Raw genomic sequence first — 121,896 nt, forward strand, 5'->3', positions numbered from 1 at the left:
TCTAAATGCTGATCGTTATAAAAAAAAAATCGTAAATCTGACATCGCTAATCGTACGATCGGGCCAATAATCGTTACGTGTAAACGCAGCATAAGACTAACCAATCGTTACATAAGTAATGCGGCGGCAATAGATAATCGCTACTTTCCCACAAAATGTAAAATGAACTTACAGCTTCATAGCATTTCTGCGAATCACGCGCATGCGCCCATGTGGCGCCTGTCTCTATGTTTAGAAATGTATGCTAAAACAAGACATAAGACATGGTAACCGCCATTTAGATGGAGTAAGTATGTATAATGCATGATACGACTATCTAGCTCTCAACGCATGCGCAGAATTTAAGTGACGGCCATATTGGTGTAGACTAAATCTACATGTGATGCATATTGCTAATGTCAAAGCAGTATTGCATTGACATTAGCAATATGCATCACATGTAGATTTAGACTGAGTGGCTTTTGAATAGTCCCTGTGCTTAGGTGTCCAACATATGCCATACTTGGAGCTTCTTTTAAATTTTCAAACTGCAACACCTGTCCTGGGTTGTGTTTGGCAGGTGAAGCATTTATTGTCCACTTTAAAAATTTTAATTTTTCAGACCTGTTCCAAATTTTATAGGGACTACACTCGTGGTGCCTTAGCCTTGACCAACCTCTCTGTCCCTCCTCTACACACTCATTATTTTTAGTAGTGGCCAGGGGCATGATTTCCTTTTCATCACCTGTGTGAACATGGCACATGGTATGGACGTAGAAGGCACCTGTGCAGTGTTCACACAAGAAAGCTAGTAAGATGTTGAAAGGTTTGCCCACAGATACTTTAGGCCACACCAATATGTTCCCAAGCTGAAATTTTTTTCCCTTACATTTTGTGGACAATAATTGAAGCACCTTGCAAACGGAAAACAGGACTAATTGTGGATACAAAGCAGATATATGACCTTAAAAATGTTTTTTTTTTAGTGCAGAATGTGGTGACAAAGTAGCTTTCCAAAAATTGTTTAAAAAATTAAAGCCACATGTCAGGAACCGGACAGCAGGACAATACAAGACAGTGAGCCCTGACACTGAACCCCGCCCACTGTCCCTACTTGCTTGCCACAATCCGCCCTAAGATGGCGGCGGGCAACTTGGCGGCGGTCCCTGTACTGGCTAGGTGGGACACAAAGACAAGACAGACAAAACACACTAAAGAGTAGTCCACAGTCCGGGTCACAACAAACGGGCAGCACAGTACAAAATCACAATCCAAAAAGCAAGGTCAATAAACAGGCAATATGGTCAGGGGCAGGCAGCTAGCAGGAATGGTGACAAATAAAGGCAAAAGGGTCAGAATAAATATAGCAAGAGTAGCAGAACCAGAACAAGGCAGAGACAAGCTAAATATCGGGCAGTGAGAGGCAGACTGGCACACACTATATAGGAGACCAGAGGTCCAGTGCAGAAGCTGATTGGACCAGACCCCCTAATCCCCTCAGAACGCCTGGGGCAAGAGCAACCTGACTGGCAGGGAGAACAGTCTCTCAGACTAGCTAACCAGCATCAGAGTTAACTCAGGAGTTGCCAGGAGTATCTCATGCAAAGCGGGTGTGGCTGAACAAAAACAGAGGTAATAGGCCAGTGTTCAGACAAGGTTCAGGACACTGCACAAACATACAAAAACACAGAATATCAGCGCCATCTCAGCCGCGCAGCACGAGCTAAGGGGCGCACAGAGTTCGGCACAGGCACATTCATGACACCACAAGAGAAAAGCAAACACCCAATGGGGTTCATCTCTATGTTGCAACCAATTTATGTCCTGGAATTAGACAGACACATTGTAATGACTAGTCAGGTACGAGAGCAGAGACACAGACAAGTGAGCCCTGAACTGACCCAATCCAGTGCACCTGCCTACTTACCACAATCTGCCCTAGATGACAGCGGGTAACTTGGAGACGTTCCCTACACTGAGTAGGTGAAACACAAGACAACACAAGACAAACAAAACACAATAAAGAAATGTCAGCAATCCGGGTCATACACTGTCAGGTAGCAGGGGTACTGAGTCACTAAGCGAAAGCAAGGTCAGAACACAGGCAGATCAGGGCAAGCAGCAAACAAGCCAAAAGGTCAGAAACAGGAGACAATCACAAACCAGGGAGCTGAAAAAAACACACGCACTAACGCACGCACGCACACACACACACACACCCACACACACCAAACCTGCCTGTCACAGAATGCAAGCTAAACCAAGGTTAACCCTGCAATTGCCAGAGAACACAACAGAGGCAACCTGAGCAGAGAAATAGACCACCCAGACTAACAGACTACCCAGTGCATAACAAAATTTTACCATCAGCAGCGTCTTGTCCGCGCGCCCTGAGCAAAGGAGACCGATGGTGATGCAAAGTCAGGTAAGTTGCTAACACACATTGTCCATTTTGCTTTTCATGTTTAAATTGCCTTGATTATTCATCAAATAAACAATACAACATATGTTACAGGTTATATCTTGTAAGGTAGATATAGACTGGAGTGTGCATATCTACTTTGTCTGTTCTGAATTTACAATACAAATGTAACAATTTAATTGAAAAATAAAAATTATTAAAATACCTTTGTAGATTGGATTTATGGCTCAGAATACCGGACACCAAATCTGGAGACTTGTTGACTCAGAATCTCGCACTTGTTTGGCTTCTCCTTATTGGATATGTTTGGTGGCATTGTTGGTGCTCGGTAACACCACTGGGAACTTATCTTGCCTTGTGCAAGTTTAAGAACACCTGCACATATGTACAAAACGAAGTCTACATTACATTTTCGCATAGACATTACGCACTGTCAACCTGGAACTTGCTTTTCGCCAAACAAGTTTATTTCGTTTGGAGCCCAACTTCCCTGTATTTTTTTTTCACAATGCACAACTGCCTGTTCCCGGCCAACATTGTGGTTGTGTGTGAGGGCCACCAGCTTTGTTTGGGCCTCCATGGAATCCAAGCCAAAATGTATCTGCTTTGTATGATATCTCAGCACCAGGCTATGGAAATTTTCCAACTTGCCAGTGTGGCAATTATGGACCAAGTGTGTGAGGTCTTTAAGGAGTTGTGTCTTTGTCACAATTTTGGCAAGATTTAGGTAAGGTGGTGTCATGAATATTGCATATATGATTAAGTACGGAAATCCACTTTTTCTTCAGTATGTGCTCATTATGCTTACAAGTTTGGATGGACCAATCCAGGGTGTAATTTCTTTGCAGAATTTTAAACGGCTGGCTGATGTTAGTTTTTTTTTCAGTGAATTGGCATAATGCCAGACATTGAACTGATGTAGTATTGTGGGAAAGTCCTCTCTCATTATTTTCCAAACACCAACATGTCTGAGGCCAATATTTTGACCTTAAAGCCTTTATCCAAGATTCGCCGGAGGACTATAGAGAAGGCCAGCTTCTCCATTGCCACAGATGAGCTACACTGGGTTCTTTGCACCACCTCAAAGTCTATAATTTTCTCTGTCAGATTATTCATGACTGTGTAAACACAATACTTGGCACTTGGAGTGTCACATTGGTCATCACCAGAGACACATAGGCTTTTTTGCTTGATGTTTGCAGCTATTTTGCCTTTCTCTTTGAGCCAGGCTATGTCAATGGCTGGAAGGGGAAATTTAGATTGCATCTTATAATATGTTTTTTTTTCAGATGTTACCCAAAGGCCCAAATAATTCAGAAATTCATGCACTTTCATAAAACTTTGTCCAGTGCAGAGAACAGAGGCTGCAAGGATTAGGTTTCCAGCCCGATATGACCTGTTGGCTGGCTGTTAAAGATATCAAAACTATGTCCCGCATGGCATTCTCCAGATATCTTAATGAATGAACCTTCACTTTTTTTTTAAAGGCTCGCACCATGTATGGGCATTTTGTATAGGCTTGACACTTTACTTTATACAACAAATTATCCAGACACTTCTCAAAAACAATGACCTTAGGATCTTCAACAATTTCAGACTCAGAAATGTATTCATCATTGGCACTGGGTAACTGGATTAAAGGAGTACTCCGGGCACCCCCTGCAAAATCTTAACTACTCACACACTGGGGGATGGTTACTGGCATCCTCTCTGTCACATTTCTTCCCACTCTGGCTGCTCTAGCTGCCCCTTGCACTGTTCTCTGTTGCTGCTTATTACAGCTTCAACTTCCTGTTTGGACCAGTGCCTGTGTGCTGCATATTCCTACAGTCCCCACAATGCCTTGTTTCCCTGGCCTGCCTCTGTAAACCTCCCACCTCCTCCTCCCACCCACAAACATGCCCACAACCCCGCCCTCCATCCCTAGTGCCTCTATTTCCTGCCTCCCTCCATCTATTCCCCTCCCAATGGACAGCTTAGTCCACTACACAAGCAGTAATGGTAAATACTGACACCCCAAGACCCTTATTGGGGTGTCCAGTGAAGAAAAACTACAGCCAACATTGTCTACTTTTAATGTGTCATGATGCTGAGGGTTGTGGTTGTGCAACCTGGAGTTGCACAGCTTGCAAAATTACTACCAGCATCTTGTCCAAGTGACAATGCTGGTGGTAGTAGCTCTGGAAGCTGTGCAACTCCAGCTTGCACACATACAACCCCAACCATCATGCCATGCTGATACTTGATGATGGTGGTTGTGCTTATGCAAGCTGTTGAAATTCAGTTTGCATAACCAGAACCACCATCATCAACTGTCAGCATGGCATAATGCGGGTGGTTGTAGCTCTGCAAACCGGAGTTGCACAGGCTCCAGAACTACTACCAACATCATTTACAGTCAATGTTATGTTATTACTTTTGCTAGCCCAATCATATCCTGATTTTTAAGCATCATGGTGGTAGTAGTAGTAGTAATTCTTTAAGCTTGAGATTCACAGCTTGCAAAACTACAACGCCCAGTATTTAGGCCTTCTGAGAGATAAGATGGGACCTTTGCAACTCCCATGATGAACTCTCTGCAGGCCTAAATGCTGGGAGTTGTAGTTTTGCAAGTTGTGGAATTCAAGCTTGAAGAATGACTACTACCACCACCATCATCATGTGTTAGAATGAGCATATGATGGGGTTGTGGTTATGCAAACTGGAGACACAGCTTTTAAATTTTAAAGCTAATACTTTCCATTTCCATAACTACAACCCCCATCATATCCCTTTTTTAAAACATGATGAAGGTGGTGTGTCTTTCTATCTTTTAATTGATTGATGAAAAGTTGATAGGATCTACTGTAAATAGGAGCGAGATGATAGATAGGGAGAGAGATAATGGATGGAACATAGCTAGATAGATAATAGTAGATAGATAGATAGATAGATAGATAGATAGATAGATAGATAGATAGATGATAGGTAAACCCAAAAGTCCTGCAGCACTCCTTGTATCTGTAAAAAGGTTGGTGCCAGCGGTCAACACTCCGGGACCACAAGTGTAAGTATATACAGTAGCAGAAGACCACAGAACTCGAAGAGTTCAAAAAAACTGTCTTTATTTCACCACAAATCTGCAACGTTTCGCTCTAACGTTAAGAGCTTTATCAAACAGTGTACAAACATGCGCTCTGGCAGGGTTTGTATGTGTTGCACATAGCAAATCAGCAATACAAGTGCAATCAATAAAACATGCAATCAAATACATAAAGTACAAATAGTATCCACAGTGCTTTGATACAAGTGATTTCAAAATTGTGTAGGAAGTACAAAACATAAGATCATGCAAAATTACATGAATCATGTGAAGAAGTAAATCACACCATACAGTGCATAGTAAGCATCAATAATAAACAATAGTTAATAGTAGGCCACTGATGTCACGTTTATTGCCTCACTTGACATTGAGAGCCTTTATACCTCTATAGGTCATACTAAGGTCATACAGGCTATTGCCTCTACTCTCACTACAGTGCGGGATGTATCGATTTTCTTTTGACACTACTGGACATGATATTAAAGCACAATTTTTTTGTTTGACGGCAAGCTATCTTTGCAAAAATGGGGGACCGCGATGGGGTCCAATGTGGCGCCTTCGTTTGCAAATTTATTTGTAGCACACCTTGAGGAGACGCATATCTGTGTCCCACCACGCCCACAACATTGTGGCATGGTGGAGATACATAGATGACGTGTTCTTGGCCTGGAGGGGCACCCTTACAGACCTACACGAATTTCATGTATTTTTGAACAGTATGGATTCTAACATTAAGTTCACACTTACTGTTTCTGAGTGTCAGGTGCAGTTTCTGGACACCCTGGTTTACAGGGACGACAGTTGCTTAAAAACTGACCTATATACAAAAAAAAAAAACAGACAAAAACACATTACTCCTTTATACATCCAATCACCCTAAAAAAACAATTGACTCTTTACCAAAGAGCCAATTTATCCGCATAAAACGTATTGTGACTGACACAGAGAAGGCTAACAATGCCATTACAAAAAAGGCCCAACAACTGCATGCACGTAGATACCCCAACAGACTGACATGGGTTATGGGTATGGATAGGAATAGTCTCCTACAGAAAAAAGTAACTAATAGAAATACCAATAGAATCCCTTTTGTATCTGTGTATAGTGGTATTAGCGGCCAAGTAGCCAATATTCTACACAGACATTGGCCCATTTTGAAAAGAAGCTTTCCAGGGATACAGGACTTCTAAAGTGGGCCATTAATGTCATACAAAAGAGCCTTTAACCTTAGGGATAAACTGGTAAGAGCTGAAATCCAACATGTTAGATGTCCTACACAACTCCTTTTGGGACCCCTTAGAGAGGGTTGTTATCCCAGTAGAAAGTGTGTAAATTGTCGACACATTGTCAAAGGTGAGGTGTTTATTCATCCTCTCACAAGAAAAAGCTATAAAATTAGAGGTCACCTCACATGACTGGATTATATATGTTCTCTGGTGCCCCTGTTCTCTCCTCTATGTAAGAGAGACCACTTATGATGCTAAAACCAGACTGATGCAGCACAGGTACACCATCCGCAAACAACGGATGGACCTACCTGTACCAAAACACTTCTGTGAGCAACAACACTTAGAAAGTGATCTTAAGATGATGGTTGTTGAAATAATCCCCATACCCCCCAGGGGAGGTGATAGCCTTGCCATACTTAAACAGACTAAACTACGCTGGATCCATGAACTAGACACCCTGAAGTCGAAGGGTTTAAATGTTGATTATAAAGTAATCCCTACATATCTTAGATAATGACACCTCCTATCCCCTTAAGGTACTCTGAAGACCTGCATCCATACTGGGTACACTGGAACGTTATGTAAATATGAATGCTTTTGGCACTTTATTTATTGTTTTTTTATTTCTTTCAGACATGAACTTTCAAGCAATATTCCTGTGGGCAACAAGGGGCAATTGAAATCCAGGATAAAGGTCGCCGTCTGTTTTCATTTTCATGTATATTGTTAGGCTACTGTACACACTGCTGCGTTTTACATGTTACACCTCAAATGCGTCTTTTATTTTTTCATCCCATTTCACTCTGGCGCATTTGTCCTTGTATGCCGTGGCCCCCATGGAGCAGACACGGGTGATTGGAGTGGAGTGCCTAATGGGTATCTCGGCATCTCTCTGCCCAATGTCCTTGTATCTCACTAAGTGGGCACGCAATGATTTTCCATTGCGTTGCCAACATGTGAGTATGCATCACCCCCGCTAATTGGTGCGCACAGCACAGGACATTTTATTGCCATTGAGTGATGCAGCCCAATAGCTTTCTATTTTAACTACAGCACAGTGTGCATACAGTATGCCATATACTTCTTACTGTCATATGACACGCACGCTGACCGAACCAATGATAAACCTGTAAATACCTCTGACGTCAGAGGTGGTACCTGATTGGTCAGCTGTCATGACATGCGCAATGAATTGTAAACAACGCTGATCGGACACATGGCGGACCGGCGCTACTACTATCGTTTGTTGTAACATTCTGTCATGTAGACGATGACGTCTACCTGGTGAGTGACCTGTTAACTATTGTTTATTATTGATACTTACTATGCACTGTATGGTGTGATTTACTTCTTCACATGATTCATGTAATTTTGCATGATCTTATCTTTTGTACTTCCTACACAATTTTGAAATCACTTGTATCACAGCACTGTGGATACTATTTGTACTTTATTTGATTGCATGTTTTATTGATTGATTGCACTTGTATTGCTGATTTGCTATGTGGAACACATATATACCCTGCCAGAGCACATGTTTGTACACTGTTTGATAAAGCTCTTAACGTTAGAGCGAAACGTTGCAGATTTGTGGTAAAATAAGGACACCGTTTTTTTGAACTCTTCGAGTGCTGCGGTCTTCTGCTACTGTAGATAGATAGATAGATAGATAGATAGATAGATGATAGATAGTTAATAGATAGGATTGATAGATAATAGATAGATAGTAGATAGATAGATAGATAGATAGATAGATAGATAGATAGATAGATAGATAGATAGATAGGAGATGGATGGATAGAAAATAGGTATGGAATAGATAGATTATAGATAAAAGATGCTGCTTGCTCTCAGCTATACCAGTTCTGATGCACAATGTTGGTCTCCTCTGCTTTTCAGTCATCCTGGAGATCGGCAGCTGCTTGCAGCATCAGATGTCACTGATCTTTCAGAAGGCATTTGGCACCCTTTCAATGCCAGATGCCTGCTAGAAGATCACTGGTGTCTGATGCTGCAGGATTCTGTCAATCTCCCCTATACCCTGAGAAGCAGAGGAGACTGAGATCGGGCACCAGATACAGGTGTAACTTATAGCACAGCAGCCGAGAGCTAGCAGAAAAATAAAAAAAATCCGGAAGGGTGTCTGTGCCTAATAAAAGTCTATGCGTCCAGAAATCCGGGTGGTTTTTCCGGACGTGTGAAGGGGGCCTTACAGAGGAGTCCTGTCCAACATGGCCTGTTTTATTAGGTCATTTGTTTACTGGGCAACTTGGCATACTTATAAAGAGTTGCCTACATGGGACAAAAATTGTGTAAAAATTTGTGAACATATTGATATAAAACTAGCTAGCATGAATTATTTATCTTAAGTAGTGCTGTATTGTAAAGAGCATATGTAATGGCTGTATGTGAGGCGAGGATTTACTAAATAAAGGACTAGTAACCTTCTGGGGCAGCCCAGTCAATGTAGTCCTTTGTTTGCAACAGAGAAGGCTGCAATGCAGGATGGCCTTTGATAATGTCCCAACCGAAAAACCCACACTCAGAGCAGCTCCATGTTCACCAGGCAAAATCGAGATGTAGTAGATTTTGACGTGCAACAATGTTAGGATTCTGAAAGGTAAATGTTACATGATTATTTATTATTTTATTAAAGACACAAGCTGTTCTGCGCTCAATAAAAGGAATCTTACTGAAACAATGCTAAGGTCTCTTTGTGGTAATGGAAATGGTGGGTAGGAAGGGTTCGCCAAAATATTCTCAGATCCACATTCTCATTAACAAACATAAACATGGCAAGTTGCTATTTTTGTCAGAAGTCACTAATCTTTTTGGACTGTTTGCTAACTTAGGACCAATAAAATAATACAACATACGCCACACACTCAAAATTCAAAAAATCACCAGCCCAACAGGTATGAACAGGGTCAAAGCATTTCAAGGGAACCTGTCCTCCCCCATGGTGGTGCAGAGCCTGTGTGCCCCCCTACTAGAGCCCCTTATACTTACCTCCTGAACGAAGTGCCACTCCTGGACCCAGTCTTCTTTGAGAAAGGAACCTAGTGACAAAAAGTAGACTAATTAACACATTTAGCAATAGGACATAGCAAGCATAAACATCAAACAAGATTACATTGGTTTAAACATCACTCAACCTGGTTGTATTTGTGCTCTTGCCTCTAAATGTGCCAGTAAATGTGTTAGTAAATTTCAATGATCTGGCCAAGAATTAACTTTCTTGATTTACCTAAAAGTGCAAACTGTAATTAATATATTTGGATATATAATGTTCTTTACAAATACATACCCTCACAAATTAACATTATGTAATGGAGATATACATGCTAATGAAAAAGCCTGTTCCTTTTCAATCAATAAAGGCGTATGTCCCCTGCAGTATTGCAGCGTCTATATAATCTTGTTGTTTAAAAACATAGATCATTCGCAGCAGGCAAAATGTTCTTGAAGCTAATACATTACATGGCTATGCTACAGCTTTGCCGTCAAAATAACATGTCAATGCAAGTGGCCAGACAAGCATTGTGGTGTATGAGCACAATGCACTGTGAGTGCAGGCATTGACCCGCGAGGGTATAATGCTCAACAAAACAGTGTGTATTGAAAATTGAAATCACGCTACTTAGTCTACAAAACAGTAATGAAAAAACACACTGCAGGGTCAGCCATCCGCTGGGCACATCCTACATGTGACCACAGGCTAAGGCTATGTTTCACATACCGTAATGTTTGTATGAATGACAGGCATGGTTTACACCATCATGATTTCCGCATAACTAAAGTAGTGCTGCAGATTGAGGAAATAACAGCTACACATATTATTTACTCCATGCAAGATACCTAGTGGCGCAGGCACAAACTGACATGTAATTTATCATTGGCCACTAAGCAAAGAACAGTAAACCCGGGCATTGCACACAGTGGAGTGAGCGGACCCAGCCGCTCCCTCCTTTGATAGGCTTTTTGATTTCTTATGTGGCACCACACGGATGGTGGCGTATTGTAACACAGCGGAACATTTGATCATCCCGCCTATCCTGCAGTACCAGCCTAGTTGATGTTTTCATAGCCGTGGTGTTCTGTGACCCGGCTGGGCCATGTAACTGCCGCTCAATAACAAAGCGTAAACATGGCGTGAGTGTATGTGCACACTTAGGAAGAGGTGAGGAATGAGGTGACAAATTGAAGAGTAAGCCACTCTTATTTCAACTAGAGATTCCTTACGTAAAATATGTACCCAGCAATGTCCCATTGTGTTCAATGTGATTTCGGATTAGTACTTCACAATGCAGATTTTTAATACATAATTTCCTGAAGGTGTTCCCTTTGCTGCTACAATAATTGACATGTGAAATCTCTTTGAGGATTCTGCTAGAGGAGTCCACTATAAGTCAATGTTGGCAACAATTCTGCTTGTGCTCTGCAAAAAATAAAGTAGAAATCTGCTTGCATTATGGCACAAATTGTCTTGAAGTCTGGACAAATTTAGCTCCTATTTGGCTTGAGCTTAATAGAGGATGAATTTTAAGACTGAAAAATTCAGATGCAATTGCTTGATAATTCCTCAGTGTGCTCATATCCTTATGCTGTTATAGGATGCAGGCCTTTACATGTGCATCCACCATGGCTGTATAGTCGCTCAGACTTAGCTCCAAACCCACATCCGAATATAAAATAATGTTTAAAACACCCCCTACTCTGACTCACATTCCTGACTATTACTCCAGCTCTTTCAGCATTAGAAAGTCCAATACCAGGGGTGTTGTTATCACACTGGCTCAGCAGCTTCTCCCTAATGTCCAACAGGATCCTTGGCCAAATTGTGATCTGAAAGTTAAAAATATTAGGCAGCTTATCCTGTGTGTGCAGTGGATACAGCCTGTCTCCAGCCTCCATCTTCTGAATTACTCTGAACTCAACTAAATGGAGCTGGTAATAATTTCATAATGTTTATAAAGAAATAATCTACAGAACTAAAGATACACTGCGATCACTAACAGATAGAGGTCAGTCATAGTAATTGCAGGGGTCAAAAATAGTGATATGGAGGGGTCACACATAGTGAGCTAAAAGGGTGACTGTAGAGGAAACACATAGCACACACACAGGCTGCTGCAGCTTTCGCACACACACACACACACACACACACACACTGCTGCATCCATAGTGCACACACCCACACACACACAGCCTGCTGCAGCTATATCACACAAACAGACTGTTGCAGCCAGAGAACAATGTAAGGAAAAACCCTATATTATCAAAGAAAAAACACTGAGGACATAGTTTACTGATGCACTCCTTCCTCCTTCTCCTCCTCTATGTTAGGGTATGTTCCGACTCAGCTAATACGGGTGAATTCTGCAACGGAGGTGTCCTCCACGGAATCACGCCGTACTCAGTGTGCTGCAGTATGTAAATGGGAGACTGTGCGCTTCTCCCCTGGCACGGATCCCCTCTCAAATAAGTCACATGTCACTTTTTTGGCTGCAGATGAGCATGCGCTCTCCCATTGCTAAGCTCTGACACACTGAGGCAGCCATAATTCTGCAGCGAATAGTTCATTTGCGGTTTATCAAAGATTTTACTTAGGCTAGGTTCACACTGCGTTTTCAGCATCCGTTTAACGGATCCGTTTTTTTTAACGTCCAGAAAAATAGGGTCAGCAACGTTTTTTGGTCCGTTTTGGTCCGCCAAAAAAAACGGATCCGTTTTTTTTTATAATGGAAGTCAATGGAAAAACGGATGCACACAAATGAATCAGTTTTTTGCAATCCGTTTTTCATGCGTTTTTTGCAAAAAACGGATGCGTTAAACGGATGCTGAAAACGCAGTGTGAACCTAGCCTTAGTGTGAACATCACATAAGCAGGATAGCTTCATATTACACTGCTGCTCAGATACAGACATCCAGCATCCAGGAAGAGAATAGTACATGTGTAAACCAAACCAATGGACTATGCAGTGAAACAAAATGCTAAATATTGTTCTACACCGTTTACATAATCACCCTGCTTGACTAGGGCCAGTGTGTTTCTAGAATGTTGCTTTTCTAAGAAATAATTGTGTCAAATTTCAAACAAGATGTAGTATGAGTCACTCTAATGTTTAGGCCTCCAACTCCGACTCCTGAAAAGAAAACAAAAAAATTACACTATTGCAACAACAAATCCACAGCCCTGCCGTTGGCTACACAATTTTGAAACACACATAAAGGATGTTGCAGCCACAGCCGCAGGGACCATTGTGAGAAGTGAAATGTCATTTCCACCACCATTAAAACAATATGGCCATACAAGAAAAGACCATACATTATTTGTCTGCTGATGTAAACATATAAAGAGTTTGGGTACTAATACACAGGCCAATAGTGGCCTGATAATAACTGGAAACGAGTTACAATCTGGTAGCTTGGCACTTATTTCCTGCCCATATTACACAGCCCAATTAGCATTTAACAAGGCCTGCATGTACTTCATTACCAATGTCCTTGCAGTCCTTGCTTGATTTTGAGGCATCACCTCTCCTGGCTGCAGGGCTCCCTTTTGTGCTCTGCTTCTCACCGTGTCCCGGCCGCTGCAGCTCCAGAGCGGCCTGTCTCAGCTGTCAAGCTGCACAGCCAATCCATGAGCGCGCCAGACATGGACAGTAATTGGCTGAGCGCCCTGTCAGCTCAGACAGGCCACTATGAAGCTGGATTGCACATGTCCCTGGGATAAGAACAGCACAAAAGGAGCCTGTCAGCATGGTGAGGTAATGTATAGCGTTTTTACATCTGTAGCCAAAGGCCACGCACCGCTATTGCACGTGGCTATGCGTGTTTTGCGTACAACAATTATATTTCCATAAATATCTAAACAATCAAACAATGATGGTTGTCATCGGCTGATCGTTGGTATTATTCCACAGAGCATTAGTTAGTGGGATATGCCCAATTCGGACAATTATTGTTCAATGGTATAGTACCTTTAAAACACTATCTGGGATGCTTTAGATTGAAAGACCATAGTCACATTGCATAAGACTATGACATCTCTGTGAGCCATATGGCTGACCACAGGGCCGGCTCCAGGTTTTTGTGGGCCCTCGGGTGACAGAGCCTTAGCGGGCCCCTCATCCATTCACTATGCACCCATCACCCGCACACAATATGCACAATCACTTGAGACACCACTCACATACACAAACACACATTATTGATACAGACACTGACTCACTGACTGTGACACTGACTGACTTACAGCACTTACAGGTCAGTCTTCTCCCTCTTCCTCTCTGTGGGACTGCTCTACACACTGTAAGGTTGAGGGCCTTCGGGTCATGTGATCTGGTCCTTCACCCTTTTTTCTCTCTGTGCAGGACCTGCTCTATCTTCTGTGCCCCCTGATGTGCAGCAAGATCACCCTGCACTACAGTGAGCGGCCTGAACATTAGAATACCGGGCCCCTCTCCTTCTCTGGGCCCTTAGAGTCACTGTGGGCCCCGGCACATGCCCAGGTAAGCCCTGTGCTGACGCCGGCCCTGGCTGATTAGACAGCCCGTCTCACAAAAGAAAAGCCCATCATGAAATGCATTACCGGCCATATGAGAATCAATACATGACATGTGTAATGTGAACGCACCCCTGTGAACCTGTTTCCTAATGAACGGATGTACCCAACGGAGCGTCCGTCCGTAGTCCAGAGCTCTATTGCGTACACATAATGGTTCTGTGCGTATGGTAGTCTAGAATTTATTGAGGGTCAAATCTGAGCTCACAGATATACACATATAAACACTAACATATAAGATATACACATATAAACAATAACACACACATATATGTGTCCATACAGAGACATTTCTGTCCATATCCAGGGCCATTAGAATACAAAGTTGTTATGATACACGAGTGTAGCATCATGTTTGAAAATATTTGATGCTTGTGAAAATGCTTTGTGCACGCTGTATTATTTAAGGGCAAGATTGAAACAATGTCAGTTTTGGATCATTAGCCAATTGTGTCTGTCCTAAAGTCTATAAATGACAGCTGACAAATGGTGCAAAACATGACAGTGGAATTAAACTAGCCGGGGGGGGGGGTATTGCTATAGTGGTAGGAGTGTGGAGTATCTGTGATTTGTGGGATGTTACAGAGGTAGACTCATACCTAGATGACAATCTCTAGCAGATATCGCCATAGGTAGCAAACATCGTCCCCTCTGTAGATGCCACTCTAACAATTGCAACATACTGTGTGAGAAATGAAGACATACTTTAACCTTAGATGCTCCTGAAATGTAAGTTGCAGACAGTAAGCCACAAACGTACTATGCGAATTGATAGACACGTGCAAATGTAAGAGACACTGCCAGCAAACCGCACAACTCACAAATGAGAGCTAGAAATCCATGCAGGCGCAAGGACGCTTTAGACTGGCCGGAGAAGATCGGTCGGAGAAGACCTGCGCAGGATAGATTCGCTACGGCGCACAACGGTGCATGTGCTCCAAAGCTGAGAAGAGGACTCAGGACACGGACGGAAAGAGCGTAGGTGGGGGGCGTGGTGTCTGCTGACACACATGGGAGGCGGTGCAGGGGTAATGGGAGGCGGTTCAGATAGATATGGGAGGTGGGCCAGGCAAGAGCACGTCTGTAACCCAGGGCAGGGATTACGTGCAGCATGACCCAAAACGAGGCGGAGCTAACCTGCAACATCACAGCAACGGCGCCAGGGGCTTCCAAACACGGCGCAGGCGCAATAACAACGTGTCCTGTGAGGGCGGACAGAGGGCGGAACGAAAGGAGGGGGAGACGCAGACCAAGACCACCCAGGTGGCGCTTCACCTGGGCACGAACGCTCTCGGCCCCGCCTCTTAGACATACCATCTCCTGAAATAGTTTGTTTTACAGCCAAACGAAAGCTCAACCAGCGTGGAAAAACATAACAGGAGAATGGACTTCACATAAGCTACAAACAAGTATAAGTAGTTGGGGGGGGGGGGAGATCAGGGGGTACAGAGTCGCTGTAAGATAGGTGATAACTGCTAGATCATGGGGTCCTATCCCCCGTTGCTGCTGTTCCATCACTCCTCCGATACTCACTGCTTAGCACTTTCTTGGAAATGCCTGCTTATCACTGTTTAAGGGAAGCCACCTCTGCAGTTCTTTGCATTTGCTAGGTGGAAGAATTTAAAATTCAGGGTGCAAACTGCAAACATAAGAGAATTCTTAAAGGGGTACTCCAGAGGGAAAAAAATGTTATTTTTAATGAACGGTGTCAGAAAGTTAAACATATTTGAAAATGACTAAAGGCCCTATTATACAAATCAATTATCGTCCGTATTCCGCCGATATGGGCTGTAACGGGTGATAATCACTTTGTGTAATAGAAGATAATGATCAGCAGACATGCATGAAGTGGGCTGATCGTTGTCTTTCAACACGTTGAAACGATGAGGATAGCAGCAATATGCTGCCGTCACTCCTTCTAATAGGAGCGGCAGCAGCAGACTGCTGCTATCTTCTATGGGCTGCCCAGACAATCTAGCAATCACCCGGGAAGCCCCCCCGCAGCTCCCCACAGCCCAACACCTACAACCCCCCCCCCCCCCCTTCCCTGCTCACTGCCGACACATTTAATTGCATCGGCAGCAAGCAAGGAATGAGGAGAAAGGGAGCGCTGACCTGACAGGTCTCTGAATCGCTCCGTGTAATAGGGGCTTTATATTTAAAGATCTCAAGTCTTCCAGTACCTATCAGCTCCAGGAAGTGGTGTATCCCTTCCAGTCTATCACAGTGCTCTCTGCTGCCACCTCTGTCTGTTACAAGAACGGTCTAGAAAAGAAGCAAATTTCCATAGAAAACCTTTCCTGCATTGGACAGTTTCAGATATGGACAAAGGTGGCAGCAGAGAGCATTGTGTCAGACTGAAAAGAAAATTTTACTTCCTGCAAGACATACAGCAGCTGATAAGTACTGGACGGCTTGAGTTTTTTTACAAGTCTATATAACTTTCTTATAAAGTCGATTTAAAAAAAATAAAATCCTAAAAATACCTCTTTAAGTCAAAACCACTTTGCAAAGTTCCTTGCCACCCCCTCTTTAATATAGGATTATGGAAAGAACAACCCTGGGAAATAACCTAATGAGTACTGGACCCTCCCTGGAAGTAACAGACTCTGTACTGGATTCTCAGTGCCACTTTGCATGCATATTCCATGCATATTGTATGCTTAAAGGAAAAGTCAGACGAAAATTTTTTTTAAAGTATTGTATTGCCCCCCAAAAGTTACAGAAATCACCAATATACTATTACTACAGGAAATAGACATAAAGTGCCTTTTTTCCCCTGCACTTACTACTGCATCAAGGCTTCACTTCCTGGATAACATGGTGATGTCACGACCCGACTCCCAGAGCTGTGCGGGCTGTGGCTGCTGGAGAGGATGATAGCAGAGGGACACTGAGGGACACAGGGCACTGGACGGACACTGAGCATCCCTCTGCCATCATCCTCTCCAGCAGCCACAGCCCGCACAGCTCTGGGAGTCGGGTCGTGACATCACCATTTTATCCAGGAAGTGAAGCCTTGATGCAGTATTAAGTGCAGGAAAAAAAGCACTTTATCAGCATTTCCCGTAAAAAGTGTCTATTGGTGATTTGTATAATTTGCAATACAATACTTTAATACATTTTTTTGCCGGACTTCTACTTTAAAAAAAATGCGTGTAATGTGCTTCAGTGTTTTCAACAGGAACACATGCCATAGTTTACACTGAGAACAAGAGAATTGTTTTAAAATCCAGGACTATCTATATATTACACTGTGAGAAAAAAACACATTAGATGGCCAGGACATGCATAGAGATAGTCCCATTGAATAGAGGGTATGCCATTCATTTCTGAAATGTATTTTGAAGTGCTAGTAGTTGGAATACATGTCACCTTCAATCCATGTCCGGTCTTACAAAGGAATGTAGAAAAATAGACTATAATAATTTATTACAATGTAAAGCCTTATACATTAAAAGTGGACCCTGCCCAGAACACCAGATCAACAATGGAAGACATATCCTACAAGTGGTCCCGAGGCAAGTAAAGGAAAAGGAACAAAAGGTTATATTCTAAATAACCGATGGGAATCATTACAAAAATAGGGTTCCTGTGTCAATAGACAAAAACAACCTCTAGTTGAAGAAAAGCCAACCTGAGCAGGAGCTTTAAACAGTCCGTTCATGGTAAGTGCTGCCCTACGCGTTTTAGTAAACAGACATATCCTATGTTTCAATGCCAGGAAAGTGAGTGCACTCCTAGAGGAGTTGTGCCTGACTCTATGAACTCTGGCCTTGACATAACATGAAATATAGAAACATTTTGTCAAACATGACAAAGTTTAGAACACAAGTTCAAGAATGAAAACCATGAAAGTCCAACTCTCACAGTAAAGCTATTTGTATGTTAACTAAGGCTTCTCTAATGATGAATATGACTGGACGGTGTACAATGTTGTGCTATGTCTGAAATGTGTCTTTATGACTGATTGAGGAAATTGGGTGCAGATCCACAGGAAAAGCCCAGATACATACTGTACATCACAAGTATTCGCCCCTCCACCCCATGTGAAATACAAAGTGCAGCGTGAAAAAAGGTAAAATAGCGCAAAGATAACTTGACTGGGTAAAAATTTTATTATTCATATTTAATAATTACCGGTGTAAGCAGCAACTGGTTCCCAAGGACACCGAGGAACAAGCCGAGTATATGTGGTCAGCAGGCTGGGTCCTCAGTGCAGTACCAGAGACGAGACAGAAATCATATCAGGGCAGGCGGCTTCAAGACAGGTCAGACAATTCACGTCAGCAACCGGACAGATAATACAAAATATTTTTTTTTTTTAAATTGTGTTTTACCTTGAGACACGGTAAAATTCAGTTGTTGTTTTTTTTTGTTTGTTTTTTTTAAATAAAACCCATTTCCTACCGCTCAGATTATTTACCATAGCAATTATGTCAATATAATTTCTAACTGGAACTGCTTTTAAGTAGTAGTTATTTTAATACCCATTATTACTGATGCAATCCTGTCAATATTCCAGTGTGGAAGATTAATGGGTCACTTAGGATTCAAGAGTTTCAGACCATCCATTTGCTAAAAAGCAATAAACCGCTACACACTGATCCATGAACATCTATTACTGTTTCCTGTCATCTCTGAAACAAAAATGGACATTCTTTGCACCAGCACCAACATAATTATAAGTAGTGTATTTATAGAAGACACAGAGGGTGCAGATAACAGTGCTGTACGACACTAAAGAAAAAGACTGTTGCATGGAGAAACACAGTAGTGCTGGCACTAGAGATGAGCAAACTTGCCAAAAGTTTGGGTTTACACAAACTTGTCTGAACATGTCCTAGGCAACACAGGATAGCTTGGAGCCATTCCCTACGCTAATATAGGAACAGGACACAAGACAAAAACAGGACAGGGACAAAAAATACACAATGGCTGGTGGTAAGCAAACTAGGGCCAAAACCAGGAGAGGCAGATACTAGTACAAAGTGGCTAGGCAATAAAGAGAGTCAATGAGGCAAAGCCAGAGTAAAAAAAAAACAAAAAAAAAAAACTGAGGACAAAAATACAGATCAAGTCAGGAGACATAGATCATATCCCATTTAAATATAGATTGGTGTCCTAATTGTATATTCATGCAAAAACATTCTTAGTTAGATATTGGAAATCTACCACCATCCCGGACATACAAAAGTTAGTGGAGGCTGTTAACAACACTTATCAATATGAAAGAATCATAGTTTTGGGCTCTTCAAACATGAAAAAATTCTCCATTACATGGAGTATGTGGAGTGCCTCTACTTATTTTAAAGATGTGTGAGATTAAACGGTATTATACTGTCTATAACTATATGACTCTTTGTGACCTACAATTTCTTTTGATCAGATTTTATCCACAACGCAATTTCTTTCATACGTTGCCTGTTAGCCGTTCTGAGACTTTTCCGTCGCTTCTTGTGATGGAACTACTTCATCTTTCCACAATGGATTGAGTAGAATTAACGCAAGTGGTCAACTATGGACTTTGCCGGATGACTAGTTGAACTTCTCCTTTTTGAGTTTCTGTTTCTAGTCCTAAAATTGGGACATGTTTCTTTTTATGTTATACCTCAAATGATCTCAGGAATACTTTTTCTTTACTTTCACTGTATATCTAAGCATATGGGAAAAATAGTATGCTAATATATATATGATTACATAGCTGAGCCATTTCAATAAACCGTTTAGTCTATTTCTGAGTGTAAACTGTAATTTTGTGAGACTAAAGAATGCAGCCACAACCTTACACCAAAGTAATTATGGTAACTCTAGAGATTTTAACATATACCTAACAAAACCATGGTTGTTTTCTTGTGATGGTTGGAGCGTTTCAATCTGCTTGTCACCTCAAGACAAAGTATACATTCTACAATGGCTAAAATCAATCAATAGTAGTCTTGTCTCTTTTAAAGGTGACTAAAACACTGCCAATAGCTTCTTTTTTAAGCTTGCTAAAACCTTGATGGTAAATCTTTATTCTTTTCAGTAACAAGTCTACACCAAGTCTTTACCGGAAAAGGTTTGTGAATGAGTTTCAAATCCAATATGATTAGTAATAGACCAACACCGTCAATACAGATCAAAGGGCCACATAAGACAATGGAAGATCACAAGAAACAATAATTTTGCATAGTTTAACTATCTTGCTTCATACGTGGGACAGTTTTTAGATATCAACATGGTCAAAATATTCAAGTCATTAACTAAAAGTAATTATGCTCAAGGAGCTGTGTCTAGCCTTGTTTTATGTTACATGTCTTTAGGATTAGAGATGAGCCAACTTCGAGTACGTTTGGGATCGTTCTGGCCCAAACTCTCAGCATTTGATTAAAGGTGGCTAAAGAACTAGGATGCGGCCTTAGAGAGTGCTGTAAAACATAGATACAGCTTATGGCTATGTTCACACAACGTATGCTTTGTGTAAATCACAGCCGTTGTTGCAATTTGCAACAACGGACGTGATTTACACAAAACATACGTTGTATCGTGAATGAATGGAATCTCTGCCAGAGCGTATACACATAGTATACACCTCAGCCGTGACTCCATCCGACCGCACAAAAAACTGACATCTCAGTTTTCTGTGGCCACTATTTATTGAATTGTGGCTGCAGAGAACCTGTCAGTTTGGACAAACCTGAACCCAACTCGAAATTCGCTCCTCATTATTCAGGATTAGCTAAATTTATTTTCTGTATTTGCTTTTGAGTCTGTATAAAACCCCCTTCTTACTATCAGGCATATACACTCACCGGCCACTTTATTAGGTACACCTGTCCAACTGCACGTTACCACTTAATTTCTAATCAGCCAATCACATGGCGGCAACTCAGTGCATTTAGGCATGTAGACATGGTCAAGACAATCTCCTGCAGTTCAAACCGAGCATCAGTATGGGGAAGAAAGGTGTTTTGAGTGCCTTTGAACGTGGCATGGTTGTTGGTGCCAGAAGGGCTGGTCTGAGTATTTCAGAAACTGCTGATCTACTTAGATTTTCACGTACAACCATCTCTAGGGTTTACAGAGCATGGTCCGAAAAAGAAAAAACATCCAGTGAGCGGCAGTTCTGTGGGCGGAAATGCCTTGTTGATGCCAGAGGTCAGAGGAGAATGGGCAGACTGGTTCGAGCTGATTGAAAGGCAACAGTGACTCAAATAGCCAACCGTTACAACCAAGGTAGGCAGAAGAGCATCTCTTAATGCACAGTACGTCGAACTTTGAGGCAGATGGGCTACAGCAGCAGAAGACCACCCGTTACTAGCATGGTGAACCTAATAAAGTGGCCGGTGAGTGTATATGTACACCCTAATGAGTGCATGGAGGGTATAGAGAGGGCTCTGGATACATGCCCTCTCTGTAAAAAACGTCTGTTGGCCAATTTTAGCAAAGAACAGCCATGGGCATTGGAGCTAGAGCTGATGAAGGTAAATTAAAAATGTGGAAGCCGCTGAGGGGTGTAAATACAAGCCTCTGATATAGAATTAAAAATTATTGCTGCACACTGCATTCAATGCAATATAATTAGTAGAAAGAGAAGAATAGGGGTAAGCTTCAATTATTTTAGCCCTTTACTTCCTCCCTGCAGATGTTAAAAAAAGGTTGAAAAAAGATGCATGTCCAGTGTCTGAATAGTCATGGACTCCACTAGATGTGTATTAACTTCTTTTGACATTAGGGTTACACAAGTGTGATTCACGGTCACACGGTCAAAGATCACTGCGTCAAACTTCCTGTATTGCAACTAATGAAAGTACATGTGGTCACATTGTGGTATATAAGTTGCTGTCAGACAGCAAAAATCCATCCAGGATAGATTTTGGTTGTGGTAATGTATGGGTCACAACTACCCAACTACATTTACTAATGCCAAAAGCCATGATGCAGACAAAGTTACACTGCAATGCTTGGTGGCAGGATATGCCCCTTTATTTAAAAAAAAAAGAAAAAAAAAGGAAATTCTGCTCTTTGTGAAGGCTTTAGGAGAATGTCCTGTCAGTTTGATGGTCTTTTTTTAAATTGGTATTGCTAAGCCATCTTGTATATCAACTGAAATATCCCCGTATGTCTCTTTTTCTAGGAGTGGCAAACAGCAGCATTAAACTCAAATAATAAACTTATATGAAAAGCTGTATTATGAGCACATCTCCCATCTCTTTTGTCTTCTATAATAATACCCTAGTCTCCTATTAATGCACAATCTGGTTGTAATTATGGTGGCTTAAGTATTCACTTCCCCTATGCCTACCCTCCTCTAAATTGCCGAGAGATATTCACATGTCTACATTTTTAGTTAAAAAAAGGCTTGTTTAGAGGGGCAGTGAAAGTCAAGCACAGAAATGTATGGTTGTCCATTTAGTGGTTACATTATAAAAAAGATAAAGGTTTTGCTACATTAACATGGACTAAATAAGATAAATGAGTAAAATATTACTCATAGTCAAACAATACGACAAAGTGACAAGTACGACTACAAGTGACAAAATTGCAGTGTTAGGAATGAAGGGTTTTGCATATTACATCCAGCAGTCAAAGATGGAATAAGGAGTAGATGGTACACTTACTCACCTACAGGATGGGGACACAATTTATAGAATAAATGAAAAAGAAATCAGCCTTAAAAGCGAATGTACCATTTTGCTTCCTCAAATTGGTTGGCACCGACACGTATATTACAGCGGTGTGGTTAATTTTTTAAAATAATGCCCAGTTACCACGATCTACGCCGGTTACTTTATGTGCACTTCAGTCTGCTCTATGCACTAGAGGCAGGCCCCACCACCTCTCAATACAGACCAAGATACGTTATGGCCATCAATGCCGCTAGAGGTGATATACTTATACAGGCCAAGATGAAATGGCCATCAGTGTCATTCAAATAGTGCGGATAGTACAAATAGTATATTCAAAGAGTGAATTGGTAGACAGTTGCTAACTGGCGTCGGCAGTATATATAAATGATCTAACGCATGCGCAATAGCAATGATGAATATCTGTATATAAAGTCGCCGATGATACTTTATATACAGATATTCATCACTGCTATTGCACATGCGTTAGATCATTTATATATACTGCCGACGCCAGTTAGCAACTGTCTACCAATTCACTCTTTGAATATACTATTTGTACTATCCGCACTATTTGAATGATACTGATGGCCATTTCATCTTGGCCTGTATAAGTATATCACCTCTAGCGGCATTGATGGCCATAACGTATCTTGGTCTGTATTGAGAGGTTTGCTTTACACACATATGGACAGTTATCAGTTTACAGCTCGATTACGATTCAGGGTCTCTATATAGTGTCACACTGATTGAGATCGGCAGTCATTGTACTGCTGTCTGGGTGAGATTCCTCTCTATATACATATATGGTAATTGCCATACTCTTGTAGTCTGGTTACTTTTACCTTCAGTGACAATGTCTTCCAAAGTTATGCGTGACTGCTCTAAAATGGCGCCGACTTCTCTATATATGTATGGTGACTGCCACATTCATGTCTGGTTACTTTTACCTTTAGTGACAATGTCTTCCAATGCTATTGCACATGCATGACTACTCCAAAATGGCGTTGGCTTCTCTATACATATGTAGGGGTTGCCATATTCTTGTAGTCTGGTTACTTTTACCTTTAGTGACAATGTCTTTCAATGCTACTAAACATGTGTGACTACTCCAAGATGGCACCGACTTCTCTATATACAGTTAGGGCCAAAAATATTTGGACAGTGACACAAGTTTTGTTATTTTAGCTGTTTACAAAAACATGTTCAGAAATACAATTCTATATATAATATGGGCTGAAAGTGCACACTCCCAGCTGCAATATGAGAGTTTCCACATCCAAATCGGAGAAAGGCTTTAGGAATCATAGCTCTGTAATGCATAGCCTCCTCTTTTTCAAGGGACCAAAAGTAATTGGACAATGGACTCTAAGGGCTGCAATTAACTCTGAAGGCATCTCCCTTGTTAACCTGTAATCAATGAAGTAGGTAAGAAGTCTGGGGTTGATTCCAGGTGTGTGGTTTTGCATTTGGAAGCTGTTGCTGTGACCAGACAACATGCGGTCAAATGAACTCTCAATTGAGGTGAAGCAGAACATCCTGAGGCTGAAAAAAAAGAAAAAATCCATCAGAGAGATAGCAGACATGCTTGGAGTAGCAAAATCAACAGTCTGGTACATTCTGAGAAAAAAGGAATTGACTGGTGAGCTTGGGAACTCAAAAAGGCCTGGGCGTCCACGGAAGACAACAGTGGTGGATGATCGCCGCATACTTTCTTTGGTGAAGAATAACCCATTCACAACATCAACTGAACACTCAGGGAAGTAGGTGTATCTGTCTCTAAGTCAACAGTAAAGAGAAGACTCCATGAAAGTAAATACAAAGGGTTCACATCTAGATGCAAACCATTCATCAATTCCAAAAATAGACAGGCCAGAGTTACATTTGCCAAAAAACACCTCAAGAAGCCAGCTTAGTTCTGGAAAAGTATTCTATGGACAGATGAGACAAAGATCAACCTGTACCAGAATGATGGGAAGAAAAAAGTTTGGAGAAGAAAGGGAACGGCACATGATCCAAGGCACACCACATCCTCTGTAAAACATGGTGGAGGCAACAAGATGGCATGGGCATGTATGGCTTTCAATGGCACTGGGTCACTTGTGTTTATTGATGACATAACAGCAGACAAGAGTAGCTGGATGAATTTTGAAGTGTATCGGGATATACTTTCAGCCCAGATTCAGCCAAATGCTGCAAAGGTGATCGGACGGCGCTTCATAGTACAGATGGACAATGACCCCAAGCATACAGCCAAAGCTACCCAGGAGTTCATGAGTGCAAAAAAGTGGAACATTCTGCAATGGCCAAGTCAATCACCAGATCTTAACCCAATTATGCATGCATTTCACTTGCTCAAATCCAGACTTAGGCTGCGTTCACACTACGTATATTTCAGTCAGTATTGTGGTCCTCATATTGCAACCAAAACCAGGAGTGGATTGTAAACACAGAAAGGCTCTGTCCACACAATGGTGAAATTGAGTAGATGGCTGCCATATAACAGTAAATAATGGCCATTATTTCAATATAACAGCCGTTTATTTACATATTTTCCATTAAATGGCGGCCATCCACTCAATTTCAACATTGTGTGAACAGAGCCTTTCTGTGTTTTTAATCCACTCCTGGTTTTGGTTGCAATATGAGGACCACAATACTGACTGAAATATACGTAGTGTGAACCCAGCCTTAAGACGGAAAGACCCACAAACAAGCAAGACCTGATGGCTGCGGCTGTAAAGGCCTGGCAAAGCATTAAGAAGGAGGAAACCCAGCGTTTGGTGATGTCCATGGGTTCCAGACTTAAGGCAGTGATTGCCTCCAAAGGATTCGCAACAAAATATTGAAAAAAAAAATATTTTGTTTGGGTTATGTTTATTTGTCCAATTACTTTTGAGCTCCTAAAATTTGGATTGTTTGTAAAGAAATGTGTACAATTCCTACATTTACTATCAGATATTTTTGTTCAACCATTAAAATTAAACGTTACAATCTGCACTTGAATTCTGTTGTAGAGGTTTCATTTCAAATCCAATGCGGTGGCATGCAGAGCCCAATTCGCGAAAATTGTGTCACTGTCCAAATATTTCTGGCCCTAACTGTATGTATAGTGACTGCCATATTTATGTCTGGTTACTTTTACCTCTAGTGACAATGTCTTCCAATACTACTAAACATGTGTGACTACTCCAAGATGGCGCCGACTTCTCTATATATGTATAGTGACTGCCATATTCATGTCTGGTTACTTTTACCTCTAGTGACAATGTCTTTCAATCATCCAGTAGTGAGAAATAGTGACCGGCACTATCGCAATATGAACACAGTCTTATGAGGATATCCTGTTTAATGATGATGCCCTTAACATACAGATATTATGGGGTGCTCCGTTCCTACTGAAGTGAGACAGCATGAATCATAACTTAGAAAAGAAATATCGGAAGGGCACTCACCATAAAACATAACTTTTATTGCAGCTTCATAAAATCAGTCCATTCTTTTTAGGTGATGCAGACGCCAGCACCATGAGGTGAACAACACGTAACAGCCGTTTCGCGTGCGTCAGCACGCTTCTACAGACGTAAGTCACTCCCCCTGCAGCCCGGGTATTATAGCCCGTCGGGCTTGCGCAGTGAGTTCCTTTGCCCAATACTTAAAAAACATCAAATATAATTAAAAACAGATAAGGCAGTTCATCTCATACATTGCAATGAATTGTGATACAAAAATATATACTTTTCAATCAATAAATACTTTTCCTTATATAAACATGTTTAGTTCGATTCGGTCATTCAGACCTTGAGGTCCCTGAGCATTTGTTTCCAAAATGACACGAGCTTCGCTTTGTAACAGCCGTTTATTTGTGTCAGTCTCTGAATTGGCTGTAATCTTTTTCAACGCCCCCATGCATGTTCTTCACATGATTAATTAATTTTGGGGCTCCTTTTTCGGTTTTAAAAGATCTCATATGTTCGTAAAATCGTCTGTGTAGGGGGCGTGTTGTTTTGCCTATGTAAAAAGCTCCACAGATGCATGTAATGGCATAAACAACATTAGATGAACGGCAACAAATCAATTCTTTTATGTTATAGGTTTTACCTCCGATTTGTACAGACTTTCCAGGCGCAAAAAATCCGCACCATGAACAATTTCCACAGCGGAAATTCCCTTTTGGGGATGCATTCTCCAACCAGGTAACTTGTTTTTTTGTACTAGAATATTTGCTTCTAACTAGTTTATCTTTCAGATTCTGACATCTTTTAAATGTGATCAGAGGCCTTCCTTTGTAGTGCCTTGCCAGTACAGGATCGTTCTCTATAATGTCCCAATGTTTGAGGATTGAGTGCTTGATTTTATCCGCCATTGGACTATATTTAAATGAGAGGGGAGGGGGAGTGACTTACGTCTGTAGAAGCGTGCTGACGCACGCGAAACGGCTGTTACGTGTTGTTCACCTCATGGTGCTAGCGTCTGCATCACCTAAAAAGAATGGAATGTCTTTCAATGCTACTAAACATGTGTGACTTCTCTATATATGTATAGTGACTGCCATATTCATGTCTGGTTACTTTTACCTCTAGTGACAATGTCTTTCAATGCTACTAAACATGTGTGACTACTCCAAGATGGCGCCGACTTCTCTATATATGTATAGTGACTGCCATATTCATGTCTGGTTACCTTTACCTCTAGTGACAATGTCTTCCAATGCTACTGCACATGCGTGACTACTCCAAAATGGTGCCGGCTTCTCAGTCGCTTTTATATTCATATATGCGGCTGCCATATTCTTGAAGCCCAAACAATTCTGCCTCTAGTGGCAGCTTCTTGATGCTACTGCACATGTGCAGCTCTTCCAAGATGGCGCCGGACATGTTTGAGATGTTTGATTCTCCTGCACATGGTATGATATTTTTTTCATCTAATCTGTAATTGCTTTCACATGTTGTATAGGTATATATACTATGCCCCTCACTCTACTGCCCACATCCCTGAGGAAGCCGCTAGACGGCGGAACGCGTGGGGTGATTTCTTATCCCATCTGACTCTCATTCTGTTGGACTGTATACGGTGATCTTTTCCAATTTTCCTTTTTTTTACTATGCTCCATTATTTGTGGTTATATTTTGTTTACTGGGTCTCTGTCTAGGTAGAGATGTTGGATTTTTGTTTTTGTACATATGGTCCAGAGTGGTAGATTAGCCCTGGCTGGAACACCAGCAGGACTTATGGTGACATTTTAGTGTTTTTAATGTAGAGCAGTATTTGGGGTGTTGTCTCCCTCATTTTACTACTCCTGTACATTCATATATTTATGTGGTATTTTTGTATCCATGTCAGTGTTATAATAAAGATTTTTGTGATGTGCTACCATTTTTTGTGCATATGCTCTTTTTCTTTTGAGAGGATAACTATTTCGAAGTAACGCTTTTTTTTTTTATATCAATCAGCGTTTAGACAGAACGCTATATCGTATGGAAAATTCATTTTGCAATCGTTTTGGGATCGCTTAAGCCTATCTCGCACATAGGTAAAATCGGTTGGAACGATCTGCGAATTTTTGCGAACAATGAACGACAATTTAAGAACATGTTCAAAGATCAAAATGAACTGTTTCTCGCTCGCCGTTTGATCGTTCGCTGCGTTAACACGTACGATTATCATTCCGTGTAAACGCAGCATTAAACAATTTATTGAAACAAAAGCCAACAACAGTGGCAGGTATACCCCAACAAAAAATGCTACTGTCTCTATAACTTGCCATGTGTCCTTGAGCATCAATTACAGCTTGACAATGACGTCTCATACTGTTTAAGTCAAGTAAATTATTGTCTGCTGAGGCATGGCATCTCACTCTTTTTGAATTTTCTGGGGTACAGAGTTAGGAGCCTCTACAAGGCAACTCAGCTTCCCCTTTTTAGTCTCTAAACACATGCCCTTGGATCGTCATCCAGAATTTCTTAAGGGCCAGCGAATGGAATGGCTTCGAGTATGGCAATCCAACGACTTCAACTCAGTGGGAGATCTGATTGACTCCATGTCGCAGAAGTGGCTCACTCCTGCGGAGATTTAGTCTTCCCCAAATTTCATAACTTTTACACAAAACAGGCGTATTTACACAAAACAGGCGTATAAGTTTTGTGTAAGCAGACTTAAAGATGTGAAGAAGGAATCCCAACATCATACGTTAGATGGCATAATAGGTGACTCCTCGAACAAAGCCTCGGTGTCGGTTTTATACAATGCCCTACGTAATAGTTTTCTTAAGGTGAACCCGAAGACTTTATTTGATAAATGGGCCCCTCTGACAGGGGTACCGGACATCACGGAGGTGATACTAGAGGGATGGACGACAATCCGGAAGCGTGTCATCAATGAAAGGTGGAGGGAGACATATTTTAAACTAGCTCACTCGGCATTATATGGTTTTAATATTCTTCCTTCCCCAACATTCCTCGACAGGATTACTGAGTACCCAAAATGCCAAACCCCACTAACCAATCTATGGCATGGAGTTTGAACATGTAAATCAACGGTATCTTATTGGACCACTATTCTCTCTTACATTAGTGATCGTTATAGGATTCAGTTGACTCTGAACCCAACGGAACTGCTGTTTCATCAACTTAGACCCTCAGAAGGGACGGATAGGCCCAAACAGATGCCCCAGTTGGTTTATATTACGTTACTAGTTGCATTACGATGTTTGTTAGCTAACTGGTTGCTCCCCAAGGTACCATATGTAGAGATGGTAATCACGCAGATGAAGTTCTTTTTAGGTGTGGATAAATTAGACACGGAACGACATAAGGACTCAGGCATGAAACTTTTTTTAAAAAGTGGAAAGTGTTTATTCTTACTACACCACCCGGGAAGTACGAGACATTGTCTGACAGGGAACAGGGTACTGAAAACCTTTTTATGCTGTTTCTTACCATGTGTCATTTGAAGTGATACAGTATCTATTCTATTTGTAAAAACCCAATAAACATTTTGGGGGAAAAAAGGCAACTCAGCTGATCCCATAGTTTTTTTTCATGGCATTTAGGTCTTGAGAAGTGCAGGCCACTCCATTTGAGGTCGGACAGTCTCCAGCAGCCATTGCTTAATAATGTGACCTCAATAAGCTGGAGCCTTGTCCTCCATGAAGATGACATTAGGTCTGTGTTGTTAATACAATGTTAATACAAAGGCACATTGACTGGATTAATAAAGTATGGGCTTGTCACTGTACCAATCACAAACTGTAGGGCAGTTCTGTATTGACTAGACACACCTGCCCACACTGTAACAATGCACCAGCCACTCTTGCCTTTGGTGGTGGTCAGTGTCGGACTGGGGCACCGGGGGGCCCCTGCTGTAAGGATCTAAGGTCCTGATGAGTGCAAATAAGGAGGCAAGATATGTGTGTGCCCAGTAATAGCAGGTGCTGGCTGCCTGCTTATTAGATACACAGTAACTAAGGGCCCTATTCCACGGGCCGAGCAACAAAGTAAACAAGCGCCGATCAGCTAAATCAGCACTCGTTTACTGGGCCTATTCCACAGCCCCCGTGGCGGTCCCGGCCAGTGATTGGCTGTGCGTCTGACAGCTCAGTCAGGCTGCTCCAGAGCTGCTGTGAGCGGGACTCGGGGAGGAAGACGGAGTGCAGGAGAAGCCCTATTAGGTAATGTATGGTGCTTCTCAAATCGTCGGTCGCCCCCGCGCATCGCTACGGTGGAGGGACCGATTTTAGGTCTGGCCCTAAATAAACGATCGGCCGATGACATGATCATCGGCTGATCGTTTTCTCTATTCAACCGAGCGATAATCGGCCGATTATCGCTCCCGTGGAATAGGCCCTTAACACTGTGTGCAGTGCTGTCTGCTGCCCTGCTGGAGCCTCCTCTGGCTGTCGGGTCTGGGGGGTTGGGGATGATCTATGGCTCCTGCAGAGGCCATACAACAGATCATGAACAGAAGGCTCCCTCTGCAGAGTTGTCTGTGCCAGGAGTCCCCTCCACTGCCTAACTACAGTGATCTTTTCATCTAAGGTCATGACCCCTGAACAGCCTATTGGGATAAGTGCAAATGAGGAGACAAGTCTTTCCCCTTACAAAAAAGAGGCACAAAGCTTTATAAAGAAGAGTTGAAAGAAGGGGGGATATACATAAATGCTAAAACACATTCCAAACCATCCACCCTATAGTCTACAGAGACATATCTCCCATCTATATCCACTTTCTGATCATATAGCTGCCATTTTAATCTCTTGTGGATCATAACAGACACCTCCCTAGAATAGTTAGAAAAAGAAGCAGGATACCTGACCCCACCAAAGTTTGTGAATTTTAATGAATACGTTTGATAATGTTCATGCCTCCTTTATAGGCCGGAGGCTACTGTTGTAAACCACGCCCCTGCAACCCTCGTACCTTGTCAGGTTAGTATTGTTAGGCAGTCTTAGCGCTGTCAAGCAAAGCACCGCACAGTATAGCAGAATGTAGCCCAGTTAGTAACACATCACATATATCCTGAAGGGACAGATATTTTCCAGACTCTAACAGAATCCATAGGATCAGAGCATACACCCAAGCTGTAAGCTAATAGTTAGTGCCACAGGTTATGTCTTTCATGCTGAGTCCAAGATACAAATGGCCAAAGACAGTTTAGTGGGTTACTGTTCCAGCCGATCTCTTGTCAGGCAGCACGCAGCACAGGCTGCCAAGTAAAGTCAGTAGTCTCGGAAACTCACATAGAGCAGCTCCAGCTAACCCCCAAGCTCCCCAGACAGTGAGAAGGCCAATCAGCCCTGTTACCTCTCCTCTCTGCGGAGCTAGAGTGCGAGGACGCCAGGACGTTCCAGGAGTATGGGGAAAAAAGACTGCCCTCTTGTGGTTTCTGGGGACCTCAATGGTGTGATCGATGAGGATCTAGATAGGCGAAGGGCTAAGGAGCCCTCTCGCAGACTGGGTCAGACCCCTCTGGCTGTTATAACCCGGGAATTGGGACTTAAGGATCTCTGGAGGGCAAGAAACCCATTTTTAAAAGAGTTTTTGTGCTGTAATCGGTCTAGTAATACATTGTCTAGAATTGATTTAGTTTTGGTGAATAGTAGTATTGTTAAGTATGTTTCTAAAATTAAAGTGTCCCTGTCATTAAAAATTTTTTGCATAAATTAATAGTACAGGCGATTTTAAGAAACTTTGTAATTGGGTTTATTAGCTGAAAAATTTATTTTCATCATGAAAAAGCAGTTTGAAGCTCTCCCCCTGTCTTCATTGTTCTCCTATGCAGAGAGGGAAATGCAACACCAAAACAGGACAACAAAGAGTTAATTTAAAGCTACATTACCCATCTCTCTCCTCTGATGTCACCACTGACCTATCTGACCTCTGAATAGCACCCCCGCTGTGTAATCCTTTGTTATCTGTTCTCTGCTGCTGACATTTCTCCTCCGCCTCTCCTCCCCCCTCCATAGCACAGACAGGACCCGTCTGATGGAGATTTCCAGATTCTGAGCAGTGGATGACAGAAAGGAGAGGAGGGGGGATCGTGGGAAAAGTCTTCTTAAATACAGATAATAGCATATTTTCCTTATAAACCCCAATACAAAGTTTCTTAAAATCGCCTGCACTATTGATTTCTGCAAAAAAAAAAAATTAACAACAGTGACTCTTTAAGTATTTACCCAGGTGTTTATCTGATCACAGTCCAGTTTTGGTTGATTTGCATACAGGGGCTCTTAAGAGTACACAATTATGAAAGCTGAAATCACACTGGCTTAACCTGATAGATTACAAAGATAAATTTGGATTAGAGTTAGAGGTATTTTGGAAGTTGAATTGGGGTACTGCACCCCCTCTTATAATTTGGGACACTATAAAGGTGGTTATTAGAGGTAAATATATAGGGATTATTCACAGTCTTAAAAAAAGGTTATAGTCAGAAAGAGAAGTCTCTTAAATCACAGGTATTATTGGCAGAAAAGGAATATAGTAAGGCACACTCACAAGTATCACATTGTCACTTGAAAAGCACTCAAGAAGAACTGGACAAGCATTTGTTGGAAAAGGCCCAAAATCAGTTGGGATTTATAGGCAAGAAAAAGTACGGGGGCTCAGCGTTGCCTAATAAGGTAGTAGAGAGGTCCTGGCTTTGAAAGACACAACTGGGAAGATAAGTCACCTCATCAGAAGAGATCCTTATGGTGCACACGTAACGATTAATGTGCGAATTTGCGAAATAACGATCGAATTCGGACGATAATCGTACGTGTAAACGCAGCGAACGATCAAACGACGAACGAGAAATCGTTCATTATGATCTTTCAACATGTTCTCAAATCGTCGTTCACAAAAAATTTGCAGATCGTTCCGTGTAAACAGTCGTTCAAAAAATTGTTACTCCGACATCGTTAATCGTACGATCGGGCCAATTATCGTTTCGTGTAAACGCACCTTTAGTCAATTTAAGGAATTTTATGACAGGCTATATATCTCAGAGTATTATAAACACAAGGGAAATTTAAGAGCATTGTTAAAGAAAGCTAACCTCCCAAAAATCAAGCAGTTACAGAGGAAAATGCTGGGCTCTCATACAAGATTAGAAGAGATAATAGAGGCTTTAAATGGTATGCCAGGGAATTCTTCTCCAGGTAGGGATGGTATCCCTTTTGAGCTTTACAAATGCCATCAGAAACAACTGTTGCCAGTGCTTCTGCAGACCCTTAACCATTCTATTGAAAGTTGCTCTCTTCCTGCGTCAATGAGAGAGGCAGAGATAATATTACTGCTTAAAACAGGGAAGGATCCCCTGGAAAAAGAGTCATATAGACCTATATCTCTGATTAATACAGATGTGAAGGTATTTGTGAAGGTGCTGGCTAACAGGCTCTGTAGGGTTATCAAGGATATAGTCTCAGAAGATCAAACAGGTTTTATACCAGGATGGAACTCCAAGAGTAATATCAGGAGACTCTATGAAGATATCCAATTGGCTGGAACCATGGGAAACCACTCTATCCTGTCGTTGGACGCTACCAAGGCCTTCAACAGAGTGGAGTGGGGGTACCTCTGGTTGGTGTTGAAGGAGTTTGGTTTGGGTACGGAGTTCATCCAGATGGTAAAGCTCCTTTATAGGGAGGCAAAAGCCTTAGTCACAGTAAATGGGTTTAGCTCTTCCCCCTTCCCGTTGGGGAGGGGTACTAGGCAGGGGTGTCCCCTCTCCCCCTTGCTCTTCACCCTCGGCATTGAGCCCTTAGCTAATCTAATTAAAATGGATGTAGATCTGGCAGTGTTTGGGGCGAGGGGGACAGGGTACAGATCTGTACCTAGGAGATCCAGTGGTAGGAGTCCCGAGGGTTATGGACCTGATAAAGGAGTTTGCTAACGCCATTAAATAAAGAGGTTAAGTTAAGCTTTTCCCAGTTAAAGAAATGACTGCTTTAAATACTTGGGCATTAGAGTCTCCAGAAATATTGGGGACTTTGGTGATCTGTATGTTAAACCGCTAATAGAAGAAGTTGGGAAGAAAGTGGACGTATGGCTTAGGCTCCCAATCTCCAAAGTGAATAGAATTGTTTTAGTTAAAACTGTGTGTCTCCCGAAGTTCCTGTATATATTCGGTGCTGCCCCAATTTGGCTAGGGAGCAAATTCTTTAAAAAGATAACCGCTCTGTTGAATGCACTATTATGGGGGCAGAAAAGGGTGCGCATGAAGCTAGATTTGTTAACTGTTTCCAGAGAGTCTCCCGGTTATGGATAGGTATTTCCTGGCATCACAGGTTTATTGGCTCTCAGGAGGTAAGGATAGGGTTTTTTTTCAAGTGCTGGGCTCACAAGGAGTAGGGGAGTCATGGGATATTTTTCAGACTAGAAGCTGGTTATCTGGAAGACAGTGGGCAGTCTAAGTGGCCGATGGTTATCTCTCTAGTGAACACCTGGCGTTATGCTTCTGCAGAAGTTTCATTTTTTTTAACCTCTACCAGGAATTCCCCTTTAAAGTAAAACAACACTCATGTTGGAACAAAACAAATAAAGTGATATCCAGAACCGATTTAGCGTAAGTTACTTATGTTATGGTAAATAAAATACGTGCAATTGAATATTTGGGAAGAAGACTCTCAGATCACTGCCCACTGTTAGTAGAATTGAAGAATATAGGGAGTATGGTACCACATATATTTAAATTGAATGTACATTGGTTGAATTTGGTTAGGGTAAGGAAGAGATAGAGAAGACTGGGGATTTGTGGGAAAATAATTGGAACAATGCTTCACCAGTAATTGTATGGGACACAATCAAGGCTGTAGTAAGGGGCAAATATACAGTGATTATTGATAGTGTTAAAAAGAGTTATAGGCTTAAAGAGCATGAGTTAGGGGAAAGGTAATGGAGATAGAAGTAGTTTTAACTACCCACAGTAAAGGCACGGGAAAATTTAGATAAGGCTCAAGAGTAGTCTGGACCGTTACTTGTTAGACAAAGCTCAAGCACAGATAGGGTTTATAAGAGCGAGGACTCATGAGTGCTTGGGTACCCTCAATAAAGGCTTGATGGCTGTAATCAGGAATAAGGCAACTGGCCATCAGATCGCCACAATTAAGACAACTAATGGAGAGATAATAAACACACAAAGCAAAATAAGGTCCCTGTTTAAAGATTATTATAAAAATATATAAAAATTTCCGAATTTGTACATTGAAAGGAAGAACCAAAAGGGGAACTCCCTAAGATTAGCAGTGACCAAACAGAGGATCTTGAATCTTGGTGACAACTGAGGAGCTGAATAGAGCACTGAATAAAATGTCGGAGGGGGCTCTATGCCTGGGGGGATGATACCCCTTTTGAACTGTACAAAGATCATAGGAGTTAATTTCAGCATTATTTAAAATACTAAATTACTCTTTGGAAGTGGGCCACCTTCCGGAAACAATGGGCGATGCTGAGACAGTCCTGATACCTAAAGTGGATAAGGATTTGTTGTAGAGGGAGTCTTATAGACCCATCTCCTTAATAAATACAGATGTAAAAATCTTTGCTTGTGTACTGGCAGATAAGTTAGGGAGGGTCAACGGTGAAATAGTCCAGGAGGACCCATGTGGATTTGTGCTGGGCCTCACCCCAAGAGAAAATATTCGAAGAGTATTTAAAAATATTTAGCTCTCCGGAAGGGAGGGTTCCCACTTCATTCTTTATTTGGATGCCACCAAGGTGTTTGACAGGGTGGAGTGGGAATATCTTTGGCCAGTTATAGAGGAGTTTGGGCAAGGAGAGAAGTATATCTATATAGTGTTGTTATATAAGTTGTTGTTTAACAGAAAAAGGGCATCCATACTACAAGGTTTTCCCCTCTCCTCCTTGCTCTTTGCCCTTAGTATTGAACCTTTGGCTAGTTTGATGAAGAGGGATGAAGCACTGGCAGGGTTTGGAGTGAGGGGAGCAGGGTCTCGTTATATGCAGATGACCTGTTGCTTTTCCTTAAAAATCCGGTATTGTCAGTGGCCAGAGTTATGTGTATTGTTCAGGAGATGAGAAAAACAAGTGGAGGGACTGTGGTGAAATTGGTATAATACGTCTTATAGCAAATATTTATTTATACAAAAATAGACATATATACATTAAACACAAACATATGGTTGACAAACTACAAATATTTTGGACAAAGGTAAGAAATATATCTTCCCTGTCTCATTCTGGCTAATTCTAAGATAGGACCCCCTGGTTTTAGGTGTCCCCAAATATACCAGGAGGGACTGACCCTATTCTAGGGTTTTGTTTGTCTGTCCCATCACAGGTGTCATTTGTCATAGATCAATTTAGATATATAAATGACCACCAGGATATGTTTGTTCAATGAGGGAGCTTTACGTACTGCTGGATTCTGGGAGAAAAAGACTTGTGAGTTGTCTTTTTTATTAAATGTGTCACTTGCCGAAAACTTCGTGGTGTGTTTCAATCACAGAAAATGGCAGATCTTCCTTCAGACCGACTCAGCACAGAATCTCCTTTCACAAATGTTGGTCTTGACGTGTTTGGCCCCTGGTCTGCTGTCACACAACACACTAGAAGAGGCCATGCAAACAGATAACGCTGGGCAGTCATATTTACTTGCATGAGTATTAGAGCCGTACACATAGAAGTCATTGAGTCCTTGGATACATCCAGTTTTATAAACACTCTCAGACGCTTCATTTCTATCAGAGGTCCAGTCAAAAATATTCGCTCTGATAGGGGTACCAACTTCATTGGAGCCTGCAAAGAGCTCAACATCTCCTCAAACATTGACCATGTAGGGAGATATCTTGCTGACCAAGGATGTGCTTGAACATTCAACTCTCCACATTCTTCACACATGGGAGGCATTTGGGAGCGCATGATTGGCATAGACCGCAGGATCCTTGATTCAATATTTTTACACTTGGGAACTTCAAGGCTCACCCACGAGGCTCTCATAACTTCCATGGCTGAAGTAGAGGCTATCATGAATGCCAGACCATTGACCACAATATCAAATGATCCTGAAGATCCTCTTTTGCTCAATACTTCAACTCTTCTCACCCAAAAGGTTGGTACAGCTGCTGCTCCCTTTGGTGAGTTTAGTACTAAGGAATTATACATGTGTCAGTGGGGGCAAGTACAAACCCTAGCAGATGCATTTTGGGATAAGTGGAGGAAACAATACATCTCTACTCTACAGGCCCAGAACAAACAGCAAATCTCAGCTACCTTAACTGTAGCCTGTGATCCTGATGACATCATCATCATCTTCATCATCATCATTCCAGCCATTACATTCAGAACACAGCAGAGCCAGCTGCATCCTAAACCATCTTCATCATCCAAGCCTACAGTAGCACCTCTGGTACGTTTATACGGCCATCCAGTGATGTACATGTGCATCTTGTAGATTAATGTGTTTTAAACATCTCCTGATGTTATTTTTCCATCTTTAGTTATTACATACAGACCATGCTTGTCACATGGCTAGTATAGCATGTTATGACATGTTTATATCTGTATTGCTTTTACAGTAATGTGTTATAATGTACTGCCACATGTGTTACACCTTAGTAAGTGCATTATCTTTCTATTCCTTTCTAGACCTATCTTTGCAATAAAAGTTGAACCTGGACATCACGACTGTCAATGAATTGCTGGGAGGGTTTAGCTGGTCAACTTATAGCCCCCTCATACATAAGGAGGACAGAATAATCATTATGAGTCAAAATATGGCCATTTTAATCAAAAAGGTTTACTGTTAAAAAAAATAGTAAAACATTAGAGAAGCTAAATAAACAGACATATTGCTGTATTAAGACTGGCCTATAGAATAAAGATATTATGTCAGTTTTAGTGTAAAGGGCATTATGTAAACACGGAACCTCCCCCCCCCCAAAAAAAATAAAATTGCTTAATGCCCATTTTTTCCCCCAATTTCACCCCATAAATTATATTTTGGGGGTTTCATAATTAATTTTATGGTAGATTGAAAGGCATCATTACAAAGTATACTTATTTCTGGAGAAAAAAAAAACATGGTCCTGCAAATGAAAAAATAAAAGTTATTATAGCTCTTAGACAAGGAGGTAAAAATTAAAACGCAAAGTTGAAAATTGTTGCCTAAATGTCATTTTGGGCTCTGTCCTTAAGGGGGTAATACTTTTAAATAATTATTGGGCTTTCTTTGAAAAAAAATAAAATCTATCCACTTCTACTAGACTACAAGTGCTGTCCACACAATCCTTGTTTTGTCATCAGTAATATGATCCCACTCTGTGTTTTATATACTTCAGTAATTGCTCACAGGGATGCCCAAGAATTACCCAGGGTATGATTACCTACATTTCATTCCACTGCGGATATGTAAGCCGGCCCCTTTAATTGAAGCTACCCTTAAAATGGATGGTTTTGGACACTGTCGCTTTATATATTTTGAAGGTGATTGGTTGTTTTGTGCACCTAATGGTTCCATCCTACTTTGGGCAGGGGCCTGTTATGATGTACCACATCGCTTACCTCATTTGTTCCTTATTGACACATTGATGGGGCTAAAGAGATGTATGACCAGTCATTATATAGTAATAAATTTGTCATCATAGCCCTAAAGTTTTTCTTTCATTTTTTGGGGAGGAAAAGAAGTCCAGTTTTTCACACAGTTGGATCTTCCTCAATTTTTTTTTATATATTGCGGTACTTTTTTCCTGCTACTTCTTATTATATGTCAGACCAGAATGTTGTTCATGATGTCATTGGAGTGACACACATGCAAGTTATCTGCTTCTGTGGCAAGACATAGTCATATTTACAGGTGGTTGCTATCTTAGAGACATGCCTCCCTCAGGGGCACACAGCTTTAATTCCCTACTCCTTTTTGCCAATTTTACACCTATTTTTTTATAATGAACGTTAATTGCCCAACAGATTTTTGTCTGTCCCGTCACAGGTGTCATTTATCATAGATCAATTTAGATATATAAATGACCACCAGGGTGCGTTTGTTCAATGAGGGAGCTTTACCTACAGCTGGATTCTGGGAGAAAAAGACTTGTGAGTTGTCTTTTTTTTTAAATGTGTCACTGTCAGGAATCGAGCCGCGCTTTTAACCTTTTAGTCCGTTTCTGGTTTTGTTACGTTCCTTGTTACATCTTCTGTTATCCGCTCCATGTTTTTCAGTTCTCTCTGCACTTTCTTGCTGTAGCTCATTCACTGATTTGTTTCTGCTGTGTTCTGACCGACACCTGACACCTAGCCAGTTAGATGTCAGCATCTAGTTTCCTGCTCACTATAAATCCCAGCCCCTTCTCTCACTCCAATGCCTGTGATAGCGCCTTGAGCCTAGAACTAGCAATCCCCTGACCATTGGATCTTGTGACCTCGACTTAGCTTTTTTGGATTTCGATTTTGTACCTCTGCTACCAGTTGTTGCCGACTCTGCTTCCTGACTATTCCTTATTGTGTTGTGTTCGTCTGTCTTTGTTCTGTGTACCACTGCATACAGCATAGGGATTGCCGTCCAGTTGTCCCTAGATGTTAGAGCTTTGAGGCAAGCAGGTAGGGGCAGCGGGGCGGGTGCCAGCTCAGGGCTCACCTGTCCGTGTCTCCCGTTCTGCCTCACATTATCACAGGCCCCAAAACCACTATTCACACCAGACGGAGGTATGAGCGCTGATAATTCGGTCGCCGACCGTCTGGACACTTTGACCACCCAGCTGGAGGGCGTTGCAGGATTGGTAGCACGACTGGCTAGTCGGGTTGACTGTCTTGCGGTCGATTCCCCACCACCCACGACATCTCAGCCCTCAGCTGATGCTCCGGTCCAGGTGGTCAAACACAAGACAAGAATGTTGTTGCCTGACAGGTTTTTGGGTGACACCCGCAAATTTCGGACCTTCAGGGAATCCTGTTTATTGTATTTTAGACATAACCCATTTATGTCTGATAGTGAAAGGGTAGCCCTGGTTATTTCACTTTTGCAGGGTCCCCCCCAGGATTGGGCCCTATCCCTTCCTGTGGGGGCTCCTGAGTGGAACTCGCTGGAGACCTTTTTTACCTCTTTGGGTCAGATCTATGACGATCCTAATCGTGCTGCAGTGGCAGAGTCTCATCTTCTGTCCATCCAGCAGGGCCGCCGCACCGCGGAAGAGTACTGTGCTGAGTTCCGCCAATGGTGCACCCTGACTGGATGGCCAGACTCTCCATTAAGAACTCTTTTCCGACAAGGACTGTCTGACGCCATTAAGGACGTGATGGTTAGTCATCCCACTCCCGACTCCCTCAACAACTTTATGACACTTGCGGTGACCATTGACCGGAGATTGAGGGAAAGGAAGCGCGAGAGATCAGGGGCCACTCCCGTTCAGCCTAGGTTAGGTCAGCTCCCCAAGATTCCTGCACCCTCTTCCACCGAGACTCCGGAAGAACCCATGGTCTTGGGTAATACTTCAGCGAGAAGGAAATACCGCATGGAGAACTCACTCTGCCTATACTGCGGGAGATCTGGTCACTTCCTAAGGACATGTCCTGTAAAGCCCGCCCCGAAGTCGGAAAACTCCAGTGTCTGAGTGATGGTCAGGAGGGTCACTCAGGCACCCAGGTACCTCCCCAAAAAATTTTTGAAAAAATTTTGTTACCTGTAACTCTATTGTTTAATGGTTTTTCTATTCCCTGTACTGCTATGGTGGACTCGGGTGCTGCCCTGAGTTTTGTTCGGGCATCTGTAGCTCAGTCTTTGGGACTGGAGTTGGTGCCGTTGTGCTACCCATTTACCGTGGCTGGAGCTGACTCCAATCCATTAAAAGCTGGGTCAGTCAATCATCGTACTCCCGAGATCACCATGCAGGTGGGCTGTCTTCATCGGGAGAAGGTTTCATTTTTTGTTTTAGAAAGCTTGGCAGCAGATATCATTTTGGGCCTACCTTGGCTGCGCCAACATAATCCGGTGTTCGACTGGAGAACCTCGGAACTGGTCAAGTGGGGTAATTCCTGTGAATCTCACCTAACTTATGTGAGCCCTGTTGTGTGTTCAGTCCAAGACTTGCCTAGTATCCCTGACTTTATTTCTGATTACGCTGATGTTTTTAATGAAACTGTTGCTGATGCTCTGCCCCCTCACCGTCCGTACGACTGCGCCATTGATCTCGTGTCTGGGGCCAGGTTTCCCAAGGGTCGGATTTTCAACCTGTCTTCCCCAGAGCGAGAGTCGATGCGTGCATATGTTCAGGACAGTTTAAAAAAAGGGCATATTAGACCTTCTGACTTACCAATGGGAGCAGGTTTCTTTTTTGTTAAGAAAAATGATGGTGGACTACGTCCTTGTATCGATTATAGAGAACTAAACAAAATTACCATAAAAGATCTTCACCCATTTCCTCTGATTCCGGATCTACTTAATCAGGTTGTGGGGGCTCGCTGGTTCTCGAAAATTGATCTTAAGGGCGCTTACAACCTAATCCGAATCAGAGAGGGTGACGAATGGAAGACTGCTTTAAACACTCCTGAAGGGCACTTTGAGTATTTGGTAATGCCCTTTGGCTTAAGTAATGCCCCCGCCGTCTTCCAACGGTTTATCAACGACATTTTTCGGGATCTTTTTGGCCGATATGTGGTAGTGTATCTTGACGATATACTCATATATTCCCCTGATTGGGATTCACACGTAAAACATGTTCGTGAGGTACTGTCTAGGCTCCGAAAAAATTTTCTTTGTGCTAAAATGTCTAAATGTCTGTTTGGTGTACAAGAGATTAGGTTCCTGGGTTATGTCATAACTCCAGAAGCCATTCAGATGGACCCTAAAAAGGTCTCAGCGGTTTTGGAATGGGCTAGACCTACTACGTTAAAGGAATTGCAGAGGTTCCTTGGTTTTGCAAACTTTTATAGGAAGTTCATTAAGAATTTTTCGCTTATTGCCAAACCGCTGACTGACTTAACCAAAAAGGGTTCAAATGTAATCTCTTGGCCTGTAGAGGCCGATATGGCTTTTTGTCAGCTCAAACGCAGTTTCTCCTCTGCCCCTGTATTGGTGCACCCTGATACAGAACAACCCTTTGTTATAGAGGTCGATGCATCAGAATCAGGTGTGGGGGCGATACTGTCCCAAGGTCGGGAACCATACACTAATCTCCGGCCAGTAGCCTTCTTCTCCAGGTAATTCTCCACTTCAGAAAGAAATTATGATGTCGGCAACAGGGAATTGATAGCCATTAAATGGGCCCTGGAAGAGTGGAGACATTTCCTAGAGGGAGGCAAACATCAAATTACTGTCCTTACGGACCATAAAAATCTTTTGTATCTGGACAAAGCTAAAAGGCTTAACCCTAGGCAAGCACGTTGGGCATTGTTTTTTACCCGTTTTAACTTCATTGTCACTTATCGCCCTGGTAATAAAAATGTTAAGGCCGATGCTTTGTCCAGAAGTTTTGGGGACTGCAGAGTTGTTGGGGAAGAGTCGGAACCGATTCTCTCCCCAGGTACAGTTATTGCTGCTATGGATATTGACCTAACTCCATCTTGAACTCTCAAGGGGATGCTCCACCAGAAGTCCCTACCGGTAAATTGTTTGTACCATTAAATCTGAGGTTGGCAGTTTTGAGAGAGGCACATGACTCTAATCTAGCAGGTCACCCTGGCATCGCTGGTACAGGATACCTACTGTCCCGGTCATGTTGGTGGCCTAAATGGCAAAAAGACGTTGCCGAGTATGTCAAGGCTTGTGAAATTTGTGCTCGAACAAAGACTCCAAGGTCTCTACCTGAAGGGTTGTTAAAAACCTATGCCTTTGCCATCTCGCCCATGGTCCCATCTCTCGATGGATTTTGTGACCGATCTTCCTCCTTCACAGTGGAAGACGGTACTTTGGGTTGTAGTGGACCGTTTCTCGAAGATGTGTCACCTGGTGGCCCTCAAGAAACTGCCTACTGCCAAAACACTGGCTAAGTTATTTATACGTCATATCCTCCGATTGCATGCAGTACCCTTAAATATTGTTTCTGACCGTGGGGTACAGTTTGTGTCTAGCTTTTGGAAAGCATTCTGTGGTCTCCTAGGGACTTCTTTGTCATACTCGTCGGCGTTCCATCCTGAGACTAACGGTCAGACAGAACGCACTAATCAATCAGTAATTCAATACTTAAGATGTTATGTGTCTGACAACCAGTACAAGTGGTCTGAGTACCTACCTATGGCAGAGTTCGCCTTAAATAACCATGTAAATGCTTCTACCCATTTGACGCCGTTCTTTTGTAATTACGCTTTTCACCCTAAATATTCTGCACTACCCAAATCCGACACACATTACACATCCGTAAAACAATTGACAAGGAAACTGCACAGTGTGGGCAGAGAGTTTGGCGACTCTTACTGTCTCACAGGAGCAATATACTCGCTTTGCCAATCATAAGTGTCGCCCTGGGCCCAATTATGTTGTGGGGGATAAGGTGTGGCTATCGACTAAAAATCTACGTCTACGTGTACCGTCTGCTAAGCTAGCCCCTAGGTTTATTGGCCCCTTTTCCATAACTGAAATTCATAACCCAGTCTCCTACAAATTACAATTGCCACACTCGCTTAGGATACACCCAGTTTTTCACAAGAGTCTCTTGAAGAAATACATTCCTCCTGTGAGTGCTCGCTCTCCTCCCTCTCCAGTAGTGGTCCAGGGGGAAATTGAGTTTGAAATTGAACGCATTTTAGATTCCAGGAAAGTGCGCAACTCAGTCCAATATCTAGTCCACTGGAAGGGATACGGTCCAGAGGAACGCACTTGGGTGGCAGCACGAGATCTCCATGCCCATGATCTGCGTAGGGAATTTCATTTAAAATTTCCTACTAAGCCTGGAGGTCCTCGTGAGGGTCCGGAGGCCCCTCCTCAGAGGGGGGGTTCTGTCAGGAATCGAGCCGCGCTCTCAGCCCCTGCCTCTGCCGAGGCGCGCGGAGAGGGACGCTGATGGCGTCCATGGTTACGGGCAGGGCCAGTTGCTGAGGGCGCGCCGACGGCGTCCTTAGCAGCCGGTCTGCTGTTTGTGCGCCACAGCGCTTTTAACCTTTTAGTCCGTTTCTGGTTTTGTTACGTTCCTTGTTACGTCTTCTGTTATCCGCTCCATGTTTTTCAGTTCTCTCTGCACTTTCTTGCTGTAGCTCATTCACTGATTTGTTTCTGCTGTGTTCTGACCGACACCTGACACCTAGCCAGTTAGATGTCAGCATCTAGCTTCCTGCTCACTATAAATCCCAGCCCCTTCTCTCACTCCAATGCCTGTGATAGCGCCTTGAGCCCAGAACTAGCAATCCCCTGACCATTTGTTATAGTGACTCTGACCTTCTGGATCTTGTGACCTCGACTTGGCTTTTTTGGATTTCGATTTTGTACCTCTGCTACCAGTTGTTGCCGACTCTGCTTCCTGACTATTCCTTATTGTGTTGTGTTCGTGTCTTTGTTCTGTGTACCACTGCATACAGCATAGGGATTGCCGTCCAGTTGTCCCTAGCTGTTAGAGCTTTGAGGCAAGCAGGTAGGGGCAGCGGGGCGGGTGCCAGCTCAGGGCTCACCTGTCCGTGTCTCCTGTTCTGCCTCACAGTCACTTGCCGAAAACTTTGTGGTATTTTTCAATCACAGAAAATGGCTGATCTCCCTTCAGACCGACTCAGCACAGAACCTCCTTTCACAAATGTTGGTCTTGACGTGTTTGGCCCCTGGTCTGTTGTCACACAACACACTAGAAGAGGCCATGCAAACAGAAAACGCTGGGCAGTTATATTTACTTGCATGAGTATTAGAGCCGTACACATAGAAGTCATTGAGTCCTTGGATACATCCAGTTTTATAAATGCTCTCAGACGCTTCATTTCTATCAGAGGTCCAGTCAAAAATATTCGCTCTGATAGGGGTACCAACTTCATTGGAGCCTGCAAAGAGCTCAACATCTCCTCAAACATTGACCATGTAGGGAGATATCTTGCTGACCAAGGATGTGCTTGAACATTAAACTCTCCACATTCTTCACACATGGGAGTCATTTGGGAGCGCATGATTGGCATAGACCGCAGGATCCTTGATTCAATATTTCTACAGTTGGGAACTTCAAGGCTCACCCACGAGGCTCAGAGCAGTTCCTCAATTTTTTTTTATATATATTGCGGTACTTTTTTCCTGCTACATCTTATTATATGTCAGACCAGAATGTTGTTCATGATGTAATTGGAGTGACACACATGCAAGTTATCTGCTTCTGTGGCAAGACATAGTCATATTTACAGGTGGTTGCTATCTTAGGGACATGCCTCCCTCAGGGGCACACAGCTTTAATTCCCTACTCCTTTTTGCCAATTTTACACCTATTTTACACCAGATTTTTCTGTATGACAGACAGTATATTCTTTGAAAGCCCACATCCACCCATTCAACATTGGGGATGCCCCCCAAAAGTGTGCCTGAACTGAGAAAAAAAATTGGATTAACACTGCTAATGAGGGTGTTAAACAAAAAGTCAATACAGTAATACTGGACTAGCTGGGCTATCCATGGTACCCTTGTACCATGGCGTGAAATTGTACAAGGTTTCAAAAGCACTACAGATTGCACATCTTCGACTAAAATAATTATGGGGTCATTTTCATTACTTTCACCTGCTCTGTGTTCATTTCTCCAAACACTGTGGTGTTAATACTCACTACACCCCTAGATGAATTCCTTATGGGATCTAGTTTCCAAAATGGGGTCATTTATGGGGTTTTTCTATTATTCTGACTGCTCAATATCACTCCAAGTGTACAATGGGGCCTAAAAATTACAGCACTTCCACATGCTTTGTGTTAATTTTGTCCAAACACTGTGGGGATAAAATATTTACTATACACCCCTAGATGAATTCCTTATGGGGTATAGTTTCTTAAATGGGGTTATTTTTGTGGGGATTCTACTGTTTTGACATGTATGAAGCTCTGAAAACTTGGCTTGATGAAGGACAAACAAATGCAATTCACAATTTAAAAAAAAAAATTTCAAAACTGCTAAAAAATGATGGAAATATATCTATGATAAGAAACAAATTCTACAGAGATTACATATCATATATTTGTGGCATATAGTTAAAAGTTTTGAAAAAAAAAATTTTCACAGTTTTTTCTTTTTCAATCTAAGAAAATTATATCAAACGTTTTTTACTACTTGAATAAACAATCTCAAAATTGATTGAACCTATGAATCTGTTATAAATTCATAAGCAGATAAAGTGAACCATACCATATTTCCAAAATTTGGCTTGGTCATTAACCACTTATGGTCAAAGCCAATTTTCGTTTTTGCACTTTTTCTTTTTCCACTTTATGTTTAAAAGTCCATAGCGCTTGCATTTTTCACCTAGAGACGTATATGAGCGCTTATTTTTTGCGAAACCAATTGTACTTTGCAATGACAGGCATTATTTTTCCATAACATATGCTGCGAAACCGGAAAAAAATCATTTGCGCATTGAAAAAAAAAAGGAATTTGTTTTGATTTCAGGGAGTTTTGCATTTACGCCGTTCGCCCTATGGTAAAACTGACTTGTTAGGCATGTTCCTCAAGTCGTTACGATTACAATGATATATAACATGTATAACTTTTATATTATCTGATGGCTTGTAAAAAATTCAAACCATTATTAACAAATCTATGTTCCTTAAAATCGCTCTATTCCCAGGCTTATAACGCTTTTATCCTTTGGTCTATGGAGCTGTGTGAGGTGTCATTTATTGCGCCATGATGTGTTCTTTCTATCGATACCTTGATTGCGCATATACGACTTTTTAATTGCTTTTTATTACATTTTTTCTGGATTTGATGCGACCAAAAATGCGCAATTTAGCACTTTGGAATTTTTGGGAGCTTACGCCGTTTACCGTGCGAGATCAGGAATGTGATTAATAGTTCGGGCGATTACGCGCGTGGCGATACCAAACATGTTTGTTTATTTGTTTATTTATTTATATTTATAAAATGGGAAAAGGGGGGTGTTTTGGACTTTTAATAGGGGAGGGGATTTCTTATTAATAAAAAAACATTTTCACTTTTATTTTTACTTTAACTAGAAGTCCCCCTGGGGGACTTGTATATAAACAGCAATGATCTCTCATAGAGATCAATGCTGTGTATAAACACAGCAAAGATCCATCAAATCGGTCATAGATTGGTATGGCCTGCTGCAGGCCATAGCAATCTATTGCCGAGCCGGGATCAGCGTCATTCCAACGCTGAGGCCCAGCACGGGCAAAAGAACTTATCTCCCGCCCCCCGATCGCATCTCGGGGGGGAGATTCGTCGTACTAGACACCACGGATGCACGGATCAAAGCCTCCAAGTGCAGCTGTCAGGTTTGACAGCTGCACTTAGAGGCTTAATTAGCCGGCGCGGCAACGGGACCCGCGCCAGCTAATAGAAGCACTGCCGGGCTGCACATGTCAGCCGGGATCAGCGCCGTTCAGAGCGGGGTCCCGGCGGGACCCATACGTCATGGGTCGCTAAGGGGTAAAGGCCCAAATAGGCTTGATCACTAAGTGGTTAATGGATGAGGAGGAAATACCTGATTTTAGGTTGAGGATATTGGCTCCTAATGAGCTTTTTATCTACCATGGCATACATATTATGCTGGGTTTACACGGAACGATAATTCGCACAATCGAACGATTAACGATTTTGAAGCAAAGATTTTATTTTTATAACGATCAGCATTTAGACGGAGAAAAATCGTTAGAAGATTCGTAAAAAAAAATCGTTATTGTAATAGTTTTTAAGATCATTTAAGCTCATCTTTCACATAGGGTAAATCTTTGAAAGACTGTTTACACGAAGCGATCTGCGAATATTTAGCGAACGACGATTTGAGAACATGTTGAAAGATGAAAATGAACAATTTTTCGCTCATCACTTGATCGTTTGCTGTGTTTACACGGAACCATTATCGCTCAAATGCGATCGTTATTGCGAAAATTCGAACGATAATCGTTCCGTGTAAACGCAGCATAAGTCATGATGTGGATAAGTTCATTGAGACTAATTTATAACCATTACTTGCCAAAGTGGAGAAAAAAATATCTGGCAGGGGTTACCCCTCTCTATAATGGACAACCCTAATAAAATGATTGTATTACCACAACTTATATATATTTTGAAAGCATCACCATGCTGGATACTTAATAAATGGTTTAAAACTATGGAACATATTTTTAATCGTTACATTAAAATTCGTTGACCTATGCAAAGCTATGCTATAAAACTTGGGTGGAGATTAAAAAGACACTAAAGATAAAAATAGCACATGATAAACCCCTTTATAGGCAAGTGATAATTTAGTAGCGTTAAATATTATGCACAAAAATTTGGGGCAGAATAGAGGAATAAATAGACTGGCAAGTTTTGACCAACGGGGTTATAGTAGAATTTGCACATCTTAATATAAATAATAATCACTATATTTACTACTGACAATTATCACATGGCATAAGGTGCACTCAGGATAAAGAATATCTACGAACGCAAACACACATACCAGTAGAATTGTTACCAGCCCTTAGTGGAGATAAAAAAGGAGAATTAGGGAAGTACCAAATAAGACAAGGGAGAGGAGGCAATAGGAAATAAGTCCAATAACAGAGAAGGAATGGTCACCAATACTAAGAAACATCAGGGTGTCATTAATAAATCCAAATAATAGACTGATCCAATTTAAAATATTACATCAATGCCCAAAATGTGACATGGAAGGTGCAAATAATTTACATCTGTTATGGGACTGCTAAGAGATAAAAGTCTTTTGGAAGGAAGTTTTGGATAAAATAGAAGGCCGTTTATGTAAAAAAAAATACCGAGACCTCCAAAAGTAGCTGTATTGGGAATGTCAATGGAAATTGACACCTTTCCAAAAATAACATTGAAATTACTTAAGATCACAAAGGTGATCATAATGAAGTCCTGGGTCAAGCCCTGCCTATTAAGGAGTGGGAGAATCTGGTGAAAACAATATGTAAATATGAACAAACATAAGCACAGGAGGTACAAAAAGTTAAGGAGTGGCTGGGAAAGAGCTTGAAGCCACACTTGACATTAGTGTATGCAAATATCCCATTGTAAAATTGAACATTTTTTTTCTCTCTCTATTTTTTTATGTAAAATATCCTTGGTAGGATATGGAGAACCAAAGAAAATAATAAATATTTGCAGGCCTCCTTGTGCATATATTTAACTGATCTAATATATAAAGGTTAAATATATAAATAGGTTAAAGTGCCTTCTCCCTCGGTTAACTCATTCATCCTGCACAGGGAGGGTCACTAAGAGATTTTTTAAAATACTGATAGTAAGATGCAAAATTAGAAAATAGAAAATCACAAAAAATCCTTACAAAAAGGTTAAATATGGAATTTTTTTCTAACAACACATTTCCTTTCACAATTATCACAATGACTGACTAGAATAACATTTTTATAGCCCTCTCCTAATGGTGCTTTTACATGGAACGATTATCGTTAACGATCGTTAACGATCGCATTTGAGCGATAATCAGCTCGTGTAAACACAGCAAATGACCAAACGACGAGCGAGAGATCGTTCAGTTTAATCTTTCAACATGTTCTCAAATCGTCGTTGGTCGTTTGCAAAAAATTCACAGATGGCGTTGTGTAAACAGTCTTTCAACGATTTACCCTGTGTGTGAGATAGGATTAAGCAATCTTAAAACAATCGCAATAACAATAACAATTTACAGACATAACATACATTACAAAGTTGTATAACTTTGTAATGTGTGTTATTCTGTCAATAATTCTTTACTGCCGCACTACCCCTTTAACAGCCATCTCTTCACGCATAAGGATAGACACTTGGTAATCATGTAGGCAATCCAACCTTCAATGCAGATGTAAAAGCCAGAATGGGGAAGAGGGGGGAAAGATTTAACTATCCCAGTGTAAAATGTTAGAGCTCTGAACCCCCCACTCCCCAAATTTATAATAATGATGTTCTCCTTTGAAATGACCTGCTATAGAGCCCTGTTAGGTGTGAGGTTTGTTCCACTCTTTCTGGTTTTGTTTCTCTGGGGCCATTGTTTTCTCTCTTTTGGGCATGTTTTAAGACAGCAGACATTTATTCAGAAATTGTAAATCAATAAAACATTAATAAAGAACTTTATCTATATTTAGAACACGAGCCACATAAGTCACATTTCATCATTTTAGTTTCTGCTGACCTAGAAGTAAAATGATCATATGATATTACTAAAGAACTTCAGGGGACGCTTTTAAACACAACAAAATACAATAGAGTACAAGATTCTTCCAAAAATAAAATATACCTATTCAAAAAGCAAATTCAGTCAGCTCTCCTACAACACTATTCACACTAGGCAGGAGCATGTTGCTATAGCTAAAATTGCAAACACACAAAAAATGCAACAGCTCACAGCTAATGGCAAGACACAGACCCAATACAGATATGAAAATCACTAAAAGCAGCTCCCAGCTGCTAAATAAAAATCTCCATAAAAATGAGGCTCTTGGCTCACCATTTGCAAATATTGTGAACCATCCCACCACGATAAGGTGGCCTCATGTCTGGGATGGACTTACACTGTACTTTATACTGTCATTGGCTAATAATAAGCCTATGCTATGAGCATGCAGGATCCAACTAACAATGACAAAAATCACTGTATTTTGTTCTATAGGATGTATGAAATGTGAAAATGTTTTTTTATGTACGGTACATGTACTTTATGTACATGTGAATATGTTGCATGCTGTAAATTTTACAATGACATTTAATTGATGTACACTTTATAAGATATGCTAGGAGGATGATTGTATACAGGTTTTCAGGATGATGGGTTTCAGAAAACCTCGCCACTACATTTCTAAAAAAAAAACAACATGGTTTCACCTTCATTGGTGATGAATAGAGATTAGGCTACGTTCACATTAGCGTTTGACCATCTGGCACCGTTCCGTCTACCTTTTCCATTTTAGAGTAGGCAAAACGGAAAATCCCCATAGATTCCCATGCTATTTTAGTGTGCTCCGTTTGCCCTAAATGTGCTCCGTTTGCATGCAATCCGTTCAAGATTCTTTTTTTGAAAGGAAGAAAAAATAGTGTTTGCAGTATTTTTCTTTCCGCTTAAAAAAACGGATCACGAGCGGAAAGTGCACTTCCGTTTTTTATTTACATTGTAGTCAATGAGGACGGATCTAAAACGGAAGGTATTTCCGTTCACATCCGTTTTTTTTCATCCGTTTATGCACTGAGCATGCGCAGAAGTAGCAAGAAACCAAAGAAGAAAAATAAACGGATAGAAAAACGAATGCTGACTGATGCAAACTGATGTACAAAAGTCTGTTTTTTAAAGCCAAAATACAAACGGACCATTAAAAAAAGATGAACATTTTGCAATCAGTTTGCATCAGTCTGCTCATCAGTTTATGCTCATCCGTTTAATTAATATAGACGGATCCGTTAGAAACAAAGAAAAACGCTAGTGTGGCCGAGCCCTTTGCGAGTTTTAGGGTCCATTTACATTTAAACAGAGATCAGGTCATAAAGAAAAACCTGAGATATTTCCTCTTTTCAAATCCATTCCTGACTTTGGCTTCAAATCTTTAACAGATAATCTTTCTGTGTAAATGGACCCTTAAGATTGCTGAGGATGGTCTGAACCCAAGTGTACGGCATTTGATTACCAGTGACTACAGCAGTTGAAATGCAGCCCTAAGCATGCCTTTACACGTTATTTATCTCACAGATTTTTTTAAGCCAAAACCAGGAATGGATTTAAAAAGGGGAGAAATCTCAGTCTTTCCTTTATGACCTGTTCTCTGTTTATAGTCTGCTCCTGGCTTTGGCTTCAGAAATCTGTCAGATAAATCTCTGTGTAGAGGAAAAACCTTTTTTATCGTGATCTGTAGTTTTTATCAGTACCAACGGTGTAGTTGGGAATTTTTCCATTCTCTTTCTGGGCCATTACCAAAAAAACAAACAAAAAAAAACAAAAAAACAATGACCAAGCGCATTCACGCTGTTTACTGTGTATCATCAGTAACATGTTTAGCAGTTCAGACACGCTCAATTATGTAAATTTTTTCAAGCTTACATTTTCTCTTTTAAAAACTGTATTTTTTAAGTGGGATTAATTTTTTTTTTAATAAACTCTTTTAGTCCCTCTTATCAGAATTCATTGAATTACTTGTACAGTTATACAGGAAAATGACTGAACTGTAAATTGGTAATCTATCAGTACAGCATACCTATGACAGGCTAACAGTCGATATAACACAGCATAAAAAAATATGCGTTGCAACCCCTTCCCATAAAAAAAAAAAATGCTATGTTATGTTAAAAACAAGCAAAAAAAACAATTGCAATGAATTTCAAAAAAAAATCTGTCGCACAATATTTAACAAATTCCTGCGCTAAAGATATGAACTTTCCACTTAAGGTGCGTTTACACTAGTGCGTTTGAAGCCAAAGCCAGGAACAGACTATAAACAGGGAAAAGATCCTAAAAGAAAAACTAGGATCTATTCTATTTTCAAATCCATTCCTGGCTTTGGCTTCAAAAATCTGTCAGACAAATCTCTGTGTAAACGCACCATTAGTTTCAATGCACTTGTCATATGGTCTGTATGCCACAAGACCACCCAGACTAAGCACAGGAGAGGGTCTGTTTCTGAGAAAGCAGCCATGCTTATCTAAGATTAGACAGCCCCTATAACACCCCATTTTAGGCCAAAAACTGAGGAGAATGATGAAAAGATGCAGATGATTGACAGACATGTTCAACAGGGCAAAAAGATTAAAAAGTTAACAACGCTGCAGAGAACTGCAATGAGCTTATCCCCCCTCAGTCACTGGTTTGTTATGAAGGATGAAAAGACGCAATGGGCTCCAGGAAGCTGAGCTATGAGGAGCTTTCATGTCACGATAAGTTTTTGCCCCTATCTTTGAGAAGAATAAATAAAAAAAAATCATCTTTAAAAAGCGACCATTATTCTATTAATAAGCATGACGCGGAGAGGCGAGCAACACGTCTAGCCACAAGGCGAGGACGAACTAAAATGGCCGCGATGACAAAGTTCTTCCTGGAAAATGGCTGCCATGACGTGTCACCAGGGGCGGGGCTTCGGTCGACCCTCACGTTAGGCTGTCACTTCAGCCCCGGTTTGGCCGAGCCGAAGACAAAGTGGGAGGGGTTGAAGTGAAGTGTGGCTCCGCCCCGACTACGCCTTCAGGACAGTCCGTGACGTTTCGAGGAGAATATGGCGGCGCTGGGAAATTGATAGTTTGCAGCTCGTCTGTGTCGCCTGTTTTATTTGCAGCCGGAGCTGTGTAGGAGCGGGTCGGGGTCAGGAGCTGCTGCTGCTGCTGCAAGTACCGGGAGGAATACTACAATAAGGAGGCGCCCTGCACCGTGGTGAACAGGGGAGTGCGGAGAGCCGGGCGGCCGCTCATGTCTGATAATCAGAGCTGGAACTCCTCAGGGTCAGAGGAAGACCTGGAGACCGAGTCCGGGCCGCCGGTGGAGCTGTGCGGGGTCCTGTCTAAGGTGAGCGCTGCCCCCCATCAGCCAGGCCCGGCATCCTGACACTTGTAGTTCCTGGAAAGTCATCGCCGGCTCCTGCAGCCCGTGACAGCGACCTTCAGCGCCGGCCAATGGCTCCGTGCTGAGATGTGCTCAATGATCGCTTCGATCAGATCTGTTGTGCTCCGATCCCCCCATTATAAGGAATGGCGCTGCGGAATTGTGCTGGTTGTAGTCAGCTATTCCCCCAATGCTTCCCAACCTGCAGCTGTGGGCGAAACTACAACTCCCATCATGCCCGGATATCATTCTGTAGCCACGGCATGATGGGAGTTGTAGTTTTTAGCGGCATGAGAGCCGCACATTGCGCCGACCATAGTGTGCTACTCCTACTGCCTGATAAGTTCTCATCCTATCTGTCCCCCCAGCTGATGGGAAACTACAACTCCCACAATGCCTTGAGATCTGTGGCTGTCAGGGCATGCTGGGATTTGCAGTGTTATCCACTAAATCTGTCACTCACCTCTGACATAGCTGCTCACGGCAAGGACTTGCTGGGAGTTGTAGTTGTTATTCTGCCAAATTAGAGAGAGAGAGCCATGACAGTGTGTTATACCTGATCTATTGCTTCTCAACAAAACTTTTCCTCTGCGTCAGAGGCTCCATTGCAGATTCCGTTCAGCCTGACAGACCCCATTGTCTTTAATAGGGTCTGTCAGGTTGTACGCTCCAGACAGAAAAATACCTGCAGTGGTTATTTGGAGGGGTTTTTTTTTCCCTGCTGTTCAGGCGGATTCTGCATCGGAGGCTGACGCCAGGGAGGTGGTGTATATTGTGATCAAGCTGTATAAGCCCACCGGTCACTTCATGGCCACCGCATGCGAGAGGGTTTGTAATTTACCTGTTGTGAGGTTGGTGGCGACCACCATTGCTGCTACACCAGCGCCTTTGGGGGGGGGGGTCAGCAGCCTCATTGCTCCGAGACGTTTCACCTTACACGCTGTGTTTGTTACTACGTTGTAGTTTTGCCGCAGATAAAGGACCCTGGTTAAAGGGGGTACTCCTACTGCTACTTTCTTGCTAAAATGACGCCACCCCTGTCTTCGGGTTGTGTGTGGTATTACAGCTGAGCTCCATTGACATCAGTGGAATGAAGGTGCAAAACCCGCACCCGTAGTGACATGTTGGGAGTTGTACTTGCGCTCTTCTCTGTCCTCAGTTCACCGGTAAATTCTAAACTGTCAGAGTTCAAATTCTTAAGAAGTATGGTTGCTAGGGGCAACTAGTGACACCACTGAAAATGCTGTGATTGTTAGTGTATCCCTAGTAACGGAACTATGAGGAGTAAAGCGAGTGACGCTGAGCAGATCTTTGTCTGTTCTCCATGTACAGGTGAACGTTAGTCACTTCTGGTCATGACTGTAGCCGTCCCATGCTCTGTGTTTAGGCTGGGCCACGTTATTGCGTCTTTTTTACGGCCACATGTCCGCACGTCTGATGATCTGCTCTGACAGCTGTCAGTTCGGGTCATTAGAAACGCAACCAACATAAAAGTCCATATTGTGCCTTTGTGAGCCCGGAATAACCCCTTCCACTGCTTCTGGCCTCTTTCCACATTCTCCTGTGATTCACTGTTTTTTATTGATTCACATCTCTGCATTAGCTTTATTGCACTCCTAATCTCCAGGAATCACTCGGAGTTTGCACTTAGTAGTTTATAGGGGGCAGGGAGACAAGACCGGTTGTTACTCACTAAGTATTGCTTCATAGAATATGGCGAGCACTATGGCAGGTCCAGCTTGTTGCATGTTACTAATATAATATTAATCACATGCACCACATTATAACTACCTCCCCAATCAGGTCATCGAGGTAGTTAAAGGGGTTTTCCAGTACTGTATCGACCCCACCTATAACAGTGTATCCCCATAGTTTTACACCAGTAAATATTAGTGTGTGTTATACCACTGAGCATAGTAGCAGATGTCTGGAGTTCCTCTCTAGGCGTCCTGCCCTGTGATAGTAAGAGGATGTCTCGCTCCCTCCCCTTCTACAGTTGGAAGTCATCAGATGTCCTAATAGAAGTGTTTGGAATGTCTCAAGTCCACCAGGGTGTGTCTGTAATATAAGAAACGTACACACGCCTGCCGATCCCAAGTAGTAGTACTGTATGTAGCTGTGTCTCCCCTCTTGTAGATGTGTATTTATATATTTTCTGGAGATACGGGATGTTTATTCCTCTTTTGACACATTGTTGCAGTGGATGACTTCTTGTTTGTATCTGGTTACTATAAGCAGGGATAATGTTTGTGAATGGAAGCTTTGCTGCCGCTGGCACTGCCCGCATTATGCCACGCTGTTTATGTGACCTTTGCACAGTGGGCTGGAAATAAATAATTTAGAGCATTAATTTTCCTTTTAGCTGCAGGGCATGTTCTGATTCCAGAGGGTCATAGCCATTCGGCGTTATTATAGGACCACCAGGATGTGGTCACTTCCTTCCCAACGTGAATACAGGCTGAGCTTTTACAATTGGCACTACTACAAATGATTGTTTAGGTTTTTTTTCTCCTTGAAGCCTATTTTTACAGCAATTCAGTTTACTGCCGCAGTCTTAATGATCGGTAGTATCGGAAGCAACATCCGAACTCAGCTGGTTGGAGGATTTCAGCATCCTGAACTTAGTGTGCCGGAGTCTACAGCCGACCACATTCATGAGATTTTTGTCTTGCTTGTCCATAGGGACGGCCCGGAGAAACAGGTTTCAGACAGGTTGGAATATGATCCGCTCAGTCTGAAATAATTGACATCAGGTGTGCAGCAGCCCCTTATTTCCTGCTGCATGGACATGATTATGGCAGTGATACAGGATGACGGCAGGGTGGGGGGAGCATATGGCACACGGCATGTTATATCTGTATAAAATAATAGTAATTGGTTATATTCCCCATGAAATCAAAACGCTGGAGATTTTTCTTAGCCCTCATTTACCTATTTTCCAGGATACATTGGAATAACAGGAAAAAAAGATTAACTGCAGCAGCCCCATAGACTTTAGAGTCAGAAGGTTTCTTCTGCCCGATGTAAAGGTGGCAGAAACTAGTGACAGAGAAGTTGAACAGAATGATGGATCACTTAAGGTACTTTTAGACCTACAGATTTGTTGGCTGCAGAGGCGCAAACAAGCGTCTATCAGCGAGATCGGAGCTCATTTGCAGAGCCTTTACATGGCATAACAAATCGAGGGGCCCGGGCTGCGCAAACAATCCTTGTATTGTTCGTGCAGCCTGGGAAACCGACAGCACTATGTATATATCTTTGCTTTCAGTTAACCCATAGCTGCACCAGGACGTTATTGAACGTCCTCGTGCCGCTATGGGAGTTCAGAGGGGGGGTCACCGCGATCCCGGGTGCCGCATGTAGCCCGGGCTCGCGGCTATTAGCGGGCATGGTCCGATCGCCGTGCCCGCTAATTAAGTACTTAGAAGCAGCTGTCAAAGTTGACAGCTGCTTCTAAATACTTGCTGTTATACATCCCTGGTGGTCTAGTGGGGGGATCGCCCCCCTGCGGCGCGATTGCGGGGGGGGGGCGATCCCTGCATCCATACCGGGCCGGGGTCTGCTCCGTAATGGCGCTGATCCCGGCTCGGCATTCTATTACTTTTGGCTGCAGCAGCCAAAAGTAATAGAACACCGATCTCATGGATTCATGCAGTATAACTATACTGCATGGATCTCTATGAGAGATCAGAGTGCATATACTAGAAGTCCCCCAGGGGGGCTTCTAGTATATGTGTAAAGTAAAAGAAAAATGTATTTTTAATAACACAAAATCCCCTCCCCTAATAAAAGTCTGAATCACCCCCCTTTCCCCATTTTATAAATAAAAATAAATAAATAAATTAATAAACAAACATGTTTGCTATCGCCGCGTGCGTAATCGCCCGAACTATTAATTAATCACATTCCTGATCTCACACGGTAAACAGCGTCAGCGCAAAAAAATCCCAACGTGCAAAATTGCGCATTTTTGGTCGCATCAAATCCAGAATAATTGTAATAAAAAGCGATCAAAAAGTCATATATGCGCAATCAAGGTACCGATAGAAAGATCACATCATGGCGCAAAAAATGACACCTCACACAGACCCAGAGACCAAAGGATAAAAGCGCTATAAGCCTGGGAATGGAGCGATTTTAAGGAACATATATTTTCTTTAAAAGGTTTTAATTTTTTACAAGCCATCAAATAAAAAAAAAGTTATACATGTTACATATCGTTGTAATCGTAACAACTTAAGGAACATATATAACGAGTCAGTTTTACCTCAGGGCGAACATAGTAAAAACCACCCCCCCCCCCCCCCCCCCCCAAATAAAAAAAAAAAACATTTTTTTTTCAATTTCACCACACATATAATTTTTTTCTGGTTTGCCGGCACATTTTAGGCAAAAATTACATCTGCCATAGCAAAGTACAATTAGTTGCGCAAAAAATAAGGGCTCATTTGGGTCTCTAGGTGGAAAAATGCAGGCGCTATGGCCTTATATACACGAGGAGGGAAAAACGAAAACGCAAAAATGAAAACTGGCTGTGTCCCCTAAGGGTTAAAATATCACAAAAACACTGTATACTTACATTCGCACTGCTTGTGATGCAGCATCCAGCTCTCCTGTCTTTCGACTGCCACATGTATCTTTAGGCCCCGCCTCCTCTGACTGTCAATCAATCTTTAGGGAGCTGGGCCTGAAGATACAGCCAGCGGCTGGAGCATGGGAAACCCAGATTACAAGGAACGCAAATGTGTAAGTATAGACTGCTTATGATCTTTAAACTGACAGCACAGATACATATCCGTCAGTTTCCTTTTATCGTTATTGGCCACATATAACTGTTTACACAGGAAGATGAGTGGCCGGCAACAACAAATTTTAAAGCCTGCTGTCAAGACCCGATCAGCCGAAGCTCATCGGGCCCTTTACATTGTTCTGTGTAGCTGACTTGGAGATAATTTCTTGAATAACAAGGACTCTGAGCACTGCACACTAGTCCTCTCCATTATGTGCGTGTGCTCATTAGTCCTTTGTATTCATGAGCAACAGCTCCCCCTTCCTACTGGCCACAGATTGACAGGTATCTGTCTTTGCTGTGTATAGGCAGACAGCTGTCAACCAGTAGCCGGTGGGTACAGGGAGTGGTGCTGCATAAAAGCTAATTTCCCTGCGTATCAGGAAAACGGCTGAACAGAATGACGGAAGTAATACATTGTGATGTTCAGCATTTCTGTCACTAGTTTACTGTGCCTTTATTTGAATTGCAGCTGACAGGTTTCCTTGGATCAAATGTAGTCCTAATGACTGTTTGTTTGGTAAATTTCTCATGAATGAAACATTTTGGCGGGTCCAGGATTTCCGATTTCTGAAGAGCTATAGTTGAAATTAAATAAACTTTTAACATGGCACGTAGATATTTCAAAAGTTTAGATCAGTCCAGGTACCACTGCCAAGAAACCCTCCGAGAAATAGATTTAGCTAGGAACAGCCCACAGCAGTGTTTTTCGTTCCATTATGAAGTCTATGGAGCTCAACTCCCTCACCAAAACAGACCAATAGGCGCACCCACAGATATATTTCCAAAAATTACAAAATTTTATTAAACATGATTATTCTCCTTTACAAAAAAAACTAGACATACATTTAAAAGCACTTAAACACCCATGCGGGAGGACACACAGAAGCAGACAGAATAAGCTGATTTCCACACTGGAGAGCTATCTGCTTAATGTAGAGGGATCCTGTAATAATATATACAAACTCAAATACCCAGACAATGCTTTTAATACTGGATGCCGATACCTATCCTAATATCACAATAAAGTGCTTATACACTACCAAAAATTCATATAATAATGAAAACACACATTTAAAGTGCAAGTGCTGGTTGTGCAAAAACAATATTTAGAATAAACCACTTCTGATAACTAAAACAAGCACCAAAAATAAATACCCACCTAGTAGTCCTAACAGAAGAAAAGGCTACCTGCAACCAGATCCATAATACATGTTAATATCACAGATAATTCAAGATTTTACCACCCAGGATCCCTGTGAGCTACTAGTATGGAGCTGAGGACTGAGAAGTAGTGACCACAGAAGAGTGTGTCAGAAGTGACATCTTGACCGATTGAAACTTTTCAGAAGCTTTACTGAAATTACAGTAAAAAGAAAATTAGTGATTGGCAATCATCTTTCTATTTTGTAGGGTGCTGATTCTCCTCTCCCCACCCCCAAACAGTCATATTTTACAGCCCATTTCCTGTTCTCAGTAGATTTGCTGTAATAATTTTCCAGTATTAGCCCTGTATCGGTTGTTTCCTCATTGCATATTGCCATCCGTCCTGTGTATTGCCTCACCATCATTATTACTCGGCTGACTAAGATGTTCTGGAACTGAAAACTTGCTGAACGATGTAGGATACAGGTATTACTGGATGTCATGGGTGATACCCCTCAAGTGTCCCTCTTTGACCTGTCGGGAAGTACATCGTTTGTCAAAGAGCTGTATACATGTCACAACAGGCTTGATATATTGCTTCAATAAATTGGATGTTTTGTTCACGTTGCTCGTCAGGTGTAAGTTGCCATTTACAGATGAATATTCAATGGCAGTTGTACTATAGTAGGATAAGTAGTATGACTGCAATGGAAATTTTGTGTTAGTCCTATCAGTTTTGGCCTTTCACCACGGGTATATATATATATTTTTTTTTTTTTTGCTCTTGCGCTAACTCTTGTTCACAATTGTGCAATGAATTCATTGCATTGTGAACCTTGCTGTCTTGTTCCTGTAATGTAACCTTTGTGTTCTTGTTTTTCTAGTGGACCAACTACATACATGGATGGCAGGATCGTTGGGTGATCTTAAAAAATAATACCTTGAGCTACTACAAATCTGAGGATGAGACTGAATACGGATGCCGGGGCTCCATTTGCCTTAGCAAAGCAGTTATTACGGTAAGGTTTATTTATTCCAATCCTTTTGGGAACTTGACATCTGTTATGCATCCCTTACATCCCAAAAACCAATGGCGCCCAACAGATCCCATTGATCTTAAAGGAGATATCCCACATTTAAGTTATTCCTTATCCATAGGATAAGGGGACAAAGAGCTGATCATTGGGCATCTGACTTCCTCACCAGTCACCAAGACAGAGGTGAAATTAACAGAACGAACCATGCTGCCAGTATTTATTCTCTGTGCTTTTTCCACATTGCCAAGTTCTGCCAGGTCTACTATAGTTAGCGTTGAAAAACACCAGAGGTCAAATTGTGCCTGATATCCCCTGAAGCCTTTCTGCCCATTGCAGCCTCAGTCCTGTCCCACACTGGCATTGGTGTAGAGGTCTCTAGTTGGCTGCTGTAACAAGGGCACATTTCTCTAAAGCTCCCCATACACCTTATACTTGTCAGCCTTTCACATAGGGTGTGTAGCCCTCTCCTGATTCTCCACTGATGTCGGAGGTGAGGATAAATTCTCTCTCGACCTCTTTGTTCTCTGAGAGATAAGATGTGTTCAGAGCTGTCGTGTTATGGCTTACCCCTCCTCATAGAGAACACAGAGATGCTCAGCCAGGAAGGGGGTCAGATATTGAAGGTGCATGAGACCTGACATATCTTCACACTCTGTGCTGATGTACATGGTGGTTGGTGATTGATTTACATAGGGGATGTAGGCCTTTGAGGATTAGTAGGAGACTTGAATGGCTGCCCTCCTTGGCAAGTTCATCGATTCATTGTAATAAATGTAAATCTTTGCTGCCTTGGTCGGAGTTGATGAAGTGTTTTTTGTCAGTGGAGCAGCCGTCGCGGACTCTTGTCTTGGTTTCTCTTAAGACCATTTCAGTAAAGTAAATAATGTCTTCCCCGGTTTAATAATCTGTCTCCTGCGTTCCCATGGCCGACTTTCACTATTGCATTCACTATTGTATTCTCTGGTTTAGGAATGGCCACCATCTCTTTATCTTCAAACAAAAGTGGGTGGACAGCGCCTTGTCTGACGGCTGGTATATATAGAGTGATGTCTCTCTGCGGCACCACGTCCTGACCCCCGGGCACATCCCTCGCTCTGTACACTTTATTTAGTACAAGTCCAAGAAGAAAGGCCCTTTACTTACTTAATATGAAAATGTGACCTTTTAGAACAACTTTTCGGAGTACTTGGAGCTACTTGCACAACTTCTGTGGTCTCATGGCAACACTTTCTGCCTGTGCTTTCTGACCAGTCATAGGGGGCAGAGAGGGCGGAATAAAAACTGTTTGTGGTAGAAAAACACTTACTTGATTTGTTCTATGTTTTCAGTGTATTTATTTATTTTTTTTACCTCATCAAAACAATTGATGGCCTATCCACAGGATAGACTAGTTGATCAGTGGTTCCTGAAATAAATGGTGTGCAGGAGCTGAAAACTTTGGGTCTGTTTGTAGTGGTCTTGTTGGGTAACTGCGCAGCTTCTATTTACTTCTATAGGAGTTACTTTGTAGTTACTCAGCACCATCACTACTAATATACAGATCTTAATGGTATCCAGAATTAGAAAAAACAGTTACACTCTTGCAAAAACAGCATCACCACTGTCCCTTGGTCGTGCGTGGTATTACAATTCAGCTTCATTGACTTAAATAAAACTGAGCTGCAAACCCAGACCCAACTGAAAGTGGTCATGTTTTTGTAAGCCTGAATAACCCCTTTAATCCAGTTCACTACGCTGTTTATTTTCTGTGCCAGTCAACTGATCAGCAGGGGTGCCAGGTGTGGATTGGCCATTAATAGTTTTAGGGTAAAGAACCCCTTTAAATGTGCCAGAGGTGCCCCTCAAATGTACCAAAACCTATTCCAACATATGAAAGGTCCAAACTTGGGATTGACAACCTTACGACACACCAGATATTCAAACTGCATAAGGCACTACAATATATCATGACTTTACACCGTCTAAAGGCCCCTATACACCTTGAAGGACAAGTGCCATGAAAAACTTTTTCCCAGTAATTGAAGCACATTACAAAGTGATATAACTGTGTAATATGCTTCAATCACCTATCTGCCTCCCTTCCCTGTCTTTTCCCCCCTCCACCCCCCACCAGGAAGTGTCCTGACTCACACAGACCTGATTACTGTCGTCACCGTCACCAAGCTCTTCTCTCAGCTCCTTCTCCTGTTACACCAGCCTCTCCCCCCTCCCCTGCCTTGTCAGGTGACAGGCTTGCTCAGCTCCCATTGGCTGAACAACTGCAAGCCATCACTTGTCACATCTCACTTGCTTATCTTCCCTCAGACTGACTCGGCCACTTAGGCAGCTCCCCCCTCCCCTCATACCCTCTCTCCTGCTGGACTCAGTGAAGGAGTCATGTCACTAGAGAAGATAAGCTGAGGAAGCAGAGTCACCTGACCAGGAGGGGAGGGGGAGGCTGGTGTAACAGGACCTAGAGCAGCCCTCCTGCTGATGACTCATCCTCACAAGAAGGAGCTGCCTGGTGACGGTGACGACAGTAATCAGGTCTGTGTGAGTCAGGACACTTCCTGGTGGAGGGGGGAAAAGACAGGGAAGGGAGGCAGATAGGTGATTGAAGCACATTACAGAGTTATATAACTTTGTAATGTGCTTCAATTACTGGGAAAAAGTTTTTCATGGCACTTGTCCTTTAAATAAGTAACTGATGGTTATCTCTCCCATCTGGCCCCAGTCTTCCCCATACACGGGATCGTTCGACATGGCTGAGCATTCCCATGTTATCTCTGGATCTCTGGGGAGTGGAGAGGTAAGCCGCAGCAGGAGAGCTCTGGCTGGTGTTAGCTCTCAAAGAGCAAAGGGGTCGGGCAGTGACTCCCCCCCCCCCCCCCCCCCATCACCCCCAAACCCCTGTCTCCACCAACATAATCATCTGTCAGTGGTCGTAAGAGCCCCATAACCCTTATAACCCACCGCGAGCGGCATGTCCAGTCAGAAATAAAAGGTGTGTGGCGACTTTAAGAATTAGAGTCTTTATGTATTCCCCTATTACGTGCATTCAAATCACTATTCACGTGGAATACTAGTAAACAAATCTAGTAAGCAGCAAATATGTAGGGTAATGAAGGCCTGGCATTAATAGGATACCCAAAATCTCATATTGTGGAGTAATCGCTAGAATTTGCTAATTTTTCATTGATCAAATCTATATACTATCAGCGTGATATTCCCTCATTCAAAAGGGCAAATGCACGTGGCGAACACTTGGCGGCTTAGGAGAGCGTACTAGAAGAATGATGGGGATTGTGGAGTGTGTCACATGAGGACCAGCTGACTTTGATCACAACTAGATTTCCTCTCTCATAAAGAAGATAAGAACCATGAGGAGTTTTCATTCACTTCCTAAATTCCTTGAATTTCTAGAATAGTTCAGTGTTTCTGTTTTGCGGTGTGCTGGTCTTAGTTACATTAGTGGAGCCGTGCCACAATGGAGCACTTGTATTCACATTGTGGCTCTAATGGATTGTGTATGGCTGGATGCAAACTCTCTAATTTCTGCATCTGTCTAATTCATCCGGTGAGTCTTACAGAAATCCATGTTCAGATGTATGGAACTTCACAGCAAGGGTCCATTCACACATCCAGGATCTGCAACAGGTTTGCTGCTGTGGTCCATCATTTAGTTATATTGATATCTGCAGCATAGAATCATCTTAAGTCCCTCAGCTCACTGAGGGATGAGGTTAAGTTGAGTTTGCAACTGCATCGGATGCTATATCAGGTCTCTTAAAGGGAACCAATAAGCATGATTGTGCTGGTATGGTTCCCTGCAGTGTATAGAGAGGCCACTAACTCTCTGCCTGTCAATCATTCCCACACTGTGTGATGACGGGGAGAGAAAGGTGACTAGTCCTGGGCGGCTCTCCCCCCAGGTGACTAGTTGCTGCCCTTTTCCCGCCCTTGCGCTTGATTTAACATCTTTTTTGCTGCATCCACAGCAGGTACATGCCACCAGCTGCACAGTAGCTCTATAAACTGCTGCAGGGAACCATATCAGCTGACTGGTTCCCTGATTGGGTGTCCATTGTATAGGAGACATCATAGCAACTAGTATCCACCTGCTAGCTCAGGAACAACTGAAAATTTGAGAGAGAGCACCACTTTTCATGTACCTCAGCGGATAACTCAAAAGCTGTGATAAGGTTGGTTCAGCTAACAGTTGTTCTCAGACTTTAAAGTGAATGTACCATCAGGTACATCGCTTTAAGATTTTTATATGAATAAGCTGGCAACACGGCTCTATTGATTCTAATGAAGCTACGTCACAGAGGGGAGGGGGTTTTGTCACAGTGGGGGAGGGCCCCCCTCCAGTGCTCCAGGTCAGGCCGGTGCACAGGAACCGGACCGCGGGTCAAAAAAAGGACCGCAGCACTGGCATACTTGCGGCGGTGTATTCATATAAAATAGTAAATCTATGTACCTTATGGTACATTTGCTTTAAAGGGGTATTCATGTCTTAACTGACATAGTTATACTTGTAGGACTCGACAAGTTAAATATTTTTGCAAGTACATTAATTTAGCAATCTTTCCTCCTTATATGCTGCTCTTTCCCTTCCATTGTTGACAGATCATTGTCTAGGTTAGGGCCCTACTCCACAGAACGATTATCGGCCGCTACGGACGATAATCGTCCCGTGGAATAGAGTGCAACGATCAGCCGACATCGTTCATGTCGGCTGATCGTTGCAGTCGCTTGTTTTTCAACATGTTGAAAAACAAGCGACTGATATAGCAGCGATCTGCTGCCGTCGCTCCGTTGAATAGGAGTGTCAGCAGCAGACGCTGCTATATCCTATGGGCTGCCCGGACGATCAGAGATCACCCGGGCAGCCCCCCCCGCAGCTGACATCGCTCGTTTGCTCCTCTATGACGACCCGTGGAATAGGGCCATTATTGACCACTACTCCGCTGTAAGAGCAGTGGTGTGGCTGGCGTGTTTTGTGTTTTATTTTATTTACATATACTCTATAGCTATATATACACCAGCCAGACCACTACGTTTAGAGCAGAGCGGTGGTCGGTTACCCAGACGAGTTGTCAACAATGGGAAGGAAATAGCAACATATCAGGAGAACAAGGCAAATTTGCTAAATGAAAAAAATGACAAAATATTTAACTTGATGATTCACACGAGAATGTTAGACTGGGTTCCTTCTGGGTTTTTGCAGTCTATTGAACATATCCATTTTTGAATGGTTACTTTTAACGCAACCACATTTTTGTGTATGCTAAAAAAAAAAAAAAAAAAAAAAAAAAAAAAAGGAAAAAAACATCTATTTTGACTTTTTCTTTTTTTTTTTAGTTTTAAAGTCAATGAAAAAACGGATTCAAACGGATTGCACATAATTGCATCCATTTTTTCCTTCCTATAAAATGTATACGTTAAATGGTTGAAAAAAATCAGTGTGAACCCAGCCTTAGTTGAGATGAGAATGCTCCTTTAAAAACCTGTAAGGAGCTGCAGAGTATCATACACTTCTGCCGCAGCTGATTTCTGGTATAACATGCTGACTGTTAACATAAACTTCCGACCTTATTACATAGATGTGGCTTCTAGAAAGGGAACCCACTATGACATGCGTGCACCATAACTTCATGCCTTACCTTACATGAGGCCCGCTGTGCACATGGTGCCATGTATCAGGGCCTTTCCTAGGTAATTTGAACTACAGGGTGAATCTTGCTAAAAGCGAAAGTGATGTTGGGGGGGTTTGTTACTAGGAACAAGCAGTGTGTGTGTTATGGCATAGAGCAGTGTTATTCAACCCTTTTCAACTTGGGGCAAAAAAGTCATTCAGTGACTCACAGGTGACGTCTTCTTCTGAGGTGTCACTTTCCTTTTCCTCTCCATCTGGCCCAGACCACCATGATGATTTCTTGCAGCTACAATTAGTCTCTTCTGAACCTGCCAGACAAACATTTTAGGCTCCGCACTTGTACAACTTCTACTTTTTTGTGTCATGTGCTGTAAAGTCAGTAGCTATGTGGGTTGCCCCCTGTATGTAGCATCCTCTGCTACCTGCTTTTCCTCCATATAGTAGTAATGTCCCCTGCTGTGCCTCCATATAGTAATAAACCCCCCGGTGCTCTGTCCCCACAGTAATAATCCCCCCTGTGCTCTGTCCCCACAGTAGTAATCCCCTCTGTGCTCCCCCCCAGTAATAATCTCCCTGTGCTCCGTCCCCACAGTAATAACCCCCCCCTGTGCTCTGTCCCCACAGTAATAATCCCCTCTGTTCTCCCCCCCCCCCCCCCCCCAGTAATAATCCCCCCGTGCTCTGTCCCCACAGTAATAAGCACCCCCATGCTGTCCTCATATTAGGAACCCCCCCCCCGTGGTCTGGCCCATAGTAATAATGGTAATAATCTCCCCCTGTGCTCTAACCCCCCCCCCCCCAATTGCCAAATACACACGCAAACAAAAAAAAAACAACCTTATACTCACCTTAATACATAGATTGGGTCCCTGTCTCCTCTTCTCCTCCAGCCTGCGAGGAGCAAACAGGCCGCTGCCGCCCCCGCACACATCCTCTTCCTCCAGGCGCAGTAATATCACGTCACTGCACCTACTTGAGGAAGATGTGTGAGGGGGCAGCAGTCGCCGGCCAGGTGATGAGCGCCCGGCTCGGCTGAGAAGAGCGCGGTCTGAGGGGTGGAGCTTCGGTTCAAGGGGGCGGAGCTTCAGTCCGGCGGACGTTCCGGCAGTCGGGGCAGCTGATTGCGAGGGGAGGTCAGGCCAGGTGATGGGGCAGGCGGGCTGACGGCCGGCGGTGCATGCTGATAAGTGACGTCCTGGGGGTGCCACCAGCGCCCCCAAGCTGTCGGCGCCCCGTGCGGTCGCCTGGCCCTTGAAACTGCCATGGCATGTATATATCCCCTCTTGTGTAAGACATACATAGGCTGCTGCTTTTTTGGGGAAATAGTCTGTTGCATAATTGTTGTCAGGTGTTGTACAACATCTGCGCAAGGCTGTAGATTCAATATAAAGGTTCACAGAGGGACAAGTTTTTTTTTTTTTTTTTTTTATGTCGTTAGCTTTGTAAATTGCTGTGTGTGTTCCTATATTTAAGTGCAGAAAAGAGAGGGCGGTGAAGCTGCCATGTACCTACACTGCTCATACACATAAGATGCTATGTGCCTTTCTGAGCTGTGTCGTTAATGGTCGGTAGGGTTTTGCTTTGAACATAGTGTTGGTGGCTTTAGTATTCTGCATAATTTCAGTATATTATGTTGGCCCCATGCGGGTTTCTTGGCTGAAGTGAAAGAAGACCTGAAGGATTTTCAGTAGTTATTCTGAGCCCATGGGTGGGTGTATTGTGCAAGAACACTTGGCTGTACTGTATGTCATACTGTAACATACCAATCCTACACCATACTTATGTCTCAGGCTTTATCTGAGGGCTGTGTCTTTATGTTAGACTGGGGGTCTCCATTATCCCTAAGCCTCTTCACTTAATGCGAAAACACCGAGGTTCATTGCTTTGTATGAAATAAGCGATGGTGGGTTCATTCCACCAATGCTATTAATTATAAGAGGACAACTAAGGGCCCTATTCCACCAGACGATTATCGTTAGCATAATCGTTAACGATTAACGATCTCAAACGACCGCTATTGCGAAAGACCTGAAAACGTTCACTCATTTCCATGGAACGATAATCGTTACTTATGATCGTAATTGCGATCGTTTCTTCTTCCGTATTTCTTCGCTATTGTGTTCGTATCTATTGCGAACGACCGAACGATGTCTTATTCAATGCGAACGTTTTGCGAACGAGCAACGATAAAAATAGGTCCAGGTCTTATAAAGCGATCAACGATTTCTCGTTCGGTCGTTAATCGTTACTGCATTTCAACCGAACGATTATCGTTTAGATTCGAACGATTTAACGATAATCTGAACGATAATCGTCCGGTGGAATAGGGCCCTAACTCCCGAGGTGCCACCTGCTGACTGTACAAACATCTCACGGCCCCCTGCACCCAGGTTAGGCATCTCATCACAGTTTTCCAGCCATGGCCCCTTAAACAAACAGCTTTCCTTGGAATGTTTTCATGGGTTGAAATTAAAGGGGTGGTGTCACAAAGAATTTTAAGTCTTTACTGATTTATGTTAAATGAAAGGGGGAAAGGGGTGCTTGGAGAAATTGGTATGCTTTTTGGGAAGCTGATAACAACCAAGCTGCTCTTATAGAGTTAAATGGGAGTTGAGTAAACAGTAAAGCACCGTGAACTTGCTGTGCTAAATGGTTTATCCAGCTTCCATTCATATCAATGGGTGTTACACAAACTGCATGGAACAGCCCCTTTTGGCTGTTTTTGTCTTCCTGACCACATCATGTGGTCACAAGAATAGGGGACCTGCATCTATTAGACATTTATGTCCTATCCTATGGATTCCATAAATGTCCAGATGGAAATATTCTTACAAGGATGCATGCGGCAGATCTGTTGGACAAATGTGACTGTCCAGTTTATTTAAATGTCCTTGCAGTAATCTGTGCATTTGCTGCTATAACCATTCAGATGCATGGGGGCAGATTTCCCTTTATGAGATGGATTGGGGGCAGATTTTCTGTTGCTGAAATTTCTGCAGGTTATGAATCCACCCTAAGCTTGCCAAATCCTTTTTCACATACTTTGGTTTATATAGTATTCTGCTTGATTTTCACACTGGGAAGAAAATCTGAGAATCTCTTAGTTTGTATCCCTTTAAGAGTGAGTACCTTGTTGGCATCCTTCACATTGTACTTTTGACCCAGTGACCAGAACATAACGTCTCAGATTATATTTGTGGAATAAAGTTGTTACCCTGCTGTCAGGTCACATAATGTATTATGGTAATGCTGGAAAGCGCTCAAGAGCTTCTTTCATGTGTATTTTAGGAGAAGGATCTGAAATTGAGTATTAAAATCTGCTTTATGTTGTACAACCGTGAGCGTTTCCTGCAGAAATGACACGGAGGGAAGGAGACAGCCGTGGAGAAAGCCCCGTTGTCATCTATGACCTAATTTATGCCGTGCACCAAAGCTGAGAGGAAGAGATTAGAAGAAATTGGATGTAGAACATTTTGCATGTGATCTAATCGTTCCACTAGTGTGTCAGGCGGCTCTCAGCACAGCGCTGTGCCTTACTGCCTTTGTGCCACTACGTCAGGTATATGCCATGCTGGATCCTTTCTTTTTTTTCATATTTTTTTTTGCAATACATGTTAGTGCAGAGTGTTATGACTGCTGCAGCCGGACACTAAGATCCATGTGCCTTTTGAAAATATTTGAAGGTACACTGTCACTTCAGATATTTCAAACAAACCTTGACATGTAAAAACTTTTGATCAGTCTTTGTGTTCAGACCCCCATCGATTGCTAGGTAGAACCAGGAAAAGCTATCAGCTAAGCGATTTATTCCCCAACCGGCTGTCTTTTCCATCTTGCAGCAGGAGATAGTCTCCACTGTAAGTCTTTGGAGCAAGACTGAGATCAGACCAAGCAGGGACACTTTAAAGGAAATTTATCCATAGTTTCATGCTGCCCGAATCACAGGTAACATGAAACACTGACACGCTTCCCTATAGCAACCATCTATGATAAGTGTTGAACAGCTGCACCTTTTCAGAGTAATCCTAGTTGTTTTCAGGCCAGAATAGGGCTCTAATGGTGTGTTTACACCGAGAGATTTATCTGACAGATTTTTAAAGCCAAAGCCAGGAACAGACTATGAAGAGTGATCAGGTCATAAAGGAAAAACTAAGATTTCTCCTGTTTTCAAATCCATTCCTGGCTTTGGCTTCCAAAGTCTGTAAGATAACTCTCTCTGTGTAAATGCACCATTAGTCATTAGGGGGCTGTCCTGGCTCTGATCTCTCCTTTTTTGAGTATAAATTGTTCTTAGACCGTTCATGTTGTGGATTTATGGTTCAGCAGAATATTTCTATGTACACACTGTCCTGTGCATAGATCTTACTAACCTGTCCAATGTCTATAGACAAGCCTAAGTAAAGGGCACATTACATGGCACGAGCCATGCTGTACACCAGAGTGATCTCCTAGATCAGGGGTACTCAACAACTTTTAGTGAAGGTCCACTTACCGGGGTCTACGTGTTTTGTTACTTTGTCACAAACGTTCAACTATTTATATACAGAATTGCTGCTTATTAGCGGGAAAACTTGCATTTTTTTTCTCTCTCACCAGGCCTTTGATATTAGGTACAAAGGGGGTGACTGCCCTGGTAGTATATAGCCCCCCTGTTGCTCCCCCAGTAGTGTATAGCCCCCCTGTTGCTCCCCCAGTAGTGTATAGCCCCCCCTGTGCGCTCTCCTTCAGTAGTATATAGCCCCCTGTTGCTCCCCCAGTAGTATATAGCCCCCCTGTGCGCTCTCCCCCTGTAGTATATAGCCCCCTGTGAGCTCCCCCAGTAGTATATAGCCTCCCCGTGCGCTCTCCCCCTGTAGTATATAGCCCCCTGTGAGCTCCCCCCAGTAGTATATAGCCCCCCTGTGCGCTTTCCCCCTGTAGTATATAGCCCCCTGTGCGCTGTCCCCCAGTAGTATATAGCCCCCTGTGAGCTCCCCCCAGTAGTATATAGCCCCCCTGTGCTCTCCTCCTGTAGTATATAGCCCCCCTGTGCTCTCCCCCTGTAGTATATAGCCTCCCTGTGAGCTCCCCCCTGTAGTATATAGCCCCCTGTGAGCTCCCCCTGTAGTATATAGCCCCCCCCTGCGCTGTCCTCCTGTAGTATAGCCCCCTGTGAGCTCCCCCCAGTAGTATATAGCGCTCCTGTGCTCTCCCCCCAGTAGTATATAGCCCCTCTTGTGCTTTCCCCCTGTAGTATATAGCCCCTGTGAGGTCCCCCCTGTAGTATATAACCCCCTGTGCGCTCCCCCCAGTAGTATATAGCCCCCTCAGTAGTATTTAGCCCCCTGTGAGGTCCCCCCTGTAGTATATAGCCCCCTGTGCTCTCCCCCCAGTAGTATATAGCCCCCTCAGTAGTATATAGCCCCCTGTGAGGTCCCCCCTGTAGTATATAGTCCACCTGTGCGCTCTCCCCTTGTAGATGCCCCCCAGACAGAAAAATAAATAACAAAAACAACTCACCTAGCACCTCGCTCCCCGCTGCGGCTGTCTTCTTCTCTTCCCGTCGGTCCGGCCCCCGGCTGATACGCGCTCTGTGGGGATGTCCCGGGGATTCCCCAGCAGAGCGCGCATCAGTGACCTCAGCGTACGCCGCCGGCCTGCACTTCGGGAAGGACAGGCCGGCAGCGTACACTGAGGTCTGTGGTGCGCGCTCTGCTGGGGAATCCCCGGGACATCCCCAGAGAGCGCGTATCAGTCGGGGGCCGGACCGACACTGCCCCCAGCCCCACAGGCGTACTGACATCTAAGGACAGTACGCCTATGGGGCGGGAGGCAGTGCGGTGGGGAGCGGGACGGACCGGATCCGGGGCGGTTAGGAGGTCTGACCAGGGGTCCGGACAGCTGGCCTCCGCGGTCCGGGTTCGGACCGCGGTCCGCCAGTTGAGGACCCCTGTCCTAGATCAACGCTTATTTACAAAGCCTATTACATGGCTCAATGATCATGCACCCAGGTCTGTACAAACAGTGCTTTATTCAGCTGTCAGCTGCACATCCCTCTATTACACAGGAAGATGTGTGCCTGACAGCTGATTATTTATTTATTTATTTATTTTTTTTAACATGTCAGAATTGAGCAAATTGGGCACTGCCCACTGGGTAAGTGGTCAGTTTAATAGAGCTTTAAATTTTATCAAAGCCCCTGCGTACCTTTGGCAGTTTCCACTTCTCAGAGTCATTAGAAAGTGAGTCTGGTGAGTATTGTGGTATATACCTCCTCTAATGTCAGTAATGCCTGATCGATGCAGAACACCTTTTAACTATAATCTGGGCCATTTTCATCAGTTTCTGAGCCAAAACATGTACCGTAGATGTTGAATGTAGCGTAAGTCCAAGTATACTTCTGTCAGGTCCTCCTACATCAGCTTTTATCTGTGGGGAATCAGGAGGGTTTCATTTTCCTGCAGCACCACCACAGGCGATATGAAGTATTACACAAAACCTATTCAGATCAATTGGATATAAGTATAATGAAACTGGATAACTGGATCTGGATCTCCAGATAGAGAAGATGCTCTTTGTACCTGTTTTCCACTTGAAAATCCCGGACAACCCTTTAAAGTGACTCTGTACCCACAATCTGACCCCTCCAAACCACTTCAGATAGCTGCTTTTAATACAAGATATGTCCTGCGGTCCGTTCAGCAGGGGATGCAGTTATTGTCATAAAAAAAACTTTAAGGGTACAAACACACACACCATATGCGCAGCGTATTTACTGCTGCGATACGCAGCAAATACGCAGCAGATTAGATCTAAATAACTGAACACAGCATAAAGTCTTCACCATCAAATCTGCTGCATATACGGTGTGTGTTTGTACCCTTAATCCAGGCAGCGCTGTGTCTATCGGCCAGGGCTTACATTTGTATATGCATTAGGCTGGCACAACCTCTCTGTCCTTTCTCCCCACCCTCCTCATCATTAGGAATGCTCCAGGCAGATTTGTTTCCTATTCCTTAGCTGTGTGCATAATGAACATGGGCTGGATCGTTAATACACCTGTGCAAAGCTCAAACAGCAGTAAATGTTGAGGAGGGTTGGAAGGAAGGGCAAAGAGGGCGTGCCAGCCTAATGCATATACAAATGTAAGCCCCGGCCGTTAGACACAGCGCTGCTGGTTTAAAAGTTGTTTTTATGACAATAACTGCATCCCCTGCCGAACGGACCCCAGGACAGATCTTGGATTAAAAGCAGCTATCCAAAGGTACAAGGGGGGGGCAGATTGTGGGTACAGAGTCACTTTAAAACCTGTTGCTCCTCTATATCTGTCAACAATGGTAAAACTTTACATCTGTCATCTCCTAAAGGAAAAAAAAAGAACTTGCTGCTGACATGGCAGCTTGGAACTTTCCATGCACTGAGTGTACGTGGCACAGCTTAATATTAAACCTGTTTCTGAATAGGCTTCGAATGTTTGTTTTAGTTTTTTTTTTGTTTTTTGTTTTTTTTTTTTATGGCTTCATGGTGTAGTCTTGGTTTGTGTGTTTGCATGTAGCTAGCTATTTCCTATAATAGTAGAAGAATGTCCAGATATTAGCCAGGTTGCTGCATTCAGCTGCTCACTTCTTTCATCACTGCAAAGAAACAAAATCCTGTTAGCCCTGGTATGTGAGGGGCTGTGGGGGTGGTCTGCTAGAGGGTAGAGTAGTCAGATGGGCACAGTTACCCGGTGTAAAGTCTGCTGGTTGTCAATGATAGCTGTTGCCAGTGCTTCTCTCTGAGCTGGAGGTAGAGGAGAAGATAATCTTCCAGCAGGCAATTTTTTTTGCTGGGGTCCTAGTTATCTGTAGCTAAAAGTGGGTGTTCTGGCGGAATATACCAGCCGATCATAGGGAAACACAGCAGCACTATTGGTCGTCTGTCATCAGTCAGTATCGGTAGATACTCCCTCTAAAAAAATAAAAGGGTTTCCCAAGGTAAAACACGTATCCAAAGAATAGGGGATAAGTGGCAGATCATGAAGGTCCAACCACTGGGCCCTCTTGTGATCTCAAGAGTGGGAACCCAAGTTGCACTTTAATATGGAAAGGTAAGTCTGGCATGTGTGCCACTGCTCCATCCATTGTCTATAAAGGTGCTATACAGATAAGAGTACAACACGCTGCTGTCTTCAACAGCTCCATAGAGAATGAATGTAGATACGGCGGGCATGTGCGGCTTTCAGTTTATTCCAATGCATGGTTCAGGTCCCCATTCTCCAGGTTGTAAGGAGTCCCAGGTCTGACCACTGTATTTCCAACCTGTTTTAACTTGGAATTCCCTTTTAAGGCTAGGGCTATGTAGTACTTGTTTAGGACTTGCCATTGCGTGACACACTGGCAACTCTTAACTTGAAGATGTCTCAAGTAAGTTGCAGTCTTATGTGACTTATGGCCCTTTTACATGGCCTGACCTGAGGCTGCAACTATGCGATCGGCGTGATCAGTCATGGCCTTTACAATGCTCGGACAATTGTGCTGTCCATTATTTCATTTTAGTCGGCTGCTCATTCCCTTTTACATAAGATAACGTGTGGCTAGTGAGCAATGATTTTAAAGACTGCATTTTGTTTTTTTCCGTAGCTGATCTCTTACTCGTTTACACAGGCTGATTATCAGCATTGAGTCTTCCTACCAGACGACAAAGGGTCTTTACATTGAGGTCAAAACTTAACCAGGTGGAGATAAGAGAAGATCTGTTCTCTGCAGCATATTTTCTAGTATTGATTCGTGGTCCTGCTGAGCGGAACCGTAGATAATTAAGGAAAATGTAGTCCTGGTTTGCTTGCAGCCTAGAACCGAAAAATTCTATTTGTGCTTGAGAGGCGAGGTGCCACGTACAGCGAGATGGGAGTTGTTTGCTATAGAGCATCAATTACTTTCCTGCATTCTATTTCTTCTGTCTTGATGCGACTCCATGAAAATGATGGTGTGTGTGTATGTGTGTATATAATATATATATATGACACTTACTTCCACAGCCCATTAGAGGAGTAGGTCACTGCTGTAGATGTGAAGCTGGCCGCATAGACTGTGTATGTTGGAACGTTTTTCTTTGTGTTCTTGTTGTTTGTGTTAGCAGTTTGCATATTGTAGTGTTGCTCTGTGTGTAACGCTGCCACTACTGATGCCAAGCCTCCGAAATCTTGACATCGTGCCCTGGTTGGGACTTCAAAGAAAGGCACTGTGCCAGCTTCATCAGCAGCAGAGCGCTAGTATTCATGTAGACTGTCAGCTGTGAGCTTCTGCATGGCACTGACTGGAGAATACAGAATACATCTCAGATATCATTCTCCTAGTGGTGGTCCTGCCTGCTCATCTCTCTTCTTGGCCTATTCCCATTCTGGAAGTACTAACACGTTTATCAGATTTATTTATTTTTTTTAATTTTTTTTTTTTTTTTTTAGATTATATCTTTAGAATAGTTTGTGAATAGGGTCTGACCTCTGGTGGGCTTCCCCTCCATTAGATAGTAGACCCTGAGCTCCAGCAGGAGCTGTATGTTCTCACCGCAGCTCGCCGGGGTTGTCGCTGCATTCTGGTGAATGTTTTTGTAGCTGTAATGTGTAATTTTACTGCTTTGCAATCCCACATGTAAAACTGAGAAGTGTTACTTGTGGTGAGTGAGATCTTGTGTGTAATAACATGTCTAAGCCGACTCCTGGGCCCTATGTGGTATTGGAGCACAGTACAGCTGTCCGCACTGGAGGCCTGCTCAAAAGAAAAATGCTCATAGATCGCCAGATACACATCACATTATGTGCTTGGTTTTATCCCCCAGGCCGGGTTCATACTAAGGTTTTTGTTTCTATTTAATACACTTATAAAGGGGGGGATAAAAAAAAAAAATATAAAAATATATATAAATAATACGTATAGCAATTGTGGACAGATTTTTCAGATGCCTGAATAAGGCTCAAGGGCCGTTTTACATTGTTAGCGATGTCCATGCAGCCCTTCCTTTAAAAGTGCGGAGAACTGCTCTTGCTCCAGTCTAGAATCTAAGCGCGGCCACTAGCAGAAGAGTGAATAGTATGGCGGAGGCTACAGAACCTTCCGTTGTTAACCCTTCAGTTACTGACTATGGTGAATTCTACCATACTTATTGCTCCTCTTTCACATTCTGTTTTTCAGCCCCATGAATTTGATGAATGCCGCTTTGACATTAGCGTCAATGACAGCGTATGGTACCTTCGCGCCCAGGACCCGGACCACCGCCAGCGCTGGATAGATTCCATTGAGCAGCACAAGGTAAAGCGCCACATCTAGTGTACAACGCTTGTTTCCATTTGGGAAGCACCATTTTATTTATAGGTGCCTATTAAGTGTTAAATGTGGACATGAATAATGTACTTTTTTGGTAACTTATCAGCTTTTATTTCAGAAACCACATTGGAAAAATTGGTTGAAATATACAATATGTAATCCCACACACAACTTGAGGACAGGGGTGGTGCTGTTTTTGCAGGAAAGTGGCTGTGCTCTTTCTAATCCTGGATAATCCCTTTAAGGCATGAAATCGTGCACTGCTGGCCTTTTTGTACTAGGGAGGATTCTAGTGATGTCATTCTAGTGATCCACATCACCACTGCAGCTATAAGTATGTGATGTCATCAGTGCAACATCATCGCCCACTTCAGCATTCGTCTCGTGTCTTTGGTCTGCGTAGTGATTTCAGTGCTCCAGCCTCCCCTATGAAGCAATTTGTAACCTATAAAGCAATTGTCTAGAGGAGTGGTACACTCCCTTGTGTTTACTTCATAAGGGAAACTTGGTGACTGCTCCTCTCCATGGGGCCCATTGTGTTCTGTGTTGTCTGTGCTTGTCTGTATAGAATTGCCCTGAAGCATGCATGGGGCTGTGAAAGGCTTGACCTGCCAGCTATAGAGCAAGGGATAACACATGTTTTGTCGAGTATTGTACTTGATGTCGTATTAACACTCCAGAAGATAAATCGGATTGTGCATGTGTAATGATAGCCGTTGTCAGGCATGAAAGGGGCGGCCGCGGGTTCCTGTGCATGCTGCGCCAGCGGTGAATGGTCACGTAGTAGGATACAAGATGTTTGACATAACAATCCCTAATTTTTTTTATTCCCCCCCCCCCCTCTCCTTTCTGGAAGCAACACAAGATCCTTGTGGACTTTGCTCATGAATAGACATCAGACAGAAAACATTGTGTAAACCTGTGTCTAAAAAGAGCAGTTTTGGCTTCCTTCCCAAGGCTCTGCAAACTGGATGAGCAGGATAGTCTGGTGGGGATTAGATAGCTGAGAAGCAGCTAGTTTTATGAGGGACATAGTGACTTGGTGTAGAGCACACAGCGGCATTTATAGGCAGCCATCGGCCTTGCGGATCAGGGTCCCGGAAAGCGTACTTGTTGTCTACAGAGACGAGGACAGTGCCATGTAGGAGATGAGGCTCTGTGGGTCACAAGGCTGGGCAGGTTTGCTACATGAGCATATTCCAGCTCTGTAGTCCTATAAGAACACATTGTAATTATACCAGGGGTCGTGGATTTATAAGGAGTTACTAAGTGACACAAATTATATACCAACATATGAAATCAGTGCAGGAGGGCCCCATAGAAATAGTACTGTATAACATCGGAGTAGGTTATCCATGTAACATTTGGTAGGATTATGACATTTGGCACCCCCGTTGTTCAGTTGTTTGCCAGAGCTGCAATGCCTCTGTACACAGTCAAACGGGGCAGGAAGCAGATGGCTCTGTGCATTGTGTAGTGGCCATCCTGGGTTACTGCAGCTCAGCTCTTATTCACTTCAGTGCGAGATTAGCTGCAGTAACATAGCTCAACCACTACCCAATATATGGACTGTGTATGTCATTGCCACTGTTTTGGGAAAAAGCCTAAAGGGGTAATCAAAATATTTCTTTCTAATCAAGTGGTTCTAAAAAGTGTCAGAGATTTGTAGTTTACTTCTATTAAAAATAAATCTTGCCTTCCAGTACTTATCAGCTGCTGTATGTCCTAGAGAAAGTGGTGTATTCTTTCCAGTCTTGAGAACAGGAGAGGTCTATGGGGATTTGCTACTACTGTGGATAGTTCCTGTCAGGGACAGATGTGTCAGCAGAGAGCACTGTGTCAGACTGGAAAGAATACACCACTTCCTGCAGGACATACAGCAGCTGATAATTACTGGAAACCTTGAGATTTTTTGATTAGTAGTAATTTACAAATCTGGCACTTTCTGGCATCAGTTGATTTGAAAGAAAAAAAGCGTACCTGTCAATCAGTTTTGAGATGTCAGAGAGACACATTAAAAGTTTTTATCAGTCAGGTTTTAGACCCCGACTGATCAGCAGAATGAGCGTGGAGACAACCATGAGGCCACACGTTCCTCCCCCTGCTCTGTGCCTGTAACAGCCCCATAGACTTGCATGGGGTGACGTGACAAAGAGCGGTAAGAGAAGGCGATAAGCTCATACATTTCATACATCAGTCGCAGTCTGACCCAGACTGATCAAAACTTTAGCTCTGTTTCTCTGACATATCAGTGATAGTACCCATTCAAAGCTATACAATTTTATGTCAACCCTTTAGCCTGCAGTGAAAATACATTGTGTTTGACATCTTGACCTATCTCTTGCCTCCTCAGCCTGTTCCAGTAAGTCATTCTATGCCCCGCCATGTCCTTACTTGTCGTCTTCTAACCAAACACATGAGAGTTATAGATCAGTGCTGTGCGTGGTCATACTGCACCATCACAGCAGAGATTTCTGTAATGGAACTAATGGTTTCTGAACAGTCACCAATCTGCAGGTTGGGATAGCAGCCACAAATACAGTGTATCATGTTACTGTCTGTCAGAGCCTATACAGTGCACATCCTTGTAGCAGGATAAATAACCCTCTAAGCCCAACCATTATGTACTTGGGTTTCCTGCCGTGTCAATATATGCTGTGTGCGGAGGGCAGAGTACACAGGGCAGGATGGAGCTTGTCTTCCAGGACCTGACAAAAACAATGACACGTTAACAGGAGACCATTGCTTCCAACTCAGAATCTTGATGGACAAAGTGCATGTGCATTGACCTTTGGTAGCCTGTCCCATAGTGCTATATTAAGTGTAAGATGAAGCCTCTTAGTAATAAATACACATTGTAAACTGTTATTGATGAAATAAGCAGCAAATAATGGATCCCCCCCCCCTCATTTTGTCCTGTGAAGCAGAACAATTTCACCTGTGTGTGCTGAGCTCTTGTAATCCTTTCTAATGTGCATGACTAGATATCGGAGATGCCTGGATCTGCTTGTAAATACTAAACGCTTATTCCGAGTGGAAATAAAGAAAAAACTTAAGTGTTGTGTGAATTTGAAATGCATTGCCTTTCCGAGCCCACGTCCAATTTATTGTCCGTTTCCCTAATCTAGGAAATTGCTCCTAGGCGGTAATTAAAGGTGTTATCCAAGATGATAAAAATGGCCCCTTGTGTGGTATTGCACTCTGTTCCATTTAAGTGAATGGAGCTGGGTTGTGATACCACACATACTTTTTTTTTTTTTTTTTTTTTAATCCTGAATAACCCCTTTAAATATCAACAGCAAGTGAAAGTGGGACATCCCAGTGTGGAAACCCTATAGGGTGGACAGGCCAAACATTTGTTACCGTTTGCGCTCCTGTTCCACAGTACCCCTATTACCCCCAAAAAGTGGTCTTATACGGAGGGAGAGGGGGTCTTGCCTGCGAGAGTTTGGAGTGTACAGTATAAATCTGGCACATCCTAGACGAGCATTCTGGTGTCTGAGATGTTGCTCTTAATAAGTTCCCCCCAATGTCTCTTAAAATTACGCTGCTGCGGCAGTTTGTGTCTGCGTTAAATAATGTGTTTTTATGGTTTTATACCCTTGTTTTTCCTGTGTTGTGAGGATTCAATTTACAGATGTAGTCTAATCGATTTAACACTATGATAATCTCTCTAATCTGTATAATCTGCTACAGACACTAAATTTAATCCTGGCTAGCCACTTCTGCTGAGGCTGCCTATTTACAGGTTTAGTGGCGGGATTCAGCAGCGTGAACCCGATGGTAACAGCAGAAACAGTAATGCTGTAAGTGTCCTCTGCAGAACACTTACAATAGAAATAAAATCTGCACCATGAGGATAATTTATGTATAATTACTTTAGATCGCTTATGCTTTTTACTTGTCATATCAAACAGTATCCCTCATTGAATAGCATAATTGATTCTTATCATATTTGGAAATTATTTAACCAAAAATTACTCCAGAACAACAGAGCTAAAGTCTTGGCCACTAGGTTTCTCTTTGCCTGTATTTTTTTTTTTTTTGTCCATTAGCTATTGTTATGGAAACTCTGTCTTTAGTAACACTAGGTTAGTACAAAATACAGGAAGTGGTGGCGGGGGATTAGCTAGTACAATGTGCAGGAGAGAGAGAAAGAAAATGTCTGTGTTGTATACCTCCAATCTGCGAGCCACTCTGCCCACTGAATTATCGGCGTTGTTTAAAAAGGAAAATCAAGGATTTCCTCTTATCTCTCACCCCATAAAGTTCTGACCAGCTGGATGTTAAATGGGTGCCATATTAGTCTTTGAGTCGGTGAAAGTGAGCCCTAAGGCCTTATTCACATGTTCCACGTACGGTCCATATACACGGATGGTGTGCTACAGAATGGACTTCAGAACTCCTGTAATTTTCATTCGTAAAGATTCTGCAAACTCCTAAATAGTTAAATCTTTGCGCTCATGTACACAGAGTTTCAAACATGGAACGTTTGAGTGTAGCCTAATGGTGGTTTTACACAGAACAATTTATAGTTCGAATTTGCACGATAACGATCGAATTCGAACGATAATCGTACGTGTAAACGCAGCAAACGATCAATCGATGAGCGAAAAATCGTTCATTTTGATCTTTCAACAAGTTCTCAAATCGTCAATCGTTCACAAAAAAAATCGTAGATCATTCTGTGTAAACATTCTTTCAACGATTTCACCTATGTGTGAGATAGGCTTAAGCGATCGCATAACGATTTTTCCGTACGATGTATCTTTCTGTCTAAACGCTGATCGTTATAAAAAAAACATTGTTCATTCAAAATCGTTAATCGTGCGATCGGGCGAATTATCGCTCCGTGTAAAGCCACCATAAGAAATGTTTTGGGTTTTTTTGTTTTTTTTGTATGTGATCTGCTTTCTCTGTCCTTCCCTACTCCCTTCTGAGATAGCTGATGTAAACAAGCAGGCTCTTATTGTAACTTTGTAGCTTCTTTGTAATGCTGGGAGGGTTATGGTACTTTTACACGGGACGATTAATCGTTTTTGCACAATAACTGTCAAATTCGAACGATAATCGAACGATCAAACGATCAAATGTTCTCAAATCATCGTTGATCGTTCGCAAAAAATTCGCAGACCGTTCCGTGTAAACATTCTTTCAGCGATTTCACCTATGTGTGAGATAGGCTTAAACGATCGCATAGCGAATTTTCCGTAACGATGTATCGTTCCGTCTAAACGCTGATTGTTATAAACAAAAACATCGTTCATTCAAAATCGTGCGATCGGGTGGATTATCGCACCGTGTAAAAGTACCATTAATCTGAGATCATGTTGCTGATGAACTCACTGTGATTATCCCTCCCAGCATTACAAAGTTGCAGATAGGGACTTGTTTACATCAGCAATATGGAAAGGAGGAGGAGGAGATGGAGAGAAAAGCTCAGAGTTTTTTTGTGACTTTAGCAGAAAGCAACAGCTCAGAACTGGGAGAAAGAGACTGAATAGCTAAGTATGGAAGGAATTGTTAGTCTCACCATGAGCAGCAACATATGAAAAGTTATGTTTGAGCAGAATACCCCTGTAACAGCACGTCCGTTCTATTTCAGCTGTAACATAGGATGAGAGTCTCTCCATCAGTATAGTTAGTGACAGTGGTTCTGCTGTTGCACACACCTTGTAATGTGAATGAACCAGCCACAGTATAATGCCAGGGGGAAGTCCTTGCTTTTTTTTTTCCATGAGTTAGCTGTAGGATTTCCCATTCCGATGAGTTAACTACATTCCCAAGCTGCTAGTCAGATACAAATGCACGGTCCCCGTTCATTGTTCTAGTGTGTTAGTCTGTGAGTGACTAATACAAAAAGTGTAAGTCATCTGAATAGTGTTCAGAAGCCCTAATGCGGCAAGGACATGCATTGTGCGCTGTAAGTTCAGTTACAGGGTTTACCGTCCCATGACTCACCGCAGACATGTGCCTCTGACTCTGAGGGTTCTCGTGGTCCATGTGCTGCTGTTTTTGACAAAATAACACATGGGGCAGCTCTCTGCACTGTCATAGGGTCTATATGAGCAATGCCTGCAACATATTGGGGTTAAAAGCAAAAAGCTAGGGCTGCACAGTAACTCTGGTTGCACGACATGATGTAGCTCTAGCCTGGTGGGTGTTTGATCCCAAGTGGCATGCGATTGCAACCTGCTTGCAGCTTCTAAATCACATGACAGCAGGCTGCAGACCAGTTGCACAGCTACTTTAGTTGGAGTTTGCTGTCGCATAACACGTTGCAGTACTCCCCACCCAGATGTCTACTCTACTTTTGTAAGATCGATATTTATTTATTTATTTTAAACTAAGACCCCTGCCCTTTGTAATGATGGATTAAAACAGTCTCCCATATTCTGCCCAGTGAACTCTGGGAGTGGAGGGGCTGATTCGCACATTATCTGGGTCAGACACAAACATTAAGAACCTTGGATTTTCTGAGCCGCTTGTTCGTGTGAGAAACCCGAGGCGTTAGTTTCAGTGCTCCATATATTACCAGTCTCCGTCTTGTGCGTCATTCCTCAATCTGACTGTAGTTCTTAATCAGCTTTCCTCCTGCCTGTCTGATCCTCACCGACTTCCTTCTCCAAGACAGATACTATAATACTCTTGTGCTGCTGAGCAGACCTGCTGGCATGTCATTTCCCCAATGAGTCATTAGGACACTTAGCACATAGCACACATGTGACACACAAGCCACCAGCTTATTGCACAAGGTACAGGAAATTCATTACTCCATCTTTTCAGTATTCCACACACAGGGCTGACCTGAGAGGTACACTCCTTGCCTTTTGCAGGAACCCCTTGATCTGAGGCTCTAGGCCAGGGATGTCACATTCACGACCCTCCAGCTTTTGCAAAACTACAGTTCCCATCTTGCCTGGACAGACAAAGCTTTAGCTTTGGCTGTCCAGGCATGATGGTAATTGTAGTTCGGCAAAGCTGGAGGGCTGTAATTTTGACACCTGTACTCAAGGCCATTTGGAGCCATCTTCACTAGTTTCTTCATGTCTGGCATTTCCTGCATTAATAAGGACCAGTGCCTAGTTAGAAGGGGTTTTGCGGGTTTATGACATTGATGGCCTATCCACAGAATAGGTGATCCACACTTAGCACTCAGCGAATAGTGCCAGGAGCCCTACAATATCTACTGTGTAGGGGCGGCTTTGGGTTACTGCAGCTCTGATCCGCTTCACTTGAAGCAGAGCTGAGCAGAAGTAACTCAAAGCCACCCCTATACAGTAAACAGGACAGCACTTCTAGCACCGTTCACTGTGTGTGGCTGCTGGTGCAATCGCTCCCCCAAACAGATGAACAGCAGGTTGCTGCTTGGCTATTAATTTAGATCCCGCATCCCATCTGGATTTTGGAACTCTTATTTTTACTTAATGCAGAGAAATTGTTTGACTGCATACTGGTTAGTGGAGGGAATCAATATTCTAAATCCAGACATCCCCCTTTAAGTCTGAACTAGTGACATGCACAAGTGTGCACAACCTCTTGTACAGGTCACCGATGGCTTAAAATGTAGCTAAAGTTCCAGAAAACATATTTTAGGCTCATCATGTAAGAGAAATGTTGGAAATTTAGATCTGTGGGGGTCCGGGGGCTGAACCCCCTACTGATTACTGAAACAAAGGGGCAGAAGTCTGGGTGTTTGATTGAATCTGCACACCACCAAAGAGAAAGCTTTGGGTTTCCTTCCCCCACAATAGAGAAGAGTCATCATGGCTTGTGATGCACTCAAGTCCATTAGTGGGTTATCTAGGGCTATACAAACATGGCTGATTTCTGCTGAAAAAGTCGTGTGGTATGATGTCTTCTCTCTGTTCACTCCATTAAAATGAACCTGCAATACCACACACAGTGAGGTCCAGCCAAAGCTGCTATGTTTTTTCTTACTCTGGATAACCCCTCTTGGAGCTGTTCTGAGAAGTGACAGATTTAGAGGGGCAGGGGAATGTGTTCTAAAGTAGGTACCCATTGTCTTTCTAATGATTTCTAGAAAGTACAGAAGTGGCTTGTACATAGGTGCGCTGGGATGATGCAAGTCATGGGGAGTCTAGCAGATGGTGTCCTGTAGTCAGATCTCTTACCAGACATCTATCTGTGTGCAGCGGTCTTCAGCACATATAGAGCAGCCATAGTTCAGGCAATTATTTGTTGCTGTGTTTCAGGGGTTGAGGAAGAAGGAAAAGCAGCAACAACAGCCCTTGAGTTTCATGCTTCCTCTAGTCCTACTCCATAGTGTGACTGCATGGGAACCTCCACATATAATCGCTGCCATTTGCTCAGGCTGCTGCACTAATATGTTCTAACCATCAGCTATACCATTGAAGTTAATGGTGGTGGTGACATCACAACACAGCAGGAACTCACCCGCCTTATGCAGAACATGCGTCATGTGCTGTCTGCCTGAAATCTTTTCTGTCCTCAAATCCCACAAATTGATAAGTCTAATATTGGTGTCATTGCACAGCAATAATCCCTTTCCATATGTGCTTATGGGCGTCTTAGATGGGGTCTGTCACCCAGGACCACCCCTCTATGTGCCAGAAGTGAGGGCTGTCCTGTTGTGTCCACAGCTCCATAACAAGTCCGCAGCGTGACATTCTGTGGTCTTCACATCCATACTGCAGGTTCTGCAGAATATGGGATCTTTAGGTCCTGTTACAGCCTTGTAGTAGGGTGGGGCAGGAGCGAACATTCTCTACAGTGTTATATAGGAGCACAAGCCTTTTACAAGGCATTTGCCCTGAACACTATAGTAAAGGAAGAACTAGCCTTAGTGGCATTATTCATCAAGTTCCCATGGCATCCTTTGTGGCTGGCAGCATTGTTGGCAGTGACTGTATTATACTGTCTCTAGACATGCCAGGGATTTGTTTGTTTTCTCATAGTAACATTTCATTACCAGCCAAACACTGATATCTGGATCAATGCATCCTGTGTATTACATGACGGATATGTTACAGTCGACAGCTACCTGGTGGTGGCGGTGGCGGCAACAACAAGCTTCAGTGTTTCCATTGTTTGTATTAAAGACTTTCAGGGTTGTGCTTCCATTTTTTTCTGCCTGAATGATGGAAACAAGAGCTCTTGTGCTATGGGTCAAGTGTGTTTGTTCTGTTATCCACTCATTATTATATTATTTTCAGTGGTTAACATTTGCATTGTCGGTGAAGTGTTACCTTTGGGCTTTGACCGATAGTAACCTTCACTGTATTTCTGTTGGCTTTACTGCTGGCGCCATCTAGTGCTGGACTGTGTGAATTGCTGCTTGTGTTATGTTCCTGGGAATCCTACATTATTAATCTGCTGATCCATAAAAACCATGCCGCCTTCTCCACCGGGCATCACAGCGGACTCTGTACAGACACAAGCTACATTCTTCTGGTTCTTGTAAGATCCTTGATCATTTACTGTTTGATTAGGGGACTTCTTTACATGGACTATAGGACTTGCAGATTACATCACTACACATTTACCTGCTATTACTAGAGTCTAATCTTCACAAATGGCTTATGCTGCGTTAACACGGAACAAATTTTCGCAATAACGATCGCATTTGATCGATAATCAAATCTTTCAAAGTCTTTCAAAGATTCAGCCTATGTGAAAGATGGGCTTAAGCGATCGTAAAAACGATTGCAATAACTATTTTTCTTATGAATTTTCTAATGTTTTTTTCCTCTAAACGCTGATCATAATAAAAACTAAATCGTGCCTTCAAAATGGTTAAAGGATCGATTGAGTGAATTATCGCATCATGTAAACGCAGCATTAGCAATGTCAATAAGTAATGGGTGTATACAAAGTAGAGTGTGCGGTATGGCTGCTCCCCTGACTGACCAGAAGGCAGCTCCACATCTGTTATTCCTGGGTGTGTTGTATGTGTCGGCTGCCAAGAACAGCACAGATGCTGGAGCATATTGCTTTCAGTAGCATGCGGCGTGTCGCTGACCGTGCCGGGCACAGACACATGCTTCTGCCGCTCCTCACGTTACACACAGCGATGTTCGCTTCTAGTCACAGACGTCTGGAGTATGTTTGCCCAGCTGCTGTGTACTGTACAGCCTCATGGAATGGCTGTGGACACATTTGTATGCATTGGATTATACATACTCTTTGAAAACGTTTGTGCATTTGGTCTACCGTAATATTGCACTGTTTGTGTTTTACAGTTTCCATGTATTACAATACAATACCAGCTGTCGGTTCTATTCAGTCGCAATGCCAACAACCAGCTGCCTGACAGCTCAGTCTGCAGCCCATGAACACTCCTATAAAGGTGGCCATATACTCTCCATAGCTGAGCTCAATGTTCATTCATCTTATTGGTCTCTCTCCAGATCTTCCCATATACAAGAACATTTGGCACAGCTGATCGTCCTTGTGGTCTCTATGGAGAAAAGGCTACAATTTACACTCCAAACTGTGTGATAGCTGTGAGGACATGCAGAGACATGGTAGCTCCAGAACATAGAAAAATGATCTTTATTTCACAGTACAAGGAGTCTTTGTACCAGAGGATAAAAGCTAGTGCACACTTCACGACCCTGGTTTTAACAATCAGTGGGGGTCCCGGCATCCAGACCCCCACCAATTAAAAACACTTGTTCTTAAAGGTCAGGGAAATTTTAAGCATATTGGGATTTCATTAGAAATTCCCCCCCCCCCCCCCTCCCAGTTGGGCTCTTAGGGTTCCAACCTTGACCCATCATCAGAACAAGTGAGGAAATACTGTGCTGCCATGCACCAGTTTCCCTCCTGTGCCTGAGTTCTCGATAGTGCCATGAGAAGCTTGCCCCTTGTAGGGGTACTGCTTCACAGTGGAAACGCTGCAGATTTTCTGCACCCTTTTTGCGACTAATTTCATGTATATATCTTATAAAGTAATTGCAGGTGTAATGTATATGCAAAGGTATCTGTTGCCTTTAAACTTGAATCTAGTTTTTGGATTGTGATAGACAAATACTGAGATAGCTTGTCCATAACATAATACACCTATTAGCTGTGAGATCTGCTCAATTTTATAATTTGATTGAAAATGTTTATGTGCACTTCATACCTCTCTATCACCCAGGGACACATATGAGATTCTAGAAGTTTCATGCACTCACTGGTTCATTTTTGAATTGAGTTTTAAAGTTCTGATTTTGTAGTTTTAGGGTAGTTTTACACGTTCCGGTTTTGCAGCGGATTTCATGCTGCAAAAATTGCTGCGAAGTATGAGTATGTATGTATAAGTGTGAGTATGTAACCTGGCCCCTTTAACCCCACCGCCCGCAGCATACGTTGCCTGGTCCGCGCTCCAGCTGCATCTGAGGCTCCTGGCTCCCGTAGGTCCCGCTTAGACAATCGGTGACTGCAGTGGGGACATGCACTGATTGGCTGAGCGGGGCCTACGGGAGCCTCACATGCAGCCGGAGTGCGGACCAGGTAACGTATGCTGTGGGCGGTTAAAGGGGCCCCTATTGCATTTTTCATTCCGCTGCGAGTATGTAACGCCAGCCCCTTAAACCCCCCCCCCCCTTCCCGCTGCCCGCAGCATACATTACCTGATCAGCGCTCCGGGTGCATATGAGGCTCCCGTAGGTCCCGCTCAGCCAATCAGTGCACGGCCCCGCCGCAGTCACTGATTGGCTGAGTGGGACCTACGGAAGACTGGAGCCTCAGATGCAGCCGGAGAGCGGACCAAGTAACTTATGCTGTGGGGGTTAAAGGGGCTGGCGTTACATACTCGCAGCAGAATGATAATTGCGCTGCGAGTATGTAACCCCATTGAAAATCACAGTACCAGGATTTGCAGCGGATTTCGCTGTGAATCCGGTACATGTGAAGCTACCCATATATATATATATATATATATAATATAAAAAAAAAATTTATTTTTTTTTTCCTTAAAAGCTGAAACCCAACTGTGGTAGGGAGAGAAGACTTCTCCAGCTGCTGGCCCATTGGCTGGTACTTATTGATATCTATGTAGCCTAGACAAAAAACAAAAGATGCAACAGCAACTCACAGGTGTAAGGGCTTACCGTATATACTCCTCCCAGCGTACACACGGCAAACACCCACTCTGTAGATATTAAAAATTAAAATATAAAAAAATTATTATTTTTTTTTTAGAAAAGTGAGGATCTTAGCAAACTATTTGATCAAACAGAGTGTACCATGTAGCCAACGTTAAGGCGTCCTCGAGACATGGTCTCTACTCTAGCATTTTCACACTAGCAATGGACCATATCTCGAGGACGCCTTAACGTTGGCGACATGGTACTCTGTTTGATCAAATAGTTTGCTAAGATCCTCACTTTTCTAAAAAAAAAAATATATATATATTATATAAAATATATATATATATATATATATATATATATATATATATATATATATAATGTATATATATTTTTATTTATTTATTTTTTTTTTTAGAAAAGTGAGGATCTTAGCAAACTATTTGATCAAACAGTGTACCATGTCGCCAACGTTAAGGCGTCCTCGAGATATGGTCCACTGCTAGTGTGAAAATATATATATCTCTCTACAGAGTGGGTGTTTGCCATATGTACACTGGGAGGAGTATATACGGTAAGCCCTTACACCTGTGAGTTGCTGTTGCACCTTTTTGTTTTTTGTCTGTACTTAAGCCACAAGCAGCGTGCAACCTGCAGTGTGAACAGAGTCATAGATGTGCTGCCAAAATTTCCGTTTTTTTTTTCTGCCTATGTAGCCTAGTCACACTCCAGTTTTATAGAAGCCGTTCAGTCCACTAACAAATGTTAAAGTAATATTTAGATGATTTTGTCCAGCCGTAGTCTATTATAGTTGTTCTTAGTCTCTTCCATTACATGTCTGTCTATACTTTTTTTATTTTTTTTGTAATCTTTTTTTCTTTCAGAGAATACTTGCACTAAGGGGCCATATTCTATCAATGGCTGTTGACACAATGCTATAAATAACCCATCAATCCTTTAGTGGATGCCAGTGTAGAATCGGTGGTTAAGAAATGCGTAGATGGCAGTGATACATGAGCCAACAGCTACATAAGCAGTGTTACACAATGCATGTCATGCTTGTGGAAAGTGGGGCGATCAGATGGCAGGGAGCCACCAACTGCTGCGGCTATAGATCTCAGCATCTAGGGCAGTGATGGCAAACCTTTCAGAAACCAAATGCTCAAACAGCAACCCAAAACCCACAAATTTTATCACAAAGTTCAAAGACTGTAAATTAACCTTAATACTCTACAGAGCAGGGACTCCCATCATTATGACAAGATTGCAGGCTTCTCCGCAATACACAGCAATGCTCTATGCACCACAGTGGCACTGCACACCCCTAGGGCGCTAGGCATCATCACCACTTGCTTAGGTATGTGGTGGAAAACAAACACTCTAACAAAGAGCAGCCGGAAGACCTCCTTCCCCCGCGGTGCAGGCACTGATCAATAACATCATTGCACCTGCATCAAGGCAGAGATCACAATCTTCTATCAGTATAAACCTCGGTCCTGCAGCCTACATTGACATTTTTCAGGTCTGTGTGCAATTCTAAGGCACATACTGGGACAATTGCAGCTTTTTTTTGTTCCCTGAGGCAAAAATTTAAATTTATGCCCAGCTTCTGATCCACTCATAAGTAAAGATTTATGTGCAGAAAACGATATACATCCAGTTACTAAATAATACCACTATGCAAGGAACAAATATAAACATGCATATTAACATTGTACTGTTACTTAAAGGGTTTATCCAGCATTAGAAAAACATGGCCACTTTCTTCCAGAGACAACAATGCTCTTGTCTCAAGTTCAGGTGGGGTTTGCAATTAAGGTACATTCACTTCAATAGAACTGCATTGCAAAACTCTACCCAAACTGGAGACAAGAGTGGTGCTCTCTGGAAGAAAGTGGCTGTGTTTTTTCTAATGCTGGATAACACCTTTTAACAAAAACAACATTATAGGCCAAACAATACTGCTACGCCATGATCACACATTACTTCCAGCTGGTGGCTACTATTGTCACTATTCTGTCACTGCATAAAACCTAAAATACCAAGGCCAATAACAGCAATATACAATGGCAATATAATACCACCTCACCATGACCACACGTTACCTCTGCCTGATAATTGAATAATATAATACTGAATAAAACCACTATAGACAGACCAACATTACCCTCATACAGTTACCATAGTATGAAATACAGTGCAGTTACATCTAGTGACTCTCAGGTGATTTCTGATTTGAAGTTGTTTACCTTCCTGTTTTTTCTCTGTCCAGCCCAGACCAATATTAGGACTTCTGATGAGTCAGATGCACAGATATCTTTGGACATCAGGGGAGGGCTTACATACAGCCAGGGCAGCACAGGAGGGGTTACGTACAGCCAGGACGGCACAGGAGGGGTTACGTACAGCCAGGACGGCACAGGAGGGGTTACGTACAGCCAGGACGGCACAGGAGGGGTTACGTACAGCCAGGACGGCACAGGAGGGGTTACGTACAGCCAGGACGGCACAGGAGGGGTTACGTACAGCCAGGACGGCACAGGAGGGGTTACGTACAGCCAGGACGGCACAGGAGGGGTTACGTACAGCCAGGACGGCACAGGAGGGGTTACGTACAGCCAGGACGGCACAGGAGGGGTTACGTACAGCCAGGACGGCACAGGAGGGGTTACGTACAGCCAGGAAAGCCGTGGAGCTGTAGGAAGCCCAAGACCTTTTGGATGGGGACTTTTCTGGTGATCATGTTTCTCAGACTGCTGTAGAAAAGCAATAGTTGCATCCCTGGGTGGTCTTCTCCCTCTCCCCTGCAGAGGTGGCAACCTCACTGTTGCACGAGTTACTTACAGACACACAATGAGTATGTCTGGTAATATGAGGCATGTAAATAGCAGAGGGGCTCACCGGGGGGTGATCTCCTGATCCCCTGGTGGGACAATCAGAGTCTGACAGCTTATGCATCAGGGCCGCCCGATTACGTCAGGTAACTGATGGTGCATGTGCCCACAGGAGCTCTTGGCGCCCATTCTGGCACGTATGACATAGGTTTACCACCACAGATCAAGGGGGTTTAACAGCCGAGATCAGTGTTATTCTACCAGCAGCAGTCTTGGGAGCTGCAAGACTGCACAAACCCTGGTCTTGGCATATTTACATATTGCTAGTGCCGCTTCATGCAGGCTTAGCCATAAGCCTGGGGGTTTGTGGTGTTGGTGTTGCTGGTGCTATATGTAACTGGTTGTGGACCAGGGATTGGGCAGCCCTGCAGTTTCCAACACAGCCATTGGGTGCAGCAGGCTATGTTGCTGCTGCTTCCAGTCATTTATTTTTTTTCTCCATTTTTATTGATGAAGTTTTATTACCAAGTACATGTAAATTTTTATCCTGACCACTGGGCCTAATTATAAGCCGACCCTTCCTGTAATATAAAAACTCTTTAGCCTTTCTGCCTTATCACAGGCAGAACACAGTGAAAGGTGACACTAGTGCATAGATAACAGAGGACCACACCATACATAATAAGTGACAACCAGCAATACCCAGTGACCTCTGCACAGATCACACAGCATGACTAGAAAACTCTTCCATAGAGATCAGTCAGCCTGTCAATGGGGTGCTGTAAGGCATATCTCTAAATGTTACATATATAATGTGTATAAAATAACAAAAATATAAAGATAAAAAAGTGCTTCAGTACCTGGTTCTAATTGGTAACAATCCCATGTTAGATGTGCTTACATAGAGCTAACGTATACTGCAGTGGTGTATAGAGCTTGGCATCATTCACTTCCATAAATAAATTATTGATCTGGAGTGTAGTGGCGTGCTCTGATGCTGGAGAGCATCTTCCCATGAGCCTTTTCAGTCATTAGCGTTATTGACCCTTTCATCTCACTGAAAGAGCAGACCCTGCGTGTTTCCCTGGTGTCCTTAGCCTGCATGCTAGTGAGCCTGGACCTCCTTCCTTGGCAAGCATCAGAAGAGGTTGGGTGGGGCCTAAGTGCATTCTCTCATCTTCCTCATCAGCTTGGAATCGCTATTGGGAAAAGCAAGCAATACCATGGAACCTGCACAGATGCCGAAAGTGCTGGAGAAGGTGACGCAGGGCAGCAGGGTATAGACCGGTTACCAGACTTTCTGCACACTGCCTGTGTCATTGACATTAGGCAGTGGCCAGGTAACTGCTGGCAACGTTCAAGCTCCATCCCAAACCATTAGTTGTGCCTTCTAGTTGTCTCTCCTACCCCTTGGATGGGCGTCTTGGCACTAATGGGGTTAACGCCCCAAGCACTTTGGTCTGGCATTGCTCTGCATGTTGGTAGTTTCTATCGATCCTCTTGTTTCTTAGAGTGCTTTTCTGATGGGAACAGTCAGCTCACCAGCCAGCTGGTGACAGCTTACATGTGCAGTTCTTTGTTACTTTATGGTAGTTGGTGATTTTGACATTGAGAGTTGTAATACAAAGAACTTTCCAGTTTTCTCTATCAATAGATTTACTGATTGGACTGTGTGGTTTTAGTTCAAGGCGGCTTCTTGTCAGTTTCTAGTCTCCTAGCAATGCTAGCAATGTCATTGCCTTTTATTATGCACTGAAACAAATCACAGAAAATGTGACCAATCTTGGCTACCGAGCTGATATTGTTATAGATGGTGCATGACCTGCAGTTATAGAATGACCATGGAGAAATGTCATGCTGCTATTATAGGAGGAATCCGCTGCAAATCTAATTTTATTTCTGCAGAGATCTGCAATTGTAACGTCTCATTTTAGTGTATGCATGTACAAATCCTAAAATATAATGTATATGTGTGAACACCCCATTGCTACTGTCTGACCTTTTTATTGGTCACTATATATACTACTATATAGTAATACGTTTGCTGTCCTATCTCATCCAAAGCTTATGGTGTGTAGTGACGCAGACATGAGGCGACTAGTATGATGATGATGTGGAGTGGCTACCTCTGCAGTACTTACTTCAGCTTCCTATAATAGAAGTGACATCAGCCACATGTCCCATGAATATGATGTGCTGAGTAAGCGACCTGCAGATGGCGGCTCTGTCCTTCCCGGCATCATTTATTACTATTGATATCTCTAGTTACCATTGTGTCGTCTTATAATGGTTACTTTGTCTGCCCATGGCCTTCCATTGACATTGAATAGTTTATATTGCTACAGTTTAACCTCAAATAGTCTTATTGACCGTCTACTTGGTATTAATTTTATTTGTGGTAAATCTACCCACCTGCCATGTGGTTTACATACACTCACGTATCTGCCACTGCTCATGGTTAGTGTTGAGCAAACTTGCCAAACCATTTGGGTTCGGCAACATTCTCCGAAAACCAATTGCTTTGCATTGGATTCCCGGCGGTATATAAGTTTGATGCAGCCCTGGGGTAGTCCTGGAAAACATGGATACAGTCTGTCGCCCTTGGGCAGCATCCAAGTTCTCCAGCCTTCGGGAGTCAAATGCCTTGTGTTCAGGTTTGGAGAACGTTGCTGAACGCTCAACGCCACTAATGATACTACTGTGTATACAACAAATACATCCTGTTTCTTTGAAAGTTGCCCATAGGCATGAGGATTGTCATCCAATCTTACCTAGATCTTCATATCAATTGACGTTTTGTTTTTTTTTCTTTCAATTGTTGCCTCTGCTAGAATTTTTCCATTCACTGATCATCTACCATAGTTCAATGCCTTATAAGAAACCCTCCAAAGGGTGCCCTGCCCTGCAAAGTCTATGGGCAGACATACTCGCTGCGGGATGTACATCCTGCTGGGAGTATGTCGGGAGACCGCCCTGTTAACCCCCGGCCGTGACGCCACACTGATTGGCTGAGAGGGACGTGCACCCGGGAACCCCCAAGCAAGCCGGATTGTGGAGCATGTTACGTATAAGCTCCGGTCAGCCGGGGGTTAACGGGGCGCTCTCCTGACATACTCCCAGCAGGATGTACATACCGCTGCGAGTAAATCTGCCCATAGACCTTACAGGGCAGGGATTCGCAGCAGATCTCGCTATGAAATTCGCAGCGAGAAATCCACTGTGAATCATTCCTGTGTGAAGGCACCCAAAAGCAGAGGTTTGGTTTATCTTCCGTTAGATGTTTAACTTGAACAAAGAAGGGCAGGGATCTGGTCAGTGATTAAACCACAACTGTTTTCTTTCAGTCTGAATCCGGATATGGATCCGAATCTAGCTTACGGAGGCATGGCTCCATGGTGTCCCTGGTTTCTGGAGCAAGCGGATATTCTGCTACTTCCACATCATCATTTAAGGTTTGTTTGTACCAACTTCTGGACTTTTATTACCAACCTTAGACAAGCTTAAAAATTTGTCACATGTTCACTAAACATGGTTAAACATGAGTTCACACTACATTTTAATGTATGCGTTTTATACCTGTAACTGATAAAAACTTAATGGATTACATAACTGGATGCGAAAACAGCTTCTGCTGTATGCCATCATTACAATCTGTTTTCCATTGACTTCTATTATATAAAAAAATTATAATGTATACTTTTTTGTTGCTGTATACAATAGCAAAGTCAACTTTGCATACAGCAAAATTACACCTAGCAAAATGGTAACCCAAAACGTTGTGTGGACGCATCCTTACAAATACATAATATGCTCTTATTGCCATTATTATAACCTTTATAATAAGCATAATCTCTATTATAAGTAAAGTAAAGTGACGCTCCTATACATTCAGTTTAGTGTGTTGTTTTTTTCTTCATGCATTATTACTTAGTTTACCCTGTTATCTTATAGAAAGGACACAGTCTACGGGAAAAACTTGCAGAAATGGAGACTTTCCGCGACATCTTGTGTAGACAGGTTGACACACTGCAAAAGTATTTTGACGCCTGTGCCGATGCGGTGTGTAAGGATGAGCTTGAACGGGATAAAGGTAGTGTTCATCATGATGCTTTATTATTTTTCCCTTGTGTCAGTATGTGACCAGACCATACACAAACATGGTGGCCGTTGTTTATTTTTCTTGTCCTGTTCATTTACATAATTGCACAGCTAAACGCCATCTTGTTGGTTGACCTAAGGGAAGCTGCTGCAGCCTGCTTGTGTTGCAGTATCCAACAATGTGCTCATTGAGCATATACAGTGAAACAACCTAAGGGCTCTTTTACACAGGCGGATTGTTGACAATGAGCGTTCCTAGAAACACTTTTTTAACTGATGATCGGCCCGTGTAAAAGTGTCAACGATCAGCTGACGCGCAGGAAAACGTCCAATCTGGCTGATCGTATCTTATGTGCAGAGGTTTTTATTGTTATCTGCTGCACATGTTTTTATCAACAAGAGTAAATGTCAATGGCTGCATGGACCATACAACGGTTGGTTGTGCGGCCCTTGTGCTTAATTGATCTGTATGAAGGAAGTGCAAACGAGCACCAATGTCGCTGCTCATTTGCGGCCTCAGACAGCTAAAGATCGCAAAATGTGAAAAGACCCTAAGGAATTTCTAAGCTTTTTTATGCATTAGGGGTACGTGCACACTGAGGAATAGGCGAGGAAAGTCTTCTGCTTGAAATTCCTCCCCTATTCAGCTCTGGCAGAATTCAAGCCCCATTGACTTCTATAGGATCCCTTTAGTGGAATCTGCCCAAAGAATTAACATGTCAAAGTAGAACGCGGGTCAACTACAGAATTATACTGATAAATTCCACCATGTGCAGGAATGAGAGGAAAGCCCATTATACACAATGAAAAATGGAAATGTTTATATTTTACGGGAAGAATTTCAAGCGGTTTCTTGAAATGCGCTTGAAATTCTAACCCCAATTTCTCAGTTTGATTATACCCTTAGAATTATGAATGGTGACATCTTCCCCTACCCCCAGTATAAATCCTACAATACAGCAGTTAATGACAAATATCAATTCTGCTCCAAAATAGCTACACCTTGCAATGTAAACAGCTTGTACTGTGCAGTTTAACTGCTATACAATTATTAGAATTGCCATGAGTCCAGGTAATACACACTTCTGTACACCCTAAAGTCTGACCCATTCTACACCTTTACTTTATGAGGTTTCTAGTGGGATATACCATATGTATGAAGACTGAAAAAAAATTGCAATGGAATGGAAAAGTCTTCCTTTTAGCACGGTGTGGGAGGGATGGGACTGTCTAACCTCCTGGTAGTGCTAGCCTCATAGAGCACAAGGGCTGACTGTAACTGTTAATAAGTGGAGCAGAATGACATGCCTGTGTGCTGGGCTTTTCTCTGCTATTGTGTTGCACACAGTGCACTCTGCTATTCTACAGCAGTTTTCGGCACCTGTTTGCTGGCATGTACTTAACCTGACGGCCGCTGGCTACCGTGTGGTGCAATAATTTGCTGCCTCTTGTTTTAGTTGTTGAAGACGACGAGGAGGATTTTCTTCAGAACCACGCTGATGGCGATTACATTCACAGCAGTAATGGCAACCGAGAAAAATGTAAGCTATTTCCTTGTACCCGGATATTTGTGGCTTCTGTACTAATGGTTTCTACATAAAACCATGTACTGGAAGCAGGGAATTTAGTTGTGGTCACTTGTAATCTAGTACTTGTCTATTAATGTGTCCTCCAGTTACTAAAATCCTCTCCTTACTGACTTTCCTCATACTGTTCTCTTCATTGTGTTGTATTATGATCTACTCCCATTTTTTACAGCCAATCATCAGAGCAGGAAGGAATTTTATTTAACAGGTCTCGCTGTGATATACTTAAACTTTTACAATACACCTATATAATTATGTTTATGTATGTAACATATTTGATGTGTGTATTGTGATTTACGTGTATTTCAGTGTTTCCACATGTGACGCCCAAGGGCATAAACGGGATTGACTTTAAAGGAGAAGCGATCACTTTCAAAGCCACAACCGCTGGTATTTTAGCCACTCTCTCGCATTGCATTGACCTTATGGTTAAGCGGGAGGACAGCTGGCAGAAAAGACTTGATAAGGTAAGTTGTATCTCCTTGATTGGGTGTAGTAGTCCCATGACACTGTGATGGCGGTAGCTGCTTTCTCTCTTCCACTGCAGTCCTTTCAAGCTCTTGACTGTTTACAGGGTTCCTTTATAGCAGATTTCAATTCTCTCCATTCATTTTTAATTCAGTTACGATCATGCTGCTGAGCTTAAAGGGGTATTTCCCTTTTTCCACAATAGCCAAGGAGGGTGAAAACAATAAGCTCCACTTACCTCCCCGGTATTAGTGCTAGTGCCCACATTCCGTTGCTCTGGTCCCTGGCTGCTTCCTGGTCTGAGGTGGAACTGGAGACACGACGCAGGCTCAGACCTAGGGGACTGGAGCGGCAAAGCATGGGCTCGGCGCTTGCAGGGAGTGGTTGTGGAAGAGGCGTGCATGCTTCAGCTCCTTAGTAGCGCTTGGAAAGGAAACATGACTTTATAACTTTGCAAATGGCCATCATCTACGAAGTGTGGCATTTTATTAACATTCTCAGCTATCTCTCAATGTTTGCAGCTCTGAGCATGATAGATTCTCTTCAATACTCACTCTGTGTACCTCCACTTAAGATCTCATCACGTGTATACAGACATCACTGCTCACTTGGCAATGCAGTTTCGAAAGCAGTTATACAACACACTGGGACAATCCATTAGTCCTATGAATTGGAATAGGACCAGTGCATGATGGTGTTTAAGGCAGACACCACATTTTGCTTAAAGAGCCCACTCTGCTTTATTAGTTGTGTGCAGTATAGGGGATGAGGGCTGATGTCCCATCCATTAACATAGGATGCCTGCACTATAACAGAATATAAAACAGGCTATGTATCTATTTTTTTTTTTTCAATATGTACTATAACTCCTCTTTATTTCAGGAGGTTGAGAAGAGAAGACGAGTAGAAGAAGCTTACAAGAATGCAATGACTGAATTAAAGAAAAAATCCCACTTTGGAGGACCGGACTATGAGGTAAGTTAGTGTGTCCACACACACTGTCAATCTAGTCTGCTCTTATCATTTTCACCTTAAAGTGTAAATATAATTTAAACAAACTTCTGACATGCTATAGCCACATGTCAGAGGTTTGTTACAGTGAGGGTATTCAGGTGCTGAGAACTCCGCCAATTGCTTGAACAAAACAAGGGCAGAAAAGAAGGGCTCTCAGCATTGTGCGCTCTGCCCCATCTCTGCTCTAAACAGGTCAAAGGGGTAGTGACTCTCCTTAAGGAGAGCCCGTCATAGACATGTGGAGACTTACAGACTATTGCTGCTCCACTGAGAATTCTGGGAAGAAAGGATATGCATAATAGCTCTCATTTGCAGGAAGTTTCATAGGCTTCCCTTATAATTCCATATACTGGTCATTATAGCAGTTTAGAGCAGAGATGAAGGAGTGCATGCTGCTGCTGAGCGCTTCTGCCCCTTCATTCTAGAGATTACCCTTGTAGGTGACCTATTAAGCTGGATAGTTTATCACCAGCATAAAATTATGCCAATGAGAGTAATACCATGAGAGGTCCTACTAGTGATCATATTTCATCTAGTTTCTCAATTTCTTTTTTTTTTTTGTGGTTCCACCAACTTAGTATTCTACACTTTTAAGTCCTGCAAAATGGTTTAATGATGTAACAGCATTTGTCCCGTTCTAGCCTATTGATGTTGCAAACCTTTTTGACATAAATTATGCCTATGACATACAGCCTGTGTATAGCGTGAACCCATCCTAAGTGGCCAGGTAGCATTGCACATCTAGACAATTCATATGGTTGTGGATATTGTATCCTTGGAATACAGTGCATGGATTTTAAACATTGACTATAAAATGCATTCTGTATTGCTATCTTTTAGATCTGGGGTGTCAAACTTGCATACTCCAGCTATTGCAAAACTACAACTCCCATCATTCCTGGGCAGCCTGTCCAGTACTGATAAGGATTGTAGTTGTACAACAGCTGGCAGTTTGACACCCCTGTATTAGATCATCCTTACACTAAGGGAGGCACAGCATATAGTCACAGACATGTGATGCCTCACCTCTAACATGACATGTGGGTTTGAACATTATGCAAGACTTTCTTTTTGGGGAAGTCAGTAGTTGTAGTCAGTTTGGTGTCTCCCACTAACCAATATGCTTTTACATGGGCAAATTATCTGCTGGCAGGAACGCTCACTTGCCTGCCTATGTAAAAGTGCCAGCGATTAGCTGACAAACAAAAATTAACTTGTTCATATGTGTTCTCGTTAAAAACAACCTTCCCTTTTTGTGACAGGAAGGACCTAACAGTTTGATCAATGAAGAAGAATTCTTTGATGCAGTTGAAGCTGCTTTGGACCGACAGGACAAAATTGAGCAGGTATTTGTAATGCTGTATATGTCACCTAAAATGGCCATGTGGAATGGGGAGTGTATCAGCGAGTAGAGAGTAAAGCTGGCTGTGTGTCAGGGAAACCTTGTTTATTTTCGTTGGGATCAGATCTCCATCTTGTTTTTATGGAGACCTCCCCCTGGATGCAGGGATCAGAAGGATTAGCCATGTTGGATTTGAATTGTGCTCTGGGAGAGAAGCCACAACCAGAGTTGCCTGGTAGTAACTTTCTCCCCATTTAAATGCACCCTCGGCCAAGTGTGTATGGGGGTGATAGGAGACTGTCAAATGAGTGTTCAGATGTCAGCTATCTTGTGTGTATGTTTTTTTTTGTTTTGTTTTGTTTTTAATTGTTGATCAAAGTCCACAAGGTTTGCTGTACTCAATAGTGCTATATATGAAAGAGTAGCTCTCCATGGTGAGTGTGGGAGGTGTTAGCCTCTATTTAGTACAAGCATACATGGTTGCCTGGGTTGAGTATAACAAGTAAGTGCTAGACAAGAAATAGGAGTTTGTTGCAATAGTTCCACTTGTTCTGGCCCAGCCATGCTCAGCACAGCTCGCTTCTCTCAGGTAAACATGTTCCTGTTTTCTGTAGTCAACTACAAAGAATAAAATGTTCTACAAATGATGAGGCCATTTACACAATACATATGATTACCATATAGTTCATCTGTAACTGTTTTTCTTCTAGTCTCAGTGTGAAAAGACCAGATCGCACCTATCTTCATCCTTACCAGCCAGTGATACGTTCATTGGTTTGGAGCATCACAGATTTGTTCAGACGGTAAGTGTCAATACACATTAGGGTGGATTTCCTAAAGCTGTCTCATTCTTAAACAGTGTAACTTTAATCTAGACAATCTAAGGATGCCCCAGAATTATCGGAGTGGGCTCATGTTTGATGAATATGGCACATCTTTAGACCCTTTTGCTGACACCACTTAGTTGGCAGAATTTTGTGCCACGATTTTGTTACAGTATTGGCACACATTGGAGGGCTGATTTACTAACGTGTTCCCAGCAGCAGACTGTCAGGTTTTGTCCATTTTTCCTGTCTGTTCCTGTCCTTCCAGATTTACTAAGGGTGTGCGCCACAATAACCAACAATACAACTGCATTAAAGTTGACGCGTTGTTAGTAATTGAGGCCCATTGTCTCATCTAAGCCATGGCTACCACTACTGTATATGAACTCAAATACACGTCATGAGAAAAAAAGACACCTTCTTTTAGGTATTGTGACAACTCTGGATGAAACACATGACAAATGACACTGTCATTATTTTTTCAACAAAAAGTAGGCTAAAATGCAGAAGCAGTGTGTGATAAATCAAGTACACCCTTCCTCCTTTTAGAGGAATTAATAGGGTAAGTAGAAGCCGGGTGCTTCTTATCAAATGCCCTTAATGATTTGTGACCGTCTCCTATGAAATCAGAAGTGGAAAACATTCAGGACAGTTAACTGTCTTCCCAGAAATGGACTTCCCAACAATCTCACTTCAAGGTCAGACTGTGCAGTGCCTAGAGGGGGTGGGGGGCGGTGGACCAAGCAGACAAGAGCTACACCTCAGATTCTATAGACCTCAGTAAGCATGGTAACCATTCAAGTTCATGACACTTCACTTAAAAAAGACAGAACAAGCATGACCTGTTTGGAGGGGTTGTCAGGAGAAAGCATTCTCTTTAAAAACAAAAAAACACAGCTTGCAAAGTTGTGTTAGAACAAACCACAAGACTTCTGGAACAATGGCCCAAATTTAACTATCTGTATAGAAAAATCTGGCTGAACTGTGATTGGTTGCTATAGGCAAATGACACCAGCGTTTGTTTCACACAGACAGGCACCTTGCAGTCATTAAGTCTGCCATTGGATATTACTATTCTAAAATCAAACGTAAGGCCAACTATCCAGAAGCTAAAGCTTGGCTAAAAATAGGTCCCACAATAGGAAAATGGTCCCAAGCACTCCAGTAAATCTACAACAGAATGTCAGTGGCCCAGTCAGTCCATGACCCTATGGAATCTTTTTTTAAAGCCACCTAAGGACCAGATTTTTTTTAATATACCGATCTATAGGATTCGCAGAGGGTGTACTTTTTCTCATGACTGTATACTTGTTTGGTTTATAAGCTGCAGATCTGAATGAAGTGTGCTTATAATCCAGGTTCAGTCACCACAGTGTCTATACTCTGGTTCCATTATGTTTACTTTGTTGCTAAAGGCTGTTTCTCAAGGCTTAATACTATACTCCTAACATTACACTAGGGAAATTTGATTGGTTATGGATCAGTTGCAGATTGCATCAAAACTGGAGATGAGCAAGCCCTAGAGAGTCCTGTAAAACATGGATACCGCCTACAGCCATGTTCACATGCTGTAAGACAGCAGCCATTCCGTGACACAGCCTTTTCACCGAACGGCTGCGGTCTGTGTAGTTTACCCTGGCAGGTACTGCAGTACCAGCCAAATGAACATCACTTTTTTGGAATTAGCCATAGGAGACCATGTAAAGTACAGCCGGAGTTGTACTTTACATTGTCAACAAAGTCAATTTTGTGCGGCTGCTATTCAGTGAATACCGAATATTGACATGTCAGTTTTTTTGTGTGGACGTATGTAATCCCGGATGGAGTGTATACAGTGTGATCGGTCGCTGTCATTTAAATAATGGGCATGTTTGCCTTTGGTAATCAATTCCTGCATGCTCGGGTTCAGACAAACCGGAGCTTCGTTCTCTCATTTCTAATCAAAACGGATTTGAAAAAAACGTCAATGTGAACAAAAACTGTTCAGTACACTCTTAGTAAGTTTTGACTTTATTGATAGTACTAGGTGCTGCTCAAGCAATAACTTGTTATTGATTCTATTCTTGTGGGTCACTTCTTGTCACCTGCTGTTCTTACTTTATCTGTGATAGTCCCCTTGTTCACACCACCTCGTCACTACCCCTGACCGACACAGATTCACCAGCCAGGTATGGCATGTTTACACAAGTTGGACATATGGTGCATGTGTGTCTTTTAAACCCGTTTTTTCGGTATTTGATGATTTTTAACAACTAGATCCCTCACTTGAGCCACTAACACAGAACTAATAAATTATGATTTATTTTTTTCAATTATGCACCAGTGTTCTTGCCAATTCATGTAAAGATAGATGTCACTACTTTGTTGTGAAGTGACGGTATTTTAAAGTGTGAGCACAATACTATCTAAAGAACACATCTTGGTTTTTGTAGGTGGATGAGATGGTACAAAACCACATGACTTACTCACTACAGGACGTAGGTGGCGATGCCAACTGGCAACTTGTAGTAGAGGAGGGAGAAATGAAGGTAAGGGAGTAAATTATAGTGCATGCCACCTTGGTATAAAATTTGCATATAATGCCTCCATACTACAAACACTGCCCCCGTACCACTGCCTGCAGTTATGACAAGTTTGATCTTTGCAGGTTTATAGAAGGGAAGTGGAAGAAAATGGCATTGTTCTTGACCCCCTAAAGGCCACACATTCTGTGAAAGGAGTCACAGGGCATGAAGTTTGCCATCACTTTTGGAATGTTGACGTGCGCAATGACTGGGAGAGTAAGAACCTTTTTTATGCATTAAATTGTGTTAGTGCTCTGTGGTTTTAGTTGTGTATTTTTTTTTTTCTCACGCTGTCTTATTTATGTCCCTACAGCGACTATTGAAAATTTCCATGTTGTTGAAAAACTATCTCCACAATCAATCATCGTATACCAGACGCACAAGGTTAGTCATTCTGATCTGTTTCCTTTCCATCCAAGTTGCTGTCTGTGTCATTTTAAAATTCTTTTTGACAATTCCAACAGACGCAAGGAGCGCTCATCTAAGCGCTTCACACTCTGCCTCGCTGCAGGAGACAGGCATGCAAGTCTGTAGCCACTATCTTCTGCAGGGAAACCGAGATCGTGGGTGGATGTCTGGACACACAGCATCGTGGCTCATATATATATACCAATGTCTATTACAGACAGTGGCAAAGTAAACAAGTTCTTCTCACTTAAAAAAAAAAAAAAAAACTTGTTTAATTTGCCACTGTCTGTAATAGACATTGGTACAATGAGTCACCAGTGCAACCAGGAAGTAGGGAAATCTGATCATATGCTGGGCTGTATAGCTAGAGTTTGACTGACCAGGAAATATTTAATGTGTACCTGTGGTAAGTACAGTCTTCTGACGTAGGGGGCGGGTGCTGAGACCAGCTGCCAGTCACTAGAACGAAGGGAAAAAAGCACTTAGTAGCGCATACTCTGCCCCTTCATCTTCGCTCTCACTGCTAAAGTAGCAGTACATGGAATTATAATGGCAGCCTATGGAACTTCTGATGGACGTGATTGCCAGACATTCTATAGGCACCATTATTAACATATTTGCAAGTATGGTATCAACAAAAACTACAGATCATGGACCAAAAAACAGCCCCATAGACTGAAAGATAAAAGCAGTATAAGGATCAGAGTAAAGCAATTTAAAACACATTTATTTTTAGGAAGATATAGTTTTTTTGAAAGTAGTAAAATAAAAAATAATTTGCCTATGGTTATAATCGTACTGACTGGAGGAATGTAGATAACATGTCTGTTTTACCACATGAAAAACAACATAAAGACTACCCTAAAATTTTTGAAATGGCTTTTTATTCTTCAATTTCACCACGCAAATGATTTTTTTTTTTTCAGTTTCACAGCATAGTTTAGGTAAAGATTTGTGTTTATTACAAATAAAATGGTGACAAATTTTTTTGAGGTTTCTGCAGTGCCAGCAATTGACTCTAGTGTGGTTGTTTGCAGAGAGTGTGGCCGGCTTCTCAGCGTGACGTCTTGTATTTATCTGCACTCCGTATGGTACCAGCTGCTAGTGAGAATGAAACAGACACTTGGATTGTGTGCAACTTCTCAGTGGACCATGACAGTGCTCCTGTAAGTATATTACTTCTCTAGATGCAGTTTATACCAAACCTATTGTAGAACCACTAGGCTCTGTGCACATTAACGTTGGCTTATATTCAAAAAGGAGTTTTTAATTCCAATAGCTGCTGCTCACTCCTGTTGACTTACACTGAGATCCATTAGGTTTTAGGGTTTTTTTTGACAGAGATAGCATTGCATGCAAGCCGTACTATGTCAACCGCTTACTTAACAAAGATGTGAACAAAGCCTTAAATAACATGCACCTATGGTGGCCTCACAGTGGCAGCTGATTTTGGAAAGAGTTCAGACATGTTACATTTCAATTGCCAGAATCTTTTGTTCTTGGAGAGAAAAGCCACTTCTAGATGAGTCTCGCAGCGGTTTAGGCAGATTGCTCATTTGGTTATCATGTGTATAGCTAGCTTACAAATTGGCTAACAACTTGATGTTTTTAAAGGGGTTGGCCACTTTATAGTTAAATAGTTGTGTACAGTATTAGTAACTGTACTCACTGTGTATACTGACAGCAGCTCACTGTGTACCTCATAGAGCTAAAATCTGACTCCCTTACTCCAGGCTGTGCTGTCCTGCTCTGTGGGGAGGCTGTCCATAAGATGGTTGACATGGAGGAGCATGTGACCATGCCCCGCCCCCCCCAGTGTCCACCATAAACATATACAAGGCTCAGTGTTGGACACAGGGGGGCAGGGCATGGTCACATGTCAGCCATCTTTTGAAAAGACCACAGAGCAGGGCCGTACAGCCTGGAGGAGGGGAGTCTGATTTTAGCTCTATGAGGTACACTGGGAGCTGCTGCCAGTATATACAGTGAGTACAATTTCTAACTCTGTACACTGAACTACTATAAAGTGACCAACCCCTTTAAGGTATCACTTCCAAACATATCCATATAGCACCTCTCTAACATGGACATGGAATTGTGCTTCAGTGGAGGCTATGGAATTCCTGTTTGGTTCCCACAGTCAATACTGCAACTCTTTACTAGCATATGACTTAACTAGCTGAATCACAACTATACGAATGTAATGCTTTATAAAAGGACTTTTAATGTTACATGTGTGGCATTACCTGTATCTGTATTAGATGCACCATATATTAACTGCTAACTGCTTATCATGTGTTTGATTTTTTTTCTTTTTAAATAAAGCTTAACCGGTGTGTACGTGCCAAAATCAACATTGCCTTGATCTGTCAGACACTGGTTAGTCCACCGGAAGGCAACAAAGAAATCAGCAGAGACAACATTCAATGCAAAATTACTTATGTAGCTAATGGTAAGGTCCTGGTTTCAATGCTTCTTAGGTATATATTTCCTAGCACTTTTCTGAAGTAGGTTTTATTTTTATTGTCCATTTTTCTTTTTTTTTCTTTTTTTTTTTTTTCAATGCTATCACTGCCAGTGGTAACACTGGGAAGCTCCCTTCCCCAGTCAGATGCTTTACATGCTGCATAACTGCCATGGACGGACTTGCCTCGGCTCCCAGAAGTAGCAGCAGGGTCCCAGCCAGATATTGGAGCCTAGATCCTGCTATAGAAAACCACTTCTGTTCTCCAGACTTCCTGCGGGACATACAGCAGCTCATAAGTGCTGGAAGACTGGAGATAGAAGTAAATTACAAATATATCCAGCATTTTCTGGCACCAGTTGGTTTGAAAGAATTTTTTTGTGCTGAAATAGCCCTTTTAAATGCTGGGAGCTGACTCCTCTCCAATCCTGGTGGTTGCAGCAGGGTCCCAGCTATGTATTACAGCTGGGATCCTACTGCTGTAACTGGCACAGTGATGCCGAGAGTGACGGGGAGAGCCTCCTTCCTCTATCATTCTGTTCACATGGCACAGTATCTATCTACCATGGCATGTGAAGGGCTGCACTGTCTGGGAGCTGACTCCTCTCCATTTCTGGTGGTTGCAGCAGGGTCCCAGCTATGTATTACAGCTGGGATCCTACTGCTGTAACTAGCACAGTGGTCCAGAGAGTGATGGGGAGAGCCTCCTCCCTCTATCATTCTCTTTACATGGCACAGACTGTCTTTACTATGGCATGTAAAGGGCTGCACTGTCGGGGACTGACTCCTCTCCATTCTCAGCAGTTGCAGTCTGCTGATTGATCGTGGTGGGTGCAGTTGTAGAGTCCCCGCCATCAGCTGGAGCCCTGTTCAGGGAAAACTGTTATAACCCTTGGACACCAACCGAGCAGGACTTAGGCAAAACTGTATGGGGGCTAAAACACTATAATACATATTTATTTCTGTCTCTTGTCAACTTAACTGGTAATGTACATTTTGGCTTGACTAGTCTGCTTTTTTTCCTTTAGTGAACCCTGGAGGGTGGGCTCCCGCCTCTGTACTCCGAGCAGTGGCCAAACGGGAATACCCCAAGTTTCTTAAAAGGTTTACTACGTATGTGCAGGAGAAGACCTCAGGCAAACCTATACTTTTCTAAAGATTGCCAGGTAAGATGAGCTATATGTATGTCATGTTCTACATTCCAAACTACACACACACACACACACACACACACACACACACACTGGTTGCTAGATAGGGCTTGGATAATTATCTGGGCACTTCACTCCCTGGCTTGCTGCTCTCCCCGTCCTTTTGCAGAAGTTGGACTGGATAGTCTTGCTGTACAGAGCCAATCCTTAAGCGGGACAGTGAGAATAATTAGCCAGGGAGTGAAGTGTTCAGCCATGCACTTCTCCCAGCTCTGAATAGTGATCTACAGATAAAAAACAAACCTTTTGACATGTCACACAGACACGTCAAAAAATTTTAAGTGACTTCCTATGGCAGGCTGTAGGCTACTTACGGCAGGCTGTAGACTATTTACGGCGGTTGCATAGGTAAGTCTGGTAGGGAAACTAAAAATGTTATAAAAAAATTTATTTTTATTCACTACATTCTCCAAATTAAAAAGTAATCCAAATAAACGCTGTTATATATTGGAGGTTGATAGGACCCCCTGCCATTTTAAGAACAGGGACACCAGTCTCCTCTGAGAATGGAGCGGTGAGAAAAATGCCACAAAAAACAGTGCAAGAAGCCACACTTAATAAAAAGTTCGCTGACGTGAGTACCACTTTAATATATGCCTGCCCATAGTTCCTTTGAAAATAATAAATTGCACTTACCTCCCTGACTCCTGTGGCACCACCGGTATCTTACTGACCCGTCCTAGTGTTCAGCTGCTTCGGGGACTTGGTGTCTTGCTCAGCCAATCAGAGGCTGCAGCAGTGTACCAGTTGCTGATTGGATGGGTGGGCCTGCAACGTCACAGCCCAAGGACCTGGAAACGGACGAACAATGGAGTGGATCGGTAAGATACTGGCAGTGCTGCAGGAGCCAGGGAGGTAAGTGCACATTATTAAAGAAGCTATGCCCAGTCTACACACTCTGCTACGGACTAACCTGAGCCTGCTTGAATTTTGCATTGCAAAGTTTTCTTTATTAGTCCCTTCATACTAATACTCCTGTCTTATCCGACAGTGAAATGAAGAGGTGGTATGAACATTCCACACTGGACTAAGCCTTGAATTTACACCTTCAAGATGGAGTATGTGATCTGAAGCCTTTTTTTTTCTTCACCTGGAAGCACTATCCTGAGGAGACTGAACATCAAACACTATTGGACTTTCTGGATTCTGTATAAACTATAATCACATACTTAAAAACATGGTTATATTTTCCTTCTATTCTTTTCAATTTGCTTGCTTGCTTTGAAGGGTCACAGGAATGGAGTACTATAAGGATGGAGGCTTTACTTTTCTACAACCATAAACTGCTTACCTACCGTAGGCCTGTAACAATAATGAAGCCATAACTATTTTGTGTCTCTGGGCATGGCAAGAGTAATGCACAGAAACACTCGGTGTTTTCAAGGTTGGTAGAAGCCAGTTGTCAGGTGGATTGGTACGGGGAAGGGGGTGGTTTTGTTTTTGCTTTCAAAACTTTTTTTTTTTTTCTTCCTTTGTGCTAGCTTGCGGCTAGCTATTGTGATGGTAATAACTGAGGGCTGTTTTAAGCTACGGCTTTGCCTTTCCTTAAAATTCCAATGAAGACGTATGTCTGATGGAGTTTAAAAAAAAATCTAAAAGCTTTATTTTTTCCAGAAATATATATATTTCTATTTGTATTTTTAGTTGTGTTAATAACTTGGAGCAAAAAAAAAGTGTGTTCTGTAACCTGATCCGGAAATTTCACGATCACTCCTTGACAAGATAGGGAATCTACTTACCATAAACTGGATCCTTTCCAGGCGTCTTCTCGTCTTGTTATGGGTGTGCAGGCCGCCAACTTTTGTAATTTTTTTTCGTTTTGTTTTTTTTAGTTTTTAGTATTCAGTTTTTTGTTTGCTTTTTTTTAACTAAAAGCAGTTTTGCTGTAGCTGGTGTGTCTTCATACCTCTAGCAGTCATACAGCTACGAATGTATTTATCATCTAATCACAATGGAGGCCGCCATATTAGTGGAGGTATTAGGTAGTGCCTCAAGCTTTAGCTATTGGATCTTAATTAATGACTTGGCTCAGATCACAATGTGCTTGCCTCCATCAGTGTATAGGCAATAGGTACATTTTATATGCTGCGCCCTATAGGCCGCTGGTTGCTGTTCATAACAATCAAACGGTCTAATGCCCAGAACCTTTTTTTTTTCCATATTACACCATTGTCCTATGTAAACTGTGTTCCTGAATATTTCATATTGTGTGGCGTATTTTATCATATTTTTGTGAACTTTTTTGTCAGTAGATTCATAGGCCTGTTAAGCTTTAAAAATCCCAGTGCTGCCCCCTACACAAGTGCAGTATTCATAACCCTATTTCTTCTACGTTCAGTGCACCGTTAAAAAAGCAGCTGTGAATTTCGAACAAGATCCTACTGAGTTGGTTAAATCCCTGTTCAGTGACAATCTTTGTTGGATTTGGTTAGGGGCTTGGTTACACCAATATGATGGGGGGGGGGGGTTTGCACTGTTTTGTGTAATTCAACTGTTATTCCCCCAAAAAAGTTTTGGTTTCTATGTCACAAAGTGAGCTGCTTCCTGAGCCTTGCTGTAGACAGTCTATTAAATCACATTGCCACCAAGACAGTTGGGTGCACAGTAGCACATTCTAGTAGCATATTAAAAAAAAAAATTCAAATCAGACATAATTTGAAATTCTCACAATCAATAGCTACAGCCCACAATCTATTTTAATCACTGTTGTCGTCCGTCATATGTTTACCCTCCCGGTTATTGTGAGCGTAGTTAAGAATCCCAGCTGACTCCTCTGTTCCATTGATTCATATCAGTCTTGTGCATCTGTTATAATAGAATTACAGCATATATATTGGTGTCACCGAATGATTAACAATTTTTATAAGCTAGGTTACAATGAGTATATGGAAACAGATGTATATAATTGGAGTATTGTGTAAAGACTTTATAAACAACTACCCGCAGGCTTTTTGTGCTGTGTGGGTCAGTCCCCAGAAGCTCCATGTGGGATGGTTTGTTACTTGCTTTTAATTGTATACAACGCACATAACAAATATATATATATATAATATCTATATTGCCTTACCACTAAAAAGCTCTGTTCATGAAATGATCCAGAAGGAGAAGTGCCTACGTGGTAAGGAGCAGATGACCGCAAACCAGAAGTCTAGATGAATTAGACAAATATTTTAAATGAGTCTTGTGATTTTTGTATTAAACACTTTTTTTGCCACTTACCTGGTATGGAAAATCCGTTCTGAATCTAAATAATGAATGTTGAATATGCTGGTAATATTTGGTTACTACCGTGGACATTGGCACTTTCAGTGATGGCGGAACCTGCAGTGCATTCAGCCATAATACATTGCAAACCTGTCCAACGTTTAAAGTGCTGAATTTGAAAGCTTTATTTTACAAAGGCTTATGGGACGTTTACAAAATAATATATAAAATCTTAATATCATTAGTTGCATTTGCACTAAATGTGATGTACTTTTGCTATTCTGTAAATAAATGTATTACACTAAGTTACAAGCATCTTGCTCTTCTATACATCCTAAATTTATATATATATATATATATGTATTATTATTTTTTTGGCTGTGTTTTTAAGTTGACTCAATCCAACAACTGAGAAGGAAGTTTTATTATCTCTCATAAGCTAGCTATACATATTGCATAGTAATGGTGCATTTACAAGGAGATTTATCTGACAGATTTTTTTAAGCCAAAACCTGGAAAGAGGTCATAAAGGAAAGACTGATTTTCTCCCCTTCTCAAATCCATTCCTGGCTTTGGCTTAAAAAATCTGTTAGATAAATCTGTCTAGTGCATGGGTGGTATTACATGGCCCAATCGGGGTAAGTGAGCACCTGCTCGGCAGGACTGGAGTCTACAGTGAGCCACGGCGCCCTCCCGCTGTGGTAATCTGGCTGCTTGGTGGTGTGGGGCTGCTCCAGACGGCTCTGTCTCCCTCAGTCTCCTCATGCCGGAGCTGTCAATCTGTTTGCATCCAAACAGCAGCCGCCGCACAACACAGAGAGATTGCGATGTGGGCTGTCCGCCTGCTGTGTGGGAGCTGATTAATGCAGCGGGAAGGCACTGTGGCTGACTCTAGACTCCAGTCCCGGTGAGCAGGCGGGAGAAGGAGGCAGAGCCGCACACACTCGGGACCGACCAACACCAGAGAGAGATCCAGCTGACTGCTCAGTGCAGGTGGGAAAGGTCCCTAGAAATTAGGATGTTAGGCAAGCTGCTGCACACACCAAAGCAGCCACCGCCCAGCCCGCACCTCAGGGACTCATACAGTGTGGTGTTGTCACCATTTTATCAAGGAAGTTAAGACTTGATGCAGTAGTAAATAGAGGGGAAAAAAGCACTATGTGTATTTCCCGCAATGAGCGTCTAATTAGAAGTTGTATAACGTTAATGTTGCAATAACAACATAAGTTAATTTATCTTTGGGCCGGACTTCTCCTTAAGGGTGTTTTCACATGTACAGGTTCTGCAGCAGATTTGATGCTTAGTTCAGTTATTTAGATAAAATCTGCAGCTTAAAATCCACTGTGATACAGTACGTGTGAAGCTATCCTGAGGGTGGGTTCACACTACGGAATTCTCACGGATAATATCCGCGGAATTCCATTGGCTGTCCGCGCCTTTCCGCTGGCTCCATAGACACCATTCTATGGGCTGGCGTATTCCGCTATCCGCCGAAAGAAGAGACATGTAACTTCTTTCGGCGGATAGCGGAATACGCCAGCCCATAGAATGGTGTCTATGGAGCCGGCGGAAAGGTGCGCGCAGACCGACAGCAGAATTCTGCGGATATTATCCGTGAGAATTCCGTAGTGTGAACCCACCCTAAAGGTGTAAAGTAACTGAGATGCTGCTGCCACGAACATTTCTGGTTCAATCTTGCAAGTGAAAAGCCGTTTAGCCAATCACTGGCTAAGACTGGAAAGGCTGAGCAGCCTGTCCCTTTAGAGACTGCATCGGAAGGGCCAGAGTTGGCTGCAGTGAGCTGGGAATCCCAGAAACAAGCCAGGACACTGAGGGAGCATGAACTGGTAAGTATACATCTTTATTATTTTCTTTACCATCACATCAGCCTTCAGTTATCAAACTTATGCTGCGTCTACACGGAACGATTATCGTGCGAATTCACGTGATAACGATCGAATTCGACCCATAATCGTACGTGTAAACGCAGCGAACGATCAAACGACAAGTGAGAAATCTTTCATTTTGATCTCTCAAAAACATCTCAAATCGTCGTTGATCGCAAAAAATTTGCAGATCGTTACGTGTGAACAGTCGTTCGCCGATTTAATCAATGTGTGAGATAGGCTAAAACGATATATACAATATCGTACAATATATCATACCATCTAAGCGCTGATCATTATGAAAAACACATTGTTACTTTGACATCGTAAATCGTACGATCGGGCGAATTATCGTTTCGTGTAAACGTAGCATTAGGATCCATTTACACAAAGATTATCTGACAGATAATCTGCCAAAGATTTGAAGCCAAAGCAAGAAACGGACTATAAACAGAGATCAGGTCATGAGATTTCTCCTCTTTTCAAATCCATTCCTGGCTTTGGCTTCAAATCTTTGTCAAATAATCTCTCAGATAATCCTTCTGTGTAAATGGACCCTTACCGAAAGCCAATGATCGGTTGGTCACTGTCTGATTGGTCAGATAATCGACCCGTGGAATAGGGGCCCTAAGGGTCCATTTACACGGAATATCTGCCAAAGATTTGAAGCCAGAAACAGACTATAAAAAGAGATCAAGTCATAAAGGAAAGCCTGAGATTTTTTCTTCTCTTCAAATCCATTCTTGGCTTTGGCTTCAAATCTTTGGCAGATAATCTGTCAGATAATCTTTCTGTGTAAATGGACCCCCAAGGGCCCTATTCCATGGGACGATAATCGTTAACGATGAACGATCCAAACGAGCGCTATTGCGAAAGACCTGAAATTGTTTGCCCATTTACATGGAACGATAATTGTTACTTATGGTCGTTTTTGCAGTCGTCTTGTCCTCGCTATTGCGTTCGTCACTACTGCAAACGACATCTTATTCAATGCGAACAATTTGCGAACGAGCAACGATAAAAATAGGTCCAGGTCTTCTTAAACTATGAACGATTTCTCGTTCGGTTGTTAACTGCTATTCAACCGAACGATTATCGCTTAGATTCGAACGACTTAACGATAATCTGAACGATAATAGTCCTGTGGAATAGGCCCCTAAGTGGTTGTCTAGAGCAATGCCTCTTAATTTCAGTCCTCAAGGCCCATCAACAGGTCATGTTTTGAGAATACAAAGAACACCTGTGATAATACCTGTAGTACTGATAATAATTATAGTTACTCTGAAATAGTAAGGAAATCCTCAAAACATGACCTGTTGGTGGGCCATGAGGAATGGAATTGAGAAGCACTGATCTAGAAAGAATTTTAGCCAATAGTATCAAGACGGCTGCTTTTGTCCCCAAAAAGAACATTGTTGTCATCCAGTCTTTTAAATTTTAAGTCTGGAGAACCATAGGCTGTATCTGTGCTTTCAGGACTCTCTAAGGGTCCATTTACACCTGCCACTATGAGGGTGTGAAGGGGTCTGCCCAGTAAGGATTGTAAAAGCGCTGAGAAAAAGTCCTGATTGGGTGTCGTGGGGGCATAAATGTTAAGTAATGTATAGGCGTGACCTGCTATGCGTACGTCCAAGCAGAGGTACCTACCTCCAGGATCCTCATAAGTAGAGTCTATGGTATAAGGTACAGATTTACTGAACAGGATAGCCACTCCTCTGAGTTTGGAGGTGTATAATGCCGACACAGAGCTATCTAGCCATGTAGCCCTCAGGGTGGGGTGATCGTCACATTTCCATTGAGTCTCTTGTAGGAAAGTGATGTAAGCTTGCAGTCGTTCTAAATGTGTGAGAACTTTAGAGGGTTTTATAGGGGTATTGAGACCTGCTACGTTCCAGGATACAAAGTTGAATTCTGTGGGTGTGTTGTATTTAAGAGCAGCGTGTGTTATAGTACTCATCCTACTCCGCTGGTGAAATGACTTCGGATCCGGGTGATGGCGATCAGTTCCTATCCGAGCGAGTAGGCAGCATCGGCCAGTTTGAGGAGCCCGATGTAGGAGAAGACCCACGGGTGTGGGAGGTGGAGGGGTAACTGAAAAAGTGAAGAGAAAACAGAATTATAACAGAAACAGAATCATGAAGCCGCTAAAACAAGTTACAGAGAAACAGTTGTAACCAAAAGAACAACAAAGATAGCATCATTGGGAGAACCCCGGAGTCTGTAAGAGTATCCATTTTTACGTTAGGTGGACAGCGCTGACATTTTAGTCCTCTAATTGGACATTAAAGTGTCGGCCTGCCTGAGCAGGGTCATCAAAGGTCATGGTGCGATCATTCATGGTCACTCTGAGTTTGGCTGGGTATTGGAGTTTAAATTTGTGATGATGATTCAGGAGAAATTTGCATATCGGAGAAAAGACTAGTAGTCTTTTCGGCCATGAAGCCGAGTAATCTTAAAGGAAATCCGTCAGCTCCCGGGCACTACCCAAGGTGCTGACAGTGTACTGTAGCTGGCAGCCCCCAGTGAGCATGGTGCCTTTTTGGTAATTTTCCGTGCAGCGGATTATGTACAATCTTATGTCTCCTACTGTCACAGAGCAGTTGTTTGTGCCACACTTGTCATGCATCCTCCTCCCTCTTCATGAATAATCAATGCTGCCCGGCCTCCTGCTCGCTCAGCTGTCGGCTGATTGCAGATTATGTCTGAAAGAATCTCTCCTCCCAAATGTGTTGGAGCTGTGGTCTAGGGGTAACACACTTGTCAAGAGACCTGCCAGCAGTTCATTCTCTGGTTCGAATCCCCTGATGCTAATTAAATAGATGTCTTTTTTTCTCATCATTGCATCATTTTTAAGGCTATGTTCACACACAGTATTTTTCCTCAGTATTTTGGAACCAAAACCAGGAGTGGATTGAGAACACAGGCTATGTTCTCACCCTGTTGAAATTGAGCAGATGGCCGTCATTTAATGGCAAATATCGGACATTGTTTTTAAAAAAAAAAAAAAAAAAAACCCGTAATTATTTGCCATTAAATGACAGCCATCCACTCAATTTCAACAGTGTGTGAACATAGCCTTTCAGTGTTTTCAATCCAATTCTGGTTTTGGTTGCAAAATACTGACCAAAATACTGAGCAAAAATACTGTGTGTGTGAACATAGCCTTAAAAATGATACAATAATGAGGAAAAAAAAGACATCTATTTAATCTCCATCAGGGGATTCAAACCACTGCTGGCAGATCTCTAGACAGGTGAGTTACCCCTGGACCACCGCTCCAACACATTAGGGAGGAGAGATTCTTTCAGACATAACCTGCCTACAGAGGACTGATCTGCAATCTGACAGCTGAGTGAGCAGGAGGCCGGGCAGCATTGATTATTCATGAAGAGGGAGGAGGATGCATGCAAAGTGTGGCACGAACAACAGCTCTGTGACAGTAGGAGACATAATTTTCCGTGCAGCGGATTATGTACAATCTTATCAAAAAGGCACCATGCTTAATGGGGGGCTGCCAGCTACAGCACACTGTCAGCACCTTAGGTAGTGCCTGGGAGCTGACTGATTCCCTTTAAGAGATCAAGATGTGTTCATGCACCCTCAGGGAGTTTCATCTTTTAAAGGCCCAGAGTATGTCTTCTGAAAGAATCGTGCTATTACTTGTCTAGGGCGGTTCTGCTGGTCTCTATGTTCCGGCCCAATTCTATGTACTCTTTTAGGAGAATAGGTAATTCCCTTCCCTGTATCCATCCCCTCCTTGGTTGAACTTGATGGACATGTGTCTTTTTTCAACCGTATTAACTATGTAACTATGTAAGTCCAGTTCCAGGGCCATTGGGATTTCAGTAGTAATGAGCTATTTGAGGTCCTCCCCTCTTATTGCCTCAGGTTTTCCCACAATTCTAAGATCGTTGCGGGGACTTCTATTTTCAAAGTCATCTAATTTGGTTTGAAAGGAATTGACTGTTTCTTCTTGGGAGTTAGATCTGCCTTCAAGTGCATCCAATGCTGTCTCAGTGTCCACAACTCGTTTCCTAATCATTTATTATTTGAGCGTTATTGTTGATTTGGGCTAGGGCCGTGTTAATGGAAGTGTGCAACAAGTCCAATCGTTTGTTTGGAGCTGCTGTAAATGTCCTAGTGGTAACAATATGGGGATTGCAATAACTGGCGTACCTAGACAACTGTAGAATAGAACAGTGGTGGTCAGTATTTTGCTTGATGTGATGTGTCCCCTAGGTTTAACGAGGGGGGGGGGGGCGCAAATTCAGGAGGGTGCTGTCCTGTGTGGTTATGCAGTCAAAACAGTGTAAAGCAGCTGGTATTATGTACTGCAAAGGTAAGACTTGTGCTGCCACCTAGTGGTACAATCAGAGAATGACAATCTTGTGGATAAGCTGCTATAAATGTGCCAGGACCAGTAATATGAAGGTATTGCGTAATTAAGGTATGCAGGCAATTTTAAGTGGTGGTCAGTGTTTGACCAACTGTGATGGGCATCCCAGACTTGGCAGATGAGGAACAAATCCAGGGGGATGCAGATTTGTGTTATTAGGCAGCCTAAACAGCAAGCAGTCCCAAGTAGTGAGGGGGGGAGGTGGGTAGGGGTATCTTTTGCAGCCACAATGTGTAGGGCAAGATGGCGTCTGTGACTGTGTGGGCGCAGTAGAGCCATTGGGCGCCTCACACCAGAGGCTCTGGCAGGTTGCTGTGCTCTGGCGGCTTGTTATTAAGTTGTGAGGCTACGGGTCAGCGTGGAGGGTCCTCCAGGGAAGCCTGGGGCTCACTTGTTGGGGTGGGGTAAGATGGTGCATCTCTTCCAGCACGCTCCGGTGTGGACAGGGACGTTTCTGCCATGAGGCAAAGTGAGCACTTTGCTTCAGGCGGCAGATTCTCGGGTCCCTAAGGGGGCGGCAACTCGGCCTGTCATTTCAGTGAAGTCAGTCTGACAGTGTCGACCAGCTCACTGAATGTTGTGTTTGTTAGGTGCCCTTGGCGTGTGCAGCGGGCGGCAGCCTTCCTATCTACAGTATCTGCCCTCCTGTCAGTCCTCCCCAGCGCTTAAAATTATCTGGTTCAGGACCTGTGTGCGTTCTGTGCAGCTTCATCACCACACACAGGTCCTCAACCTCATCTGTGTTTGGAAGCTGGTGCGGTGTTTGCTGGGCTCTTGGTGCTGCTGTGACCTGTCAGGACCTTCCTAACAGTGCAGACTGCTGGTGTTCCCCTCCCCCCCTACCTGACCACCTTGCTGCTGCCCTTCTCCTCCTCCTGTGGGCTGGTGTCTGAGGCTTTGTTCCTGAAGCAGAACCTTTTCTGTCCTCAGTTTCAACATACGTTCCCACTGCAGAATCCGCACAGAGACTCAAAGCGGAGTGCACCAGGCGGCCTCCGCTTTAAAGTGACTGTACCGCCAGGCCCAGGCTGAAGCACTGGAGGCGGGCCGACCCACCCTTAGTGGGAAGAAACCCTAGCCCCTCTATGATAGGGTTCCATTGATTCTAATGGAGGGGCTGGAGTTTCTTCCCACTAAGGGTGGGTCGGCCGCCTCCAGTGCTTCAGCCCGGGCCTGGTGGTACAGTCACTTTAAGTCTCGCCCGTTCCATAGGATCAATGATATTTGCTGGCGGATTCCAATATCCGCCCAAAGGATGGACATGATTGAATGTACCCTCAGTGTGGCTTTGCTGCTAAGTTCCATTGAAAGGAATGGAGCTGTACTGTAATACTGCACACAACCTGAGGATAGGGGTGGTGTTGTTTTAAGAAAGTAGCTGTGCTTTTCTAATTCTGGAGAACCCCTTTAACTTCATGATGGTTGCCCACATATTCCTTTTTACATGGGAGAATGGAAGCAACTACCGATTAATGCCTGCACAGAGGCTGCTATCAGGTGCTAAACAAGAGGGGGTATGGGGGGCGCCATTTTAATTTTCGCCTCAGGCAGCAGAAAAGCTAGAATCGGCCCTGGGTGTGGACCCTGCTGCTATGACCCGGAATGGTTCAGACTTGGTGGCCGGTCATATGCTTTCGTCTGCTCGTTGTCCAGGGGTGCTGGGGCGAAAGGTTTTGGGGTTCAATTCGCCAAGGGGAGCCACTATATAGACCAAGCAGCTGGAGCTCCTGTAACATGCGGCCACTCTGGGTGTACCGCTCACTGGAAGTCCAGTATCTTACCTTCTATTAGTAGCTTCCCCCGTGCAGTTTTATTATTCCTATACCACATTACATCACTAGAGGGCACCAAAATACCTAAATGCAGAGCATAACTAACAACTCTAGGTTCCTGCTGCATGCTCACTTATTTGGAGCCATTCGGAGGTGGATCATTCACCTGCATCATAACCCAACTGAGCTTGAACTGACAAATGGACATTCACTGTCAGGATCTCCCAAATTTCCAATTTTCAGAATTCATGGTTCCATCAGTTATGAGAAATTATCCAGGTCCTGCAGAAGTAGTGCAGTGCCAGACCATCACTCTTCCAGCACCATGATGATGTTCATGGCCAGTGTGGTCATACAAGCCTGTTATGACTGCTTATGCTGTCAGTGGCAGGGCCGAAGTCAGCACTTGGCAAAGAAGTGCCAGGGAGCCCGCTTGGCACTTGGACGGTAAGCACTCGTAATGAACGCTTACAGTTGAGTGTGTCGCACAGACAGACCGAGGAGCAGTTGGCTCCTGGCTATCAGATGTTGTGGACACAGGAAGTCTCTTGAGGCAGCTCCCTCCAACTGAGCTGCGGGGCTCGAGTGAAATCATTTAACCCTTTGAGGACAAGCCCAAAATGACCCAGTGGAGCTCGCCAATTTTTATTTTTACGCTTTTGTTTGTTCTTCCTCCCCTTTTAAGAGCTCTAGCACTTTCATAGGTACTCTGCTCATTAAGCCTGCCTGTGGCAGATTTAATGAGCAGAGTGCCGATAAGACCGCACGGAGGAAGGTAAGAGACCTCCTGTGGTCCGACACAGCGATCGGGACCCCCGCAGTGTAACTTGTTCGGTAAGTGACAGGAGCTGCTTCTGTCACTTACACTTAAACAGCGTTTAAGGGGTTAATGTAAGGGTGCAGCACAATCAGTGCAGCCTGTCATTAATGGTGAGGACCCGGCTACTGATTGCAGCTGACCCCCACCTGCGCTGTATGTAGTGCAGTCACTGACAGTCACTTCAGTTGTAGGACGTGTGCAGCTTGTGTAACTGTGGGAGGTATATATGCTGGTTACAGGGCCAGTTTGGGGTATATCACATCTACAACTACCTGTGTAATCTCTAAGCTTTTTATTTAGTGCTCTTAGTGTCCTAACCATAAGCAGCTTGCTTGGTCACACATGTGTGTTTAATGACCTCTGCAGTAAAGCGCATTTCCAGTCCTTATAGGGTTAATACTTCAGATCACTGTGGGCACCTGTAGTCACCATGGCAACCTTGAACCGTGAGGATAATTGCTGATGTAATAAAGAAGGTTTCATAAAAAAACACTCTACCTGGATCACTGCCATCTTGCATGCACCAGAGAACTTGACTATGTTACTCTCTCCTGCCCGCGATGTAATTTGGAGGTTTTAGCAGGGAAAGTGGGTTAGATGCTATAGACTACTCCTTCATCAGAGTACATCTTCTTGGGAGGTGTAGGCTTGATTTCCTGGCGGTCCTCGCGATGTCTCCTCCTTCTGTAATTGCTGAAGATATCAGCAATTAAATGTGGAAGGTCCAGCTGGGTTCGAGTTCAAGTGAACCTAGCTTTTTCAGATGTTCGATCAAGCCTAGAGAGGTGGCCATGGATCTGTAAGGGAGAAAAGGTGCTTCTACCCAGCCACTAATAAGGTGACAGATAAGGCTGCCAGATCTCTCACACACAGTATATTTATAGTCCCTTAGTGTCATGTGATTCAAAATAAAATTGGGACCATATGACACCTGATTAGAATGCGATGTGTCTTTATTATGTGTTCTTTGGTGTAATTTCATTTTGCAGGGGTCCATTACATATTGCATTCATAAAACCTGACATCTGTCCACCAAAGAAATTCCCTCTGTTTCCATGTTTAGCAGGGGACTCGCCAATATTTCTCTATAAGCTTACCATCAATACAAGATTCAGGGAAAGGATCACGGAATAGAGCCCATTTACTTAAGTACCAATGCTGGATGTTTAGGACACATGACATCTTTATCTGTATATGTGTATGTATTCTATACGATATTGGTACAATTGTTAGTTTACACTTATTGTGGCATCCAATGCAGGCCAACAGAATGTTTAACCCAGCTTTCTCAGGTGCCTGTGCGCTGGGCACTCCGCTGAGAGTAGTGGTAGATGGTACTACCGGGTAGGACCCCGGGCATCTGCCTGCCAGATGTTAGGTCACGGTTATGGCACGAGGGGATGCAGTTAACCAGCAGGAACCTGACCATGCGGAATCCGAGCAATTCTTCGTTGTCCTTAGTCAGGGCACCAATAATTACACCAATGCCAAGGTTCAGAAACAACGGTAGTTGTGTATGTATTATAATGGTGGTAACTAGTAGCAACAGTCTCTCCGGATGCAACCGGGTATAAGGCAGACTTGGATAAGGCAGAGCAATGGGTGATGCTGCAATAGGCTGTGATGGTAGCGTACTGAATGATGGGAGTAGTAGTGAGACTGAAGATAAGATGCTGGGCGGAATGGAGAACTGAGATGAATACTTGCTGTTGATGATTTAGAGAAGATGATGAGAGGAATGACTGAAGAACGGCACCCAGATCTTGTGGTTAGGGTGAGAATCTTGGGGACTTGAGAATAGAACACAGCCAGGAACACTTCTTGTGAAGCTGGAGCAGCAGAGCACACATATCTCTCTCCTGACAGGGGAGAGAGATCACACACACGACCTGTCCCCCTGAAGGTGGAAGACAAGACATGAGGTAGAGCGGAAGTCACATGGTATTCCCCAGCCAAAGCTGCCATTGGGGTTACCATGGAAGCAGGGGCAGTCACGTGACATCAAGGCATTGCATCATCACACCATTAGGACATATAGGACCAAATATACCTGAAAAGTACTATACTTGAACACTGGGGGG

The 121,896-nt window shown here is 42.9% G+C and overlaps 1 protein-coding gene across 2 annotated transcripts; it reads left to right on the top strand.

The window, feature by feature from the left end:
- Positions 1-53,614: 53,614 nt before the first annotated feature.
- CERT1 (ceramide transporter 1) lies at positions 53,615-111,253 on the top strand. 2 transcript variants are annotated; one of them, XM_069962779.1, is made up of 18 exons: positions 53,615-53,936; positions 60,792-60,926; positions 76,734-76,850; positions 95,103-95,210; positions 95,710-95,848; positions 97,314-97,397; positions 97,752-97,909; positions 98,793-98,885; positions 100,187-100,270; positions 100,977-101,069; positions 103,202-103,258; positions 103,523-103,618; positions 103,738-103,870; positions 103,968-104,038; positions 105,100-105,228; positions 106,388-106,514; positions 107,555-107,692; positions 108,729-111,253. In XM_069962779.1, the coding sequence occupies exons 1-17, from the start codon at positions 53,841-53,843 to the stop codon at positions 107,680-107,682; spliced, it is 1,848 nt and encodes a 615-aa protein (XP_069818880.1). In that variant the 5' UTR covers positions 53,615-53,840; the 3' UTR covers positions 107,683-107,692; positions 108,729-111,253. The 2 variants fall into 2 exon arrangements, with proteins under 2 accessions (XP_069818880.1, XP_069818881.1); XM_069962780.1 differs by lacking the exon at positions 103,202-103,258 and having other exon boundaries at positions 53,616-53,936.
- Positions 111,254-121,896: the final 10,643 nt, after the last annotated feature.

This window comes from Dendropsophus ebraccatus, chromosome 3, assembly GCF_027789765.1.
Source record: "Dendropsophus ebraccatus isolate aDenEbr1 chromosome 3, aDenEbr1.pat, whole genome shotgun sequence".
NCBI lineage: Eukaryota > Metazoa > Chordata > Amphibia > Anura > Hylidae > Dendropsophus > Dendropsophus ebraccatus.

What these genes read in the sequence shown, in the direction of transcription:
- CERT1 (XM_069962779.1), top strand. Translation starts at nt 53,841, where the DNA reads ATGTCTGATAATCAGAGCTGGAACTCCTCAGGGTCAGAGGAAGACCTG. An exon ending in TGTGCGGGGTCCTGTCTAAG is followed by an intron (nt 53,937 to 60,791) that starts GTGAGCGCTGCC and finishes TTGTTTTTCTAG; the next exon opens with TGGACCAACTACATACATGG. An exon ending in ATTCCATTGAGCAGCACAAG is followed by an intron (nt 76,851 to 95,102) that starts GTAAAGCGCCAC and finishes GTTTTCTTTCAG; the next exon opens with TCTGAATCCGGATATGGATC.